The sequence below is a fragment of the Bos grunniens genome, chromosome X (assembly GCF_055505025.1).
Source record: "Bos grunniens cultivar Pamir isolate PY7600 chromosome X, Bosgru_T2T1.0, whole genome shotgun sequence".
Lineage (NCBI taxonomy): Eukaryota > Metazoa > Chordata > Mammalia > Artiodactyla > Bovidae > Bos > Bos grunniens.
The window spans coordinates 18,424,237-18,533,811 of NC_141194.1; the positions used below are offsets into that span (position 1 = coordinate 18,424,237).

The window sequence follows — 109,575 nt, forward strand, 5'->3', positions numbered from 1 at the left end:
AAGTAGTGAAAGAACAGGAATCCAGCATACCCAGCAGCCTAACATGTGGGCACAGCATTCTGGTATCCTGCTGCCTTCAGAAAGAACAGTGGGGCCTAATCTGACTAAAAGACCTACTCACCGGTCTTCAGAATAGTGCCAGGTCCACCCTGGATTAAACCTTTGAGGCCAGGTGCTTGTAGGAATAACTAGGGAACTGACAGGTTAACTCATAGAACAGGCTGCCTGTTTGGGGACTGTTGGCTCTAAGTACTTGTGTGTTTGGCAGAATTGGGTCTGCACCGTGCTTTGACAGTGATCTTCTGTCTGCTTGCTGGGGAGGAGATCCAGGAGGCTCATGTGACTCTGATCACTAAGTCTTTTCCCATATTAACCCAAGAACCTGGTGATGTCTGAGCAGCGACAGTGGCATAAATTGATTTACAAGGGCTCAAAGAATGCTAGGGAGAGAAGCACAAGGAGAGGTCATATGTAGGGGGCTGAGTCAGAACAGCGTGGGCAGCAGATCATCCATCCATGTACACACTCCTTCCAGGGCTTCTCCCCGGAACCTCAGAACTGTGTGTGTTCAGAAGTCATTTCCTCACCCTGTAGATGATGATCCTCCAGGACTCCAGATCCAGAACAGGCCCCTCCCTCCAGCCTGCTCTCCCTCACCCAGGGCCTGCCCTGCTGGGCTTCTCTCTTTGGCCACCAGATCAATTCTCATCTCCACTTGGGATGTTCAGTGTCCTGTGGGTGAGGAGGTGGGCAGAGTTCTCCAAGGCCATCATTAAGCAGCTATGCTGAGAGTTTCACGGTAACCTTTGAGATAATTGGGAGATGATGAGTCACAGCACAAAGGATGGGAGATATTGTACATTTGTTGTTTAGATGCTCATTTGTGTCCGACTCTTTGCAACCAATATGGACTGTAGCCTGCCAGGCTCCTCTGTCCATGAAATTCTCCAGGCAAGAATCCTGGAGTGGGTTGCCATTTCCTTCTCCAGGAGATCCTCCCAACCCAGGGATGGAACCTGGCTCTCCTGCATCTCCTGCATTGCAGGCACATTCTTTACCACTGAGCCACCAGGGTTAGGAAGAGGCTAATCATACAATCTAGAGGGTCTCCACATCCCTGCTCCTGCATATAAAGTGAAGTTTCCAAAGTCTCTTCATAACCATCTCCCACCAACCCCCCCAATACAAACACAAACACAAACACACACATACACATACACACTCTTCCCAAAGGGATTACTGATCTCATTTGAGAAATAATCAATTCTGTGTTGCCAATCATGCCCAGAAAAACCAGCCCATGTTTTTAAAGGATCAGGCTTTATGTAAGAAGTTCAGAAAATAAAAAATCAATAAGTGTGTGAGTCAATACCATGCCCCAGGATGATTTGGGCCTTTGGGAAAAACAGAAGCGGTTTGGCACCTTTGGTTGTGATTTCTGTTCCACTGTTTGGCTGGGATGGGAATTTTCCAGTGCATTTGTGCAGTTCATTAAATATGTTATTGTGTTGGCTTATGTTTCTCTTTCAATTTAGGAACTCAGCTCTTAGAAAACATTTGCCTGAAATGAGTCCAAGTAGTTTAGGCCTCAGAAGCAAATCCATTTTGACTAATAAAAGACTAATTTTCTAAATAAGCAAGATGGTTTCTCTTAAATGAGAATCTAATTGTGAAATCCTATATCCTTAAATCTAGCAAATTACTACCAGAGATGCTTCTAAGCCTATGCAACTTGGATCAGATTTCTCATCATCAGAAAAAGGAATAATTTCTCTATCATCAGAATTTGAAATGAGCTTCAAGAACATGGGCCTCAGCTGGCAATTACCTCTTGAAGTAAATAAATCCATATGCTGGGACCCTGGAAGATTTGGGTTTCTTCCATGACTTTTCCCAACCCCTCTATGCACACGCCTACCCTCCCACCCAACACCACCCTCCAACCAATCACTTTCAAATCCTTAATCAGCCTTCCTGTCTGCTCTTTATTGAGGACTGGGAGTGGTTCCTGTCTTTAATTAAATTTTCTTCCTCAAATTCCGAAGACAAAACAATACTGTTCAAATTTTCATGCAGAACAGCTAGTCAGGTGTGACTGATAGACCCTCCCAGCCCTCAAGCCAGACTACATAAATTGACACCCTCTAAAAAGGAAAATTAGCAAGGAACATCTGGGTCTCTTCACTTAGAAATTCATCTATTAAGAATTAGTCTCCTGGCTATAAATAACTTGGAGCGGTTTATCTCACAAAGGCAGATCCGACCACTCCCTCCTAAGGGAGATATGCCTTTGTCCCTGGACATCCAATCGGCCACCAGAGCTGATCAGTATTCCAGCTGCATCCTCTGAATTGTTGCAAACATTATCAGCCCAGTTCTGTCTTTTTTATTACCGCCACAGGGTAAAGCCTCTCTTCAAATTACTAGGGTAACCTGTAGGCTGTCTTGCAATGTAGCGTGTGGATAAAAGTCTAACAAAGGGACGACATGTGTGATGAAAATAAACAGCACAGAGGGCTTTGAAAAATACAAAGGCTTTGCACATTTCTGATTGCCATAAGTCTTCCGGACACACACACATATATACTGGACTTTGCAAACTATATTATTATGAGCAGATCCTCAAACCAAATTGCATTCTTGGTTGTTTGTCCTCACTTATGTATACATTCATTAAGTGTTAGGTCGGCCAAAAAGTTTGTTAGGGTTTTTCCGTAAGCTGTTATGGAAAACCCCAAATGAACGTTTTGGCCAACCCAATAAAAACAAAATGAGTACTCTCTCTTTGGAAGGCACTAATGATGTTAGGTGCTGGGAATGGTGAAATAGAGTCACAGTTGCAACCTCATGAAGGTCACACATAGCCTATGAGGGAAGATAGTCAATTAAATTAAAAAAAAAACAATGCCTGTGCTAAACACTCCGATAAAATCAGGTTTTGGAGCTTTGGCAATGCAGAGAGGCAGCAACTAATTCATTCCTATAGGAGGTGATATTTACATTGATGTCTGGGAGAGACAGATACCTTTGGAGTAAATAGGGGTGGAAAGATAGATGTAGGGAGGGGAGAAAGAAGAGTGTGTCAGGACAAGGCAGGAGCATGGAAGAAGGCTTGAAAGTGAGAGATAGTATTTCCTATAATTGGACCTGAAATATGGTCAGGCGAATAGAGTGAGAAGAATACAGTGAAGGAGGTAGAGAGGTTGCAAGAGAAGAAAGTGGAAAAGCAAGAAAAAAATTGTGAAGGTATTTGGGCTTGACCCTGAGGTCAAGGAAAAGTAGGATTAGTTGTTATTCTCAGTTCTTCATTCATACTACAGAAGTGACCATGGCTTCACAGTAGGCAGAGTGTACATCTCTGCCTTTGGGTTTAGCAATGTGACTCATTTTGGCCAATGGAAAGTTGGCAGAGAAGGCCAGAGGAAGCTTGAAGGAGCTCATTCAATTGGACTCCCCCTCCTGTGATCCTGAGATCAGCTATGAAAAGGATATGCTTTATGTAGTTGCTGCCCCTTCAGCTTAGGACGACAGATACTTGATGCTGCTGCTGCTGCTGCTGCTAAGTCGAGTCAGTCGTGTCCGACTCTGTGCGACCCCATAGACGGCAGCCCACCAGGCTCCCCCGTCCCTGGGATTCTCCAGGCAAGAACACTGGAGTGGGTTGCCATTTCCTTCTCCACTGCGTGAAAGTGAAAAGTGAAAGTGAAGTCACTCAGTCGTGTCCGACTCATAGCGACCCCATGGACTACAGCCCACCAGGCTCCTCCATCCATGGGATTTTCCAGGCAAGAGTACTGGAGTGGCTCGCCATTGCCTTCTCCAGATACTTGAAGAACTAGACCTAAATCCAACTAGAAGTCTGGGGTCCTACCCAGTTGAATGTAGCCTTGGCCAGCTGAACTGCCACCAACCTACAGACCCGAAAGCGTGAAAACAGTATTTCTTTTGGTAAAGTCACTGAGACTTGGGATTGTTATATGGCAAAACCTGACTAAAATACAAAACAGTGGCACAATTTTCTAGAGGGGAGTTACATGGTCATAATTATAATTTAGAATGCTCCCTGGCTCCATTATAGAGAAGAGACTAAAAGAGAGAGGACGGGTTAGAAGAGCTGGAGAGACCAATTGGGAGATGGTGTTGTTAATCCAGAGAGAAATGGTGGTGGCCTTGCCTAGGGTGTCAGCGGGAAAGAACAGAGAGAAGCGCTGATAGCTGTTTGGTATTCCTTTAGTGCAGTGTTTTTGTTTTGTGAGGTTTTTTCTTTCTAACATAAAACCTATTTTCCTCTAAGACCAAGATAAGCATAATCTCTCTAAGACATTAGAACTCAACAGCCTGTTTAGCAGTTCAGCTTCACTTGTTCATTCAGGTATTTATTCTACTGGCATTTGTTGAATGCCTGCTGTGTGGCAGAATAATAAGATATGACATCCCTGCCATACCAACGCCCACAGTACAGGAAGGCAAGACAGACATAGAAACAAGTAATTGCAATAATATGTTGGAAGTACTATAATAAAAGTGAGAATAAAACCTATAGAAACAGGACTTCCTTGGTGGTCCAGTGGTTAAGAATCCGCCTCCCAATGCAGGTGATGTGGGTTCTATCCCTGGTCAGGGAACTAAGATCCCACATGCTGCAGGGCAACTAAGCCCACGCACCACAACTAGAGAAGCCTGTGGGCCGCAACCAGAGAGAAGCTCATGCACCGCAATGAAGACCCAGCATAACTAAAAACCAACAAACAACAACAACAAAAAACCCCTACAGGAACGTAGAGGACAGTCCTTTATTAATGTTCCTGGAGTCACTTATATTCATTCCTGTGGGCAGGGGGGTTTGTCTCTTGTATTCACTAACATATGTCAGATACCTAAAAGAATATGCCTAGCACCCATATTTAGTAGATGATTAATAAACATTTGGTTTCTGTGCATAGTTTCCCAACTTTGGCTCAAGTTCACCCTCCCATCTCTTTCCAGTCTGGACTACCTCAGGTAGCACTCCCGGGAACCCAGGTGGTGGTCAACAGTTTTGAGTAACAAAGAGAGTGTAGGGGGAAGACTGAGAAGACATCACATTGAGCCACCAGGAAACTGCTACTGACTTTAAAATTTTTTTTTTTTTGCTGTGCCAGGTCTTAGTTGTATCACGTGAGATCTTTCCTTGCAGGGCACAGACTCTAGTTGTGGCACTCCAGCTCAGTAGTTGCTGCACGTGGAACCCGTTGCTCCTTGGCATGAGGAATCTTAGTTCCCCAACAGGGATCAAACCCGCATCCCCCCACATTGCAAGGCAGAGTCTTAACCAGTGGACCACCAGGAAAGTCCCTGCTGCTGACTTTTGAGGCAGAGTTTTGAGAGAGTGCTGGGATAGGAAACCACACTTCAAGTGTCCTCATCCTGCTGCTTGTGGTCTTACGTTCTCCATCAGTAGGGATCCGCATACTCACCATATGAACTGTAGATGCTGGAAGGAAGGTACACAGCTGAGAAGGGCTTAATGAATCCACCGTGGTCCAAGTCTGGCTCTTTGTTGTTCCTGTCTGTGAACTTTCTCTCAGAGATCCTGATTCACACTAACCACAAGAGACGAAATCATACATACGAATATGCATCATGATTAATTTTTATTGAGAAATAATAACTATTTTGTGGACTTGTTTATTCTTAACTGTCTGATCACTATGCTTTTTCCTTTAAACAAGCTACATGGTGTGTCTATTTATCAGAAGGTGGCTTGAGGTATATGGAATTGGAGCAAAGAAAGAGAGTTTAAATACAATTAGGTTTTCCTAACCTGATTTAATTTCATGAAGTGTCAGGCCTCTTGGGGGTATTTACTGAAACTTCCAGAACTGAAGGTGTACTGAGAGTACACAGGCTGCAGCTGGCCTGAAGGCACGGTGGGCTACTCATCCTGAACACTGCTAACCAGAAAGAGCTTGGTCATGTAGTTAGTGTACTTCATTTAGTCAGTTTTACAGACTGTCTCCTCAGGACAGTGTATAGAAAGGCACTGCCCATATCTCCCTGCTCACCCTGTTTTTTGCTAGGGCTCCATTGCTGGCCACCCTTGTTTCTTTTTTTTTTTTTTTAATGTATTTATTTTTCATTGAAGGATAATTGTTTTACAATATTGTGTTGGTTTTTGCCATACAGCAACTTAAATCAATCATAGGTAAACATATGTCCCCTCCCTCCACCCTTATTTTTGATTCACACTTGGGTCTCTATGAAACCTCTGTAGGGAATTCACTCCATCAAGGCCCTGGGGCCTTCCCACGTGGAATGCTTCAATACAAAAGAGTAGAATAGGTAGATAAAATTTGTTTAAAGAAAAAAACAGCAAGCGAAGCAGTGCTAAATAAATGAAAATTTTGCTGGCTCTTCTTATAAAGCTGGATGTAGTACTATAAGGCTGGCACACTGCTTTTTTAAATTTGTTTATTTATTTATTGGCTGTGCTCCCTCAGATCCTTATAGCTTATGGAGGCTGCCTTCTCCAAGTGGGTTCAAAGGTGTACCCCTGACCCACGAATTTGCTTCCTGGGACAAGAGTTAACAGGAGACTCTATTTCACATCCTGGCCCCAGCACATAATTGAGTTACTGCCTTGTTTGAGGTTTTGCTTACAGGGAATACTTTTTTGCTATTTCTCTTGAACTTTGGAGTTGACGCAGATTAGGGGCTGGCCTTCAGCCATTACCTATAGATACTACCAGGCCAAGTAGCCAGTACCTCCGTGGGAATATGAGTTCATAGGCCAAAATAACCAGATATCTGAAGGAGATAGATACGTCAGAAGGAAAATGACAAACAGGAAACCGATGCCAAAGGTCATGCAGTGCACCCTGGCCTCAGGCACTCCCACTCTGACTGCAGCCCCATGGACTGCAGCACGCCAGGCTTCTGTGTCTTTCACTATCTCCCAGAGTTTGCTCAAATTCATGTCCACTAAGTCAGTGATGCCATCCAACCATCTCATCCTCTGCCACCCTCTTCTCCTTCTGCCTTCCATCTTTCTCAGCATCAGGGTCATTTCCAGTGAGTCTGCTCTTCGCATCGGGTGGCCAAAGTATTGGAGCTTCAACTTCAGCATCAATCCATCCCATGAATATTCAGGGTTGATTTCCTTTAGGATTGACTGGCTTGATCTCCTTGCTGTCCAAGGGACTCGCAAGAGTCTTTTCCAACACCAAGTCTAACAGTATGGTAAATTCAACTCTGCTTCTGTTCAATTGTTGAGAGATTGTTGTTTCACACAGCTCTCAACATACTGCATTCTGATTGAAGAACTATTCACAGGATGGAAAATTGGTTTCAAAACATGTCAATTGTTATAGAACAAAGATGGTAAAGGCTCAGTGATTTAGGAATCATAAGCATACAATGTCTTGTTCATATACCCTTCAGTAATGTAATCCAAAAGCAATTATAACTGTCTGTAAGCAGAAAGATAGTGGGCCACTACATCATACTTCAGTCAAAGACAAAAATGCATGATGTCCAAAGGTTTTAGAATAACTTTGTCATATATTTAACAAGATGTTTTAAAGAAGATGGAATAGCAGCTACTAAATGTATAAAAGCCATCTAGAACAAAACCAAAATAACATGCTTTTTAGGTGAAAACAATGTATCTTATTAAAACTGCTTGCAGAGAAAATACTTTCTGGAACCTGAGGCAGTTCAGTCCAGTTCAGTCACTCAGTCGTGTCCAACTCTTTGCGACCCCATGGACTGTAGCATGCCAGGCTTCCCTGTCCATCACCAACTCCTGGAGTCTACTCAAACTCATGTCTGGAGTCTACTCAAACTCATGTCCATCGAGTCAGTGATGCCATCCAACCATCTCATCCTCTGTCGTCCCCTTCTCCTCCCGCCTTCAATCCTTCCCAGCATCAGGGGCTTTCCAGTGAGTCAGTTCTTCACATCAGGCGGCCAAAGTATTGGAGTTTCAGCTTCAGCATCAGTCCTTCCAATGAATATTCAGGACTGATCTCCTTTAGGACTGACTGGTTTGATCTCCTTGCAGTTCAAGGGACTCTCAAGAGTTTTCTCCAACACCATAGTTCAAAAGCATCCATTCTTCGGTGCTCAGCTTTCTTTATGGTCCAACTCTCACATCCATACATGACTACTGGAAAAAACATAGCTTTGACTAGACGGACCTTTGTTGGCAAAGTAATGTCTCTGCTTTTTAATATGCTGTCTAGGTTGGTCATAACTTTTCTTCCAAGGAGCAAGCGCCTTTTAATTTCATGGCTGCACTCACCATCTGCAGTGATTTTGGAACCCAAGAAAATAAAGTCTCTCACTGTTTCCCCATCTATTTGCCATGAAGTGATGAGACCAGATGCCATGATCTTAGTTTTCTGAATGTTGAGTTTTAAGCCAACTTTTTCACTCTCCTCTTTCACTTTCATCAAGAGGCTCTTTAGTTCTTCTTCACTTTCTGCCCTAAAAGGGTGGTGTCATCTGCATATCTGAGGTTATTGATATTTCTCCCAGCAATCTTGATTCCAGCTTGTGCTTCATCCAGCCTGGTATTTCACATGATATACTCTGCATATAAGTTAAATAAGCAGGGTGACAATATACAGCCTTGACGTACTCCTTTCCTGATTTGGAACCAGTCTGTTCTAACTGTCCAGTTCTAACTGTTGCTTCTTGACCTGCTTACAGATTTCTCAGGAGGCAGGTCAGGTGGTCTGGAATTCCCATCTCTTGAAGAATTTTCCAGTTTGTTGGGATCCACACAGTCAAAGGCTTTGGCATAGTCAATAAAGCAGAAGTAGATGTTTTTCTGGAACTCTCTTGCTTTTTCGATGATCCAACAGATGTTGGCAATTTGATCTCTGATTCCTCTGCCTTTTCTAAATCCAGCTTGAATATCTGGAAGTTCATGGTTCACATACTGTTGAAGCCTGACTTGGAGAATTTTGAGCATTACTTTGCTAGCATGTGAGATGAGTGCAATTGTGCGGTAGCTTGAACATTTCTTTGGTATTGCCTTTCTTTGGGATTGGAATGAAAACTGACCTTTTCCAGGAACCTGAGGCAGAAGAAATCAAATCGATCTTTTCAGAGTACAAGTATTTCTTACATGGTAGTGATTGAAAAGATTCTCTTATTCTACTCCAGGAAGATGCTGATATTAGTCTACATGAAACGAAACTGAAACAGAGATAGAAAAACCCAGATGACTGGTTTATTGAAAGCCAATTGCATGAAAGAGAGCATCTACTTATGTCGTAGGTGACACTCATGTTTACTTCCAGGTATATTCTTCTCTACTTCTAGATATACAGAGGATTATACTCCTTCTGCCTTTTAAGTGAGACACATCTATTTGACTACTTTAGGTTCATGAAACAGAAATGGAAGTAATGTGTGCATGTCTGGTCATAGGATTTTTCTGCCAGTGATAAACACTCTAGTCCTCTTTCTCTGCTGCATTAAATCCTGAGCCTCACTTTGAGAACTGGGCATGATAAAATGGAATCTGCATCAGTCTACCAATTCATGTTGGATATGTAGCACAAACAAAAAATAAATCTTTATCATTTTAAGCCAATGGGATTTTAGGGCTGGTTTCCCAAGCTTATCTTGGCTGATATAAGTTAGTGTCATAAATGTAGAGTATAATGACCCAAGAAGTTTGATGAGAAATAAATATTCTTGAAGGGAACATCAAACTCTAAAAATCTGAATACTTATATTTTTAACAACAAAATTGTAGTATTTTAAAATTAGTATTATCTAATATTTATAGTTCATGTTGATCCTGGTATCTTAGAAGTTTATTATATGATAGTGATATTCTGCTTCAGCCAAATACTGATTTTTAACATGTAGCTGTTTTTTTTCAGGGGGAGTGGGATCAAATCCACTCCCCCTGCAGTGGAAGTGTGGCATCTTAACCACTGGACAGCCATGGAGGTCCCTAATATGTAGCATTTTCCATTCAGCCAAAATGTACACTTGGTGCCCCTCTAAAAATAAATGCTACATAAAATGATATGAATAAAAGCCTGACTGTGCATTCTTTAAGACAGTTACTTGACAAAAACCTGAAACTATTTGTAAAGTAGATCACATTTATTCTAAAGAGAATACCTTGATCTTCTGGAATACTGATTTTTTTTTTACTGCCACCTTGCATCCTCTATCTTGTCTTTTCTGCTGCCACCAGCTGCCTTCCATGACTGATAAATTCCAGAAACCAGCAGGATTATATTCAGTGTTCTGTTTGACTGCTGGATCCCTAACGTGAACATCAAGTCAGTTGAATAAGTAAAAATTTAGGTTGGGAACAGAAAAACACAATCAACTCATTTCCTACATATTTTGTATAATCAGATAGCCACAAAATATCTGGTTTTTGTCCCAGCAAGTGGTCCAGACAAGGCTTCAGGCTAACAAAAGAGAAGCACTTTATTTCTTAATTTTCTCATCATAGGAAAAAACAGTTAAAAACTACAGTCATTATACAAGAGCAAACAAAAGTCAGTTCAAATACAATAGTGTAGCAATAGTCTTAGTGTAGTTTTAAGCTTCAATAACTTCAGAAGTACAAACTCTATGAACTTACACATAACATCACTTGAAAAATAAAATTATTTAAATTTCTTTCATGTTTCTTTGGTCTCAGAAATTTTTGAACAGTAAATATAATTCAGTTTTTTGTTTCAGTCAATGTTTGCCTTCCTCTGGACTAAAAAATTTGAAATTTAAAATTATTCAAAATTCTCCAAGTTAAATAACTGTAAAAGAAATATAAATAAATTTTCAAGTGATGCTTTTTCAAGTTTGTAGCATTTATACTTCTGAAATTATCAAAACCTAAAACTGCATAAAGACTTTTGGGATACCTGTACATGGAAAACTGTGACATCACAGGGTGCTTGAATATAAACTTTATAATTATACCCAGCTTTGTTTGGCTCAGAGGTTAAAGCCTCTGCCTGAAATGCGGGACACGTGGGTTCGATCCCTGGGTCCGGAAGATCCCCTGGAAAAGGAAATGGCAACCCACTCCAGTATTCTTGCCTGGAGAATCCCATGGACGGAGGAGCCTGGTGGGCTACAGTTCACGGGGTCGCAAAAAGTTGGACACAACTGAGCAACTTCACTTGTTCAAAATAAATTGAAACATTTTATAACAACACGTACACACATATATGCAAGAAGATGTAAAACTGAATCATAAGGTTTCTTGAAGCTTGGAAGAAATGGTGCTGAATTATTAAAACTTTAGGAAAAGTATGAGAGAGTGAGGCAAATGAGTAGCAGTATCTCTCATACAGGTTTCTTGTATTCACTATATTTTTACTTTGCAAGAGGCTGAGGGGGCATTTTTATTTGGGATACTTATTCTTAAGATGGTATTCTCAGTATTTTGGATTAGTATTACTATTGCTGCTGATGCTTTTCCAGAGAGCTAAAACAAGTTTAACTTTTAAAGGTTTGGGCATTAGGAGAATGCAAAAAAAGAAAAAACACAACTCCATAAATATTAGTTTTCCTTCCCATTAGAAATCATCCAGTTGACTGGTTCTCAATCTTGCCTGCAAAGTAGAATGACCTGTTTAAAAAATATGGGGGCTTGGGTCCCATTCTGAGATTCTGATTCAATTGGTCTAAGCTACAGAACGGGCATCAGGAATTTTTAAAGTTCCCTGGTGATCCTAATGTTACAGCCAAGGTTGAGAACTACTGCTCCAGGCCAATATATAATCAAGTACATGTCAACATACAAAAATATGTAAGGGTGTTTAGAACTTTTTTTTTTTTTAATGCAGCACCAATCTCAAATTTTATAATGGAAAAGGTTGAGAAATGAACCTAAAGCTCAAAAATATGTTGAACAAAATAAGCCAGACACAAAAGAGTACTTATTGTATGATTCTATTTACACAAAGTTTTTACAAAGAAAATGAGGGGTAGGAATGGGCAGAGGACGAGAGGATTAACTGAGAAGCGAGCGAAGAAAATTCCCGAGATGGAAACGTTCTCTATTTTGATTAGGGTACATGGATATATAGTTATCAAAACTCATCGAAACAGTTGAAATCTGTATTATGTTTTCTCTATGTGTAAATAACGTTTCAATATAAAGAACGATTGAACATAATTTAAATCTGGATACCTAAGACGTCTGAGTGGCGGAGACGATTATTATTTCGGATGACCCCAAACTCTCACTAGATTAAAAGGAACTACACACCCCAGACCAGAACCAGAGAGAATGGAGACCAGACAGCAGGGAGGGCCAAAGACTAAGAAATCGCTAGAGGGCTCGAAGCCGTAAGCTAGCTGATGCCTAGACTGTGGCGCCTAAGTGTTCCGCGAAAATAAGCCCCCGCCCACTTTTCCGGTGCGAGCATTGCGGGCCGAGTGTCCCACCAGAAGGATCCGGAAGGAAACGAGGCCACTACGAGAAAGGAACCCGTGGCAGCTTGGTCCCTACTCAGATGCTGGGGCTGTAGGCGCCGCGCGGTCAGCTGGTTGCAGCTCGCAGGGAGGACGCCGGCGCTCGCCTTCCCTGCGCTGCCCCCGCCGCTGCCATGATTCCGGTATCGCTGGTGGTAGTGGTGGTGGGCGGCTGGACTGCCGTCTACCTGACCGACTTGGTGTTGAAGGTGAGGGCCTCGGGCCTAAGGCCCAAGCCCGTGGTGCTCAGGGTCAGGGCGCGGGATCCGAGGTCTTTTCCCCTGCCCTGTGCCTCCCGGAATGGAAGCCGTGCGGCCGGTGTCCACTTGCGGCCTTCCGCGTGGAGCGCGGTCCGGTGGAGTAAATAAAGTACGGCTGGCTGCGGGAAGGGAGTGGTGACCTGCGCATCAGCCGCAGTCGCATTGCGGGGCTCCGTAGGCCCCGCAGCCTTCGGGTCCTGCCCGGGAGGCGCCGGTAGTGGGCTCGGGAGGGCTCGCCAAACCCCACGACACTGCACCTGAGAGGAAAATAAAATGTCTGCCTGAGAAAGGCATTGTTTGCCCTCGTCTTTAAGGTCGCGACTCTCCAGAGAGTCTGGTATTGGAATGAATTTAAATCAAAGTGATTTAGATCAGTGGTTTCAGACTTTAAAGTGTGTACGATCGTCTGCAGTTCCGGTTAAAAAGCACATTCTGATTGTGCAGATCTAGGCCGGGGGCCCAAGATTCTGCATTTCTAACCCGTTCCTAACTGCTGCCAATGCCGCTAGTTAACTGACCTCACTTAAAAGTAGTGAGGATTTAGATAACTATTAACTACTCGAATTCTACTTTGTATCTTATACGCTGTTTCTTCACGCTAACCTCCCCCCCCCTACCCCCGCCCCACTTAATACCCGTCCCCCTCCACTGCCACAGACCGTTCGTACGCAGCCCATTCTTAAGTTACTTGGGTAGCGGATGTTAACAATTGTCTGACCACAGGCTTCAAGCAGCCTTTTGAAGTTGCATATTGGGGGCGGGGGTACTGTATGCGAGGAATGAAATCATGTAACTTCTCTAATATTTAATGAAAGTTCCAATTATGACTAGTTCAAACCTTCATGTTACGAATACCGTTTTAAATAGAATACTGTAGTGTGTGTGTTTTAAGTTTAATGTTAGAATGAAATGATACTTAATGTTACTTTGTTGCATTTAAACTTTCAAAGTGTGTTAGCCACTCAGTTATGTCTGACTTCTGTAGCCCCCCAGGCTCCTCTGTCCATGAAATTCCCCAGGCAAGAATACTGGAGTGAGTAGCCATTCCCTTCTCTAGGGGATCGTCCCCACCCAGGGATCAAACCTGAGTCTCCCACATTGCAGGTAGATTCTTTACCATCTGAGCCACCAGAGAAACAAAACTTGCAAAGTGAAAAGATAATACAGTAGAATCCTTAGAGCACGGGGCTGGGCTTTGCCACTTCCTAACCATTGTGACCTTGGGCAAAAATTCTCTCTGTTCCTCTATTTCTTCATCTTTAAAATAGGTTTAATAGTTGTAAAGACCTCCTGATATTATATAGAGGATTATGTTATTCATCCACGTAGAGCCCATTGCCACTCAAGCTGAGATTCAAGGACTGGCAGCATTTGCATCATCTGGGAATTTGTCAGAAATGTAGACTCTTAGGCCTCATTCCTGACCCACAGAATCAGAATCTGCATCCTCATAAGAACCCCAGGTGCTTCCTCTGCACACACTTGGCATAGTGCTTAGCATGTCATAAGCAGTACATGCCAGTGCTTATTTACACAGTGATTTTGTTGTTTGGAAAAAACAAACTCATGATTTCGTGTTGCATATATGACAGAAATCCAAAATAAAAGTAATTTTTTCAAACCTTTATAGTCTAGTCCAGTGTATGAGGTGATCAAGATGTCACTTTAAGTTCAGTAACAGCCCTTAACTCCCTAAGAGAGCCCTGTTCCTTGAGCAGAAGACCTAACTCTCATTCAAAGTATCTGCCTGGGGAATGGAGAAATCTTGGGTTTTAGGAGCCTGCACCTTTAGCTTCTCTGCTCCCAGCTTGGTCTGCTGTTCTACCCATAGTTGTCTAGGATTTCCTCAGTAGACACCTGGAAGGGTGTGTCACTCTCCTTTTCCAAGTCCTAGAAAATAAACAGGTTTAAAACTTCACCTGAAGATTGAGAGCAGAGAACATTATGGATCCAAAGGCAAACAGATACCTATATTCACATTCAGATCATATTTATGACTGATAAGACTGAAATATCCTTCTAGAGACAGAGAAATTTCTCAAATGGATGGGCATCTATATGACAAAATACTTACCATACTTACTGTAACAGATAAGAGGTCAGTAGCAGTGTATATAAAACAGCCTTATATTGTCCAAAATCCTACATTACTCAAGGACTTCAAACTTTCCTAATGATAAAACTGTTTGTTGAGCTGCATATAAGCAGCTGTCTCCCCAGCCCCAAAGAATGTTAAGGAGTCACTGAGATTAAGATGACTTTCAATAAATTTTGTATTTTTACATGGTCAAATCCAGGGTAAGTGCTTAGGGTAGTTGCTCAAAAGAGTATAGAAAGCACTGATTCCAAATAACCTGTCCCCTCTGTTGGATCGGCTGGGGGTCTTTTTAATTATAACGCAAGACCTCTTGCTGTGTAACAGGGTTTCTAGCCCTGTGCTGTCCTGTGTGGTAGCCACTAACTACATGTGGCCATCTAGCATTTGAAATGGGGCTAGTCCGAACTGAGATGTGCTCTCAAGTGTGAAGTTGACATTGAATTTCAAAGGCTTAGTGCATAAGTAAGTAAGAAAACAAATAGAATGTGAAATACTTCAATAATTATATTGATTATATTTTGAATGATGATATCTTGGTTATTTTTAGTTAAAAATACTTTTAAATTAATCTGTTTCTATTTGCCTTTTAAATTTTCTTGGCTACTGAAAAATTTTAAATTGCACATGTGACTTGCACTTGTAGCTCACATTATATTTCTTTTGAACAGTGCTGTTCTAAGCAAACATTTTTTGCCCATGGGCCGTAGTTTGCCGGACCCTGACCTCAGCAGACCAGCTAGTCCAAGACTTATACTTTAATATCCTGAAAAAATAGATAAATGTAAAGCTTTAAAAGTTATAAACATTTGATTAGTTGCTATCTTGCTTTCCTGTAGAAAACACTGCTTTTTCAAAATTTTCTTAAACATTATAAATTGTTCTTCAAATTGAGTGATGTGGAACTTTTCTTTCTCTCTCAGTCATCTGTATATTTTAAGCATTCTTATGAAGACTGGCTGGAAAACAACGGATTGAGCATCTCCCCTTTTCACATAAGATGGCAGACTGCTGTTTTCAATCGTGCCTTTTATAGTTGGGGACGGCGGAAAGCAAGGATGCTTTACCAGTGGTATTCTTCATTTTCTCTTTTTTGGTTTAGATTAGTAATTGTGATCCTGAGAAATACGTGTTAAATGAACTGTTTCCATTGTTTTCAGTTTACTGAGTTTAAAATGTTGACCATGTAAAAACTTTCTGGCTTTATATAAATGTATGGGATTGCATCATCGTGCTTTGCACACATTCACAGTCAAGATTCTGTCTTGATCTGGGTGGTGGACACATGGGCGTACATACATACATAAGAATTCAGTGAGCAGTACGCTTCAGACTTACACATTTTACCATGGAAGTTATACATCAGTGGAAAAGCAAAACGCACGTGGAGCATTTTCCACCAGGAAAACAATCTTAGAAAATTCTCTCCTCCATCATCACACATAGAAACAAGGGGTGTGGGAGTAGTAGGGCTTCCAAAAGTCTGCAGGCTTTCCTCTGTACTTCGGATGTACATATGTGTGTATGTATTTGAGGAAGGATATTTAAAATATTTATCCTCCTATAAAGCATATGCACAAACCAATGCCAGCCAGATCGCAGCAGCAGGGTCCTGGACTCCCTGGCTATGCTAGGCCTATCCCTTTAATTTAAAATATTTTAAAAATCATAGTTTATAGTGTTTATGGTTAGGGGATTTATAATGCTCTCCAGGACACCCTAGAGACTGACAGTTTCTGTAGCTGAAGAATTTTTAGTATGAGAGTAGAGGGCCTTTGTCTAAATTCCTTTTTGTTAAAAATTTAGCTCCAGCTGGAGTAGAGCTAAATATCAATAATGAGGTCATCAAAAAGCAGAAAATGCAAGAGCAAATCAAAGCAGACAAAACATAAATAATAAAGAGCAGAAATCAGTGAAATAGGAAGTATACAGTAGAGAAAATCAGCAAAGCCAAAAGCTGATTCTTTGAAAAGATTAGTAAAATTGATAAACCCGTACCATGACTAATCAACAAAAAAAGAAAACAACTAAAAATCAGAATTGGAGGAAGAAATATTACTATAGATTCTGAGACTCATTTATTTATTTTGACTGTTCTACATAACTTGTGGAATTTTATTAATAGTTCCTCAAGCAGAGATTGAACCCAGGCCCTTAGCAATGACAGCATGGAGTGAGACTCATTTTGAAAGATGAAGCTATTGTGAACAGTGCTATACATATAAATTTGACAATTTAAATGAAATGGACAAGTTCCTTGAAAAAACACAGCTTATCAAAAAGTTAGAAAATGTAATAGATTATTCCCAACTATAGAAGAATGACTTGTAATTATTAACAGTAGAAGAAACTGTTCTTAAGTTTTACCACATTACTATTTAAGCCCATGACAAAATTCAACTAAAATAAAATCCAAACAGTAGAATCAGTAGATGAAAAAGAATGGATTTCTGTAATGTCAAAGAGCTTTCATAACTATGTGAGAATAAGATAAAAACAATGCTATGTAAATGAGAAAAACAATATGAATGGAAACCAACATTTTATTGGGAACAACATTCAGCCTCTTCAGTTACGTGCCATGCTGTGCCTGCTCAGTCGCGTCCCCAACTCTTCGTGACCCCATGGACTGTAGGCCATCAGGCTTCTCTGTCCATGGGGATTCTCCAGACAAGAACACCGGAGTGGGTTGCCATGCCTTCTCTACGGGATCTTCCTGACCCAGGGACTGACTCCACGTCTTCTGTATGACAGGTGGAATTTTTACCACTGAGCCACCAGGGAAGCCCCCTTCAGTTATGAGAGAATTGTAAATTAGAACTGCTTAAAGAGCCAAGTACCTGTGCTTCAGTCAAGTATCTGAAGTTCAGGTAGGAAAAAGAAGCAAGAGTTATTGACGTTTTTAGACATTGTTTTGAAGCTATGAAATGTGGCTGGTTAACATATTTTTTAGTCCATGGATTGTGAGGGATTGTACATTTATGTATTTTTTTTTTTCCTCTTGACAGGTTCAATTTTGGAATGGTGTTTGGCGTAATTGCCATGTTCAGCTCTTTTTTTCTTCTGGGGAAAACGCTGATACAGACTTTAGGCCAAATGATGGCTGACTCTTCTTATTCCTCCTCCTCCTCCTCTTCCCATTCTTCCTCTTCTTCCTCCTCTTCCTCCTCTTCCTCCTCCTCTTCCTCACTTTACAATGAACAGGTGCTCCAAGTTGTGGTAAGTGCCTTATTACTGCTCTAAGTAGCTTTGTTGAAACATAGATATAATATATTTCTTCTGGATAGCATAATTCCTATCCATAATATAAATGTGAAAATATAGCAAAAGTCTTACAATCTCTCAAATTAGTTGCTTAAACAAAATCGTTAGTAAGAATATAGCAAAGAATTGTTGCAATGTGTAGTAGTAGGAGGAAGAGTAGGAATAGTAATAATAGAACAAATGAACTGCCAGCAAGACTGTGAACAATTACACAAGTGTTAGATTTAATTCATGTTTGTTTTCCAGTGCAGATTTGTTTTTTTAAATTGAAATATAGTTGCCATACAATACTATATAAGTTATAGATGTGCAATACAGTGATTCACAATTTTTAAAAGTTGTAATCCATTTATGCTGCTGCTGCTAAGTCGCTTCAGTCATGTCCGACTCTGTGCGACCCCATAGACGGCAGCCCACCAGGCTCCCCCGTCCCTGGGATTCTCCAGGCAGGACCACTGGAGTTGGTTGCCATTTCCTTCTCCATTTATAGTTATTATAAAATATCAACTGTATTCCCTATGTTGTAAATTATATCCTTGTAGCTTATTTTATACCTAGTTAGTAATTCATGTTGTCTTCTTGAAGTGTTGAATAATTTTGAGTGTTGAATAAGTGTTGTTACTGTCAAGGAATAAGCATACTGATTTAAAGTCTCTTTAATGTAGAAATAAATTGCATCTTAATCCTATGCGAAGTGTTACCCTTTATTCTTCATGGCTTTCAGACTGTAAGCAATAATATCCTTTTAATTAAAGGTAAAAGACCTTTTAAATGATCACTGTGATTTCTTGATGTGAAGAATGATATGCTGAGTTGTACTTCTTTGACTGTAAGCTACTTATTATAATTCCCACTTTAAAGAACATGTGTAGACCTATACCCTATCAATTCATGTTTCCAGAGTTTGAAAGGGTCCTTTACTACCAAATACCTTTTATTTAAAATTTGTTTCATTAACAGTTTCCATTTCCATGAATCATGGATGTTACATTTTTAATGAAGCAGAATGTTAGTGACTTTTAAAAATTGAAGTATAGTTGATTTACAATTGTGTTAGTTTCAGGTGTACAGCATAGTGATTCAGTATTTTATTCTTATAGCAATCTAGGAATAAGTATTGTTGTTATCCCTCATTCACAGATGAGAAAACCGAGGCACAGAGCTGTTAAGTCACTTGCCTGTGGTCACAACTAGTAAATGATGGGTCCATCACTCACCCACCACTGACTTTAAGAAAGACCAATAATTTCTCAAGGAACTATAAAGTAACTTTGACTTGTATCTAAGAGATATATGGTGGAAGGTATAAGGTATAGGAGCTAAGATGGGATATAAAAGCAGGGTCTGGTTTATGAAGGGCCATTCTAAGAAGTTTTGATTTTATCTGTATATAACAAGTCTATGCAAAATGGACTGGAGTAAGGTTTCACTGAAGATGAGGGGGCCATTTGAGAGGGCATTTGGAATAATTCATGTCAGAAGTTATAAAGATCTAAACTAAATTAATGATAAGAAGAATAAAGGGCTGGATTCAAGGGATCTTCTGAAGTGGAGTTCTCAGACCTCAGTGGTTAAGTGAATGTGAGGCTGCAGGGAGAAGAAGGAGTTGAGGATGACTCTCAGGTTACATGATTGGTTATTGTTTGCCAAGGAAGAGGATAGTAGAGAAAGAAGCAAGCTTAGAGGAAATACCATCACTGGCCTGTGACTTCTAGAATTAGAATAGGAAAAGGTTTTTTGTTTTTTTTTCCTTTGGCTTTTTAGTTTTATTTTAGTTTAACGAGGTTTTTTTTTGGGGGGGGGGTGTTTGTTTGTTTTAAAAGATATTTATTCAGCATCATAATCAGACTACTACACTTGGCAATCAGTAGCACGGGCCAGACCCCCAGGGATGGAGGAGCCTGATGGGCTGCCGTCTATGGGGTCGCACAGAGTCGGACACGACTGAAGTGACTTAGCAGCAGCAGCAGCATGGGTACAAAAAAACTATGTGAAAACTCTGTGTTGAAATGCTTTACACTTCCCACAGATTAGAAACTAAAATAGTTTGTGTGATTAGTCACAAATACATTCCTCGAGGGTTTTTTTTTGCCCATACATATGAGCATTGTCTAAAACATGTCTTCTTCGAATCAGCAGGGCGCTGCCACCACTGTGCTTGACTAAGTTTACGAATCTGTTGTAACTTGTAGCTTCCTGGTCACTTCTCTGGCTCTCCTCTCCTGCTAAGCTTTGTTTCCTGGCAGTAATTAAAACCTCCCACTGTCATAGCTACTGCTGCTGCCGGAACCACCATAGCCACCTTGGTTTCATGGTTTGGCAAATTATTGGCCTCTACCACCATCGGGGCCAGAACTTCTGCCTCCAAAGTTTCCTCCTTTCGTGGGTCCAAACTTTGAAGATTGATTGCTGTAATTGCCAGAATCATCATAGCTTCCGCCACCTCCAAATTGCTTCCATCATTACCAAATCCATTATAGCCATTCTCACAGCCACCATATCTACCACCACCATGGCTGCCACTGAAGCCACCTCAACCACTGACATTTCCTCCACGACCAAAGTTGACATTCCCACCAAAACCACCTCCATGACTACCACTAAAGTTTCCAGGACCACTTCCACCTCTTTGGCTGGATGAAGCACTAACCATCTCTTGCTTAGATACGGTTTTCCTTATTTCACAGTTGTGGCCATACACAGTGTGGTATTTCTGAATGACAGTCTTGTCTATGGAGTCATTGTCATCAAAGATTACAGAAGGCATTCTTTTTGCTGTTGCCTCAGTCACTTTTTTCCCCGCATACTGTTCAAAATAACATGTTAGGCACTGTTTTCATTATCTTCTTTAATGCCACCAACAAAAATCTTTTTCACAGTTAAGTGGACACCAGGTCTTTGAGAATCTTCTCTTGAGACAGCCCTCTTTGGTTCCACAGCTCTTGCATCTACCTTGTGTGGTCTTCCATTCATAATCGAATTCACCTCCTCCACTGTGGTGTATATGACAAACCCAAAGCCTCTGGAGTGCTTGGTGTTTGGATCCCTCCTTACCACACAGTCTGAGTGTACCCCAAAGCTCAGAATGGCTCCTCAGACTCACATTGGTTGTCAAAGCTCAGACCTCTGATGAAGAGCTTCCACAGGCTTTCTGGGCTCTTTGATAAACTCCAACTTAGACTTGACTGTAGTGGAGGAGACTTCAGTGATGCTTACGTGGCGTCATCCACAGGCAAAAAGAAGCTAACAGGCTTTTTAAATTAGTTTTTTATTTGATGAATTTTACATATTACAATTTGTACATTTAAGGTATACAGCATGTTACTTTCATACATTTATTTATTGTAATATTGCCATTGGAGCAATATCTATCAGATTATATTATTATAGTATAGTATTATTGATTTTAGTCTTTATACTGTGCTTTAGATCTCCGTGGCTTATTTGCTACTCATTACAACTTTGTACCCTTAAACACTCATTCTTATCAGCACCCCCTATCTTCTGGTAACCACCATTTTACGCTATTTTTTTTTTTTTTAACAGATTGGACTTTTTTAGATTCCATATGTAAGTGATACCATTTAGTACTTGTTTTTCTCTGACTTATCTCACTTCGCATCATGTGGTCAAGGTCTATCCATGTTGTTGCAAATGGCAGGATAGCTTCCTTTCTCATACGTGAATAATATTCTATTATGTATGTATATTGCTACATTGTTTTCATCCATTCATCTATTGGTGGTCATTTGGGTCATTTCCATAATCTTTGCTATTGTGGTAAACATCAGTTCAGTTCAGTCGCTTGGTTGCGGCCCCACGGACTGCAGCACGCCAGGCTTCCCTGTCCATCACCAACTCCTGGACTTTACTCAAACTCATGTCCATTGAGTCTGTGATGCCATCCAACCATCTCATCCTCTGTCGTCCCCTTCTCCTCCCGCCTTCAGTCTTTCACACCATCAGGGTCTTTTCAAATGAGTCAGTTCTTCACATCAGGTGGCCAGAGTGATAAAGTGATAAACATAGATATGCATATACCTCATCAAAATATTTTCATTTCCTTTGGGTGTATACCCAGAAGTAGAATTGATTGATCATATGTTAGATCTATTTTAACTTTTTGAGGAACCTCCATATTGTTTTCCATAGTGGTTGGACTAATTTATATTTCCACCAACAGTGCATTAGGGTTCCTTTTTCACCACATCCTTGCCAACACATGTGTTGTCTCTTCTTTCTTTTTTTTTTTAATTTATTTGGCTGTGCTAGTTCTTACCTGAGGCATATAGGATCTTAGTTTCTGCTTGTGGGATCTAGTTTCCTGATCAGGCATCAAACCCAGAACCCCTGCACTGGGAGCACCAGGGAAATCCCTCTTCTCTGCTTGATGATAGCCATTCTAACAGGTGTGAGGTGTTATCTCACTGTGGTTTTGATTGGCATGTCCCTGATGATTAGTAATGTTGAACATTTTTTCATGTGTCTTTTGGCCATTTTGAGGTCTTCTTTGGAACTAGTACTTCTGCTCATTTTTAAATCAGATTGTTGGGGAAGGGGTTGTTTGTTATTAAGTTTTGTTAGTTGTTTATATCTTTTGGATATTAACCCCTTATCCAGTACATGGTTTGCAGAAATATTCTCACATTCTGCAGGCTGCCATTGATTGTTTCTTTCACTATGCAGGAGCTTTTGAGTTTAACGTAATCTCATTTGTTGATTTTTACTTTTATTGTTTGTGCTTTTGGTGTCATGTCCAAAAAAGTCATTACCTGAATAGCAAAGTGATATTTAGAGAAGAAATTATTTATTTTGTTTTCTTTTCCGCTTATTCATAGAGCTCACAAAATATTGACTCTCTTAGGAGAGCCATGCATTGGAGCCATTAAGAAGTCCACTACCCTCTGTGTATCTACCTGGCATGTTTTTGTTTAGGTTTGTTATATCTCCTGACTTTGATATGAGTGCTTGTAGCTCAAAGAACTAACTTTCTGTTTATTCTGTAATTATCTATGGCCTCATTCAGTATTAGTTCCCAAAAACCTGACACTCTGTGTTATTGAGAGGTCAGTATTCTGGTACATCTAATGCCCTGTGTGATCATGGCTGAGACAGATGGACAGTCAAGTACCACTGCCAGCAAATAAGACCTACCATCTGTTGATATATTCACATACTCAAATCCTTACCTTATTTCATTATTAAACCCATTGATGTAAAAAGGAAAAGGAATCAATATCCTATTGGATCAAGCCTACTGATTTATTTGAAATAAAGGTAAGATAACCTGAATAATTTATGATATAGAGGAAATGTATTAGAATCTTAAGTATATCAATTTAGAGAGGTATCAGAAATAAGGAAACTATAGGTCTGAATAGACAGATACCTGGCAACATGGGAAAGGAACAGATATGTAGAAAAAGGTACACTGATGTTGGCCTTGGAGTACACAATGAAACAGGGCAAGGGCTAATAAAGTTTTGCCAAGAGAACACACTGGTCATAGCAAACACCCTCTTCGAACAACACAAGAGAAGACTCTACACATGGACATCACCAAATGGTCAATACTGAAATCAGATTGATTATATTCTTTGCAGCCAAAGATGGAGAAGCTCTATACAGTCAGAAAAACAAGACTAGGAGCTGACTGTGGCTCAGATCATGAACTCTTTATTGCCAAATTCAGACTTAAGTTGAAGAAAGTAGGGAAAACCACTAGACCATTCAGGTATGACCTAAATCAAATCCCTTATGATTATACAGTGGAAGTGACAAACAGATTCAAGGGATTAGATCTGATAGACAGAGTGCCCGAAGAACTATGGATGGAGGTTCATGACATTGCACAGGAGGCAGTGATCAAAACCATCCCCAAGAAAAAGAAATGCAAAAAGGCAAAATGGTTGTCTGAGGAGGCTTTACAAATAGCTGAGAAAAGAAGAGACGTGAAAGGCAAAGAAAAAAAGGAAAGATATACTCATTTGAATGCAGAATTCCAAAGAACAGCAAAGAGAGATAAGAAAGCCTTCCTCAGTGATCAGTGCAAAGAAATAGAGGAAAACAATAGAATGGGAAAGACTAGTGATCGCTTCAAGAAACTTAGAGATACCAAGAGAATTTTTCACGCAAAAATGGGCACAATCAAGGACAGAAATGGTATAGACCGAACAGAAGCAGAAGATATTAAGAAGAGTTGGCAAGAATACACAGAAGAACTATTCAAAAAAGATCTTCATGACCCAGATAATCACGATAGTGTGATCACTCACCTAGAGCCAGACTGGAATGCAGAATCAAGTGGACCTTAGGAACCATCACTATGAACAAAGCTAGTGGAGGTGATGGAATTCTAGCTGAGCTATTTCACATCCTAAAAGATGATGCTGTGAAAGTGCTGCACTCAATATGCCAGCAAATTTGGGAAACTCAGCAGTGGCCACAGGACTGGAAAAGGTCAGTTTTCATTCCAATCCCAAAGAAAGGCAATGCCAAAGAATGCTCAAACTACCGCACAATTGCACTCATCTCACACACTAGCAAAGTAATGCTCAAAATTCTCCAATCCAGACTTCAACAGTATGTTAACTGAGGACTTCCAGGTATTCAAGCTGGATTTAGAAAAGGGAGAGGAACCAGAGGTCAAATTGCCAACATCCGTTTGCTAGATAATAGAAAAAGCAAGAGAGTTCCAGATAAACGTCTACTTCTGCTTCATTGACTATGCCAAAGCCTTTACTGTGTGGATCCCAACAAACTGGAAAATTCTTAAAGAGATGGAAATATAAGACCAACTGACCTGCCTCCTGAGAAATATGTATGCAGGTCAAGAAGCAACAGTTAGAACTAGACATGGAACAACAGACTGGTTCCAAATTGGGAAAGGAGTACGTCAGGGCTGTATATTGTCACCCTGCTTATTTAACTTATATGCAGAGTACATCATGAGACATGCCAAGTTGGATGAAGCACAAGCTGGAATCAAGATTGCCGGGAAAAATATCAATAACCTCAGATATGCAGATGACACCACCCTTATGGCAGAAAGCGAAGAACTAAAGAGCCTCTTGATGAAAGTGAAAGAAGAGAGTGAAAAACTGGCTTAAAACTCAACATTCAGAAAACTAAGATCATGGCACCTGGTTCCATCGCTTCATGGCAAGTAGATGGGGAAACAATGGAAACAGTGAGAATCTTTCTTTGGGCTTCAAAATAACTGCAGATGGTGACTGCAGCCATGAAAGTAAAAGACACTTGCTCCTTGGAAGAAAAGTTTTGACCAACCTAGACAGCATATTAAAAAACAGAGACGTTACTTTGCCAACAAAGGTCAGTCTAGTCAAAGCTATAGTTTTTCCAGTCGTCATGTATGGATGTGAGAGTTGGACTATAAAGAAAGATGAGCACTGAAGAATGGATGCTTTTGAACTGTGGTGTTGGAGAAGACTCTTGAGAGTCCCTTGGACAGCAAGGAGATCATACCAGTCCATTCTAAAGGAAATCAGTCCTGAATATTCATTGGAAGGACTGATGCTGAAGCTGAAACTCCAATACTTTGGCCACCTGATGCAAAGAACTGACTCATGTGAAAAGACTGATGCTGGGAAAGATTGAAGACGGGAAGAGAAGGGGATGACAGAGGATGAGATGGTTGGATGGCATCAAAGACTCAATGGACATAAGTTTGAATAAACTCCAGGAGTTGGTGACGAACAGGGAGGCCTGGGGTGCCACAGTCCATGGGGTCACAAAAACGACTGAGCGACTGAACTGAAGTGATGTTCTTGGAGAGTTGCTTAATAGGGTCTGAGTAGAGAGAACTTCAGATAATGAGCATCATAAAAATGTACATATCCTCTGACCATTTACTTCTACCTCTGGGACTCTAGGTTAAGGAAATACTTCCAAATTATAGAAAATGTCGTATTTATCAAGCTTTTTATCCTAACCTTTATGAAGAATTGGAAACAACCACAATACATAATTGAGGATTGCTTAAATTATGGGATTGTCATTCAGGGTAATTTTATGAGTACATTAAAAATGATGACTATGAAAGCTAGTTTCTTAACTAGAGAAAGGACTCTTAGAATCAATGAATTTAGAAAGCAGTCCAAGCAGCATGGTTTGAATCTCTTCTTCAGTTACTAAAAAAGGCTTCAAAGTGAAATCCCTTTGTTAAACACAAAAAGAAACTGTAACTGAATTAAAATTAAACTGTGAAATTAAAAAAGACCTTGAAAGGAGAAAAATCAGGTTTCTGTTTATAGGAACACAGAATGAGAAAGACATGCATAAAATTAATGGCAAAACCATATATTTGATCACATAAACATTTTTGTGTATAAAAAACTGAAAGCAAAATAAAAAGACAAAAAACTTGGGACTACATCTGTGGCAGGAATCACAGAAAACAGATGATTGATATTTTAAGTGATCTTACAGTCAATAAGAAAACACAATACTCTAAGGAGAAAAAAAAATGGACAAGTCAGGAGATCTCACAAAAGATATCCCAGTGGTCAAAAAGTCGGAGAATGGGTGTTCAACTTAATAAGCATCAAAGAAATAGAAATCAAACAATGGGATGCTTTTTATTCCTCTGAAATTGCAGATTTGAATAAAATGAGTTTGCCCAAGGTTATGGAAGGGTCTGCTTTTGGAGAGCAGTTTGATCTGTGTCAAAATTTTTAAAGTATAATTGATTTTATTACTTCTCTGTTAGGCATGATGTAAACGGTAGACAAGGATTATCTCTTGCAATCCTTAGAATCACCCTTTCAGGTAAATAACATGGTTATTTCCATATTAATGATGTAGAAAATGAAGTGTTGGAGGAATAATCCAAACTTCTTCAAGGTTCCTTATATAGTATAATGGAGCCAGAACATCAGACACACCTGATGTTGTCACCAGAGTGTGAACCAACCATGCTTGCCTAACAGTTTATCCCCTAGATATTTATGTATCTAAGACTGAATATGTTTATCACAGTATTTTGTAAGAGCAGAAACCTTTCAAAACAATTGAAATGCCCAACAGTCTACTCCATGGAATACAATGCCGGTATTAAAAATCATATTGAACCAGAAAATATTCATGGGAAAATGTTTGTAATACATTTGTGAAAGGGGCAGATTTCAAAACCATGTTTATAATAAAAATATAGTTTTTAAATACGGAGAAGCTCTTTTGCTGATGGAGAAGCCAACAAAAACAAGACCAGGAACTGACTGTGGCTCAGATCATTTTCTCAGTCAGCGCCAAAGAATTGATGCTTTTGAACTGTGGTGTTGGAGAAGACTCTTGAGAGTCCCTTGGACAGCAAGATCAAACCAGTCCATCCTAAAGGAAATCAGTCCTGAATATTCATTGGAAGGACTGATGCTGAAGCTGAAACTCCAATACTTTGGCCATCTGATGTGAAGAACTGACTCACTGGAAAAGACTCTGATGCTGGGAAAGATTGAAGGCGGGAAGAGAAGGGGACAACAAAGGATGAGATTGTTGGATGGCATCACCGACTCAGTGGACATGAGTTTGGGTAAACTTTGGGAGTTGGTGACAGACAGGGAAGCCTGGCATGCCGTAGTCCATGGGGTCGCAAGGACTCAGACACGACTGAGTGACTGAACTGAACTGAACTGATGTTCCATATGGCTTTCTTTTTGCATTAAACTTCAATTTTTATATATTTATGTGTCATTTTGATAGTGCTTTTATCACCAATGTACTAGACAAACTGATGAAATAGAAAAAATGAAAGGCATGGTGCTCCTACACCAATAAGGCACTTTTATTATGCTGCCTTTAATGATCAACTCTCATTTAACTTGATAGTGGTAAAATGAAACTGACTGAAGAGGGGGTGGAGACTTCCTGTATCACTCACATAAGTACTTGAAACCTTGCAATAACACTTTGGCAGAAGGACTGGGAATTGTAACAAGAATTCCCACATCGGGCTTCCAGCCCTTAAGAATGAATCGGCTGCTGACTCCTTCACTGTCCCTCTGACTTTCCTGGCACTTTGCCAGGTTCCCTAATTCTTTCCCATGGTAAAGAGTTTGGGAAGCTAATATTTCAGTTTTTTAATCTGGTGTTTCCTATTCTCTTTAGATTGATGTGCTTAGTTAAAAAAAAAAAAAAAACCTGGTGTTTTTATTTTTATTGTGATGGAAATGGAGAAGTGGACCATCAGTGTTTATATTACTTTTAGCTTACAGAACATTGGATTTGGAAGTTTAGATGTTAGTACAGAGTGAACATCCAGGTCTCTTGGTGCCCAAATGTGTATTTGTCATTGTTTCTATGAACAGGTTCCTGGCATTAATTTACCCGTCAACCAACTGACCTATTTCTTCGCTGCAGTCCTCATTAGTGGTGTTGTACATGAAATTGGACATGGAATAGCAGCTATTAGGTAATGATATTTCCCTCTTTCTCTATATATATACGGGATGCAAAAAAAGCATTTCATTTAGAAGGACTTATTACTAAAATCTGGGACTTCCCAGGTGGTGCTAATGGCAAAGAACCCACCTGCCAATGCAGGAGAAATAAGAGACACGGGTTTGATCCCTGGGTTGGGAAGATCCTCTGGAGTAGGGAAAGGCAACCCACTCCAGTATTCTTGCCTGGAGAATTCCATGGACAGAGGAGCCTGACGTACTACAGTCCATGGGATCGCAGAGTCGGGCACGACTGAAGCAACTTACCACTCACACGTTACTAAAATCTGCTACATTTGATACTTTTTCTTTCTGTGACTACTGCCCAGTGCATATCCACCATTATTACTTTAAGCTACCTTCTCTTTTGTAGACATTAATATATTGATGAATATGCTTAGTTAATTGTGCACATCTATAATCTGGGACTTTCTGTCCTTTGTCCTTTGCCAGCATGGTTATATCCTCATAGTGCATCACTATTTTCATCCAATCCCGAAACCTAATCTTTATATTCATCATTGGATCAGAATGATAACCACTGCAGTCAAATCCCATCCACCTGCCTTCTTAGTACTTACTTTGGCTCATCATCTGAAATACTTTCCTGCTTCTACTCATGGCCTCTGCTGCCTACAGCAAGAACACTGAAAGCTCTGGGTTTGTTAACAAATATCATAGCCTGTCTAGAAAACCAAGTGGGAAAAGATAAGGGAGGATGAGACCTGGGACTTGCTTCAAGTATCATGCCCTGTTCTTGTCTTGACTCTCCAAGTGTATCATTGTAATTATACCTGAGCATTTTAAAGTCTCCTAAATGTGTGAAATCGTGATAGGGGAGAGAGTGAGTCACAACTCCCCTTTATTCCTGATAATGAACACACATACTGATGGGAATGTGTTTCATCCTTTGGGTGTGTGGACCACATAAAAAGTTTTAAAGGAGAAGATTTAATCATTTCTTATTACTTTCCAGTTGCTTATGAAAAGAGTCTGTTGACTCTCATCTTGACAGAGAGTCTTGACCCTCATCTTGACAGAGCATATACTGTTACACAGGTGTGCCATGTAGTGGTTTAAATGGGCGGCTAGTTTTTTTTCTCTCTTTCATCTTTGTTTCCTCTTCTTTAGCTCTGTAGCTTTTAGGGTTTTACATAGAAAAGCATTGTTATTAACAGTTTAATAATTCATAATATGTTTATGAAATAGTATGGGTAATTTTTTATAAAATCCCAGTTGCTGAGAAAAAGTGAATTTTACAGTCATCTTAGATATTTAATGCTAGGTGACAGCACAAAATATTTAGATGATACTTTTTGTCAGAGTAGCTGAGTGGTCTTTTGAGGCTTTTAAATGTAATTCCATTTTCAGAGAATGAGTTGATAAAAAAACAGTTATCTTGAGGACAATCTGAGCATTATGTATTTTAAAATGTACTTAACATTAATTCAGCAATAATACATTTAGATAAAATGCCATCCTTACAATAGCTAAGACAAATATAAATATTTAAATTATTTATTAATACTTGAATTCTATTTTCTACCATCTCCTTCCCTGAAAATAATTCAGAGTAAACCATAAAAATGTTTTTTTTTTTTTTAGTTTCTCACAGAAATATTATTGCTTTGTATTTGTGACTAATTTTAAGTTATTTGCTCAGCATATTGGTTTCTAAAAACTTTGAAGTTATAAGCTATTTCAGAATGCCCTGTTTTACAAAACATAATTTCACTGATAACTAAATCTGTATGCTATTATAAAATTATGATATACATGTATATCATATATAATTCTTTGTCCAGAGAGACGTGTATTTTAAACAAGAATTTGAATTACATTGGGGAGTTTTATGATTACATGCATTATTAATTTGAAAAATGTGATACTAGTAGTAAATTCCTTTTTCTTATGTGATTTCTTAGGGAACAAGTTCGATTTAATGGCTTTGGGATTTTTCTCTTCATTATTTATCCTGGAGCATTTGTTGATCTGTTCACCACTCATTTGCAACTTATATCACCAGTCCAACAGCTAAGGATATTTTGTGCAGGTAAAAGATTTAAATTTCTTTATATATCTGTGTGATTAGTGGTTTTATGGAAAGTACTCACATCACAAATGTGGTTGATAAACTCAGATTATAAGACTTTAAGTTCAAAGTAGTAGAGCAAAATAATTTACATTGCAGTTTTTTACCCCATTTTTTAACATGAGTTATTTTTAAAAGATTAAAAGTAAAATGAGCAGAACATACTATGAAAATATGGATAAAGCATTGAAGTAGACATGTTCAGTTCAGTCGCTCAGTCGTGTCCCTGTCCATCACCAACTCCTGGAGTCCACCGAAACCCATGTCCATTGAGTCTGTGATGCCATCCAACCATTTCATCCGAAGCAGACATGGGAGGTCACTAAATAATCATAAGGAATATAATCCATGATGAAAATGTAATCATGCGTCTTACTGAATAAACAAATCATCAAAACAAAAATAGAAAAAAGTACCAGGAAAAAACACAAACGTAATAAAGGAGGCTTGTCTCTCAACAAATGGCAGTTATGTACGAAAAAGTCTTTATTGTTGAAGCTCTGATTACTAAGATAAAAGTCAATAGTTATGTCAAACCCTATACCATGACAGTTTATTTTCAAGTGCCCAGGAAACTAATAAAAATTGGCCAGTTAAATTCAAAATCATAATTGCAGTATTTTTTTTAATGGTAATGAAGTAATGTGTAAAGTTTTGCTAAAATGAAAAGTCACTACCTTAGGCAGTTATTATGAAATAAGAAATGAAAGTATATCAGTTAAGCAGTCAACTAAAGAAATGAGAAAAGAACTATGAAATAGGTAAGAATTGATGTAATTAGTATAGATAGATAGATACAGTCGGTTAGTCGTGTCCAACTCTTTGCGATCCCATGGACTGTAGCCTGCCAGGCTCCTCTGTCCGTGGAATTCTCCAGGCAAGAATACTGCATCAGTTCAGTTCAGTCACTCAATTGTGTCCAATTCTTTGCGACCCCGTGGACTGCAGCACGCCAGGCTTTCCTGCCCATCACCAACTCCCAGAGCCTGCTCAAACTCATGTCCATCAAGTCAGTGATGCCATCCAACCATCTCATCCTCTGTCGTCCCCTTCTCCTCCTGCCTTCAGTCTTTCCCAGTATCAGGGTCTTTTCCAATGAGTCAGTCTTCGCATGAGGTGGCCAAAGTATTGGAGTTTCAGCTTCAGCATTAGTCCTTCCAATGAATATTCAGGACTGATTTTCTTTAGGATGAACTGGTTTAATCTCCTTGCAATCCAAGGAGCAAGCGTCTTTTAATTTCATGGCTGCAGTCACCATCTTCGATGATTTTGGAGCCCAGGAAAATAAAGTCTGTCACTGTTTGAATTGTTTCCCCATCTTTTTGCCATGAAGTGATGGGACCAAGGGATTCTCAGGAGTCTTCTCCAACACCACAGTTCAAAAGCATCAATTCTTCCGCGCTCAACTTTATAGTCCAACTCTCACATCCATACATGACTACCGGAAAAACCATAGCTTTGACCAGATGGACCTTTATCTGCTAAGAATACTGCAGTGGGTAGCCATTCCCTTCTCCTGGGGATCTTCCCAACCCAGGGATTAAACCCCGGTCTCCTGCATTGCAGGCAGATTCTTTACCATCTGAGCCACTAGGGAAGCCCCATAATCAGTATGAAAATACACAAAAAGTGTAATAAATTAGAAAAAAAAAACTTTTAAATTCAAGAGTTCTTGGAAGAACAAAAGATTAAGCAATGGAGAAAACATTTATAGACAGAATTAGCAGTCAGATTGGGGAATGACAACTGATACAGAGAAATTTTAAACAATTATAAAAGTGTTCTTTCTTCATCTGCAAAAAATTTTCACAAACCTGGATAATTATTTTTTAAATAGCCTAAATTAACCCCAGCAGAAATAGAAAAAAAAAATTATAAATAGGATGATTACCACAGAAGAAATTAAGGAAGTTGAAGAATGGTCCTGAAAGTTCAATATGTAGAATTATTTCAAATCTTGAAGAAAAGATTTTTCTTTTCAATTCCAATTTAGCATAAACTTTCCAGATTACATATAGAAGGAAGCCAAGAATTTTTTTAAAGTTGGTGTACTAACACTGCTGTATCCTGTAAAGCACACAAAAAAATTCTATAGACAGTTGGTGCATGTAAACAACACAAAGATGGCTTAACATTAGGAAATGTTATATGTGAATGTGGTAAACACTGATTACCCTTAAGGGAAAAATATAACCTCAGCAGATATTGAAATGGGTATTTAATAAAATTCAATATCCATTAATGCTTAAAAAACAAAAATCTTTAGAAAAAGTGGAAATAGTTGGATATTTACTAATGGTATAAAACTTAAAAGCATTTCTATTAAAGCACTGGCCCCTAACCTTTTGGGAACCTGGGACCAGTTTTGTGGAAGACAAAAACCAGGGGTTGAGGGGTGGATATGGTTCAAATGGTAATGCAAGTGATGGACCAGTGCTAGTCTATGGCCCAGCACCTTGTATTAAAGGAAAAGACAGGCATTCCGACTATCACTGATATTGTTAAACGGTCTATAAATGTGGGTCGGTGCAATTAAAAAATTTTTTAGTGCAATTAAATTTAAAAAAAGCATAAATATTAGAAAAGGATAGGTCTTCTCCTCCCTCCCCCCTATCCCCGCCATACTCATACAGGTGGTGGAGTAGAAGGGGAGGGACAATGAAAATCAATGAAAATGAAACAAAAAATTATGCAGAGCCTGGTTGCTATACTCAAAAGAAGCACTTGCTTAGCACGCTAAGCAGCGCGGGTACGGGGGTGGGGGAGATGGCGCATGTGCGAGCGTACAACTGTGGGCACGTACTGGACTGTGGGCACGTACAACTGTGGGGCGCCTCAGCTTAGAAGCGCATGTGCAAGGTGCCCCAAAGCGCATGCGCAAGGTTCCCCAAAGCGCATGCGCGCTGCCAACCCAGGAGCACTTGCGCCTCGTCCGCGTCGTGCTCTGCAACCGCGCGCACTTTCTTGCAAAGCACGAGGTTTTCTCCTTTCGGCTTTTTTTTCCGCGGCCTTTTGGTCACCAGTCCGCTGATTAGTAGCCTCTGAAGAGCCCTCAGCCATGGACTCCCACGAGTCATTCTATGTCACAGAGGACCTGGAGTTGTATCCAGAGATCGTGGGGCTGCAGCAGGTGCAGCTGGCGCCCGTCACTGAGGAGAGCCTCTACGAGGAGACCGTCTGTGAGGAGACCGTCTGTAAGGAGACCGTCTGTGAGGAGACCGTCTATGAGGAGACCGTCTGTGAGGAGGCCGTCTATGAGGAGACCGTCTGTGAGGAGACCGTCTGTGAGGAGACCGTCTCTGTGGAGACCATGGGGACGGAGGCAATCATGGAATACAAGGATGTCACCGGCAATTGGTTCCATGGTGGCCACCACTATCCACCTCTGATTGCGCTGCAGCCTCTTTTTACAAGCAGTCCAGCCCAAGGGGACCGTGACCAAGAAATGGTCATGGTGCAGACGCGGGAGGAGGTTGTGACCTGCTGCCAAACCGAAAGCCTTCAGGCCAGTGACCAGACTTTCATCCCAGGCCTCGACGACAGCTACTTTGAGCAGACCTTGGCTCCTCTGTCAGGCTCCACGTCTTCCTCAGCCTGCAACTTCAGCAGGAAGCCCAGCGGCCGCGGCCAGAAACCCGACGGTAAGAAGGGTTACCCGGGCAGTGAGGCGACGGTGGGAAGCAGCTCCGAGGGAGGCCCTAAGAAGTGGGAGCAGAAGCAGGTCGAGATCCAAACCCTAGAGGGTCAGTTCTCTGTCACCATGTGGTCCGCAACCAATAAGAAAGACCCTGAGGCTGGACAGACTGAGAACTCAGTTCCTGATTATTCAGAGTACTTGACGGGTAAAAAACTGCCTCCTGAGGGAACTCCTGGTATTGATCTCTCAGATCCCAAACAACTGGCCGAATTTGCTAAAATGAAACCTAAAAATACTAAAGATGATGTGCCGAGAACAGTAGCTTGCCCTCACACAGGCTGCTTGAAGATGTTCAGGGATAGAGCTGCTTTGAAAAAACATATGCACACCCATGGTCCCAGAGTTCATGTCTGTGCAGAATGTGGCAAAGCTTTTGTTGAAGGCTCAAAATTGAAACGTCATCAACTGGTGCATACCGGAGAGAAGCCATTTCAGTGCACCTTTGAAGGCTGCGGAAAACGCTTTTCCCTAGATTTCAACCTGCGCACCCACGTGCGAATCCATACCGGAGATAGGCCCTACGTGTGCCCTTTCAGTTGCTGTAATAGAAGGTTTTCTCAGTCAACTAACCTGAAATCTCATATCTTAACACATACTAAGAATAAAAATAGCAAGTAAAAAGAAGGGAAGACTCTTCTCAGGCTCGGAAAGTGTCTTCCAGTTGTGTAATTGAAAATGAATATGCCTCTCTTTCGTAGACTGTTTCTAGAAAAGAATTTTGTGACTGACTCCAGTATATCTAAGGGTTAAGTTTTGATAGATTTAGTAAAAATAAAATTAAAAGGTTAAAAAAAAAGGACAAAAAAAGAAAAGAAAAAAAAAGTAATTCTTCATATAACATTGTTAAGAAGTTCTGTCTTGTTCTGTAGTTTTGTCTTGTTCTGTAAAACCACTTGAAAAATAGGATTTTGTAATGCTTGCTCGTGGATCTCACATCAAAAGACTGTTCTTTAAAAAAAGAAAAGACTGTTCTTTATCCAACTGTGATAAAAATGGGACTTTTCACATTACTTTAAAATGAAGTTTTGCCTATTGTTTGAATTTTTGAAGTTCTGTATTTTCTAAATGTTCATGTTTATATTTTTTAAGAATATGTTTAGTACTAAAAAAAAAAGAATATGCTTAGTAGTTCTGTGTATAGTTTTTCTGGAAGTAGATAACTTTGCTTGCAGGTTTTCTTCAAATGAGTAAACTGCTGCTGCTGCTAAGTCGCTTCAGTCGTGTCCGACTCTGTGCGACCCCATAGACGGCAGCCCACCAGGCTCCCCCGTCCCTGGGATTCTCCAGGCAAGAAAGTGGGTTGCCATATCCTTCTCCAATGCCTGAAAGTGAAAAATGAAAGCGAAGTCGCTCGGTGGTGTCTGACTCTTCGCCACCCCATGGACTGCAGCCTACCAGGCTCCTCCATCCATGGGATTTTCCAGGCAAGAGTACTGGAGTGGGGTGCCATTGCCTTCTCCGAAAAAAACTTATATAGGTTTTGTTTGCTATCTTAATTTTGGTTGTATTCTTTGACATTAATGAATGTTACATAACAGTGTTTTAACTGCATTGAATTAGTAGTTTTGAATATTAGGTAAGTTGTAGTAGTCAGTTTAAACCTGTTTTAGTCTTTTTACTCCCCCCGCTCCCCAAATACTGCCAGGTACTGTTGTTTAGTCCTTTCTTTGCCTGTTCAGTTAGGGAATGGTGCTCAGCTGTGGAATACATTGTGTACGTAATGACTCTTTTACCATTTGGTGTGTAAATCCTTTATAATAGACAAAGCAAAAAATAAAAATACCTGTTCTAAAGAAAAAAACTTGTCTTTATAAGTATTGTAGCTAGAAAATAGAGAAAATGGGGAGGGTGCTAGTGGCATCTGGTGGGTGGGTAGAGGCCAGGGTTGCTACTAAACATTTTACAACGCACAGGTCAGTCCCCTACAACAAAGAATTATCTGGCCCAAAGTGCCAGTAGTGCCACTGTTGAGAAACCTGGCTCCAGAGAAAGCAAAAACGGTAACAAAAATTCATTTGGTGCACTGAAAAGCAAATCATTAATGAACAAGAGGTTGTTTAAACAAAGGAAATAAAGGTACCCACATTGCAACTTAGCCATCACTGGAAATCTGAAATCTAGCAGGGTGGTCTGGTACCAGCTGCATCCCTGAAAAGAGATAGGAGGCTCCCCAGAGGGTCAAAGAATCAGTGCTGCTATGTGCCCCTCTGAGTGTTGCTTGGATGAGAAGAGCCAGGGTTGTATGGTGGGGTCATCCTGATAAAGAAGAGGTAGGGTACAACATTTAGGGAGTTCTGTTGGACTGTACCATCGTGAGGAGAAAGCTGAATATAGCACATGGTAGTGGTGGCAAATCTAATCAGTGGGGATGGATTTTTGTGAAATTGTGGGACTAGCAACAGGGTGTGGGGTGGTGGGAGGGGTGGAATAGCTGTATTCCTAAATTAGTTTCACTAGGGTAAATTCCAGTGGGTCAAAGAATCAGAGGGTTTTGTTTGTTTGTTTGGTCTTAATTTTGTTTTTTAAGTGATCTATGAAAGCAATACAAAAGAACACAGATCTTCTACAATCTTGAACTGGGAATAAATGAGCCATTTGACCACACCAAAATTTAAAATATATGCATAGGCAAAACTATAAACCTAGCCAAACAAACTGGAGGAAATGATCAAAATACCTCATATAGAAGACCAAATTCCTCAATGTATGTATTACAAATAATAATACATATCAATTCATTTTTTTAAAAATTCAAAAAATGCAAACTGACAATGGATAAAAGTAAGCAATTCTCAAACAACAATATAACCATTTAATAACCATGAAAAATGTACGAACTCATTCATATTTAAAGAAATAGAAATCAAAACAAAGATTTTACTTTTCACCTGGCAGATAACAGTCTAAAATTATGATAGCATCCAGTGTTGTTTAGAGGGTGGGGAAACATGACAATTATAAGAATATAATGCAGACTTGGAGGTTAACTTTAATGCATATATTTTTGACCCAACAATTCCATTTTTGTATAATTGTCCATACCTTCAGAGATGTGATCTTAATCAGATGCATAACATCATGAGCAAAGTTGTTGCAACACTGTGTGAAAAAGTTAAGATAGCCTAAGTGATCATTAGTAGGGAACCTTATTAATAAGTCAATATGTTTTTTAAAAAATAGATTACTCTGTAGTGGATATAAGGAATAGGTTAGATATGAATGTGCAGATAAGGGAAAAGTCAAAAGTATATAAATGAAAAAGCAAAACACAGTTTCAGATAAATAGCTTGATACCATTGGTGTTTTTATTTATTTATTTTTTTAATTTTTTTTCATTGATGTTTTTAAAACATGTCTGTGTATAAAACAGAAAGGATTGTTTACCCAATTATGTCTTGGGCTAGAGGAACATCTTGAAATGTACATGAAACATATATTATTAGCTAGAAATCTGGCTGCTGTAATACCTAAAAATAACAGTGACTTAAACACTCATAAAACATTAGAGATGTAAGTAGTTCAATGCTGATAATGGTAATTCTATGATCTGGAGGACTGAAGCGCTTTCTATCTTAGCTTTACGATTTCCCGTGTGCAGCTTCTGTGTCGTACACTCAAGTTTAGCTCCATTATAGCTACATTCCAACCAGTAAGACAATTCCCATCACCTCTGCTCGCATCCTTTTGCTGAAGTACAGTCATATGGCCACAGTCCCCTTAGATCTGGGCGATATCTTTAAGTTACATTTCTATCATTACAGGACACTGGTGCTGTCAGCCTCCTAGGGATGTTTGGAATGTGTGGGGTGGGGGACGTTGGTTGGTTGTCTCGGTGACATATATATGATATATATCCTGTATTGTAAGGGGCAAGACCTGCACACCTAAGAATCACACTGCCCAGAGAGCTGATATTTCCTCCACCCTGCCCCATAAGAAAAACTGTACTAGAGAGCGAGGATTGGTATGGGAGGGGCTGTTACACGGTGGTATGCTAGTGAATGTTTAGCATATAGCCCAAAGGAAAGGGTGGAAAGTGAAGTCGCTCAGTCGTGTCCGACTTTTGCAACCCCATGGACTGTAGCCTGTCAGGCTCCTCCGTCCATGGGACTTTCAAGGCAAGAGTGCTGGAGTGGATCGCCATTTCTTTCTCCAGGGGATCTTCCCGACCCAGGAATCGAACCAGGGTCTCTCGCACTGCGGGCAGACGCTTCACCGTCTGAGCCACCAGGGAAGCCCCGGAGGGAAGGGTGGAAACCTCTGATAAACCAGCATTTGCTCATGTCTGTAGTATAAATACTCCCACCACGGCCAATTCGAAGGCACCAAGTGGTGCCTCCTAGTGGAGGAATTGGTTAAAGAGGCCCCGTCAGCTGTGGCAAGCTGGTAGGAGCAGGCTCCAGCACAACACTCAATTCTCCGATCTCTATAGAGATGGTGGAGATAGTTTATAGTCTTGATGTAAGATACATACCCCAGTTCAGCAAGAATGTTTTTTACTGCATCATAACTTTTATTTGATAGCTCTAAAGTTCCTTTCAAAGATCACAAGTATGTTTAAATGAATACATAACATTTTCTGAAAAAAAGCTATGGTAAGTAGAAGATACTCTATTCAGTATATGCACATACACACCCCTTTACATAGGTAATAAATGTATATATATTGAGAGAGAATGTAGACTCTAACAGTGTTAAATCGTATTAGCATGTGGTCTTCCTAGTGTTGAATTAACATAGTCATTTTAGATTTCAGTATTTGAAATTAAAGAAGCTTATAACTGAACATGTCTTCTGTACTAATAAATTGATCTATCTGCCTCACAGCTGCTTCTGGTGACTTTCCTAATATATCAGAATGCCTAGGTGTAATGAAATACAACTACCCTGCCCCTGGTTGAACTTACTCTTTTTGTTCCCTCTTTTCAGGTATCTGGCATAATTTCATCCTTGCACTCCTGGGTATTTTAGCTCTTATTCTCCTTCCTGTAATTCTCTTGCCGTTTTACTACACTGGAGTTGGGGTGCTTATCACTGAAGTTGCTGAGGTAAATGATAAGTTGTCTGGGGTATTCCACCAGATTTTGTGAAGTAACACTTAGCATTTTATGTCAGGAACTTTTATTCAAATTCCTCTCATGCACAGAATGTTCAGTTTTTCCTAAAGAAATTACGGTAATCCTTTCGAAGAAATAGTTTTGTGAAACACACTGGCTCTTTTAAAATACTGAAAATTGTTTCTGTTCTGAGTTACAAGAATGATATCAAGATTTTCTACCTGTAATTTGTTGATAAAATGCATCATTTACCTTTACTGTTTGTTTCATAATTGTGCTTTTGAGTCAAATGTCTTTACTCCTGAAAAGTAAGAAAGATGAAACCTAAGCTAGCCAGCCAGAACATTTCATGGGAGTTTTAAGTTATTAATGTCTTCAACTCTGTCTTTCACTCCCTTAGACTACTATGATGGTATCAAGTCATCTCTTCACACTTTGGGAAGAGAAAAATTACGTTTGTGAGCAACTGACTCACATACTGATATACTCACTATGCTGACAGTATTGTCTGCATATTTGGGACTGTTTAGATAAGGTCTTGTCTTATCATTTTCTCCCTTGGTGATATAGGAAAATGAAGGCATTCTGGCAACCACTTTCACAAAAAAATTTTAATTAGCAGCTTGGGAAAAACTGTCATTTTAATCTTAACTGTTGGTGAGTGAGGTTTGTTTGTTTTTTCAGTTGCAAAAAATTCAAAATCTTAGTCAAGTACGAAAAGTATAATTGTTGGGTTTTATTTTGTTATTTTTCTAGGACTATGCATCATGGATTCAAAGCTGGATTGTTTTTGCATTATTCAAAACTTTCTACTTAATTCAGTGTCTTTATTATTTGCTCAGATTAATCATAGCTTGTCTTCACACATTTTCTGATTTGGTTCTGCCCTCTTACCAAGGACTCACCTGCAATTGGACCCAGAGGCCTTTTTGTGGGAGACCTTGTCACCCATCTACAGGATTGTCCTGTTACCAATGTACAAGACTGGAATGAATGTCTGGATACCATCACCTATGAGCCCCAAATTGGTTACTGTATAAGTGCATCAACTTTGCAGCAGTTAAGCTTCCCAGTTAGAGGTATGTATATTTTCTCAGTATGATATAATTTAGGACTGCAAGCAGTAGTCCTTGCCATTCATTAATTCTTAGATTATGTGTGTAGATTTATTTTGTTCTAACTTCCTTAAAACAAATCAGTAAAGTAATAATAGGCCTAAACGAGTAAACATCCTTCTTGGTAAATTAGATAATAATATGTATGTTTTGTCTATTATATTTTGTTGTTGAACTTCTAACGAATTTCATCTTTGATTTTCAGAACTCTAGGATCTAATTCAGCATTTAGATAACACTTGTGTTTAGTCAGCATTCAAGCTCAAACATAACCAATTAACTAAATTTCAGTAATTAAATACCCTTGTGCTATGTGGATGGTGGCATGTCCAAAGCTATTTGGGATATGGTTTTTTCATGTGGCAGGTGTCCAGAGAAAATCATCTTGATGTCCAAAAATACTTCCTGAAGTCAGATCTGTTGTTCTGTCTAATAGGCAACAGGGTGAAGCAAGTTTACTTTCAGAAGCTGCCAAATGTATTTTTAGCTCTTCCATCTCTGGAAAATCGGTCTCCCAACTCTTAATACAAAACCCTGGGGATCCAAATCATTGAAAGTGTTGGAAAGCACAAATTATACTCACATTTTTAAATCAAGAAATGCTTGAGTACTTTTACATATCTACTGGGGTTAAGAAATATGATTAATTATTAAAAATAATTTTATTAAAGTGCCATGTGCAAAGTGGCAAAGTAGTAAGAACTGGTTTAAATTTTTTTTCATATGTAATCTTCCATGTATAACCTATTATTTAAGATTAATTTTTATTTGTTTGGCACACTGGGTCTTAGTTGTGGCACACAATATCTTTAGTTGCTGCATGCAAACTCAGTTGGAGCATGTGGGATCTAGTTTCCCCACCAGAGATTGAACTCGGGACCCCTTCATTGGGAGCTTGGACTCTTAGCCACTGAAACACCAAGTCCCTCTACCCATTTTTAAGAGCTCTTTTTATTGCAAAAACTTTTCACACATAAATAAATGTTAAGAAAGTAGTATAGGGAATTCCCTGGAGGTCCAGTGGTTAGGACTCCATGCTTTCACTGCTGAGGATGTGGGTTCAATCCCTGTTGGGGAAACCAAGATCCTGCATGTCTTGCTGTGAGGGCAAAAAGAAAGAGGGAGAGTAATATAAATGAAACCTCATGCATCCTTCTCCCAGCTTCAGCAATTATCAACACTTTGCCAATTTTTTCATCCAGCCTGTCCACCTTTAAAGGAAATATTTGAAAGCACATTCCAGGTATCCTGTGATTTCATTCATAAACCTTAGCATATCTTTAATAGATGATGACCTTTTAGACATGACCACAGTACTATTATTACACCTAACAAAATTAACAATAATTCCTAATATCTAATTGGTATTCACTCTTCCCTGTTTTTTTTTTCTTTTTTACAGTTGGTTTCGGTTGGATGGTATGTCTTTTAAGTTATAACAATTCCCTCTGACACTTTAAAAAAAATCATTTGTTAAAGAAACTGAGTCATTTGTTTTGTCAAATTTATCATTAACATGTTCAAGTATCCCCCACATTTCCTATAGGAGGTAGTTAGGTCTAGAGACTTGATTAGACTCAGCATCCATTTTTGACAAGGGCAAAAATACCTAGGTAGCACTCAGTACTTCAAATTGCATCTCATGTTTTTCCATGTATTGCATCTTTTCAAATGGGTATGTAATCCACAGTATCTTCTTCTGTAAGAGAAGAATCCATTATTTCATACTTAAGTCCTTTATCATTTTCCTCAAGTTTGTCTAAATTTGGTATAACTAGTATTGAATTACCAAAGCCAAAATGACATTGTTATCAAATAAAATTTCTCTCCAATAGAATCGTTTTATTTAGGATATCTGTGTTTCAATGTTTATAGTTAGTCTTTTCCTGGCAGACAGAATGGAAGTGAAATTTTTCTTGAAATACTCCAGAGTTCTTTCCTTATTAATTTTTTGAGTATTTCACTATTATGGATCCTATGCTACATTTTGGAGGTATTTACTTAAAAACCCAAAGCAGGTATTACTCTTACCACACTCCCACACTAATAAAAAAAAAAATCAATCCCCAAATAATAGTTCTTCAGTATATATTTCATCTCCTTAGAAGTGACTGTATTAGGATACTTGTTGATTTTATATTGTGACTGTATCTGATAAACCTGTACCTTCATTTAATCATTTTTTAATGGAGTGCCTATACTTAGCCAGATTGTAGAAATCTTAATGACTGTAAATATAACTTAAAATAATATACTAGATTAATTTAAATGACAGGTTTGACCCCTGGAGCTATGGACTTTTAGAAAGCTATGGATTGATATTGTTTTACATGTATCTAGGTACATTTGTTACCATACATTATAATTGAGAGCATAAATATAGCCAAATATGGTAATATAAGATAACCTATATTCCAAAAGTAATTGATACTCAATTTAGAATAAAATTAGGTATGCACAATTAAAATTTTAAGAATTTATACCACTTCAAAACAGTAAAGCCACTTGGAAAAGATCTGACCCTGAAAGAGCCCATAAGCTGTCCCAGCCAATCATTTCTGGCCTTACTTCATACCCTGACTTTCCTAGGTGTATTATTAGATTTTTAAAGCTATTCCCTAAGATATTAAGCATACTAAATGTTCTCCTTTAAATGTTAACAGGTGGATTTCTGGCAAATTTTTAAAAACGTGGTTAACCTACATGAAATGACCATTCATTTTATGAAATTGTTGGGACCTTCTGTTTTTCTTTGGTCGATCCTTTCCTTTTTTATTTTTAAACATTAACCTGCTAACCTAGGAGCGGCATCAACAGAGCCAAGGCTGGTTTTATTCTACATCTGCCCTTGGTGCATGGAGTAAGCCTAATGAGCTTGTCCCATACACTCCTTAGAGATTGAATGGCCTTTCCAGGAAGCCCCAGAAAGGACACTGGGTGAGGGCTTGGAGATCTTTGTACCTAGAATAGATCTCTTCTTTCATTCTGAGTCAGAACAGAACAAACTTTTCCCCTATTCATATTCAAAGTGAAAGTGAAGTCCCTCAGTTGTGTCCGACCCTCAGCGACCCCATGGACTCAGACTACCAGGCGGCTCCATCCATGGGATTTTCCAGGCAATAGTACTGGAGTGGGTTGCCATTGCCTTCTCCAATGCATGAAAGTGAAAAGTGAAAGTGAAGTCGCTCAGTCGTGTCCAACCCTCAGCGACCCCATGGACTGCAGCCTTCCAGGCTCTTCTGTCCGTGGGATTTTCCAGGCAAGAGTACTGGAGTGGGGTGCCATTGCCTTCTCCAATTCATGTTCAAACCTCTGCTTAATTTAGGATTGCCATGTATCCATATGCCATTAGTTCCATTTGAATGGAACTAAAAGTTACAGACAAGAACTAGTTTGGTTCTTTTGGGGGACATATTTTTGGCCTCACTGTATGGCATGTTAGTTCCACAAGCGGGAGTTGTACCCGCACTGTCTACAGTAGAAGCACAGAGTCTTCACCACTGGACCACCGGGGAAGTCCCTTTGGACTATTTTCTAACAAGTAGCTTACATTCTCTTTCTTTAGTTTGAGGGGACACTCTTCATATATGCCTAAAGCTAAGTTCATTTTTTCTTTTTTGTAAGTGTTGTCTTGAGTAAGAAAGGCTACTAAGTCCAGCATTTGAGCTGCATTTTTAAAAAGCGTGAGATTGAATACTAAAGGCAACTACTACCTAAAATTAATCTATGAGCCCAGACTCCTGCAGCCTCTTTGAATAACCTATATTCCTGTTCAGAGGAGGTGAGGGCATATACGTATAACTGCCTGGCAAAGGGAGTGTTGTCCTATATTATGCATCTTTAACTGAAGTGAGAAAAGACCATTCCTGACCTGGTTTAAGATAATGTAAGGAAAACTCTGGAAATCTTTTCCATACAATTTGAGTACCCAGATTGTTTTTATGCCCAAATCTCTCATGTTCGGAGAAAAAGTATATGTTCTCCCATTGTGAGTATCAAGGTAGGGTCAAGGTTTCTTTGCTCTTATCCATTGAAAAGAGAGAGTGTGTGTATGTGTGTTTATAATTTTTTTAACTGTTTTTTACTAGGTGGTGCTGGTATAAATTCTACTATAAAACTAAGAATAAATAGGTTTGCCTGCCTATATTGGAACTCTAGTTACAGTTAAATATTTATTAAACTAGGGTAAGAAAATTGTTCAGTTCATTTTAGTGATGTAGAAAGTAGTGAAGACTGTTAACTATAGACTGGAAAAGTTTCTTCCTTCCAACCTTATTCCAAAATAACCTCTGGTTTAGACCATCCTTTGAAGACTAGACTATATCTACAAGTATCTTAGGGTACATTCAAAATATACAGGTTCTCCCTGTAGTGGAATTGTGAAACTAATCTGGACTTAATTTTCCTAGTTGTTTCCCCATCTGGGGAGATGTAAGGGACAATTCTAATCTCCTAGAGTTAAATTGAAGCCAAGAAAGCTTCTGGGACTTCCCATTGCATTCTCTCTCTCTTTTTTTTTTTTGGCGGGGGTGGGGGGGCGGGCGCTGCATGGCTTATGGAATCTTAGTTCCCCAGTCAGGGATTGAACCTGAGCCGCCCACAACGGAAGCACGGAATCTTAACCACTGGACCACCAAGGAAGTCCCCCCACTGCAGTCTTGAATGTGCCTTCCAATGTAGAATTGAATAAGTCTCTCGTGTTGATGTGTGTGTGCATGCTCAGTGGTGTTTGACTCTTTGCGACCCCATGGAGTATAACCTGCCAGGCTCTTCTGTCCATGGGAGTTCCCAGACAAGAATACTGGAGTGGGTTGCCATTTCCTTCTCCAGGGGATCTTCCCAACCCAGGGATCGAACCCATGTCTCCTGCTTGGCAAGCAGATTTTTTACCACTAAGCCACCTGGAAGGCCCCTCATGTTGATAGCAGTATAGTAATGTGAAAATTACCTTTGGCATCCCTGTCGTATAGGTTAAGAATTGAGTCACAAAAATTAAGTGACTTGTCCTTTAATGTGACCCAGTAGAAAAGATTGTAAAATAAAAAATATTTTTAAACATTTATATTTTTTAAATTAATAAACAGATATGTCACAGTTTACTTCTCACATGATAACAAACTATTAAACTCTTTAAATGGAAAATTCCATATTTCAGGAGGTACTTCATCTTGTCAGGGCAGCCACAGCCATTGATTTGTGTTTTGATTGGATTAATCACCATAAGAAGAAGCCTTAACCCAGAGGTCACATATTAGTGATACTGTAGGGGCCAAATCCAGCCTTGGCAAATGTGTATGATTTGACTTCCTTGGCAGTCCAGTGGTTAAGACTCCACACTACCACTGCAGGGGGCATGGGTTCAATCCCTGGTCAGGGAACTAAGATCTCACATGCCTTGAAGCCCAGCCAAAAAAAGAAAGAAGTTTCTCATGAAAGTCCAGACTTTGTATTTCTCTTGAAATAAAATGGATCATCTCTTGACCCTCAGTCCCAAGTGAAGTGGCCCGGCTGCTTACCCTACTTAGAACAGGATATGTATTCTCTAATTCATCACAGTCCCCACCATTTCCAATTTTTTCCACATACTATCCACTTAATATATTTGATACTTGCTTGGCCCCTTTAAGCTTGTTATTAGACATGCCATATCAACAGTGATATCAAATTATTGACTTTCAATTCTCTATTGCTGACACTCCTCCATGAAAAGCTAAGTATCAAGCATCAGAGGTAAATTTTTAAAAATCATTACTGATACAAAGGCAAGTAGTATAGAACATCATCTATGTATTCAGTGCATATTGAGCTGTCCACCTTACATAAAATACTGAGAAACCTTTCCTTCATAGACCTTACAGTCTAGTCAAAGAAATAGACCATGTGCACATTACAGTACAAGGTTAAATATAAAGAATGATGAGAGATATTGGGAGTTGTGAGAGTTGATGGCATTTGGTCTTGACTGAAAAGATGAGGACAGGTTTCATAGCAGCAACTCTTAAGCTGGTCCTCAACAGTGAGTTTAATTTCAAGAGACTGTTATAAATTAATCTTGGCACCACAGATCAGGGAACTGCTAATGATTTGGTTCAGCAAGAGAAGAGTATGAGATAAGGTGATCAAAAAAAAAAAGTAGAATTCTTTGTTTTAGGCTATGAAGTTTAGACTTTATTTGGAAGCAATGCAGGGTCTTTGAAAATTTAAATTATTAAATAGAAGAGCTACATTCTCAGAGTTTTACATTGGAAGGTTAATCTGAAGCATTCAGTATCTAGGACAAGTTTATAAATGAAGTAGGTGGTAAAATAGTTGCATTAAAATTCTCTTCAAATGGGTCAAGTGAGAAAGAATTGAAGTCTACCCTTTAGTGGGAATAGATAAAGAGAAGAATAATGAGGTAAATATTGGTGTGACTTGGCAACTGATTAGAGAGCATACTGAGGACTTTTGCCTGGATTGATTTCTTTTTTTAATTCTAAACACCTTTTTACCTTAGAGTTTACCATTAGGGCTGATGAGTGATTATAGGCACGAGTTTGTGCCATTAGATGCTCATAGTTTGCTTTCATATTTTATATATTACTCATCACCCAGAATTTAAATACCCATTCAGTTATGGTAAGAAGACAAAGCAAAACCACCCGCACAGCCAGCCATTGCAGAGGAGAAATTGGTGCATCTGTTAGTTTACTTCACCTGTGTTTTGCTCTTGGTGTTGGCAACAATTCATGTTTAAGGAGATCCAATCTAATCAAATAATCTAGAAAAGAAAGATTTAAAAACAAAAAATCTTTGCCTGAAATAAAAAATCCTTATAAAGTCAAATTGCATATCAACAACCATTTTCATGCTAGTACTCCTGAAGACACTCTTGTTAATAGGAAAGCTTTTTGTAGTATTGGAAATCAGGCATAACATTACTCTCTCTTCTTCAGCATATCTGAGTATGGTCGTATGTACATAAAAATCTGAGTTTAATTGGTCCTCGTGGTTGTTTAGTTGCTATGTCATGTCTGACTCTTTGTGACCCAATGGACTGTAGGCCACCAGGCTTCTCTGTCCATGGGATTCTCCAGCCAAGAATACTGAAGTGGGTTGCCATTTTCTTCTCCAGGGGATCATCCCAACCCCACGGGATCGAACCCACATCTCCTGCATTGCAGGCAAATTCTTTACCACTGAACCACCTGGGGAGCCCTTAATTGGCCCTTGCCACACATCAGTTTTGCTCTACAAGTTTGATGTGCTGAATGCAGGAAACCTTCCAAAATAAATGGATAGGAAAAAAAATTCTGTCCCAGCTGTATGAGTGATTTAACTTCCTTATTCTCCCCTAGATACAGTGAAGCAGCCTACCAAAGAACTTGAAAAAATAAATGATTAATGGGAATGGTTGCCCTTTTTCCATTGCCTTCCAAGAATAACTGGGTTACTAGTATGCGGGCAAATATGTGCACATCTGTGTGGTCAATTTGGACTGCCCCGCTTCTGTAGGGAAAACCTGAAGATAAGCCTGGAGATGGAATAGATATTTGATGTGATAGAGATGTCCTTCAGGATGAGAGTCTCTTAGGCTCCTCTTGCTCACTCTGCTAACACCACAGTGCAGGAGTTCTATAGTGATACTGGATCAACAGCATTAGGTCATCTAAAAGTAGCTCATTAAGTATTTGTGCTTGACCGGCTGGAGTTACTGCAAAACCTACTGAGACCCTGGAACTCCAGCTTTATGAGTGGGTAAGTTTATGTGAAGACAACTAAGCTGTGGTCATTGCTGCTTCTTGATTCAAATTGGATGTATCTCTTTTTGTAATGTAAAATCAAACTCTGCAGCAAGTAGCCAACAGTCTGGACTGTCAGTTATACAGTTGTTTCTGAGTTCATATGCATTTTACTTAATTCTTTTTGTCTTGGAAGCAAATGTACTTCTGTGCATTGTGTACTTCTTTTAATAACAGATTTTAATAAACCATTTCTCTTTAAGCGTACAAACGGCTAGACGGTTCGACTGAATGCTGTAACAATCACAGCCTTACAGATGTTTGCTTTTCCTATAGAAATAATTTTAATAAGCGTTTGGTAAGTTGTCCTTGAAACAGTCTTGATTGCCTGATATAATTATATAATCATGTAGAACTAAAATGGAATCCTTGAAAACATTGCCCGTTTGGTTTATACCATTTTATTAAGATCTCTACATTTCACATGTCATATTTCATCTGAGAATCTTTAAAACATTTATAATAATAATATCTTATTTGGCCAGAGTAGAATAATTGAATCTAATTTATAGTAGATATACATGAATGGCATTTCCTTTATTGAACTTCATTCCTAATATGGTTGGTGACATGAAAAATATTGAAAGAATTTAACTTGGTGTTTTGCTTGTTAATGAATCATTTTTAGTATGGACTAATTGATGTTCTGTCCCTAGCATACATGTCTACCTGCCCGGAAAGCAGTTGAAGCCACCCAAGTTTGTAGAACCAATAAAGACTGTAAGAAAAGCTCAAGTTCAAGTTTCTGTATAATACCTTCTTTGGAAACTCATACGCGCTTAATAAAAGTGAAACACCCACCTCAAATTGATATGTTATATGTAGGACATCCGCTGCACCTTCACTACACAGGTGGGTTTTATTGTGGTAGACCCTCAGAACATTGCTATAATGGCCTATATTCTCACTGGTAGAGACTCAGTACACACCTTGCATTAATTTCATTTGTTTGATCACTTTTTAAAATCTTGTTAACTTGTTCTTAAGCATTAAATGAAATTTAAGCAGTAGGAAAATAATCTGAATTTATAAAGCAAGATGGAGCTTAACCCCATGTCTACTTATGGAGAAAGACATTTTTTCTTCACTACCATTTATGTCCAAGTCACATAGATGACCTCTCAGATATTCTCTGAGTGTTTATTAAATTTCTCCAAGCTCCCAAATCAGTAGCAAGAGTAGCATATGCCAGAGAATGCCAGTAATCATAGTGATAATGATGATAAAGTAATTTGTGAATAACACATGAATTTTATATGAATATAATTTCAGAATCAGACCAGCGTAAACGCTTTACACAGTGACAACATGATTGGATTAAACATATAGCTTGTCCATATGGCTCAAGATCATACAGAAGAACTATGCAAAAAAGTTATCTGGCCTATGGCCCAGATAACCACGATGCTGTGATCACTCATCTAGAGCCAGACATCCTGGAGTGCAAAGTCAAGTGGCGGTGATGGAATTCCAGCTGAGCTATTTCAAATCCTAAAAGATGATGCTATGAAAGTGCTGCACTCAATACACCAGCAAGTTTGGAAAACTCAGTGGTGGCCAGAGGACTAGAAGAGGTCCGTTTTCATTCCAATCCCAAAGAAAGGTAATGCCAAAGGATGTTCAAACTACTGCACATTTGCACTCATCTCACACGCTAGCAAAGTAATGCTCAAAATTCTCCAAGCCAGGCTTCAACAGTACATGAACCAAGAACTTCCAGATGTTCAAGCTGGATTTAGAAAAGGCAGAGGAACCAGAGATCAAATTGCCAACATCTGTTGGATCATAGAAAAAGCAAGAGAGTTCCAGAAAAACATCTGCTTCATTGACTACGCCAAAGCCTTTGACTGTGTGGATCACAACAAACTATTCTTCAAGAGATAGTAATACCAGATCACCTTACCTGCCTCCTGAGAAACGTGTATGCAGATCAAGAAGCAACAGTTAGAACCAGGCATGGAAAAACAGACTGGTTCCAACTTGGGAAAGGAGTATGTCAAGGCTGTATATTGTCATCCTTCTACGCAGAGTACATCATGTGAAATGCTGGGCTGGATGAAGCACAAGCTGGAATCAGGATTGCAGGGAGAAATATCAATAACCTCAGATACACAGATGATACCACCCTTATGGCAGAAAGGGAAGAGGAACTGAAGAGCCTCTTGATGAGAGTGAATGAGGAGAGTGAAATAGCTGGCTTAAAATGCAACATTCCAAAAACGAAGATCATGGCATCCGGTCCCATCACTTCATGGAAATAGATGGGGAAACAATGGAAGCAGTGACAAGACTTTATTTTGGGGGGCTCCAAAATCACTGCAGATAGTGACTGCAGCCATGAAATTAAAAGACGCTTACTCCTTGGAAGAAAAGCTATGACAAGCCTAGACAGCATAGCAGAGACATCACTTTGCCAACAAAGATCCGTATAGTCAAGGCTGTGGTTTTTCCAGTAGTTATGTATGCATGTGAGAGTTGGACCATAAAGAAAGCTAAGCGCCAAAGAATTGATTCTTTTGAATAGTGGTGTTGGAGAAGACTCTTGAGAGTCCCTTGGACTGCAAGCGTGGAATACCAGTAGAGCTATTTCAAATCCTGAAAGATGATGCTGTGAAAGTGCTGCACTCAATATGCCAGCAAATTTGGAAAACTCAGCAGTGGCCACAGGACTGGAAAAGGTCAGTTTTCATTCCAATCCCAAAAAAAGGCAATGCCAAAGAATGCTCAAACTACCGCACAATTGCACTCATTTCACATGCTATTAAAGTAATGCTCAAAATTCTCGAAGCCAGGCTTCAGCAATACATGAACCATGAACTTCCAGATGTTCAAGCTGGTTTTAGAAAAGGCAGAGGAACCAGAGATCAAATTGCCAACATCTGCTGGATCATGGAAAAAGCAAGAGAGTTCCAGAAAAAATCCATTTCTGCTTTATTGACTATGCCAAAGCCTTTGACTGTGTGGATCACAATAAACTGTGGAAAATTCTAAAAGAGATGGGAGAACAAGACCACCTGACCTTCCTCTTGAGAAACCTGTATGCAGGTCAGGAAGCAACAGTTAGAACTGGACATGGAACAACAGACTGGTTCCAAATAGGTAAAGGAGTACATCAAGGCTGTATATTATCACCCTGCTTATTTAACTTATATGTAGAATACATCATGAGAAACACTGGCCTGGAGGAAGCACAAGCTGGAATCAAGATTGCAGGGAGAAATATCAATAACCTCAGATATGCAGATGACACCACCCTTATGGCAGAAAGTGAAGAAGAACTAAAAAGTCTCTTGATGAAAGTGAAAGAAGAGAGTGAAAAAGTTGGCTTAAAGCTCAATATTCAGAAAACTAAGATCATGGCATCCGGTCCCATCACTTCGTGGCAAAATAGATGGGGAAACAGTGACTGACTTTATTTTTCTTGGCTCCAAAATCACTGCAGATTGTGACTGCATCCATGAAATTAAAAGACGCTTACTCCTTGGAATTTAGAAAACTCAGCAGTGGCCACAGGACTGGAAAAGGTCAGTTTTCATTCCAAACCCAAAGAAAGGCAATACCACAGAATGCTCAAACTACTGCACACTTGCACTCATCTCACATGCTAGATGGTGATTGCAGCCATGAAATTAAAAGACACTTATTCCTTGGAAGGAAAGTTATGACCAACCTAGATAGCATATTAAAAAGCAGAGATGTTGCTTTGCCAACAAAGGTCCGTCTAGTCAAGGCTATGGTTTTTCCAGTCATCGTGTATGGATGTGAGAGTTGGACTGTGAAGAAAGCTGAGCGCCAAAGAATTGATGCTTTTGAACTGTGGTGTTGGAGAAGACTCTTGAGAATCCCTTGGACTGCAAGGAGGTCCAACCAGTCCATCCTAAAGGAGATCAGTCCTGGGTGTTCATTGGAAGGACTGATGCTAAAGCTGAAACTCCAATACTTTGACCACCTCATGTGAAGAGTTGACTCATTGGAAAAGACTCTGATGCTGGGAGGGATTGCGGGCAGGAGAAGGGGACGACAGAGGATGAGATGGCTGGATGGCATCCCTGACTCGATGGACATGTGTTTAAGTGAACTCCAGGAATTGGTGATGGACAGGGAGGCCTGGCACCTGTGATTCATGGGGTCGCAAAGAGTCGGACATGACTGAGCACCTGAACTGAACTGAACTCCTTGGAAGGAAAGTTATGACCAACCTAGACAGCATATTCAAAAGCAGAGACATTACCTTGCCAACAAAGGTCCATCTAGTCAAGGCTATGGTTTTTCCGGTGGTCATGTATGAATGTCAGAGTTGGACTGTGGAGAAAGCTGAGCACTGAAGAATTGATGCTTTTGAACTGTGGTGTTGGAGAAGACTCTTGAGAGTCCCTTGGACTGCAAGGAAATCCAACCAATCCATCTTAAAGGAGATCAGTCCTGGGTATTCATTGGAAGGACTGATGTTGAAGCTGAAACTCCAATACTTTGGCCACCTGATGCAAAGAGCTGACTTATTGGAAAAGACCCTGATGCTGAGAAAGATTGAGGGCAGGAGGAGAAGAGGACAACAGAGGATGAGATGGTTAGATGGCTTCATTGACTCAATGGACATGGGTTTGTGTGAACCCAGAGTTCACAGGGAGTTGGTGATGGACAGGGAAGCCTGGCATGCTCTGGTTCATGGGGCCGCAAAGAGTCGGACACGACTGAGCGACTGATCTGAACTAACTGAACTGGACTGCGAGGAGATCCAACCAGTCCATCCTGAGGGAAATCAGTCCAGAATATTCATTTGAAGGACTGATGCTGATGCTAAAGCTCTAATACTATGGCCACCTGATGCAAAGAAATGACTCATTTGAGAAGACCCTGATGCTGGGAAGGATTGAAGGCAGGAGGAGAAGGGGATGACAGAGGATGAGAGGGTTAGATGGCATCACCAACTTGATGGACATGTGAGTTTGAGCAAGCTCTGAGAGTTGGTGATGGACAGGGAAGCCTGGCGTGCTGCAGTCCATGGGGTTGCAAAGAGTCGGACATGACTGAGCAACTGAACTGAACAAGATCATATAGTCTAACTTATTTTGTTGTATAAGATTTTATATGTTCCCTTTTTAATAACTTTCACTGAAATATAATTAACATATCATATAATTTACCCTTTTAAAATATACAATTCAGTAGTGTTTAATATATTCAGAGTTGTGGAACCATCACCACAGTCTAGTTCCAGTATTTTTTCATCACTCCAAAAAGCCTATACCCATTAGGAACCTATTCTACTTCTCAATACCCACCTACCCCATCCCTTGGCAACCACTTAATCTACTTTCTGTTTCTGCAAATTTGCCTGTTTCCACACATTTCCTATAAATAGAATATTTTGTGATTGGCTTCTTCCCCTTAGCATAATGTTTTCAAGGTTCATCCATGTTGTAGTTTGTGTTGGTGCATTATTCCTTTTTTATGGTGAAGTAATATTCCATATTGAAAAGCAGAGACATTATTTTGCCAACAAAGGTCCGTCTAGTTAAGGCTATGGTTTTTCCAGTGGTCATGTATGGATGTGAGAGTTGGACTGTGAAGAAGGCTGAGTGCCGAAGAATTGATGCTTTTGAACTGTGGTGTTGGAGAAGACCCTTGAGAGTCCCTTGGACTGCAAGGAGATCCAACCAGTCCATTCTAAAGGAGATCAGCCCTGGGTGTTCTTTGGAAGGACTGATGCTAAAGCTGAAACTCCAGTACTTTGGCCACGTCATGTGAAGAGTTGACTGATTTGAAAAGACTCTGATGTTGGGAGGGATTGGGGGCAGGAGGAGAAGGGGACGACAGAGGATGAGATGGCTGGATGGCATTACCGACTCAATGGACATGAGTTTGAGTGAACTCCAGGAGTTGGTGATGGACAGGGAGGCCTGGCGTGCTGCGATTCACAGGGTTGAAAAGAGTCGGGCATGACTGAGCGACTGAACTGAACTGAACTGAACTGAATATTCCATTGTATGGATATATTACTTTTCTGTATTTATTCATCAGTTGATGGACATGTGGGTTTTATGTTACTCTTTAAAAGGCTCTCTCATTGCTCTGCAGTCATATCCTAAGATACAACTTGGGTCATTTCTCTCATTTATTGTTTTGACACTAGGTGTCTCTGGAGTACAGATATTATATACATCCTCAACAAATGTAGAAATAACCCTCTTCAAGGTAATTTTCAAGAAATGTGTGCTATGAGTTCTATTTAATTATAACAGAGTTTTTAAGTGTTTTAACAAAAACAGAGTAATGGAATCCACAAAGTGAAGGAAATCTTAAAAATCCCCTAGTGTTAATCCTTGTTTTAGCAATGAAGAAAACACTGAGACCAAAAAAGATTAAGTCGCATAATGGTTGGAGTGAACATGATTTTAAGGTTATACCTCTTTGAAAAGATAAGGACTCTTGATATAAATTCTAGTGTAAAGTCATTCTCTGTATTTGGTAGTCATAGTTGGTATATAATCAGTTTTTATTTTAGTCTCACCTCACAATATAAATGTACATTGAGACATGAATTTCTGTATCCCACTCTTTTTATTAGATGTTCTAGAATTGTTGATTTACTTTTATAGTTGGGCCATCGAGCCTGTTTGCATATGTTTGAGTAGGGCTTTCTCAAATCAGTTTAATAGGCTAGTCCAGTCTATACCCACATAGTAAAATTCATTTTTCTGTTGCTTACCTGTATAAATAATATTAATTATTTCTTATTTTTCTTTTTTAGTGAGCATCACCAGTTTTATCCCACGTTTCAAGTTTCTAAGCATAGATCTGCCTGTGGTTGTGGAGACATTTGTCAAGTATCCTTTCTGATGTGAAAGATTTTAAAAGTGTGCTACTTGGAACTTGATCAGTTTTACATTGACTAGAGAGCTTGAACAGACCTTAGAAGTATCAATCTACTGCTAACACACACAAAAAATGGACTTTAAAATTGAGAAAGATCAGATTGTACCTAGGAAGGAAGAAGCCAGAAAAGAGAGATTGATTGGGAAGAGAGAAAGGTTAAGGTGTGGAAGAGAAAGAACCTAGAAGACAAATTGAGAGTTGAAGTTTAGAGGTCTAAAACCTTTGAGTATGTTTATAAAGGATGAAGTATTCAGCTACTAAATGAGGCGATGTGTTCCACCCCTCCTGAGCCTGTTGACTCTGACCAAATGGAGGAATGCATAAGGGACATCAAACTGATTTCCGCTACTGAAATAGCACTCCACAGAATCTCATGTGTTCTTTAGCATATTATGTTTGCATATAAAGAGATTTTTAATTGGTTATTATATAGAATTTGAATATATTTGAACAGTTTGAAAAGGTTCTTTATTTTGTCACTTTTAAATCTTTAATTTCTTTTTTAATGATTTGCAAAAAAACAGAGACAGAAAGTAAATGAGCAAATATTAGTTAACAAATGAGTTACTGAAAAAAGGATAGTCAAAATTATACCTTGTAGACTGCAGCTTTATCTCAGAGATATTTACACTATGACCTTACAGATGATAGTAAAATAGAGTTCAAGGGACTAAAATCTTTATAAATCTAAGCAATACTTTGTAAGGATTGAAGAGAAATTTTCCCTCATTTCTTATTCTTTCCATATTCCTTTCTCTTGTATCATTAAAGAGAAAGTCTTTCAAGGAATTCGTTACAAACTGCCTTAGTTTACAGGTGGTTGGCTTTCATTTTTTGTCAAGTTTTTCTAACTTTGAAATAATACAAATCATTTGTTTTAAATAGAGATCTAAGAATCAATAGCATTTACTGGTGGGCAGAGATTTTAAAAAAAGGAGAGAAGTCCCCTGTAATCTCAAATCCACTCCTCGTAAAATACACACTTCTGACTCCCAGAAATGGCTTTGCATGCAGACCTGAGTAGGCTCCTTAACTGATTGCAACCAGGTACCTGATTTCCCTCTCGGGAGCTCTGGCAATTGTTAATGCAGTGCCCTGCTTTGCTTTGGACGGACAGTGGATTTTAAACTCTTTCCTAGATGCTACTCTTACCTCAGTGATTGGAGACAATGATGTCAAAGATCTGATAGGATTTTTCATCTTGCTTGGTGGCAGTATACTTTTGGCTGCCAATGTGGCCCTGGGCCTCTGGATGGTTACAGCACGGTAATATTTGGACTCATCTGATAGAATCTCTGAGTTACAATATATAATACTGAAAACCTTACTTGGTATGAAATAAAAAGTGATTCCTTAAAATTGCATTTTAGCCAACAACTTTAAGTTCTTTATTCAGCGTATCCAAACTCTGGGACGGGGGAGAAACAGAAGAAATGAAAGACATATTCCGTGATTACATTCTAGTTTTATAGACTGAACCTACAAACTTCAGATGCTTGTGGAACAATTGAAACAAGTGCAAATTCATGTTAAACCATTTTTGTGTGGCTATATACTGTATTGAAATACTGTAAAGGAAAACAGAATTGGGTAGGATTAATTGAGAAAAAACTTCCTGAAAAAGCATCATTAATCCAGATTTGAAGAAGACCAGACTTTGGCCAAGTGGGAAGGTGAGCATTTTCTTGGTCTATATTTCTTGTCTTTAATCTTGTTGGAAAAGTATTTTAAAATTCAGTGATAAAAAAAAATTCAGTGGCTCAGATATTAAAGAATTCGCCTGCAGTGCTGGAGACCTGGGTTCAATCCCCGGGTCGGGAAGATCTCTTGGAGAAGGGAAAGGCTACCCACTCCAGTATTCTTGCCTGGGAAATCCCATGGACAGAGGAGCCTGGCGGGCTACAGTCCATGGGGTTGCAATGAGTCAGACACGACTGAGCAACTAACACACACATTGTTTTGTACTCTTGACAACTGAAGTCTGATTACAATTAATAAAATTCTATAAAAGAAACTGCCGACGCAAAAGGGAACATCTTTGTTAAATGATCCCAGTAAATGAACACCTCAGAAGTAGACTCAATAATATCATGAGACGTGTCTTGCCACCCAAGAGTTGCCTCTTTGATAATATGCCCCAATATCCTCATAAAGCAGCAGCAGCCTTGACATTCAGAATGAGCTGTAGGAAGTATTTCCTACCTGCAGCATGTGAGCTTGAAACAGTTAGGGGCAAACCTCAAAACTGAGCCAGCTGGCTCTTGCGGCAGATCACAAGACAGATCACAGAACCTTCTGCAGTCCTGGTTACCTTTCTCTACGAGCTTGAAAGCTTGGAACCGCTCCAGAATAGACATTTTCTCTTGTGCTGCTGGGGCTACCTTGGACCTAGCTCCTAGGCCCCTGTCTTCAAGAAGCAATTACTCTAAGCCATGAAGCATACTCTGTCCTCACCAGTGTCTTCCATATTTCTCTCTGTTGGGGAATTAAATACGTAGTTCTTCCTTTCTGCCTTTCCCCTAAGCTACCTCTGTGGGTCCACAAGAGACTTGGTAGTAGAGTGAGAATGGCTACATGTGAGAACAAATGTGGATTTGCTGGAGCCTGGTAACTGACTCAAGCCTGAAAGAGCCCTGCCTAGTTTGAGATCTTTCAGACTGGTGATGCAGCCCTGGAGGATCTAGGAAGTCAGTAGGCCAGTGTGAAGCTATTGGTATTAAAACTATATGAGCATGCTGTTTTTATGATGAAAAATCTGTGCTCTCATATGCGCAAAAACATCAATAGTCATGTATCCAACTTTTTCACTAAGTGAGATATTCATGGGGTTCACCTCTTTCAGATTTATTGCTCTTAGGCAATAAAACTTTTTAATCATTTTTAAGGAAACTTTAGATTGTGTTATAAATCTGCCTGCCTTCTTGAAGAGAAATTGTATATTGAATATAATTTTAATATTTTTAAAATGACCTCTATTACCACTACTTAAAAACTGTACAGATTATTGGTTTATCCTAGGGAAAAAGCATTTGTTCTATTCTCAGGCAGACAGTCTTTCAGGATTAAAGTATATTAGCAGAGTAATGCACAGACCTATTCAGGTAATAAAGCTTGGGGACTACCATGAAATACTTATATTATTGATTTGATTACATGAACTAAGCAGTTTACTAATGAAATTGCTATATACATGCAGATCATTTAAAAAAAAACTGAGAAAAAAATTTAATAGATGAAATCTTACCCATAAGCTCCTTTCTCTGGATGGGAAAAAAAAAAAAAAAAAGCACATCATTTTCTTATGGCTTTTAAACACCTTGGTCTTCTGCTCCATTGGGTCAGAATTTGGGAACAGTCTATTAGGATATTGAGCAGTTCAGTCCTGTTTTTACAGAAATAGCCTCATTGTGTAAGAAAGGAAATGTTATATGTTGTCTCTTCAGCCTCATTGTGGGCACTTCTAGAGCAAGGACCATGTCATACTCATCTTTCTGTCCCTGGCACAATGCATGAGACATCAAAACTACTTAATAAATGTGGTTGAATGAATGATGTTTAGTGTTATTTATGGATTAGAAAAGCATGTTTCTATTTAAGTAAGCTGTAAAAAGTGTTATTGAATATTCATGTAAATGTATGTTAACATAAAAAAATAGCTTGAAAGATCTTTGTGTCCCTGGTAGATTATCATCTTTATGAATATAGTTCATTTTGGTTTCTATAGAGCCATTTAAAAAATGAATTATTTTAAGGATTTGAAGAAAGTGTTGTGTTGTCACTTGTTCAACAGTAAAACTGTATTTTCAGTGTTCTACTCTGCATTGTCTACATTTTTGAGGGTTGTTTTTAATCACTTAAAACCTGTAAAGAATGTATATATCCTTTTCAGCATCTCTGTTTGAAAAGACATGCAGTGAAACTTGACCTTTTGATAATTGCTCTTACAGGTCATCTGTTCTAATGGTAAATTGTTTAAATAGGGGCTTCATGGGTATGTGGCTCTTAGTCATCAGTTTGTCCTGTGGTATTTATTGAATGTCCACATACTAGTGGTACCCAGGTATTTTTTTCTATAAATCTTACAACTGAGTTTAACTTGAAGATACCATAGTTGCTGGCATTCAATGTTTAGCAATAAAAATAAATGTGTATCAGCATTCTATGTTTTATCATCTATGTGTTGTCTTTTTTTTAATTTGTATTCTTTTCTGTCAAAATTGTTCCTTTCACATACAGGACAATCTTAGATGCTTTAAAGTTCAGCCTCAGTTTTCACTTAAGCAATCATATATGAAAGTTGTTGACAGATCACAGAAAGAAGTCTTTTTAACATGAAATCCCTGTGCTCTCACTACTGTTTTCGAAATGGCTTATTCATGGATGAGGAAAGAAGACTATCATGTTTCATTACTGTCTGACAGAAGTCTTCTCTAAGTTAGGTGATGTTTTTAGGAATTCATGAAAAGAAGTGTTTTAACTATAATATTTGGTTCTTCTTCACTTTTTGCCCTGGTGCTTCCTACCATGTCCACAGAGCCAACCTCCCAGACAAACAAACACACACACTCTCTCTCTCTCTCTCTCTCTCTCTCTCTCCCTCTCTCTCCCCTCTTCCCTCTCTTCCTCTCATTGTTTGATTGCTGCTGCTGCTAAGTCACTTCAGTTGTGTCCGACTCTGTGCAACCCCAGAGACAGCAGCCCACCAGGCTCCCCCATCCCTGGGATTCTCCAGGCAAGACCACTGGAGTGGGTTGCCATTTCCTTCTCCAGTGCATGAAAGTGAAAAGTCAAAGTGAAGTCGCTCAGTTGTGTCATTGTGTCCGACTCTTAGCGACCCCATGGACTGTAGCCTACCAGGCTCCTCTATCCATGGGATTTTCCAGGCAAGAGTACTGGAGTGGGTTGCCATTGCCTTCTCCAATGGTTTGGTTACTAAGGGCCAAGAAATAGCCTGGGGATTTAACCCACTTCCTGATTGGTCAGCCCTCATTTCACTCCTCCTCTTTGCCTCTGATCCGGAGCCACAAGACTAGATGATTGATTATCTATCAGCTTTACTGAGATATAATTAAACACTATAAAGTTCAGCTGTTTAAAGCATACAATTCAATGTAGACCAATTTTCTTTTAATAACTCATCAAATAATACTATACATATGCTTTAGTATAATCTAACTTTTTAAGTACTTGAACATGTAATAAAAGACAGGAAGAAAAAAACACTTTATTTCACAGCTATGTGAATTCTGGGAATGATTTTCACCATTGGAATAGAGTTGGGTAACAAATTTATTTTTAAGGTAAAGCATGTGGATATGCTTATTGAAACTAAACCTTTTAAAATCAGCGCATATTCAAGCTACTTTTGCTGTTTAGGCCATACTAATTTGAATAATCCATTGTATATTTTATCAGACCATGGCAAACGAATTCAATGAGGGGAAGGCCTCTTATTTCAGAATGTAATGCTACAATAGGTTATATTCAGGGTGGAGGTAGAAAAAGTAGCTAAAGGAAGTTACAGTTCTAATTACCAACCAGGTTATATTGTGTAGTTCGATTTCCCATTACAGAAAGAATAAAAATACCCTCATATCTTAATTTTATTTAGCTAAAGATCAATGGATATTCAATAAATGTCCCTTCTTATTATCTGAGTGTTTCTCAGACTTTTGTACTTAAGTGCTCTTTACACTGTAGAGGCAGGAAAACCCTGAAGTATCTAAGAGTATAACCTTGTAATTGGCTCTCCATCCTATAAAATTGAATGTCACTTTATGTTACCTTTTTTTTTTATTTGACTTTGCTGGCATGTGTGATCTAGTTCCCCAACCAGGGTTAGAACCTGGGCCCTGCTTTGGGAGCCTGGAGTCTTAGCCACTGGACCACCAGGGAAGTCCCTCAATTTATCTTAGCTTCTTGTGAATTTCACATTCCATTAATCAGGCATCAGGAAGCCAGTCCTCCTCTTAAAGATATGAAACTCTAAACTGTAAAAGAATTAGATGTTAAGAATATTAAGATTTTCTTCATGTCTAAAACACATTGATAGACAGATTCCTGGCAGTCCAGGGGTTAGAACTTGGCACTTTGACTTCCATGGCCTGGGTTCAATCCCTGGATCTGAGAACTAGGACCCTGCAAGCCATGCAGTGCAACTAAAAAAATAAATAAAACACATTGGTAGAAAGTAGTTTATAACAGCTGGTTTGTAAACTAGTGACAGTCTATGTTGGTGTCCTTGGATCCATAGTGAAATAAAGATAATGTGTGTGATTAAAACGTTACCTGCACTTTCACTTTTCACTTTCATGCACTGGAGAAGGAAATGGCAACCCACTCCAGTGTTCTTGCCTGGAGAATCCCAGGGACGGGGGAGCCTGGTGGGCTGCCGTCTATGGGATTGCACAGAGTCGGACACGACTGACGTGACATAGCAGCAGCAGCAGCAGCAGCAGCTGCCCTTTATCAAAGAGCTCTCCTTTATTTGGGGTATGGAAATACAATAATTTCACTTAGCATTTAATGGCTCTCTGTAACTGACACACATTCATTGGCAAGGTGTGAGGCTTTCTTGTTTACCTACATCTTCACCTCCTCCTGAATTATCTGACTTCCATGTTCTGTCAGATCCTGTGATGCAAAATGGTATTTCCTTTAAATTTGCATTTCTCATATTATTAATAATGTTGCACATCTATATTTGCTTAGCCATTTGGACTTTTCATTCTGCTAATTGCTTATTGTTATCCTTCATTCAGTTTTCCATCGAGCATCCTAAATTTTTCTTACTGATCTATAGGAATTTCTTCTACAGTCTACATTAGGGACTAACAGACTACAGCTTGAAAGCCAAATCCTGCTCACCAGCTATTTTTATAAATAAGTTTCTATTGAAACACAACCATATTCTTTCAGTTTTGTATTGTCTATGGCTGCTTTCATGCTATAACAACAGAGTTGAACAGGTGCAATAGAGACCATATGGCCCATAAAACCTAAAATATTTTCTCTTTACAGAATAACCCATGTTCTAGATATCAACTCTTGTCCATTTCAGATGTTGCAAATAATTTTTCCTAGTCTATCACCCATCTGTAAATTTTTATTTATGAGATCGTTTGTTGAACAAGGATTTTTAGTTTGATGTAAAGTCTATTAATTTCTTGATTCATTGTTTGTATTTTGTGAGTCTTACTTACAAAGTTCTGTCCTGTCCCAAAGTCATAGCAATATCCTATACTTTCTTTTCTGTGCTTTAGAGTTGTACTTTCACAATGTGATCTTTAATTTCTAGAATATATGGTTTGAGGTAGGAAATCCAGGTTTATTTTTCTGTATAAAATGAACTGTCTTTAAAATAAATGTAATAGTATTTTCTTTATAAGATGTTAAATAAAACAGTTTACATAAAGTTCTGCATATGGTGCCTAACATGCTCAAGTTAGTGCTATGTACGTAAACTACTTTCAGAATGCAGAAGTATTACATAAATTTGCCCTCATATCTCAGTCCACACTGGCATTAGATCTTGCCTCCTTTTGATTTGCCATTTTTTCCAGTGCCTTCGAGCTAGCTCTGGTTGTCCAGAGTATATCCTCAGGACTTGACCCTTTTAAACATTTCTTCCCCCAATCAAAATGGACCTAATATACTGAAGATGTTAACTAAGGATTTTGTTCACTGAAACTATTTAAAATAACCTGTGTTCATGGGTATATTCATAAGATGATAGTAACACGGACATTTAAATCTGGTCTTACCCAAACTGTCTTAACTCAAAAGAAGGCACTATGATGGACCAATACAAGAGAGAATTCAGGATAGAATAGACTTTGAGGACTAAATCAGATAATATAAAGCTGTACAAAGTCTGGGATATTGCATTTCAAAATAAGCTTTATTTTTTAACAAGTTAATTTACACTTTTTTGGTTAGAAAAGATGCCAAACTACTTTTTTAAATTTATTTTTTAATTGGAGTATCATTCCTTTCACAATGATTTGTAAACTTCTTTTTTTTAATGTCTGATTTTTTGTAGAAATTTTTATCCACATCCTTTGCCCATATTTCCCTGCAGTGATTATCACCTTCTTATTGCTTCTCATCATTCAAGACTCACATTTTCACAAAGGGTTTGCAAATATATTGGACCGTCTCTTGACTTCTTTTACAGGTCCTTGACTTTCATACTTTATTCCTAGCATTCTTTCTTCCCTTCCACCCACTTTGTTTCCATCCTCTAAGGCTTCTAGTTTTCTTCCTAGGCCTTAGGTGTCACCAGAAATCTACAGTGGGAGGTAGCACTTAGCAAAATACAGAACATTCACTTCTCCAGTTCAGGCCATACCCTTTTCTGTTATGGAAATACCTGGGCAAAAGAGGTTGGTAATGAGGAGTTTACTTTGGGAATAGAGTATTAGAACAGAAGGAGATAGATAAGTAACTTGGAGGCCTTTATAGACTATTTCTTACAAGAAAAGAAATGTAAGTCATTATAGAAAATATTAAATGGAAGTAAATTTCTTGAAAAAAATAGCATGTATTGTAATTGGTAAACTGCTTTTTAACTTTACAATGTATTACAAGCATTTTTAAATATTATTAATATTCTGCTGCTGCTGCTGCTAAGTCACTTCAGTCGTGTCCGACCCTGTGTGACCCCATAGACGGCAGCCCACCAGGCTCCCACGTGCTAGTGTTGTTTTAATGGATATATAATATTCCAATGTTAAATATGCCATAAATCAATCAGCAACCCCTATTATTTCCAATTTTGTGATATTATAAACAAAGCTGTGAGGAATATCCTTATAACTAAAACTTTCTGTATATCTATGATTTTGGATAATTCCAGAAATTTTCAAGATAATACTGAAAAGAAAAATTGCAGTCTTGAAATTGAACAAAGTTTTATATGTACATATGGCCTTGTTGCATTTACATTCTTTTGTGTTAATTGAGTAAGGAAAAATGGCATCTCATTTTAATTCACATTTCTTTGATTGTAAAAGAGTTTAACAGTTTTAAATGGCCATTGTATTCTTTTTATTTATCCCCATCCTTTGCCCATTTTGCATGAAGGTGATTATTGTCTTCTTACTGCTTTTCCTCATAAGCTCAGCTCCACCATTTGACTTGTTACATGTGAATATATTAAAACATCATTTAAATATAATGCTTATTGTTATGTTTTCACCTATTATAGTCTGTCGATCTTTGCCTTATGCTTTCCACTTTTGACGATGTGTTTTGAAAGTCTTCTCAAGATTTTATAAATATTCATAAATGTTTTCTTGCAATAATTTTATGATTTCATTTTTCAAGCATTCACATTGTTGATCTACATGCAGTGTATTTTGATGTTGGTGCAAAGTAGGCATATAACTTTGTGATTTGCTATCTCCAAATGATTAACCAGTCATCTCAAAAGAGATGGTTTAGTCTTAGATTTCTCATACCAGCCAAGAAAAAGCATAAACTTATATCTTTTAGAAAGAATAGATATAATATGTGAAATTATCTCTAATTTGATAAATAATTTCTATTTATATAGGAGGCAATTATTTATTATTTTTTTCTCAATTTAGTAATATAGAACTGAGTATATTTCATGTTTTAATTGAAAAAGTACTTAAATAATTAGTTTTCCTTAAGATAAGTTTTTACTTTTATTGAAATAGTGTTTCTCATTTCTAAACAATATAAATTAGCAGTCTGGAGATTATTCTTATATATATCATTATCTAAAGGTACTGTTTTCATCACATTCTTAATTAATATTTTTTTATTTTTGCTTCTTAAATTTTCTAACTTTAATTCCTCTTTCTGTGGAATTTTAAGTATTAAAGGTTAAAAACAAAATCTGTCTTTGAGATAAATGTCCTGATTTTAAAGTAGGTATCTTATCTTTATCTGTTTTAGTTATATAATGATTAAGTATGGAATACTACATTTCTTGATTACTTGTTCATATATATGCATTAATTTTAATCATAATTTAAAATCAGGAAAATAAGAGGTTAGGATACTATGAATTTGTGTATTATATCTTACAAAAATTGAACTTTTTCTATTCATAATAAACAATCATTTTAAAAGACGTTGGTTAAGTGTGCTTTTTCCCCCATTTAAAATGCTTCTAAGATCATTATAGTTGGTTTTTTAACTTGCCAGATTTTAGAGTGACTTTTGTAAATATGCTACTCTAATAGATGCTTATTGGATTTAAAATGTTCCATTTTTCTTGTTCATCCTCATTCTGCACTCACTAGAACTGATGCGTATGTTGTTTCCTTCATTTAAGAAATATTGCATACCTACTATGTTATGGGCTCTGGGGATTCTACGGTAAGTAAGACAATTTTTCTCTTTTATAATACCATTTATTTTTAAAGCAGTAAGAATGTTCTGAATACTCCTTGTGTTGTAGGCATGGGGTGGCAAGGCCAAGTCTTAGAAATATGATAAGGAGAGTGTGGACTTTCACCTAATCAAAAACGGAAAGCTATTGAAAGTTTCAAGTAAGAGAGTACCATTAACAGAATTGCATTTTTGAATGAATCACCTTGGCTGAAGGTAAAATGTAGGTTGAAGGGAAGCGAGTCTGGAGGCAATGAAATTGGTTAGGAGACTATTTCACTAGTCTCAGCAGGAGATGATGGTGATATAGAATAGAATGGTGGCAGAAAAGATCAAAAGAAGAGGACCAACTCAAAAGTACATCCACTATATTTGATGGTTTCATATAGTTTAGGTTCAGGAAGGAGCCAAGAGGACTTCAGGTTTCTGGCTTGGATAATTAAATGATGGGAGTGCCATTTATAGAACTAGGACACATCAAGAATGAGCAGTTCAATTTAGACCTCTTGAGTCTGAATACCTGAGAGGACTTCAAGTGGCCCATTGAGTGTACAGATCTGGAACTCGAAAGATATTAGTTGGAGTTATCATGTGTAAACTGACACACACCAAATATGTAGTTCAACCCATGGGAGTGGATAGATAGTCTGGGGAGAATGTAGAAAAATGAAGAGGGAAGAGAAGGCATCCTAGATAAGAGCTCTCAGGATCACCAGCATTTAGATGAGAAGGGTACAAGGAAGAGGAAACAGAAGGAGCTTCAGAAAAATTATGGTAAGTAAATCGTAAGTAAAAGTTTGGTATTAGAGAAACAAAAGGAAGAGCATGTGTCCAGAAGGAGATACTAATAATGTGAGGTGTGGTTGAGAGAGGCTGCATAATATCCATGCAATTAGCTTTAGTTCATAGATAATCTTAAGAGGGCAGCCTCAGTACAGCAGTACAGAAGATGAGCCAGGTTGTAGTGGATGGAGGAGTTGTGGGGACAGGGGGAGGGAGAGGTGTGCAGATAGAGATTGCAAGTGCAGAAAATGCCCTCAAGAAGTTACATTTGGAAAGGCTGGGGAGAAAGAGTGTGAAGGGGCTTGGTGAAGGACATAGGGTTAGTTTAGGAAAGTTTTGTTGTTGTCATTGTTTTAGCAGTGGGAGGATCATGAGGCATGTTTTTGGTGCTAATGGGAAGAACCTAGAGAAAGAAGGATCATCATGGGAGAAGATGGGATCCAGAGCACAAGTAAAACAGCAAGAGGGATGCCCTTTGTCAAAGGGGAGAAAGAAGAAATATGGGTCTGTTAGGGGAACCACTGACTGAAACCGCCTGTGCTGGGCAGGCACCATAATTAACACTTGTGTGAGTTATCTTACAACAGGACGTCCTGGTAAGGAATGCAGAACTAATAAGCTACCACCAACCGGAAGAATTCAGGAAAGGTCAGAAGAAGAGAGGGAGACTCCAGTCCATGTGTCCTGCCAACCTCCAGAATCCTTCTCACTGGCATTCATCTTGGCTGAGTGATGCAATGGCCACCAAGAAGGACCCCGAGTCCAAGTGATTGGCCAGAGACAACCCAAAACTAACCCCATCACCATAAAACCCGAGACTACAAGCCATATGGCAGAGCAGTCCTCCTGGGTTCCCTCGCCCTGCTACTCTCTGCCCTGGCACCCCTTCCCAATAAAGTCTCTTGCATTGTCAGCTCATGTGTCTCCTCAGACCGTTCATTTCCAAGTGTTAGACAAGAGCCCACTCTCGAGCTCTGGAATGGGTCCCCCTTCCTGCAACAAGTTCACTGTCATTCTCACTGTGAATGCCATTGATAAGTTCCTCTCAGTTTGAAATTCATTGTCTTTACATTCAAGCTCTCAAACTAATTGGCCTTCATTTTAGCGGCAAGTCAGCTTGAGCTGGTAGATGATTCTGCCCAGAGCTCAATTGTGCTGGCAGATTGTTCTGCCCAGAGCCAAGCCCCTAGCCTTTCAGACCACAGTTCCCAAGTTTTTGAATGAAAAACCCCAGCCCTTGATTCTGTTCCCAGTTTGCACATTTGGCACTGCTGGTGGCTGCTGCAGTTCTCCATTTTGTCTGGAATCAGTCCTCAGTCCCATTGCTTTGGGTTTGTCTGTTCAATCCTTCTCCAGTCCATGGGTCCACGAGAGTTGGTGGTAGAGTGTACTGGGCCATCTTTCAGCCAGGACATAGTATCGTCACTTGCTTACTGTCAGTATCTTAGCATTTTCTTGGACTTACTTTTTGTAGATAAAGATTAATTGCTAATGGGATCTTTTTCATCCAAAGAGCTGAACATTCCAATCTAAAATAAGCACACTTGCTTATTGTATGTCTGAGAACTGTGATTCTGGAAGCTGTAGAAAGTTACAAAAATGCTAATATCTTGCTAAGCTTGTTTTGTGGCCTAAGAGCTTAGCTTGGTCGCTGAAAGGATGGACACTTCAAAATATGGCTGGAATAGAAATGTAGGTTAAATTCCATTTGCAACCAGGAACCTACTAACCTGCTGCCAGTCTTCAGGGAAATTACAATGGCCATTATAAAGAATGTTCCAAATAGGTAAAATCATTTTTAAAGTGACTTAAAAGCAAGAGTTCTCAAACAGATGAAATGGAATATGGATTTTGAGTAATATGCAGAAGGCTCTAAATGTTTTTGAAATTCCAAACTTGATATTCAGAGCCTGCTAGAGATGTTTTTAATGCCTTCTCTCCTTAGCTAAAGCAAAACCTTGTATCCAGAAGGAAAGATGCAAATTAGAGAAAAGGTAGTTAGAGCAGGTTAGCCTCTTTATCATTCAGGCTGCCTTCCCAAAGTTTAAAATTCACCTGCTGTTTATTCTTTGCCAATTCCCCAGGCCTCACCTATTCCTCTCAAAATACCGAAAAGAACCAGTACATTGGAAACAAAATTGACCTGCACTTAATCGATGCCTCTGTGATGTAGATTTTCTACCCCCATCTTCTTCAGCACCATTGTTTGAAATGAAAACTTTAGGAAGAAGTTTCTCATCGAAATGAAAAAATAAAACAGGAGGTACTTGGTAATTGGGCTAAAGAGAAATTTTGCAAATCCTCCACAGATATTAGTAACTGTAACTTATCTGTTTACAACTGTCTATATATATCTACACATACACATATATAGCTATAGATATATAGTAAATTAATTTGTTAACCCATTCATCTGGAGCCCCTTCTCTGGGAGAAGCAATAAGCCGCTGGCTTAAAGATTTCACATTCCGGAAGCTTTATCCTCTAAAAAGACTTTCTTCCTAAGAAAAAGGACACATGAACTTGTTGCCAAACTTAGAAGTATGTTTCACAATGGGCATTTTAAGACTACATAAATGTGTGATGTTTTTCTATCTCTCAATTCTATTATTGCCAAACTTAATTTGTAAGAGCTCTATTTAGTTGGTTTGAAGCCAAGAACTTGAACGGATTGGGCAGTAACAGAAACTAACCCAAATGCTTTTCAAGTTCAAGTAATCTGGGATAATCTTTGGTAAATAAAAGTAGTTTAAGTTCATTGGTTTAGTTAACATATGTCTTTAAAGTTATCAACACTGAATATAATGCAGACAACCAACTTTTATTCTACCTGGTCTTATTAGTCAAATAACTTCATGTTATCTCTGTTATGGAATTTGTCAACAAAAATAACTTGGAATTATGGCTGATTTTTGTCTAATGTCCCATGAAGTTTTGTTAGGTAATGTAAACATAGTCGGGAGTGTTATCCGAAAAACTGGATTTGCTTCTTGGTTAGTGTCAAGCCAAAAGATATAACCAAGCCAAAGAGCAGAGAAAGGAAGGATTTATTACTTGCAGTAAGTAAGGGTACAGGCATATTCATGAAGGGGCTTGAGTCAAGGAGAATTCAGCATAGAACTGGGACAGAAGACAGAGTCCAAGCTTTATAGGTGGTTGAAGTCATGAGGGTCAGTAAAGGTCAATTATCATCATCCCTTAGGTTCCATTTGATGTAGTGGTTGAGTGCTTCAGGGTAGTCTTTACCATTGAAGCAGAACTGGGAGTCTTCACAATCAATTTCTTATCTTTGCTATTTTCATTTCTCTTCTCTGGTGACAGTTTGTTCTTCTATTCTCTTAAGATCATTGTTACTGAGACCTGTTCAAGAACAAGCATTGTGGATGACTTAAGCAAAAATGGCTTCTCTTTTGTCAAGAAAGCCATGCCTGGTTTTCTTTCTCTGTGGACTCCATACCCTATCTGCTTAGAGGAGATAAATGTAAGTAGGATAAGTTTATAGTTAAACTTTTTAGAAACAATTATATTTTCAGTTCAGTTCAGTTCAGTTGCTCAGTCGTGTCCGACTCTTTGCAACCTCATGAACTGCAGCACGCCAGGCCTCCCTGTCCATCACCAACTCCCAGAGTCTACCCAAACCCATGTCCATTGAGTCAGTGATGCCATCCAACCATCTCATCCTCTGTCTTCCCCTTCTCCTCCTGCCCTCAATCTTTCCCAGCATCAGGGTCTTTTCAAATGAGTCAGCTCTTCGCATCAGGTGGCCAAAGTATTGCAGTTTCAGCTTCAACATCAGTCCTACCAATGAACACCCAGGACTGATCTCCTGGTGGATGATGGATCCAACCAGGATGGACTGGTTGGATCTCCTTGCAGTCCAAGGGACTCTTAGGAGTCTTCTCCAACACCACAGTTCAAGAACATCAGTTCTTTGGCACTCAGCTTTCTTTATAGTCCCAACTCTCACATCCATCATGACCACTGGAACAACTATAGCCTTGACTAGACAGACCTTTGTTGAGAAAGTAATGTCTGCTTTTTAATATACTGTCTAGGTTGGTCATAACTTACCTTCCAAGGAGTAAGTGTCTTTTAATTTCATGGCTACAGTCACCATCTGCAGTGATTTTGGAGCCCAGAAAAATAAAGTCAGCCACTGTTTCCCCATCTATTTGCCATGAAGTGATGGGACTGGATGCCATGATCTTAGTTTTCTGAATGTTGAGCTTTAAGCCAACTTTTTCACTCTCCTCTTTCACTTTCATCAAGAGGCCCTTTAGTTCTTCTTCACTTTCTGCCATAATGGTGGTATCATCTGCATATCTGAAGTTATTGATATTTCTCCTGGCAATCTTGATTCCAGCTTGTGGTTCCTCCAGCCCAGCATCTCTCATGAGGTATTTAAAAATAACATCCAAAATCTTTTTGGTAACTTGAACCTTTTGCATTGTGTTAAATTAACTGATAGAAGTTTATTAATTATCTAGATTATTTCCAAATAAAATAATGAAATGTTAATTACTGAACATAGGTTTATCTACTTTTGGCTTTCTGTTGCTGAAACACTAAAGATGAAAATTGAATCTCTTTGTAAACATATTTGGTGCCAAGCTGAGAAATTTTCTATGAGAAAGCATATGTTTCAAGAAATTGTAAAAGTGTTTATGTAAGTTTGTCTATCTTCAGAATGCTAATATAAAGGATAGTTCATAATTGCTTACTTATTTTTTGGTAGAAATTAAGGTTTCTAAGTGTTAAGAATTCTAATATACATAATGAAACTATTAGAAATAATAAAGGAAACAACTCTTTATGCAAGGAAAGTACTGTGTGTTTTGGTTATAAAAAAGTATGAAGGATAATTTTGTTAAGGAAAATGAGAATTTTGTTTAAACTAGAACTTCTGGTTACGAAGGACAAACTAAATATATGCAAAATGTTGAAGAGAGGAAAGGAGAAAATTGTGCCTTCTGTAATCAAGCTGGCTAAAACAATAAATATTGTAAGAATGATAAAAGTAAGATTTAGCATCAATAGTATACTTATATAAAACTAAAACAAGGCTTTCTTTCATCTGCTAAAAGGACAAAGAGTTATTGGACCATTGGTGTGCTCTTGATAAGAAATTGTAAAAAAAAGATTTTTGTTACCTTTTCAGTAGTCTGCCTAGAAAACAAAAATTCTGTTTTATCAGAATGATTTGCTGTTTCCTGTGTTCATCAGCTTTTTGATTACTTTTGAAAACCAAGTCCTAAGTTTTGCTAATAGATAATTAAGTATTATTTCATAATGATCTGTGATCCTATTAAGGCAAGTGTTCTAAAACTGTTTTTAAAATATTTTTTATAAACTTCCCCAAATCAAATTCCAAATGAAGTCTTTTGACCACAAACCAACTTTGAAAATTTCCAGAGGGCCCTTAGGACATTCCAAAATTTTGTTAAACTCCTAAGTTGGCTTCAGTCATGTCCAACTCTTTGCAACCCCATGGACCGTAGCCTGCCAAGCTCTTCTGTCCATGGGATTCTCTAGGCAAGAATACTGGAGTGGGCTGTCATTTCCTTCTCCAGGGGATCTTCCCAACCCAGGGATTGAACCCACATCTTTTATATCTCCTGCATTGGCAGGAGGGTTCTTTACCACTAGTGCCAACTAATTAGGCTTATTTGATATATTAAACTACATGGGAAGCATTGTCAAGTAAGAAGTAGTACTGAGCTTTCTTTATGTTGTACAGGGATATCAGTGTTCTAGAAATTTTGTGAGATTCCTAGAAATCTGATATATCCTGGTATAAAGTAACTTTTAATCCTAGTCATTATCTTAAAATATTGTATGATGTCCTCTGCAACCCACTCAGAAATGGACAAGTAAGTGATCTTATTGCTATTGTCTTACTTCCTGAAATTGCTGCTGTCAAAATTGAGGCTCACACTAAAAGGACTGAACCTCATTACCAGAGCATTGCAATAACTGACTTTCATCCAAAGGTAGCAGCAACAGAATCTAAAAAGATTTTGGCACATGCAGATGCAGTCCAATCTCCTTCTGCAAAAAATGATCCCTCATTGCCATATTTTTGTCATTCTGGTGTCCTCGTAACGGCAGCAGTCTGCTCCTGAATCAGAGAAACTAATATGAGTAAACAATAGCTGTGAATTAAACAAACAGTCAGGGTTATGGGAAAACAAAGACAGCCACTTGCTTCCTCCTGGCTCCCTGGCAAACCAGATTTTTTGGTTTTTGCATTCTCTCACCCACCATAGTGCATGTAAGAAAAACTATTTTTGTACCTACAAGCCTCAGACCTCCTCCCACTAGACCTTTTAAACACCTGCAAGGGGACTTTTTTCAACTGTCACTTACTGTGGGTTACCAATATGTTTTTGTTATTGTATGTATGTTTTCTGGATGGTTGAAGCTTCTCACTTGCTGTTAGGGTAATGCTCTGACAGTGGCAAAGAAACTATTAGAAAATGTGTTTACCACTTGGGGTATACCTTCCACAGTCTCCAGTGATAAAGGCACTGGGCAAATCATACAGGCCTTAACAAAACTTAGCAAGCTTCTTGGAATTATCCCTTTCCCTATCACTTGAAATTATCAGGAAAGGTTGACAGAACTAATGGAAAATCTGGATTCAAGCAGAATAAGAATTAATAACATGAAACTTAATTTATGGGGATAGTTATAATTTTTATGACTGTATTAAAATATTGCTGTTTTTTCCAGGTTTAAAGATATATTTTCTCTTAAGCTACTCAACAATTAGGTAAGATATACTTTTCTAAGCAAATATGAAATACTTATGTTTTCTCCCTACCCAGTCCCTCCAGAATTCAGAAACTCTCAAAGAGTATTCTTATTTTCATACAAGATGATACATAGCGCACAATTGGAAACACTACCTACACTTTGACTATAATGGTATTACAGGTAAAGCATGAGACTTCTAACAAAAAATTCCAGCAAAGACATCTTAAAAAAAACTTAAATATCAGTCACTTTTCTTGTTCACTTTACTTACATAAATAATCAGGTAAAGTTTATTACAAGCAGGTTAGTTTTACTGTGATGATCTTTGGGGAAAAAATGGGGGTAATTGTAGGAAGAAAAATCATGTTTATACCTATGTAGAAATTAGATTTCAGTCCTGTTAGTTGTCTTTGAGATTTTGTTATATATGTGAACTGAACTGGATCCTGAATTCTTTTGATTTCCTCAAATATCTGGCTACAACTCACCAAACTAGCTTTTCCAGTTTTCTCTTGCCCTTCTAATTTAGAATCACTAAGAACAAAGACTGCCCTTGAATCTGCTTGGAAGGGACTATATCATATCTGCTTCACTACTCAGATGGCAGTCAAACTTCAGGGACTTGAGCCTTGAACACATCTCACAGCTGAAGAAGACCCTACCTGATAGCCGGTCCTCTGCAAACATTGGAGACCTCCAAGTGAGATCTATGAGGTTGAGAAGTAGCTGATATTGATGTGGACTGCTTATTCCCAAGATGCCAGATGAAGACTTCATGCTTTAACTAAACACGAAAGTGTTCTTCTCTTTCTTCCCTTTACTCTGGCATTGGCCTGGAAAGATAATGCCCTCATCTGTATCTCCCAGGTCATTGTTAAGGGGAGAGTGAACCTCTGGAATTAGGAGAATCTTTTCCCACATGAGTTAAAAACCTGAGTGACCTCTGAATCTAACAGCTAAATGCAGAAGTCCCTGTGAATGAATCCATTAAGGGTATTTTCTTAACAGGAATGGTTTGTGCCCACAAGTCTCATCTTGGTCTGTGATAGTTATCATCCTTGGGCCTATGAATACCTGAATGGTTGTACACAGCTGGGCTATGCCTCTGGGTTATCTAACTGTGCCTTTGTCTTAGCTAAAAAGGACCTACCTTTAACTCTTAAAAGTATTGTAGAATTCACTGCTAAAACACTGGCTGCCCAACAAATTCCTTAGGTTCACTGTCCAAGATTGTTTTTGATCATAGAAAAACCCTTGATTATCTTTTAGCTAAGCAAGGCGGTGTCTGTGCCGTGGCCAGTATTGTTATTCCCAAACTGAGTTCACCTCTTGGTGGGTGTCATCCAAAAAAAACAAAGATCCAGGAGAAGGAGGTGATGCCGAAAACTCAGCCTCTGTGCACCAAGGCCAAATCAAATCTTGGAGACAAGGATTTGGGTGAAGTAGAAAAGAACAGCTTCATTGCTTTGCCAAGCAGAGGGGGTCACAGTGGGCTAATGCCCTCAAAACTATGTCCCAGGGAGTTCCCTGGCAGTCCAGTGGTTAGGACTTGGCGCTTTCACTGCTGTGGGCCCAGGTCCAGTTCCCTGTCAGGGGAACTGTAATCAAACAAGCTGTGCAGCATGACCAAATGGGGAAAAAATTAAAAACAAAACTGTGTCCTAACAAGGGAGAGTTTGGTGAGGAATTTTATAGCCATGGTTCTAGGGAAGGATTGCTAATAAGGAGCAGCGTGTGTGCAGAGCCTGCATTCCTTTACTCTGGCCGCAGGTAGTCTCCTGATGTGCATCTGCGTATCCTACTCTCTGGATGGGGAGTGCTTCATCACGTGATTTCTTACAGGTTTTCATTCTGTAGAAAAGCTCAACTATATTGTTATGTGTATTCCTTAAGGTGCAACCGGGACCCTGCCCCAAGGCTGCACTACTGTTTCTTGACTGCTCCTCCCTTGTCTCTGCATTCCCTCACTTACCTGATTAGCAACTGTTTGACCCTGCCCTTCGGCCTCAGGGAAGGTCAAGGACACTGAAGTCTATTCCGTACAAATAAGAAATGGGGGACACAGAAAAGGCTTCCCTGGCCAGGAGCCCTACCAGGTCCTGCTCAGATTTAGAAGGAGTTGTTACTTGCACCAAATAAGCAGAACCCTGGGGATCTTTTCCAAAGCAGTGTCTCCACAAACACCAAAATTGGGGAAGTTTAAAGCTAAGGGTACATGCATACTCGTGAAGTGGTTTGAGCAGAGGAAAATTTAGCATAATATTAGAGCAAAGCTTGACAGTCAGAGCTTTAGTTGATTGACGTTCTGAGGGTCAAAAACTGTCACATCCTCGTTCCACCCTTCACCTGGCTGGGGGCCTTTGTTCCCATAGAACTCAAAGATAAGTATCAGGTTGTTGTGTATATCCCTTAAGGCAAAACTAGTACTCTGTTTTATCTCTGAACTATTTTTTTGGGGGGGGGCTGCACCAGGTCTGGGTCTTGGTTACAGCACTTGAGATTTTCTATCTTTGTTATGGCATGTAGGGTCTTTAGTTACGGCATGAGGGATCTTTAATTGCAGCTTGCAAGCTCTTATTTGAGGCATGTGGGATCTAGTTTCCTGACCAGAGACCGAACCCAGGCTTCCTGCATTGGGAGCTTGAATTCTTAGCCACTGGACCACCAGGGAAGTCCACGAACTATTGTTTATTGACTATTTTTCCTTTGTTCCTGCATTCCTTTACTTTCCCTTAAGATCATTAATTACTGAGGTCTGTTCAAGGGCAAGCTTTGTAGCCAGACTTAGATCACAAAATGGCTTAGGCCAAAAATGGCTTCTCTTATGTCAAGAAAGCCATGCCTGATTCTCTTTCTGAGGACCACCTACCTTATGTACATGTACCTTGTCCTCTTTAAAGAAATAAAATGCACAGTCTGTAAGTTGATAATTAAGTTTTATTCCATGGACTTTCTGAACTTAAGCCCGGAAAACAGCCTCTCAGCACTGAAGGACTGCTCTGAAGAGGTTAAGGGAGCAGCCAGAATATAAAGGAATTTTTGCAACAAAAAAACCAGGTAGTCAGAATATCAAAAGATTGCTGTTTATTAAAGAAAACTAGACATCCCAAGTTAACAAATTTAGCATTTTTCTATGTAGGGGAAGATGAATGAGTCTGGGCTCTTTGAAATCATTCCTTTGGTATACACCTTAACTATCTAGGGCCAGTATCTTGCTTTTCTCCCTTCTGAATCCCCTCAGGGTGCACAGTCCAAATGGCTGTAGTGGCTGTTGTTGCCTGGGTGGCCTCAATATCCTTGTTTACTGATAAGGCAGGCAACATTGTTTTTTGGTTTTTTGTTTGTTTGTTTGTTTGTTGGAATGATAATAACTTTAATCCAGGAACTGGGTTCATTATATTTAGTTCATTCTTCTTTTCTGTGAGAATTTGAAATTTTTCACAATAAAAAGTTTGGGAAGTTCAAAAGCAATGTGATATCCTAAATTGGATCCTGGAATTTAAAAAAAGGTGCATAAGTGGAAAAACTGATGAACTCTGAAAAAAGTCTGAGATTTAGTTCATAGCAATGTACCAGTGTGGGGCTTCCCAGATAGCTCAGTGGTAAAGAATCCACCTGCCAAGCAGGAGATGGGGGTTTGATCCCTGGGTTGAGAAGGTCCTCTGCAGAAGGAAATGGCAACCCACTCCAGTATTCTTTCCTAGAGAATCCCATGGACAGAGGAACCTGGTGGGCTACTGTACATGGGGTCGCAAAGAGTTCAGTTCAGTTGCTCAGTCGTGTCCGACTCTTTGCGACCCCATGAATCGCAGCACGCCAGGCCTCCCTGTCCATCACCAACTCCCGGAGTTCACTCAAACTCAGGTCCATCGAGTCGGTGATGCCATCCAGCCATCTCATCCTATGTCGTCCCCTTCTCCTCCTGCCCCCAATCCCTCCCAGCATCAGAGTCTTTTCCAATGAGTCAGACATGATTGAAGTGACTGAGCACACACCAGTGCTCATCTCCAAGCTGTAACAGATGTACCTTGGTTAGGAAATGTTCAGAGGAAACTGTGTAAAGGGTATATGGGCATTCTCTGTGCTAGCTTTGCCACTACTCTGCAAAACTAAAATTATTCCAAAGTCAAAAGGTTAATTTTTTAAGTTAGGTAAGAAACCACCAAGGAGGAAAAAAAGGCAAAAATTGCAAAGCACCCAAACATACTTGTAAAAGTCTTCATAGAATCGCCCTTTGTGATCCTGCCTAATTGAGGCTCTGTTTATTTCAGGAAATTCATCAAGAGATTTTGCATCATAAAAAGTCCTAGAAAACAGGACCACTGTCACTTCATGATTGGAGTTCTCGTTCCACTTGGTAAAGAGATCAGCAAGGAAACCATTCACAGATTTCTCAAAATATAGATCCCCATAAATATCAAAATCTGAATAAATATGTAAACCATAGCTGATGTAGAAGGGAACACCACCCTGGTATCTTCACTGATAAACCACACATGACCTTCTCATTCTTGACCCACAGCTCACCAGCCTGTGCCCTGATGCCAGCAAATTCCACTTTCTGAGTGATATAGGCACATGTGCTGACCAAACTTTTCTTTAGTTGCCACATATCCCCACGGCCAATATATTGATCCTTAAAGGTTAATTCCACAAGGTCAAGGGTCACATCCTTAGGGTCTACAACCTGCACATACACATCTTAATAAGGTCTTAGCCGGAACACCTAAGTCACGGTCTGGTCCACATTGACAGTTTCTTTCTGCAAATCCTCCTTAAGTGACTTGACCTGAAAAAGCAGAAGGCTGTACTCATCGTTGGGGTGGGTAATCTCCACTATGTCTCCAAGCTTGATGTGCGGAAATACTCTGTAGTTCACAACTAGTTCATTGTCACTGCCCCCGAAGCCCTTCTTGTGGATGACGAGTGTGTAGACCTTTGTTGTTCTCATCCTGTACTGTTTCTTTCAGCTGTTCCAAGTTTGGGGGAGAGAAGTCATCTTGCCTCCCTGCAGCTCCGGAGCCCCTTCCCGCTTGAGGCCGGACCCTGCCCGTGTCCCCGCGCCTCCTCTGGACGTCCCTCCTGTGCCCGCAGAGTCCGTGAGGATCCCGTGCCGGATTTCCAGGCGCTGGCCGCCCACTCACGCACCCCCCCCCCGCCCCGCCCCGCCCCGCCCTCCCCAGCCACAGAGCGCTCACCTGAGAACCTGCTCCGGTGGCCGCAGGCGACATTCTTTGTGCACAACCTGCATAACTATTTCCGGAAAGTTGGAATTCAATTATGTAAGATCACTGAAGAAGCCATGTGTCTTAAAACGGGGTCTTTCAGTGGAGTCTTTCTTTGGTTTGGGCCTTGGGGATATCGGTGAAAAACGTTGCCTCAAGCCATCAGCCATTTCCACTGCCCCTGAATATGAGTGAGCCTGAGGGAACTCAGGATGGAGATGAATGGGTTGCCCACTGCCAAGCCGTCAGCCATTGCAGCTACCCCCAGTGGTGCACCCCGAAGGGACTCAGGTTGGAAAAGAACAGGGTACTGGCCCTAGAGAGCTGAGGTGCATATCAAAGGAAAAAATTCAAAAAGCCCAGGCTCTTGCATCATCCCATATGTAAAAGCACTAAAATAAAATGCTGCTGCTGCTAAGTCGCTTCAGTCGTGTCCGATTCTGTGCGAACCCAGAGACAGCCGCCCACCCGTCCCTGGGGTTCTCCAGGCAAGAACACTGGAGTGGGTTGCCATTTCCTTCTCCAATGCATGAAAGTGGAAAGTGAAAAGTGAAAGTGAAGTTGCTTAGTTGTGTCCGACTCTTAGCGACCCCATAGACTGCAGCCTACCAGGCTCCTCCGTCCATGGGATTTTCCAGGCAGGAGTACTGAAGTGGGGTGCCATTGCCTTCTCTGAAAATTTCTGGCTTTCTTTAACAGTAATCTTTTGATGTCCTAACTACCTGGTTTTTATTGCAAAAACTCCCACACATCCTGGCAGCTCCCTTACCTCTTGGGAGCAGTCCCTTAGAGCTACCTGACAGGCTGCCTCTAGGGCTGGGGGCCCTCAGAAAAATCAGCCATATAAAACGAAATTCTCAGCTTTTAGGCTGTGCATTTTTTCCCCCCAGTCAACAGGGACTATGGCTCCAAAGCAAACTTCAAATATTGGAAATTATCCTGCTTATGGTTAACTTCCCTCACAGCTCTGTCAGTAAAGAATCTGCTTGCAATGCAGGAGACCCTGGTTCAGTTCCTGGGTTGGGAAGATCCCCTGGAGAAGGAAATAGAAATCCACTCTAGTATTTTTGCCTGGAGAATTCCATGGACAGAGGAGCCTAGCAGGCTACATTCAGTCCATGGGGTCAAAAGAGTTCGACACGACTTAGCGACTAAACAACCAACAACCAATGTGTTATCGTAATGATTTTCTTGGCATTGTGTCCTCTCAAAAGCTTCAAATGCATGTTCACAGCCACAGACCACCAGGCAAATGATCCCCCTACGGTAGGACTGTCAAGGAGAGGATGAAGAGAATGACCAGTTTAAGGATTATGACCTGTGACTGTCACGGGGATTAAACAGAAAGTCATGACCTGTGGGTCATCAAGGATCAACAAAGCTGTGGGAACTACAGAGCGGAAGCTGAGAATGGTGCTGATGCCTTAAATTTTGATCACTGTTAGGGTGAGTTTGATGAAAAGGGAATTGTTAAAAAGAAATAATTAGACCCAAATGGAATCATTTGCCGCCAGGGACAACAGCAGACCACGTCTTACTTGCAGTTTCAACCGCTCCCAGGAATGTGACCAGATGATCTGAAATTTCTTGATCAATAATAGTGAAGTAATCTTCGTGATAAAGACCCCTGCTGTTCCCTACCCCCTTCTCCAAAAGATGATGGCCTGGCCTGAAGCAATCCTTTCTTTTCTTTTGTTAATACCTTCTTGTCCCACCCTCCTTCTACCTATAAAAACCTTCCATTTTGTACAACCCTTCAGACTGCCCTTCTGTTTACTAGATGCGATGCTGCCAGATTCATGAATCATTGAGTACAGTCAATTAGATCTTCACATTTACTCAGTTGATTTAGTTATTTAACAGAGCTTAAATGAAGCCTTCCTTCCTGGAACTCCCTCTTTAAAAATATTGTTGTTTATCTGGTTTTTCTGGATATGAACCTGAACTTTACTAGGATTATAAAAATTCCTCCCCACAGTGTGGACTATAGATGTGCATTCGATATAAATTATGTGGCTATTAAAAAAGCTACCCAACAACCAAAATAGTGGAATGGATAGATTAAATTATGTTCACATAAGGCTATTAAAAATTGTTTTTATAGCACATGTGGTAACATGGGGAAGTATTTCATTAAAAAAGAGAACAGGATATGTGGCCACCTAAAAAATCTTTGGTGCCTCAGTGTTTTCCTACACATAGAATAAGCACCTACTTTTCTTGTAGAGATAATGTGAAAACATTTCACTTGGAAAGAAAGTTACTACCCAAATCTAAGATCTGATTTAAGAGAGAAGGTAAAGAACACCAAGTTCATGTTAACCTTCCTGGTGCTTATAATTTAAATGTCTTTTTTTTTTTTAATTGAAAGTTAGCAACCCATTCCTATGTCTTTGAAAGTCTGATCTAGAACACGAGAAGGAAATTTGTTTTCTTTTTAAGAACTGACTCATTGGAAAAGACCCTGATGCTGGGAAAGATTGAAGGCAGGAGGAGGAGGGGACAACAGAGGATGAGATGGTTGGATGGCATCACTGTCTCGATGGACATGAGTTTGAGCAAGCTCTGGGAATTGGTGATGGACAGGGAAGCCTGGCACGCTGTAGTCCATGGGGTCACAAAGAGTCAGACACCTGTGGTAATATGGGGAAGTATTCCATTAAAAAAGAGAACAGGATATGAAACTTTGTTCACTGCATGACTGTATTTAGCATAAGAAAAGAAATCAAGCAAAATCCTATAAAAATGATATAATCAAAGCTGCTTACCCAGAAATTCTACACTACTTCTTTTTTAACTTTTATTTATTTGATTGCACCTGGTCCTAGCTGTAGCACTTGTGATCTTTGATCTTCATTGCAGCATGTGGGATCTAGTTCCTGGACCAGGGATCAAACCCAGGCCCCCTGCATTGGAAGCATGGAGGGGAACCATTGCAGGACCATTGGAAATCCTAGAAATTTTACTTCTAAGAGACAATCTTAGGGAAATGATTGGCTGTAACAAAATTAATCACCATGCAAAAAAAGAAACAATTTTAATGGTTGTTTAGTGAAAAAGTAGAAACAACACAGATGCCCAACAACTCAAACATAAAGGATTAGTGAAGTTAATTATGGTACAAATATATAATAGAAAAATGAGCAACCAATAAAATGATGTAGAATCATGTTTATCGACTTAACAGTATGTTCACAATATATTAGGTGAAAAAAAATGCTGGTTAAAAGGACTGCATACATTAAAAGTCCCTTAAAAGAATAGGAAGAGATAAGAATGCTTGTATGCATAAATACAAGTCTATAAGAATATTTTCCCCAAAGATGGCTGGTTATCTTTGAATGGTGGGATTATAGTATGGTTTTCTGAAAACTGTGCTTATAGAGGTTTTTCATATTCCTATAGTTAATTTATAATCACAGTGGTTGTACTTCTGGCACCTTCTACTGGAGTCTGTGGCCGACTTGGTCTTGTTAAGATAGAAGCAGTGAAGAAAGTGCACAGATATGTCAGGTGGAGGCCGGAAATTGCAAGAGACTAGGACAAGGTCTTTGTTAAATCAAAAAATAGCAATGCATTTGTTAATTGTGTATGGCAGAAAGAAGATAGAAAGCATACCATACATAGATAGGAGGCAACCTTTCAGATTTACTCAAGAGCAACTCAACTAGGTTAGAAATGTAGTGTGTTCCTGTAAGTCTGCTCTGATTTACCGTACAAGCGCCCCTCTTGTAGGGAGAAGTGGGGAGGGAGGGACAAGATCAAGTCCAATTTATTAACCTCAGTTCAATCCCGTAATTTAAAATGTCATTGTAGGTAAAAGCCTCTACTTGGATGACTTAACTAAGTGCTCAGCCGGTAAGAGTTACGCCCCTCCCTCTGCTCCTCTCCTAGAAGGCATCTGGGTGTTTGAGGGAGGGACGTGGCTTCCTTGACCTTAATGTGGCAAAGGGTAGATGTTAATCCTGCCAAGGAAGAGCAGGCTCCAGACCCTGCACCTCTTCCTGTCCTCTGCTTGCCAAGCAACCTTGCTAACAGACCTCCTGCCCTAGTACTTCAACCTGGAACAAGGAGCTCAAGACAGTCGCACCATGCCCTGTGATCTCTCTCCCAGACTGCCCTGCCCCTTTCTTTTCCCTACAAGTAAGCCCAGAAGGACTGGGGGCGTACTTTTCCCCCTTCTCTTCTTTACAGCCTGGGAAGTCTTCCTTCTATTCTGCACACAGAGCCTATACATTAAAAAGGAAGCTTTGTTATTTAGAAATCCCCTTCTCCAAAAAGCCTGGGCTTTCTGTACGTCTTACTAAAAAGAGGTCAAGAAAACCAACTCTGAAATTCAAAGCTGATGAATGGCCACTCTGTTCTGGGCAGCACCTGTCTGTCCTGTCTCCTGGGACAACAAGCTTGATGACTTTGTCAGAAGGCTACTACGAAATAGGATTTAAAGAGGGGGATCAAAATGCATTGGTTTAATTCTTATAAAATGTGTCAACTGAAAAACTAGTCACAACCTGAAAGTAGAGAGTTATTTTATTTGGTGGGAATGTTAAGGACTCCGAGCCCGGGAGGCAGCATGTCAGTTGCCCTGACAAAGGGAGTCAGGCTATATACAAGTTTGCAACAAAGAGGGCAGGCAGTCTGAACATCAAAGATTATTGTTAAGTAGTAAGGAAAATCAAATATCAAGCTAAGGAATTTAAAGTTCTTCTATGTATGGGAAGATGCAAGCCTCTGGACTTACTTTATAAGCACCTCAGCTATCTGAGGCCAAATCCTGGTTCTGTACCATCTGAGCCACCAGGGAGGCCCCTAAATCCTGTTTCTTGATTGCTTACATCCTTAATTCCTTGTTCACCATAAGGAGTGGCAAGTGTGGTGGTTGGTTAATTCTTGCATCCCCCACTCCCCCAGCTCCTCAGTCATCACTTTGGGGGTGGGAGTGCCAGCATCTGCTGGATCGTAGGTGTTGTGTTCCCATTTTGGAGACCTCATTCACATTTGGAAGCCCGATATCACTGATAGCTGTGACATTTCTTGCCCACAGATATGGCAGGAAATATTTCATTTCGGAAATGCAATCCCTTGAGAGGTGAAATTAGATGAGCTAAAGTAATGAGATTCATTTTCTTGGATGTCTTGTGAGATGCATCTCTTTTCACCATAGAGACAAAGTGTAATTTTAAAAGACCTGACCCTGATGAAAATATAGAGTGAATACTTGTCATGGGGTTATGCTTTAATGGAGAAACCAGCAGGATAGTAAATCTGGTACAAAAGAGAATTCAGAACAGAGAGATGTATATGTTCAGAAACAAAAAGAATGCCAAAATAAGTTTCCTAAACTAGAAGCAAAACAGGACAATAGAATCATAATCTTTGGGACTGTCACTTCTGCACAGAAATCTTTTGCATCTCTACTGCACAAAAATCTACAAGTTAACTGTGTCTGAACCTTAATCAAGCCACAGGGCATTCCCATGGAGAACTGAATCCTTGGGTGGGCCTGTTAGAGAAAGAACTGTAAATGAAGCTTCATTTAGTCCCATGTTGAAAGGACAAGCAGTCATCCTTTTGCTTTGTTTTCAAGTGTTAGGTAATTTTTTCTTAATACGGTCAAATACTACATACATCTCACCCTCCTTAACAGAACGAACCCAGTCTGGTGAGAGCTACTGGAACAAACAGCCAGGAATGAATTTATAAAGAGACTACAAAAATAAAAGATAGGTGTTTAAGAAGTCTGGGTTCTGCATTAGAAACACAAGTTTATCTTTAAGAACCTAGAATTGTGATGTTGCTCCAAACCTATAGTTTTACAGATATTTTATTACAAAGTACCCTTTCTGTTTTTAGATTCATATCTAGATTTAATTAGGCCTAAATGATTCCATTACCAAAGCAGATTAATCTGGTTAAATGAAACCACAAGGGCACGTGATAATTTTTTAGTCATCTTGCTTTATGTATCACAGCCTGTGAAATGTACCCTGGTCTATTAGGTTACTGAACCGACAAACATTATTTCATGGATAAGGGATATTCAGAGTTGGTTTAACTTTAAGGAATTTAGCCCAGTTCACATTTAAACCACTCTCCAACTGATAATAGTTTCCAAAACATTTCTGATTTTTAAGAAGCTCATGACAGCTCGTGTGTAATAACATCCTCCATATCCAGATGGTTTTTGAAGCATCCTATTAAAGAAAAATAAAAGAAAACAAATATTATAAGCAAACAAAGCCAGCTCTGAGTAGCAGTTTCCCCATGGAATTTCATTTTCTGAGAGTAAGATCATCTGATTAAAAAGCTCAAATTCTCTGAAACTTTCTATTGAAGTCTATGGCGTGTAATATGAGCACATTTCCATAGCAAGGTTATTCAGCTGTGGAAAACACAGTAACTCACTTAAAGCTTTTCCTTTAAAAGTTGATTAAAGCTAAGACACCACATGTTGATGCAGAAATGAGAAATATAAAGGTGTTTGTCACTGGCTGCTTGGCTGTGTTTTTTGTTTTTTTTCCCCACTGCAAGAAAGCAAAAACAAACATTTGGGAAGGCATTGGAACTCAAAAGCATGACCAAAGCTAAGAAACTTAAGTAACTGTGTCACAGAAACATGGGAACACAGATTCTGTTGGCTAATCCAAATAGATAATTAATCGTGTTCTTGACAGTGTGGAATTCAGATTCGCCTGCTATTTGCAGAGACTAGCAATCAGACTTTCTTGAATACTGGTGCCTGGAGTGGTTGAGAAATTCCAAGTCAGTGATTCCAAAATCTGCAGATTCTGGGACCAGTAAACTTTGAAAACAACATTGAAAGCTAACATGGTGTTAACTTCTTATTTTGCCAAAAAAAATAATACTTGGGGGAGGGGAAACCTTTTTATTTACAATAGCTGTCATTTCATGGAAGATAGGCCTTCACAGGCTAGTTCATAGTTGGATTCATCAGTGAATTTGGGGTCCAGATATCTTTGGGTAACTTCTTTCTCAAACCTTTCATTAGCGACTAACAGGCACATTGGAGTACGTGTCATCCATGACCGATCAAAACGAATCCTACTCAAAATGATCAAAATGAGACAGGTAATTGTGACAGGATTAGACTTTTTCTCCAGATAAGGACTTGGTTCTTGAGAGTTTTTCTTTAGAATCCTCTTGTCTTAAGGAAGATTGTTTTAAAAGGTGAGGAGGTAGGAGATTTAAACATTGACCAAATTCTGCCCTGCCTAACATTTATATATTTATTTATTCATGAAAGAAATGGGAAATTTTATTCGAGCCAAATTTGTTTGAAGATTATAACCCAAGAAGAGCATATCAGAAAGTTCTGAGAACTGTTCCCCTTACCTGCCTTGGAAACAAGAATCAAATCAATTCCTTGAATGCCTGTTACTAAGAATGTTGGGCTAAGCTTTGGGGCAAAGTTTCTCAAACTTAAGTCTACATAATTACAGCCTGAGAACCTATCAAAACAGCAGATTTCTAGGTTTTAGTGTCATAGGCTGTGAATGACGTAGATATGGTAGCACCGGAATCTCAATTTTTAGCAAGCAGAATGTAATTGTGATGCACATACTCCATAGAGCCCCGCTTCTTGAGAAACATTGCTCTAGGAGCTATAGGGAAATAACACTTCCAGTTTCAGTAATGGCACACATATATAACTTATTAAACGTTATTTTAAAAGCATCAAAAAGCTAACAAAATACTGATCAATTAACTGGGGTGAGATCCAGAAGAGAATAGAAATTGAGGCATGAGCTTGGCTAATTTTGAACTTTTTTCCCTTAAGGTCATGAGCTGATTTTGAAGACAATTGAGAGAGTGAGCTGTCTTTGTAACAATCTCATGGGACTAGGGGGACCAAAGTTGGATGAGGGGCTGTCACGGTGGAGGTCAGTAATACGTTCCCCATCACACACACACACATCCCAGGAGTAAAGGTGAATTGGAAGTGGCTTGCTTAGAGAATCTCAAACCTTGAACTAAGCCCAACCTGGAAAAAGCAAATGAACGTCCTCTCTAGAGGAAGATAACATCAACCTGGGTATCAAATTATTTCTACAGATAATTTGTACACAATCAAAGATAACTAAAGCCTTAATAGACAGAAAACCATGAGCAGGAACCACTAGGAAAAAAGAACAACAACACAGATACAAAGGGATTCCACTAGGTAAATCAAAATGATCATTGACTGTGTGAAACAATTATTATTTGTTCTGTGGGGATAGACAGATGGATATTTAAATGACAATAATACCATAAAGGTTTAGGAGGGCTTTAAGTGGTATTAAATGTTCTAAATTTCTCACATTTGGAGGAGAGGAAAGATACCCAGTGAACATTAGATATTTATGAGTAAAGAATACATGTTGTAATTCTGGAATAACTACCAAAAGAATAGAAGAAGAGTACATGATTTGTAAGCTAAAAGAGATTTTTTTAAATGAATGATAAAGAGACTTCCCTGGCAGTCAGTGGTTAGGACTTCACCTTCCACTGCAGAGGATGCAAGTCCAATCCCTAGTTGGGGAACTAAGATCCTGCATGCCTCTCATCCAAAATAACAAAACAGAAACAATATTGTAACAAATTCGATAAAAGACTTTAAAAATGGTCCACATAAAAAAATCTTTTAAAAAGTGAGTGATAAAAATGATCAACCCAAGAGGAGGCATGGGAAAAAAATGAAAAAGGAACACAGGATAGGCAGGAAAAGAGATATATATAATAAGATAGTAGATTTGAACAAAAATGTATCAGTAATTATGTTGAATGTAAGTGAACTCAATTCCCCCTCCTTTTTTGATCCATATATCTATTTGTTTTCAGATTCTTTTCCTGTATAGATTATAACAGAGTATTGAGTAGAGTTCCCGGTGCTATACAGTCGGTCCTTGTTGATTATCTATTTTATGTATACTAAAGTTTATATGTTGATCCCAACCTAATTTACTCCCCCATACCTTTCAGCTTTGGTAACCATATGTTTGTTTTCTAAGTCTGTAAGTCTGATTCTGTTTTGTAAATAAGTCAATTAGTATCATTCTTTTAGATTTCATACATAAGTGATATCATATGATATTTGTCTGATTTACTCAATTTTCCAGTGGAAAAAACAAAGGTTGTGAGATGGAAAATAAGCAAACAAAACCCAGTTATATGTTATTTAAGAGATACATTTAAAACATAAGAATAAAAACAGGTAGAAAGAAAAGAAATGACACGTACCCCACAATTGCTAACTAAAAGAAAGCTGATATAGGTATTAATCTCACCAAGGTACTCACTCTGTACATCCCACTTTAGGTATGATCGTGGAAAGCATTGGACAGGGACATGGCAAAGTTCAGAGAGGACCAGGTGCAGAGCCTTCTTCCAAGAGAACAGACCCAAGTCCTGACGCGAGAACTTCCTTCACTCAGAGGCAGGGAATGTGTACTTCTTGTCCAACATGGTTCATTTTTTCTATGCACCAATGACTGCTAAGTGCTTTCCTTTCTTCTCTTTTCCAAATGGAAGTTTTCATTGTAGACAATTTGTTTTGTTCCACATTACATACTGAAAGTTGAGTAGTAGTGGGGGAGTCACGTCCTGTTATTAGACAGATAGCTGGAGTTAGACTCGATGGAGAAGGCTGCCCATCACCCAGAGATGTTAGACTTTATTTTGTACTCAGTGAGCAGATTGTACCTTGGATTATTTTCTGAGGGAAGGGACAAATGTATTTTATGCCTGGAAATTAGGGTGTGCATGGATTTAGATGGCCAGGGGTTTAGGAGTGTCACAGTTTGCTAATTATTCGTGGTGTCCATTTTCCCTTTCTGCGTTTCAGTAATAGAGCCTTTCTGAGTGTGAGCTTACCACACAACTGCCCAGCAACATGCTACATTTCCCATCTCCCTCAAAGGTAGGTGCGGTCATGTGATCAAGTTTGGGCAAAGGGATGTGAGCAGAAGTGATGTGTATTATCTCTATAAAGATGAAGCTGCTTGCCCTGATTTTTTTTCCCCCACCAGTTGGGAGATGGCGATGATTGGAACATTCGCTTCAGTGGTAACAGAGATGCTGAAAGGGACAGAACTGCCCACCAGCTTAGGTTCCTGTATGTTGTGGAACAGAGCTGTCTTGTAGCCCTGGACTGTTATATAAGAAAGAATGAAACACCTATCATATGTAACCTATTGTACTTTGGGGTTCCTTTGCTACAGCAACTTTACCTATACCCTAACTAATATAGAGTTGTGTTATGAAGAAAGGGGAGTTAGAAAGGTGGCAGTTAGGAGGAAGCAATTGTTTTGAGCCTTAAAAACAAGCCCGGGCATCATGATTGGAGAGACTTGGAAAGGTCTCTCTTCCTGAAGAGAGACCAGGCAGATGGTGGTGCCACAGTGTAGCTGCCTTAGCTACCTTGTGATGTTTATAATTCTGTATCTCTAGGCACACCTTTCCCCAAGAATTCCATGACCACGTTTCCAAGGGCTGGCCAGAATTTATCCCTAGAGGTCAAATAGGCTCCTCAAACTCAGCCTTTCAAAGCTTCATTTTCTTCCTGTTTAAGTTGGGATGTATGTAAGAAAGTTTTGCATATATATGTTAAAGATGTTATATATATATGTTAATGTTTTATTTATATATATATATATATCTCCTGTGATAAACTATAATGGAAAAGAATATCAGAAAGAATTTATACATGTATAACTGAATCACTTGCTGTACAGCAGAAATTACTACAACATTGTAAATCAACTATACTTCTATAAAATAAATTAAAAAAATTTTTTTATACTTTTCAACATCAGCCTTCACCAGGTTGTCCTCAATAGAAACTAGGGTTGCCCTTGATTCCTCCTTTGCCACCACACCCAGTTTGTCATAAGGATCTGCTACTTCCATTCCTTGCTTTCATTTTTATATTCCCATGGCCAGTGCCTTGATTCAGAGCTCCATGATCTCTTACCTCAAATGTTGCGGTAGCCTTGTTTATAACTTATCCCTCTGATTTTGATTTCTTCCACGCTTCACATTCCTCTCAGGACTGTTTTTCTAAAACACATACCTGACTATGTCATGTCACCTGTCCATACACTTTCCTTCCATTTCTTATAAGCGAAGGAGACCAGACTTGGTGCAAATCTGGTCTCAACTGAACTCCTATCAAGCCCCTCAGTGTGCTGTGGATCCTGAGCATGCTGGGTGTTGGCAGCGTCCTCTCTGCCTGTAATGTCCTAGTCTTCTCTTCACAGACTCCTACTCAGCCTTTGAAGCTCAGCTTAAATATGACTCATGAGAAAATTTTCCCAGAATTCTCTTGCTTAGATGCTTAGTTATCCTCCCCACAACATTTAGTAAGTGAATGAATGAATTAAAGTTTGAATACTAAGAAGTAAATCCCAAAGAATACACCCTGAAGAAAGGCAGAAAATTTTAGAAGTATAGAATTTTACTGTATTTTATACACATAGTAAAAGGAACTTAAATATTTTTTTTGAACTTAAATATTTTTAAAATTAATTTTTATTGGAGTATAGTTGACTTACAATGTTGTGTTACTTTCTGCTGTACAGCAAAGCGAGTCAGTTATACATATATCCACTCTTTTTTTTTCCCTTTTGGCCACACTGTGTGGCATGCAGGATCTTAGTTCCCTAACCAGGGATCAAACTCATGCCCCCTGCAGTGGAAGCACAGAGTCTTAGCCTCTGAACTGCCAGGAAAGTCCTATCCACTTTTTTGTAGATTCTATTCCCATGTACGTCAGTATAGAGTATTGAGAAGAGTTCCCTGTGCTGTACAGTAAGTCCTTATTAGTTATTTATTTTAATATAGTATTGTGTATATGTTAATTCCAATCTCCCAGTTTATCCCTACCCCTCACCCCTGTGAATCTATAGATTTTAAAGCTCATCTAAATGTGTTTATAGATGAGGTTCAGAGAACTTAAATGACTTTCCCAGGATCAGACAGCAGAACTGGGAACAAGACATGGATTTTCTGGTTCTGTTTCTGGTGTTGTTTTCCTACATTTTGCCATGAAAGTCCTAGAGAATAATTTTAATAGAAGGGTTTGTCTGGAAGGTTGAATTTAAAATGTAGAAGTTTTAGCCTGAGGTTGCACTTCAAATCACATATGGAATGATCAAAATGTCACTGTAATTTTGTCACAGCAATGATTATCTAAGTTGTGAGTCATTTTCCAAGAATCATTTTCAGTAGAGATCTTGAGCATGTACCAATGTGCATGTTGAAAGCCAGAGAACATTCAGTCCAGGGGCTCTACATGTTTTTTTTTTTGACCCAGGGGCCCTTTCAGTCTGACTTCTCAGAATAATATTTCTGAATGCATAAAACTTTGTACACAGGAAGACAAAGGAAAACTACATAAAAAATGTGATTATCAAATTATTAAATATCATATATGTGTGATAGATGTACTTCTTTATTTAATCTATTAAATAACAAGATCTAGGAGCAGTCTAAGAACTACCCATGATTTTGAAGTGGCCGTGAGTGTAAGTGATATTTCAAGGCATCTGTGACAACTGTCGTGTGATAGGAAAATACTTATGATATCTATTGGTGACAAGTCACAGGTCCTTCCAACACAACTGTGCTTTGGTACTTATGATCACAGTTGAAGGAAACCCTTAACTTTTGTTGGAGATCACTGAAAGTGAATCTTTTTCTCTTTCAAGTTTGCTGCTGCTGCTGCTGCTAAGTCGCTTCAGTCGTGTCTGACTCTGTGCGACCCCAGAGACGGCAGCCCACCAGGCTCCCCCGTCCCTGGGACTCTCAAGGCAAGAACACTGGAGTGGGTTGCCATTTCCTTCTCCAATGCATGAAAGTGAAAAGTGAAAGTGAAGTCACTCAGTCGTGTCTGACTCTTAGCGACCCCATGGACTGCAGCCCACCAGGATCCTCCATCCATGGGATTTTCCAGGCAAGAGTACTGGAGTGGGGTGCCATTAATCTGCTAAACCCCAGATTGAGAATGCCTGGGTTAATACACTCTCTTCATTTTAAAGGTGAGGAATCTTTTATGTGAAATATGTAAGATAATTTCAAATAAAATTCATTCGAAGAAAATCACTGATGGTGTCTATGCAGTTGGCCTCTCTCTACTTAGCTGATCTCCCTCAGGGAGCATGGGCTTGAAAGCAAACTTGGAAAAGGGAAGTTGCTTTCAAACCATTTCTGCCTTCTGCTTGGTGTTCCTAGTCCCTAAGGCTCTCTTGGTGCAAAGGCCCTTGGGGAGGGGGGATATGAGAACCACAGGCAAATTAATACCTCAGTAAATTATCCTGCCACTGTGCTAAGAACAAGAAGAAAGGTAACATAATTAATTTTTGAATAAATGTCAGCAATATGTATCCAAGTAGTATGTACAAATATGGGAATCGAGTTGTATACCTAAAATTCATCTAATGTTATATGTCAATTACACTTCAATACTTAAAAAACGAAGAATGTGACTGTAGGTTCAGGATACAAATTCATCTGAATTATATTCTGTTTTTTTGTTTTTTTGTTTTGTTATTTGTTCGTTTCCAATTTGTTTTACTGACACATGGATGCTCAGGCCTTGACCCTGCTGGAAGTACTTGAACAGCCTTTGCTTCCGCTGCTGCTTCTTGGCCTTCGGGTCTTCTTCGTGCTTGTTGAGCCATCGGCACGTGTTGAGCCACGTGTTTTCTTGGGCTGAAGATCCAGGGGCTTGTTCCTCTTGCCCGTAGAGAATTTCCTGAGGTTCATTTTCTGAGTCTGGTTAATGACGGTGAGTACAGGCAATGGATTTGCCAACAACTTGAATCTTAGAGAGTTTGGAAACTGTGCCACCTGTCACTTTAGCTGCACACATCTGGGACAGCTCTACTTTCAACTCCATCCTCAGCTGTTTCAGTAACTCCTTCTTTTTGCCAGGAAGGTCTCAGGCCTTAATCTTGGCCAGGGCTGTATAATCTGCCTCCGCCACTTTCTCAGAGGGAAAGAGCTCTGTTTTTGTTTTTATTTATTTTTTTAATTTTGGCCATGCTGCCCGGCCATGTGGGATCCTAGTTCCCCAATCAGGGAATCAAACCTGCACCCCTTGCATTGGCAGAGTGGAGTTGTAACCACTCGACTGCCAGAGAAGCCCCTATTCTGGTTGTTTTTAATTTGACTTTTAAAAAACATACATTTTGTAGGGTGTGGAGTAAGGCTCTAAAATATTTTGAAACCAAATAATTACCTAAATATGTCAAAAATTTACTGAATTCGTGTCACTACTATTAATTTATGGGGCCTCCTTTATTGTGTATTAGATTATTACATGTACTAGTGTCTACTTCTTGAGCATATAAATTTTTAATTCTTGTGCCACTCCACTCATGTGCTATACTGGCTCATTTAATTACATCTCTGAAATTTGTGGTATTTGAAAAATAGTAACAATAGCAAAAAAGCAATAATACAAAAAAGTATTCAAAAATGCCTGTTAAAGAACAGAATGCCCAACCTTGAATTGTCCAAACAGAATGCCCAACCTTGAATTGTCCAGAAGTCCTGAGCAGCTGAATCTTTCGAACCTTTCTGTGACCCCTGGTAAGAAATAGTTTCTTTTTATTTGAATTCATCACAAGCATGCATGTATACACATATATGCAATTCAAACAAAACTTTCTCCAGACAGATACCTCTTAATAAGTGATGGGGCCCACTGATATTTCTTATTCTATGCCATTTAAGTCCATTCAAAGAAATGCTGGCCAGTGATCTGCTATTTATGACGAAGGAATGAGTTGAAACAGTTTGATAAACATTGGACTGGATGAATTCCAAGGACTCTTGAATTCTGAGATTCTATGATTTATTTGTGGATCATATAAATAAGTACAGTATTAGGGAGGGCAGATGTTTTCAAGACATACTCATTTTATTTTTATCTCCAACTCTTTATTTTGGAAAATTTCAGAACTACAGAAAAGTTGAAAGAATAGTTCTATAAATGCCCTTTACCAAGATTGGCAGTTTTTTTTAAACTGCATTTGCTCCTCTGTCCAAACACACATACACACACACACACACACACTTTAAGTCTGTTCTTTTTCCTTTTTCTCTGAACTTTGTATTTAGACATTCCCTTCTATTTGTTGATTTCTTTGTGGCCCCGTGGGTCCTCGTTGCTGCACGCAGGCTTTCTCTAGTTGCAGGGAGTGAGGGCTACTCTCTAGTTGTGGAGCACGGGCCCTAGGGCTCCTGGCATGTGGAATCCTCCTGGACCAAGGATTGAACCCATATCACCTCATTGGAATGTGGGCGCTTAACCACTCGACCACCAGGGAAGTCCTCTTCTCTTTTTAATTTGAATTATAGCTGATTTACTATATTGTGCTAGTTTCAGGTGTACAGCATAGTGATTTTTTTTCAGATTATATCCCATTATAGGTTATTGCAAGATATTGGATATAATTCCCTATGCTGTACAATAAATCTTTGTTGCTTATCTATTTTATATATAGCAGTTTTTAATCTGTTAATCCCATTTTCCTAATTTGTCCCACCCCCATAAGTTTATGGGCTTCCCAGGTGGCTTAATGGAGAAGGAAATGGCAACTTACTCCAGTATTCTTGCCTGGGAAATCCCATGGACAGAGGAGCCTGGCAGGCTACAGTCCATGGTGTCACAAAAGAATCAGACATGACTTAGCTACTAAACAACAACATGAATGTATTCTTCTTACTTTTGCTGAACCATTTGAAAATAAGTTGCAGACATTCTTATACCATATCCTGAAATATAGTACTTCATTCAGCTTATATCTCTGAGAATAGGGATACTCTCCTCCAAAGTCACAATATTATCATAGCCAGGAAATTTACCATTAATGCAACTAGTGTACAGAGCACATTCACAATTCCCCAATTATTCCCATATGTCACTTTTTTTCGGCTGCACTGAGTCTTCGTTGCTACGTGCAGGCTTTTTCTCTAGCAGTGGCGAGCGGGGGCTACTCTCTAGGTGCAGTGCGCAGACTTCTCATTGCGATGGCTTCTCATACTGCAGAGCTCGGGCTCTAGAGTGTGGACTCAGAGGTTGTGCGGTACAGACTTAGTTGCGCATGTGGGATCTCCTGGACCAGGGCTTAAACCTGTGTCTCCTGCATTGGTAGGGGATTCTTAACCACTGGACCACCAGGGAAGTCCCTCCCTAGATGTCACTTTTACAGCTATTTTTCTCCCAGGATCCAATCAAGGACCATGCAGTGACTTCCATATGAGACCCTAAGAAAAAACTACTCAGCTGAGCCCAGTCAACCTACAAGACAACTAAAGATAATAATGTACTTAAAATTTTTTATTGACCTAATTTCAGATTTACAGAAAAGTTTCAAGAATAGTACAAAGAATTCCCAGCTATGAAGTCCCCAAATGCTTTACTATATTTGCTTAATTCTTCTCTAAATTTCTATCATCTATCACTCTCTATATTTCTCTCCCTAGTTTTTTTTTTCTCAACTGTGTAAGAGTAAGTAGCAGTATGATTCTCCTTTACCCTTACATATTTCAATGTTTCCTAAAAATGAATTATCTTATGTAATCATGTTGTTCGTTGTTAAGTCGCTAAGTTGTGTCCGACTCTTTGCGACCCATGGACTGTAGCATGCCAGGCGCCTCTGTCCTTCACTATTTCCTAGAGTTTGCTCAAACTCATGTCCATTAAGTTGGTGATGCTAACTAACCATCTCATCCACTGTAACCGTACAAAACTGGAAAAAGCAGTTATGTAACATTGATGCAATACTACAGCCTGATCTGTATACCTGATTAAGATTTCACCAATTGTCTCCATGATGATTTTATAGCAAAAAGCAAACAGAAAAACCCCAGAAAATTCCAAGATAATGTGCTGTTTTCAGCTATCATGTATAGTTAGTCCCCTTTAAGCTGGAAGACTTCCTGAGGTATTCTCTGTATTTTGTAACACTGACATTTTTCAAAGAACACAGCCCAGTTATTTTGTAGATGCTCCCTCACTTGGAGTTTGTGCACTGTTCCTCATTATTAGATTCAGATCATGCATTTGCGGCCAGAATACTTCAGGAGTGATACTGAGTTCTTCTCAGGGCATCCTACCTGGAGGCACACCCTATCAACTAGACCTGTTATTGAGAGTGTTAATTTTGATTGTTGGGTTAAACTGGCACCTGCCAGTGACTATAAAGTTACTGCTTTCCTCTTTGTAATAAATATATTTCTTCTGAAGAGATGCTTTAAGACTCTGTAACTATCCTGTTACTACTTAAAATGTCACCTACTGGGTTTAGCACACATTGATAATTCTTGTCGGAATCAGCTATTATTATGATTAGTGGCCAAATGGTGATTTTTATATTTTCATCATTCCTTCTACATTTATACTCTGACTTTCTACTGTAAGAAAGATCTTTCTCTTATTTATTTGCTTGTTTGGTTTGTTCATTCAGTTAAGTGTGGACTCATGGATCCTTACTTTATTCAATAAATCATAACTCTTAATGTTATTATTTACATTTATGCTCAAATTGTTCCAGAGTTAGCCAGGAGGATTTCTTCAAGCTGGCTTCTGTGAAGTTTTAACATGTCCCCATCATTTTTTGAGCTCTCTTTTACTTTTTAGCACAGATAATCTGCATTCAGTTTGTATTCTCCTTACTCCAGTCATTTCTCCAAGGATTCCTCGTTCCTTTTAGTGGAGAATATTATTTGAAAGCTATGATCTAGGTCCTAGGTATGTTTATTGTTACTGGAATCATTACTTCTAGACCATCTCAGCAGACAGAGCTGAGAAATAGATGTATAAATGTAATGAACACATATACACAGTCACACACAACTATATCCATTTCTGTATCGATCTATCTGATATCTCTACTTCCCATCCAACACAGCAATGTTCAGTCAACTTCTCCCTCTTTTCCCTAATTGTGGAAACAGAAAAACCTGGATCCCATTATGCAGAATATATTTATTTATTGGCTTAATCATAGAAAGTTTCAGAATTGTGAACTTTTGTCTACCTAAAAGAAAACTTTCTTACTAGAGAGTTCAGTATTTGTTTAGAGTTTTTTCTCCTTAGTCTGAGGGCTTGTGGTGCAAATTCTGTGTCTCAAAGTTACTAGGATTAATACTCCCTCCCCAATGTTATCGTGTTATTTACTTGAAAAATGCTTTAGTTCATTGGTTTCTGTTTTATTCAATTTTAAGGTCCCCCTCAATTGTTATTTTAAGCCACTAACTTCTGAGGTGGTTTACCAGGCAGCAATGGCTAACCCAGACACCCATGGCATCATATCATAGGCATATGATATCAGTTTGCCCTATTAACAGTGATGAAAAGTTGTATCATTTGGCTAAAATCTTGTCTACCCAATTGCTTCATTATAATTAATAAGTAATCTGTGGGGTGTCTCATCTTCTTTCTTCAATAACTCTTGCCACATGGATTTAAGACCACCATAACAGTAATAATCAAGGGACTCTACTTCAGAGTTACACTTTTCTCTGTGGAAATACCTGCCTTAATGCCTTTGGAATACAGACAGAAGGTGAGCTCTGGTAACTGATTACCCAGCAAGTGGACTCCACAGCTGGCATAAAAAGGTAGAAATCCGGCTGTGATGAAAACATTTGATTCTATTTGTAGTTCAACAGAGTCTGTGCTTAAAACAAATTCTGTGTAGGTTTGCCAACTGGTGATTCTGACCCCAAATCATGAGATTTGGAGAAAGAAGAAAAGCAAAGAGCAGTCTTTTTATTTTAAGCCGTCTAAATGGAGTTAGGATCCGGTGCCCACTGAGAGAAAGTCTATTAAGGACCTCGCTTCTCTCTTTCACAGCAATGCAGTTGTTTCCTAGTCAGGATGAACATCCCACTGTATAAAACTAGTTGGGCCTACGTTGCCTTCTTGGTTCCATGTCTCTTAATTTCTGCTTTTGTGCGCTAAGTTGCTTCAGTTGTCTCCAACTCTTTGTGACCCTCTGGGCTGCACACTTCTCTGTCCATGGGATTCTCCAGGCAAGAATACTGGAGTGGATTGCCATGCCCTCCTCCAGGGGATCTTCCCTACCCAGGTGTTGAACCCATGTCTCTTAATTCTCCTGCATCGGCAGGTGGATTCTTTACCACCAGCACCACCTGGGGAGCCCCTGATGTAAATGTAAATGTGTTTGTAGTTGTATTTATTTTATAAGGCATTGTCAAAATATTCACAATTTAGGCACACTGAATAGGGAAGGGCAAAAAAAGCACAGAATCTCAGTAAGCAGCCAAAAGAACCTAACATAGTTATAGAAAAGACAGAGAATTAATCGCACAGGCTCAGTGTCATCACCATCATCATTTTTTTTTTTTCCATCATCATCACTTTTAAAAGTAGCCCTTGAATTGGGACTTCCATGGTGGTCCAGTGCTTAAGAATCCACCTGTTAATGCAGGGAACATGGATTCAATTCCTAGTCCAGGAAGATTCCACAGGCCACAGGGCAACTGAACTCATGTGCCACAGCTATTGAAACCCATGCTCTACAACAAGGGAAATGACCACAATGAGAAGTCCACGCACTGCAGCTAGGGAGTAACCCCTGCTCGCCACAATTAGAGAAAGCTGGAACCAAGTAATGAACACCAAGCGCAGCCAAAACTAAATAAATACATTTTTTTTAAAAAGGTGGTACTTGGGACTTCCCTGGTGGTCCCGTGGCTAAGACTCTGCCCTCCTAATACAGGGGGCCCAGGTTTGTTCCTTGGTCAGGAAACTAGATCCCACATGCAACTAAGACCTGGTGCAGCCAAATAAATATATAAATATTTTTTAAAGTGATACTTGAATTAACTGACAAGTACCTAGGATTACCAGTGTTGCTAAACTGCAGTAAGAAAAGGCTTCCTGCAGTGAACCTGTGTTAAAATTATAAAATATTTTGAAATTTCTCTTTATATAAACTGTAGTTTTAAAAAAGAAGACAAAGAAAAATATTTTATTTTCTATTATTACATTTTTTTTGGCCTTGCTGCATGTGGGATCCTAGTTCCTGGATCAGGGATCAAACCACACCCCCTGCAGTGAAAGCGTGGAGTCTCAACCACTGGACCACCAGGGAAGTCCAAGAAAAAACATTTTAAAATCAGGTATGAGTCCACCCATAGGTAATGGTAAACGTCTTTGTTTATATCTTTACTGTTTTTCTAGAATGTATATACTTAAAAATATATGCTGCTAAGTCACTTCAGTCGTGTCTGACTCTGTGCGACCCCATAGACGGCAGCCCACCAGGCTCCCCCATCCCTGGGACTCTCCGGGCAAGAACACTGGAGTGGGTTGCCATTTCCTTCTCCAATGCGTGAAAGTGAAAAGGGAAAGGGAAGTCGCTCAGTCGTGTCTGACTCCTAGCGACCCCATGGACTGCAGCCTACCAGGCTCCTCTGTCCATGGGATTTCCCAGGCAAGAGTACTGGAGTGGGGTGCCATTGCCTTCTCCATAAAAATATATGAAAATACGACTAATCTATATTTTCTTTTGTAACCTATTTTTTTCTCACTTAACAATATGATCGGAGAAGGCAATGGCACCCCACTCCAGTACTCTTGCCTGGAAAATCCCATGGACGGAGGAGCCTGGTAGGCTGCAGTCCATGGGGTCGCTAGGAGTCGGACACGACTGAGCGACTTCACTTTCACTTTTCACTGTCACGCATTGGAGAAGGAAATAGCAACCCACTCCAGTGTTCTTGCCTGGAGAACCCCAGGGACAGAGGAGCCTGGTGGGCTGCTGTCTATGGGGTTGCACAGAGTCGGACACGACTGAAGCGACTTACCAGCAGCAGCAGCAGCAGTAACAATATGATCATCTTTTTACATCATCACATATTCTCCTAGGATATAAAATTAAAGGGTAGCACTATATGGAAAAATGTTGGAATAAAATTGCTGACTAAACTACAAAGTTAGATATAAATGCAACTATTAGTGTTATTTTTATTGGGCAGAAATTCTTTGCAATTGTACTGGACCAAAATATATACAGTTTACTCACAAAGGTGGCACTAGTGGTAAAGAACCCACCTGCCAAAGCAGGGGATATAAGAGACGCAGGTTTGATCCCTGGGTCAGGAAGATCTCCTGGAGGAGGAAATGGCAACCTACTCTAGTATCCTTACCTGAAGAATCCCATGGACAGAGGAGCCTGGCGGGCTACAGTCCATGGGGTCACAAAGAGTCAGACACGACTAAAGTGAGTTAACACGCACGCACTCACAATCTTACCAATCTTTTCTTCAAGTTAACATATAAATATGTAACTTCATAGAGTCTGGACCCTAATCAATAGTAATTAATAAAGTCACATTTTTCTTTGGCTGCACTAACCAATACATAGCCACTACCCACCCATGGCTACTGAGCACCTGATGGGGTAGTGTGACTGACCAGGAAACTGAAGTTTTAGTTTTTTATAAACATCTTACTCAGCTTTAATTTAAATTTAACACTGAAGCAATGTAAAATATTTTCCCATTAAATTCAACTTGGTTTCAGTAGGACTACATTTCACTTTGTTACATCAGGTGAATATTACTGTACTGAATTCTGAGAATCGTCTCCAATATTGCATGTAAACTGATCATACAATTAGTTAGTGTCAATGAATGGACTCTATTTAAATGATTTTTTCTACATATTAAGTTTACACTGAAATGTGTTTATTTGAATATTTTATATAGAGAGCACCGTTTACAGTGACACCTTTGTGAAATACTTACACTTTAGACGATAATGTAATTAAGCTATTTTTAAATTAAAAAATAGTATGGACTAATTTTTAAATTTAAAACAAAGATGTACTACTGAGGCAGAATTTAATGGGGATGTGGATACTAGCATTAATACCAGAAGAGGAAAGAAAAACAGATTAGAAGAGGGTATTTCATGTAAATTTCATGTAATTTGCAGCAGCAGACCAAGATTTAAAAGCTGTTTATTATGTAAAAATTGTTTAAAGATAGTAAAGTGGATAATATTAAGAGACGTTTTCAGTAAGTACAGAGTGAGTTTGATGAGAGCAGTCCATAGTTCAAAAAGAGTCAATAAAATTAGTTGCCTGCATTCAAAATGACTGTTCAATAAAAACTGTTTAAAAAAAATGATCACAGGCTCTGAACTTGTACCTTTGGCCAGCTATCTTTTTTTAATGTTGGTTAGCTTTATAATGGGCTGGATTCTTACACGTGAAGGAAAACAGTTTTAGATAGTGATAGTAAAATAAATTATTTCTGTTATGGAAATTCTGTTTTAAAAATATAAAGGGAAGACTGAAAAAGATATTCTGAAAAAAAGAGAATGATCTTCAATTAAACTGTAAAATAATTGTCTGTAGAATACAAGAGCTTTCTAACAGTATCCAAGATTAATTGATTCAAAAGTTGGAAATATTGCAAGTACTTTTCTTTAGTTTTCGATGATTCATGTGATACAGGACACTGTCTTATTAATACTTTGGGTGTGTTTTGTCTCACAGTACTGTTGTATTTGCAAAAAAATACCAATTCATAGCCTAAAAAATTGTGGCATAGATATTTTTGAATCTTTTACATCTGTCAAAGAAGAAATTCAGTTAAATATGAAAAAAATATATCAGTACTCCATCTGTTAGGTCAAAATTTTGGATCTCTTGGATTTTTAAAAACAAGAGACTGATGTTTTTCTGGTGACTTCATATCAGTGTATGATACATACTGAAAATATTTGTGCTCCATTCTCTGAAACAGACTCTATGAAAAGCGTCATGGATACAGTTGTTAAAATTGTTCAGCATATACATGCAAATGCTGTGACTCATCACCAGTTCATGGAAGTGTTGAAAGAAGTAGACAGTAAATTTAATGATCTTGTATTTATTACCAACGCTTCTTGCTTGAGCCACAAAGAGTTTTACAAAGTTTTACTGTGTTGTTAACTCCAATTCAAGATTTTCTTGAAACAAAAGTAGTTCTTGCCAAATATTCATTAACAATAATTAAGAACAGGCAATATGTCTTACATGTTTTCTCATGGATTTCACACTGCATATGAACAAGATAAATTTGAAAGTCCAAGGAAAAGCTTATGATTTAGCTAGACAGGTATAAGAATTTATGTTAAAGTGGAAATTTTTTCATGGTTCAAAGCATTAACAGTAATTTTATACACTTTTCTAACATGAATCAATGTATAGAAGATTTTAATTGTAATAGCATTCTATAAATAGACTGTAAATACTGGAAGAAAATTTGAAGAATGCCTCATTTATGTTGACAAATGTAGAATTGCTTCTCAAAAAGCATAGTACCCCTTGGGTTTAGTGTTAAGAATACTAAGTTAAAAAAAAAAAGAATACCAAGTAGACACAAATTAGTGCATTTGCTTAACTTGGACAGATGTGGTTTTGAAATTGACATGCTTTAACTTTAAAGTCAAATCAATTCTTAAAAAAAATAAACTAGTTTTATCAGGGCAGATGCAAATGTTGAAGGAAAATGATTTTGGGTACTCTTTTCTAATATATTGAAAGGATAATATTTTGGATATATTGGGTAAAGTGATATGCATTATTAACATCTATTTTTCTAGTTTCCTTTTATTTTTTTTTTATTATGGCTACTAGCAAATTTTAAATTGCATTTGCGGCTCCACTGGACAGCACTGCTCTGCATGGGGTAACACAATCATATTATCTGACATCCTCCAGTATGACATTGAAAGAGCACAGGACAGTTATTTTATTATTTGATAAGTAATCTTATTCCCAAATTTTGGATAATTTTTCTTAACATTATTGGGTCATGAAAGACCTTGACATGTCTGAGACTTGCAGTAACTCACCAGGTTTTGAGCCTGTGTCTTTGGAAGAATGATAGCAGTTGAGTCAAAAAAGGAAGTCTACGGCCAGACTGTAAGAAGTCCTTTTTTTTTTTTTTCCTTTAAATTTATTTGGCTGTGCCAGCTGTGGCATGTGGGATCTAGTTCCACCGACCAGGAAGTGAACCCGAGCTTCCTGCATTCAGAGCACAGAGTCTTCTTAGCCACTGGACCACCAAGGAAGTCCCTGTGAGAAATCTTTAAGCATTTGATCTTTAGGCTGTCGGCAATTGGCAGCCATTGAAGAGTTTTAGCAAAGGGTTTTTTTTTCATCATTAGATTTGTATTCCAGAAAGGTAACTGTTGAAGCCTGTGGGGCACGATTTGCAGGAAGCCAGTTATTACTATGCCAAATAGAAAAAAGACTCAAATGTAAGTAATTGGGAATAAGGGGTAGGGGAAATGATGAGATCGATTTAAGAAAAATTTGGAGATTTGTAGAGTGTGGGAAGTGAAGGTAAAGAGTCAAGAATGAGTCTGAAGTTTTTGATGTGCTCTGCTCAGTGAATGGTGATGGTACAGACCATCACTATTTTCTGACATGTAAATACCTCAAGATTGAGATGACTTGAGAAAGATCAAGTAGGGGAGGAAGGTCAAGAGTTCAGTTTGGTCATTTGACTTTGACTCTGTAAGGTGTTGGAGAAGGCGATGGCACCTCACTCTAGTACTCTTGCCTGGAGAATCCCAGGGATGGGGGAGCCTGGTGGGCTGCCGTCTACAGGGTCGCACAGAGTCGGACGCAACTGAAGCGACTTAGCTTCAGCAGCTGTAAGGTGTGAGCATAACCAGTAGACATGTCCAAAGCTCGAGGGAAAAGGTGGGAGCTAGGAATGGAGATTTAGCAATTTTCTGCATCTAGGTGGCTAGAATTGTAGGAGTAGGTGAGATAACCTTGATAAAGAAGTTCTCCACCTTGGCTGCACCTTACAATCACTCAGAGGGACTGAAAAATCCCAATGCCCAGGCCATATCACCAACCAATCAAATCAGGGATGAGACACAGGCATGATAACTTTTTTTAATTTCCCAGGTGATTCGGTTCCCAGTGAAAAACTCTTGTCTCAGAAAAAATTCAGAAATGAGACAGGGAGGTCAGGTAAGTTAGTAAAGTGAGGATTTAAGTGATAGTATGCTCTGGAGATGAGAGTGGGCAGTTTCAGGAGAATAGCTGCCCTGAGTTTCTTTGGCAAGCTGGTTTTGTGGGGTGTACAAATGAAGGGGTGGAATATTCATTGGGGAAGGTGAGTTTGGAGGGGGGTCATAGTCCCTGATTTTCATCCCGTTGCCACCTTCCAGAGGGGAGAAGGGATTTTTGTCCTTATTTTGCTTTGATTCGAAGTGTCATGGCCTCGGTGCATGATGGGTACTTCTTATCTGCAAGGCTAAGTATATTGTAATGATAACATAAGAGCAAAAGTCAACATTCAGATGCTGGAGATTCTCACCTTTGCCCACCTTTCTTTGTCTGCCTCCAGGACACTTTTCACCCCCTAAATGAGTGCTTTCCTGTAGTCTGGAGGTCCTGCTTTTCTTTTCTGCCCACGGACCCCTGCTGTTTACAAGCTGTGTAGTTTCCTGCCATCTGGCTCACACACCCCTTTCTCTGCTCATACCTAGCTACCTGCCTCCTGTAACAATTCTCATATGCAGCCAGGTTTGAGAATCAACTTCAGGATAAGGAAAGAAGACATGCCAAGGTAGAACCCTGAAGAAACTCAACATGTAGAGAGACGACAGAGAGCAGGGCAAAGAAGCAGTGGAAACCCAAAGAGAGTAATGTCATGGGAACTATGGGAAAAGGAGATTTCAACAATATGGAATAATTTCAAGGAATAAAAGAATCAAAAGGAACTTCCCTGGTGGTCCAGTGGCTAAGTCTCCATGCTCCCAATGCAGGGGGCCTGGAGTTTGATTCCTGGTCAGGGAACTAGATCCCATAAGCTGCAACTAAGAGCTGACGCAGCCAAATAAATAAATATTGAAAAAAAAAAAAAAAACCAAAGATGAGAAAAGATTGTCAAATAAGGTGGAAGCCCAATCATGTTGGGGGAAATAGTCCCATAATCATATACATGTGTGTGCACGCACATATCAGTCAGCACCAACATGAGGTTTTCCCCATCCTGAGCAACAAGTGGGAAGGACCAGAAGAAGCAAAAGGCTAGATTGATCCAGGGTTGGGAGTTTGCAGGGACAAAGTACAAGGGCTTAAGAGGCTGAGGATGTGATGACTAACCATAGAGAGAATAAGGAAATAAGGTGAGTGATACAGTGAAGGGAAATTGGGTGGTTTGGGGACTGAAGGTCTTCATATGATCAAAGAATGGGTACAGCACATATACTCGGAGTGGCCAATGGCCTTTCCACGAAGCTGCTTCCTCCTCCTGCCCCGCCCCAAGTATCCGGAATTACTGGAGTTGAGATTAAGGAATTGAGGCAGGGCGGTGGCTGAATCTTCTCAGAGAAGCCAAAACTCCACCCAGGATGAGGCAGCATGGCATTGAGGTCACACAGGTGTCAAAGCTGTCAGTGAAGGTGAGCTGAGGCCTGGAGGCCTGGTAGAGAGTGACTGGGTTAGATAAGGCACCTGTCCCTTGGGTGGTGGTTGTTTCTTCATTAACTCTGGGAACAGTGGGTTGCAAGTATCAAAAAGGCCCCTTCCTGTTTTTCTCAACCCTGCACTTTAAAAGGCAGACTGTTTCCCTGAAGTCAGGCTTGTCTATTACTGAGAGATTTAAACATGTCTAAGATGCTGCTGTGTCATATATGATTCAGGAGCATTGCTTTTCTTTTTTCCTTCTTTTTATATTCTTACATTTTTTACACATTCAATGTTTTTGGTAACTTTTCATTTTGATATAATTTTAAATGCATGCACTAAAAAGCTGTAAAAAAGAGTACAAGGAATTCTTTTATACCCTTTATCCAGATTCAACCACTGTTGATATTTTGCTCCATTTATTTATCAGTCACTCTCTTTCTCTTTATTTTTACGTTCATGTTTTTGTTTTCCCGCAAACCACTGGTTAGTTGGAGACCTTATAGCCCTTTACTCCAAATGGTTCAGTCTGTAATTCCTGAGAACAAGGACATTCTCTTATGCAACCACGGTACACTGATCAAAGTCAGGAAATTTACCACTGTGATAAAGCTGTTGTTGTTCAATCCACAGTCCTTGTTTCACTTTTGTCAGTTGTTCCAACGATGTCTCCTATTTCTATTTTTCTTTCCCGGTCCAAGATCTAGTCCAGACTAACAAATTGTGATTTAGTGGTCTGGTCTTCTTAGTTTCTTTTCATGTGGAACTGTTCCTCAACTTGACTTTGTATTTCTTGACCTTGACATTTTTTGAAGAATATAAGTCATTCATTTTGTGGAAGGTCCCTTAGTTTTAGTTTATCTGATGTTTCTTCATGAGTAGATTAGATTCATTTTTGGCAAAAAAGACCACAGTAAGGATGTTGGGTTCTTCTCAGTACATCCCAGCGGGAGGCATATGATGTTGGTTTGGCCCGATTGGAGATCTTACCGTTGTTTTATAACAGCAATGGAAGGTTTTTTGAGCTTTATTTTTCCCATTTGGCAGGCATCTTGCACTGCAGTATGATTTTCTATTTTGCACAAGCATGATAATGTGAAGTTTCTGAATTAGTTTTGATTAATTGCAAATAACCAAAGCGCAATAACCTGTTTTTTTCTTAAAGGAAGCAAGTTTAAAATAATACCCATTCATTTTTACTTGTGAAGTTTTAATGAAAACTGGTATACTTAGATCAAAACAAAATATACTTAGACCCAGCAGGCAGGAGTGGGAGCAAAACACACACACACATATATATATATACTATTTCAGACAATAATGAGAAAACTATATATTTGCAAATCTATTTTTAAAATATTAATTTATCCTTAAAGTCCAAGACCTTTATGATTAACATGGTGCTATACTACGTAATATACTGTAAAAACAGAAGAAACCCCTATGGCATACTGGAGAGAAGTGAATTATTTTTGTAGCATGGATCTTAACAGTAACTGCTGCATAATGATTTTGGGCAGATTCTCAGAGCCTGACAGAGGGGAGTCATGGGACTGGTTGTGCCAAGGGGAAGAAGCTGAAAACTGAGCCAAAGAAGATTTTAAAATAAGAGCTGTGTCAACATGCATAAATTCACTTGCTTTGAAGAAGCTGTAATGGGATCCAGGAACAGGAAAAAAGAATATTTATTGTTTTGCCTTTGCATGCCAAAATGTAATCTCTCCTTTTCTTCTCTCCTTTCCTTTAAACAACAATTATCTGCATGTAGAATGAGTGAGTTTTAAATGAACCATTCAGTGCTCTTTTCTGTTCTCACTTCCAGGACTGAGAGGCAACACCGTAGACTAGAAGTCTCCTGACTTTGGAGTCAGACTGACCCCTGTATGCACTTGGCCTCAGTGTCTGTCTTTATTTTTCATTTTTATGTTTTAATAACAAACCCTTTTATTTATTACGTATTGGCCATACCACAGGGAATGTGAAACTTTCCCGACCAAGGATCAAATCCATGCCCGTTGCAGAGGAAGCACAGAGTCTTAACCACTGAATCACCAGGGAAGTCCCAGTGTCTCTGTCTTTAAATAGGAGATAAACCTTGTTGGGTTGCAAGGATTAGAAATGACATATGCTTCCCTGGTAGCTCATTTGATAAAGAATCTGCCTGCAGTACAGGAGACCTGGGTTTGATCCCTGGGTTGGAAGTTCCCCTGGAGAAGGGAATGGCAGCCCGCTCCAGTATTCTTGCCTGGAGAATCCCATGGACAGAGGAGCCTGGCGGGCTACAGTCCATGGGGTCGCAAAGAGTCGGACACGACTGAGCGATCCAAACTTGAATGAGAAAGAACCTACAGTACTTTACAAATACTATGGTCCATAGTGGACATTCAATAATGGAAGCTGCACACAAGGACAATGGAGTTTAAAGAAAAGAACCCTGGCCTGGGAACTGGGGCACCAGAGTCCTGTTACCCAAAAACTGAGTTCATCTCTTGGTGGGTGTCAAGTCAAAAGACACAGCCAAGCCAGAGATCGATCAGGAGGAGGAAGGAGTCATTACTTGCAGCAAGTAAGGAGAACACCCACCGGGGATCTTTCCCAAAGCAGTGTCTCCCCAAAGACCAAATGGGAAGTTTTAAACTAAGGGTACATGCATATTTGTGAATTGGGCAGAGAATAATTTAGCATAGCACTGGGGCAAGGGTTGACAGAATTCAAGCTTTAGGTGACTGAAGTCTTAAGGATCAGAAAAGGTCAACATCTTCATTCCATCCTCCACCTGGCTGCGGGCCTTAGCTCCCACAGAACTCAAAGATAATGTATCAGATTGTTGTGTATATCCCTTAAGGAGGAACTGGGACTCTGTTTTATTGCTGAGCTATTGTTTCTTGACTGATTTTCCTTTGTTCCTGCATCCCCTCACTTCCCTTGCAATCATGAATTACTGAGGCCTGTTCAAGGGCAAGCATTGTGGCCAGGCTTAGATTGCAAAATGGCTTAGGCCAAAAATGACTTCTCTCCTTTCAAGAAAGCCATGCGCGATTCTCTTTCTCTGGGGACCCCTACCCTAACTGCTTACAGTCCTCTCCCTGAGCCTTCATTTCACTAACAAGCATCTAAACTTGGGCTGTGCTTTTTCTGGATTGTTGTCTCATTTGAGAAGTGATGGCTGGAGAGAAACACAGGTCTAGTTGGAGGAGCACTAGCATGCTGCCACTAATGCAAGATGGGAAGTTCTTCACTGGAGAGCTGACCAATGAGCTGTGGGAACACAGGTGAACAAGCAAATGAGCAGTCAGCTCTGCCTGGATGAGGGTGGCATTTGAGCTGGCCCTTGAATGCTCATGTGTGGCTTTTCCACGGGAGAAAGGAGGTGTTTCAGGTGAGGACAAAGACTCAAATGCCCAGCAGATGAAAGGGCATGGTGCTGCAAAATGGTGGCTTATGTCCAATCCCAGTGCAGTCAGCTTCTGGGACTATCTCTGACTGCTGAGTTGTAGCAAATACATTTAAGATAAGTGGACCCTCTGTGAGCTTTGCAAATCTTTTACCTCTCCCCTAACTGAAATGGGAGTTGCCCTCTAAACCCCCAGATACTCACCATTTGGACTGGGGCAAAGGAAACTACCAATTAAACATTAGTCTTAACTCACTAATAACTGATCATTGCATGGGGTGGTCTATGTGCCAGGCACTGTTGAAGTGCTATTATACTTCTACTAATTTATTTAATCCTCAGAACAATCATGTGAAAGAGATGCTGTTGCAATACCTCCTTCATAGTTGAAGAAACTTAGAAAGATTAGATCATTTGCCATAGGTCACCTGCAAGCAAATGGAAGAATCAAAATTAGGAACCAGGGTGGTTGACAAAGGCTGTGATCCTAACCATTCTGCAAGCTACCTCCCTAGAGACAGAGGAAGCAAGGAATCAATATGATAGAAAAGTATGTATCTATTGTTTATCACAATTTTTTTATTGAAGTATAGTTGTTTGATGGAGAAGGCAATGGCACCCCACTCCAGTACTCTTGCCTGGAAAATCCCATGGACGGAGGAGCCTGGTAGGCTGCAGTCTATGGGGTCGAGAAGAGTCGGACATGACTGAGCAACTTCACTTTCACTTTTCACTTTGCTGCATTGGAGAAGGAAATGGCAACCCACTCCAGTGTTCTTGCCTGGAGAATCCCAGTGACGGGGGAGCTTGGTGGGCTGCCCTCTACGGGGTCGCACAGAATCAGATACGACTAAAGTGACTTAGCAGAGTAGCAGATAGTTGTTTGACAACAGAAATGTATTATATATATGTAACTAGTGCTAACCGGAGAAGGCAATGGCACCCCACTCCAGTACTCTTGCCTGGAAAATCCCATGGATGGAGGAGCCTGGTAGGCTGCAGTCCATGGGGTCGCAAAGAGTCGGACACGACTGAGCGACTTCACTTTCATTTTTCACTTTCATGTATTGGAGAAGGAAATGGCAACCCACTCCAGTGTTCTTGCCTGGAGAATCCCAGGGATGGGGGAGCCTGGTGGCTGCCATCTATGGGGTCACACAGAGTCGGACACGACTGAAGTGACTTAGCAGCAGTAGCAGCAGCAGTGCTAACAGTTGAGAATTTAGTTACACCTTTGAATATAGCTGTGTGGAGTAGGAAATGGCAACCCCCTCCAGTATTCTTGCCTGGGAAATCCCATGGACAGAGGAGCCTGGTGGGCTACAGTCCATGGGGTTGCAAAGAGTCGGACATAACTGAGCAACTAAGCAGGCATTGAGTATAGCTGTAGTGAATGCTGCATTCAGATGAGAAGCCAGGGCATTACTTTTGGGACCAAAACATGTTCTTTTATTTTCTTGG

The 109,575-nt window shown here is 39.4% G+C and overlaps 1 protein-coding gene, 1 long non-coding RNA gene and 1 pseudogene across 12 annotated transcripts; 1 reads left to right on the forward strand and 2 right to left on the reverse strand.

The window, feature by feature from the left end:
* The first annotated feature begins 12,476 nt into the window (after nt 1-12,476).
* On the forward strand, nt 12,477-59,294 carry MBTPS2 (membrane bound transcription factor peptidase, site 2). Of its 11 annotated transcripts, none has more exons than XR_015158773.1 (12): nt 12,477-12,650; nt 15,720-15,868; nt 17,805-18,015; nt 28,383-28,486; nt 30,440-30,567; nt 39,233-39,351; nt 40,259-40,439; nt 48,460-48,554; nt 48,913-49,108; nt 49,529-54,451; nt 55,008-55,083; nt 56,180-56,496. XR_015158773.1 is itself a non-coding variant. In XM_086387253.1 (12 exons), the coding sequence occupies exons 4-12, from the start codon at nt 17,818-17,820 to the stop codon at nt 56,400-56,402; spliced, it is 1,320 nt and encodes a 439-aa protein (XP_086243379.1). In that variant the 5' UTR covers nt 12,477-12,650; nt 15,720-15,868; nt 17,551-17,666; nt 17,805-17,817; the 3' UTR covers nt 56,403-59,294. The 11 variants fall into 11 exon arrangements, 9 of the variants coding, with proteins under 9 accessions (XP_086243379.1, XP_086243377.1, XP_086243380.1 ...); XR_015158774.1 differs by having other exon boundaries at nt 49,529-49,859; XM_086387253.1 differs by lacking the exon at nt 49,529-54,451 and adding an exon at nt 17,551-17,666 and having other exon boundaries at nt 56,180-59,294.
* On the reverse strand, nt 20,310-22,348 carry LOC147339885 (heterogeneous nuclear ribonucleoprotein A1-like; annotated as a pseudogene).
* Nucleotides 59,295-84,196: 24,902 nt separating the features above from the next.
* LOC147339886 (uncharacterized) lies at nt 84,197-87,861 on the reverse strand. The gene is made up of 2 exons (XR_015159907.1): nt 87,558-87,861; nt 84,197-84,452 (listed from the first exon to the last, which is right to left on the reverse strand). It is a non-coding gene; the product is annotated as an uncharacterized LOC147339886 (long non-coding RNA).
* Between the last annotated feature and the right edge of the window lie 21,714 nt (nt 87,862-109,575).

What these genes read in the sequence shown, in the direction of transcription:
- MBTPS2 (XM_086387249.1), top strand. Translation starts at nt 12,576, where the DNA reads ATGATTCCGGTATCGCTGGTGGTAGTGGTGGTGGGCGGCTGGACTGCC. An exon ending in TGACCGACTTGGTGTTGAAG is followed by an intron (nt 12,651 to 15,719) that starts GTGAGGGCCTCG and finishes TTTCTCTCTCAG; the next exon opens with TCATCTGTATATTTTAAGCA. An exon ending in CATGGAATAGCAGCTATTAG is followed by an intron (nt 28,487 to 30,439) that starts GTAATGATATTT and finishes GTGATTTCTTAG; the next exon opens with GGAACAAGTTCGATTTAATG.